At 39.7% G+C, this 144179-nt stretch overlaps 4 protein-coding genes and 2 long non-coding RNA genes across 8 annotated transcripts; 5 read left to right on the top strand and 1 right to left on the bottom strand.

Annotated features, from left to right (window-relative positions):
• Window positions 1–60472: 60472 nt before the first annotated feature.
• LOC131224687 (receptor-like protein EIX2) lies at window positions 60473–64058 on the top strand. The gene has a single exon (XM_058219984.1). The coding sequence runs from the start codon at window positions 60521–60523 to the stop codon at window positions 63803–63805; it is 3285 nt and encodes a 1094-aa protein (XP_058075967.1). The 5' UTR covers window positions 60473–60520; the 3' UTR covers window positions 63806–64058.
• Window positions 64059–69585: 5527 nt separating this feature from the next.
• Window positions 69586–74281, top strand: LOC131225048 (receptor-like protein EIX1). Its single transcript, XM_058220473.1, has 3 exons — window positions 69586–70264; window positions 70411–70882; window positions 71419–74281. Exons 1-3 carry the CDS (start codon window positions 69586–69588, stop codon window positions 74180–74182), a joined length of 3915 nt encoding a protein of 1304 aa, XP_058076456.1. The 3' UTR covers window positions 74183–74281.
• A 982-nt stretch (window positions 74282–75263) lies between these two features.
• LOC131225047 (heavy metal-associated isoprenylated plant protein 31-like) lies at window positions 75264–97319 on the bottom strand. The gene is made up of 3 exons (XM_058220472.1): window positions 97169–97319; window positions 76646–76735; window positions 75264–75788 (listed from the first exon to the last, which is right to left on the bottom strand). Exons 1-3 carry the CDS (start codon window positions 97317–97319, stop codon window positions 75463–75465), a joined length of 567 nt encoding a protein of 188 aa, XP_058076455.1. The 3' UTR covers window positions 75264–75462.
• A 2931-nt stretch (window positions 97320–100250) lies between these two features.
• LOC131224685 (uncharacterized) lies at window positions 100251–102995 on the top strand. The gene is made up of 3 exons (XR_009161123.1): window positions 100251–100428; window positions 102757–102834; window positions 102901–102995. It is a non-coding gene; the product is annotated as an uncharacterized LOC131224685 (long non-coding RNA).
• Window positions 102996–105170: 2175 nt separating this feature from the next.
• On the top strand, window positions 105171–108330 carry LOC131224682 (uncharacterized). 3 transcript variants are annotated; one of them, XM_058219974.1, is made up of 5 exons: window positions 105171–105645; window positions 105840–106076; window positions 106258–106361; window positions 106499–106586; window positions 108100–108330. In XM_058219974.1, the coding sequence occupies exons 3-5, from the start codon at window positions 106333–106335 to the stop codon at window positions 108244–108246; spliced, it is 264 nt and encodes an 87-aa protein (XP_058075957.1). In that variant the 5' UTR covers window positions 105171–105645; window positions 105840–106076; window positions 106258–106332; the 3' UTR covers window positions 108247–108330. The 3 variants fall into 3 exon arrangements, 2 of the variants coding, with proteins under 2 accessions (XP_058075957.1, XP_058075956.1); XR_009161121.1 differs by having other exon boundaries at window positions 105171–106076; window positions 106454–106586; XM_058219973.1 differs by having other exon boundaries at window positions 105171–106076.
• A 5832-nt stretch (window positions 108331–114162) lies between these two features.
• LOC131224684 (uncharacterized) lies at window positions 114163–117813 on the top strand. The gene is made up of 2 exons (XR_009161122.1): window positions 114163–114687; window positions 117459–117813. It is a non-coding gene; the product is annotated as an uncharacterized LOC131224684 (long non-coding RNA).
• Window positions 117814–144179: the final 26366 nt, after the last annotated feature.

The following is a 144179-nucleotide window of genomic DNA, read 5'->3' as shown; positions in this document are numbered from 1 at the left end:
GTTTGGGACGACAATAAGACAGATTTATTTATCAAGTGGACCATAGTGCACGGTGAGGATTGACAGCTATCTTTGAATCCTTGAGATCTTATGATTATATTGGATGGGGAAAAAATGTTATGGCGGGCCTTGAAAATTTTAGTAGTGAAAATCATTATCACCACTTATATTTGAGTGTGGCTCATTTGATATACATATGGCCATGTGGTGTGGCCCACTTACCATATTTATGGCCCATTGTTAAGGCCCACCTTGTTATATATGAGGTCCCTGTGATGCGGCCCATTAGATGTATTTGGAACCCACGGGTCGAGGCCCAATATGATGTATATAAGGCCCATTTCAATGCGTGATTCCGCCATGATAAATGTATTGTATATCCGCATCATTTAGCCCGCTGGATGGTGGGACTTTCCCCCCGCCCCACCGATGTATGTATTTTATATTTGCACTGTCTACCCGTCTTGATGGCGTAGGGTTGCTTGCTGCATGTGCCGGGCCCGCCTACATTGTACAGGCCCACCATGCTGTGTACTTCACCCACACCGTCCACTTGTGCGGCCCGCCTAGACGTACGTATTTTGTTTCCACACCGTCCATAATGTTGGGATAGTGCTGGACAATGTTTGGTTGGTGCCAATTTACATGGATATGTTTGTATAAGTGTTGATCATCATACGTGGGCCATGGGTGTAGTGATACACATGTTATACCTACAACTATTGAAATGATTTTTGGTGTGGCCTATATAATGAGGCCCACCTTGATGTATTAGTGCGGCCCATTGTGACGTATGTGGCTCATTATGATGTGTTTGGCCCATGTGCGGGCCATCTGTTTGTCTTGTTAGGTCCGTGAGACGTGGCCCACTGTGATATATCAAAGGTCAATGGGCGAGGCCCATTAGTGCAGCACATATGATACAACCCACTTGATGTGTATGAGGCCCATTAATGTGGCCCACTTATTGTATTTGAGGACCACGGGTTGTGGCCCATTGTGATGTAATGAGGCCCATGGGTCATGGCCCATTGAGATGTATACTCGGCCCATACGTTGTGGCCCATCAAGATGACCCATTTAGTGAGGCCATTGTGATATATTCCTGCTCATATAATGAGGACCATTAAGTTGTATTTTCGGCCCATGTGAGGCGGCCCATAGCGATGTGCATTAGGCCCATGTGATGCGACCCGCTTGATTTATGAGATCATTGTGTGAGGCCATGGGCCCACTATATGTTTGGCCTTATGTGGGTCACTCGTTGGGAGCATTGTTGGTTAGATGTCCACATTGTTGGGCAATGACGGTTAGATGTCCACATTGTAACCTTCCCTTAGGCCTTGTTAGGCCCATTCTCTTCGTAGGTTAACCCAAATAAGTGGGGCCCATTCGCCGTAGACGAATGGCTCCGTGCTTTCGGATTTGATATAACCACGGCCGAGTACCGAACTATATACTATGGTTGATCGGCTGATCATTTATAGACCTCGCTTTGTTTATCTGTTGGTTAACGGTGCCATTGTCGTGACCGATTTGCCTATTACCGATTTTGATTTGTCTTGGCCAATTGTTGATTATCAATCGAGACTGATCGAGGCCAATTATCGACTCTGATTTGTCTTAGCCGATTGCTGAATATCGATCGAGACTGATTATCAATCGAGGCCAATTACCGATTCCGATTGTTGAGGCCGATTTTGATTGCCAAGGCCGATTGTCGAGACCTATATGATGTATACGCGATCCATAGTTAAGGTCCATTGTGATGCACTGGAGGGTCAGGCGATGGAGTCCATTGTGATGTATGTTAGGCCCATGTGAAAGGTCCATCATGGTGTGTATTACGCTATTGAGAGGGACCCATGGTGTTGTATGTTTGGCCCTAGTGTGAGGCCATGGATCCACCATTCCTTGGTGGACAATGTTGGTTAAATGTCCACATTGTTGTGATTGATGGTCGATGCCAGTTATTGATACCGATTATGAGTATGTGATAGCATAGCATCATGATACATGCCCATACGCATCATCTGTATGTTGGTTATGAGATGTGATTGATCATTGCATATGTCATTGAGCATGTTGTTATGAGACTCTCTGATAGGCGGAGGTCATCTCACTTGAGCACGCGGTATGCGCAGGATTGATACATGACTGGATTGTATGACTCATGCATCTCACATTATGATTATTCTACGCCCTAGCGACATCAGGGCCGTAGCCTCCACAGGCATATCGTGGATGGCCAAATGGGACACCGAAAATGTTTGGTTTTAGCATACGGGCGCCATAGATGTCCCTGGGTGAAAATCCCTAAACCTCCGTGGCTAGGAGACGCCCCAACGTCGAGACCAAATGGATATATGAGCGCATGAGGGCCGTATACCAGTAGGCCGCGTCTCTCACTGAGTCGTGGTCGGTTGGGAAGGGGTGTGACCTTACCCGCCAGAGTGAGGGGGCAATGTCTAGGTTGAGTTTGACTAGCTTGAGGAATGGATCCGCTATTGACGAGCCGGGCCCGATATTGGCAGGCGGATAGTGAGGTCTCTTCCACTTACCCAGTTGTGTGCTCCGATAGGGGCGGCAAGCTGGCGTAGAGTGTAATAGACCCCGGTGATGATACCAGAGAGAAATCGTACTGATTTGTGGACTTATTGAGTAGAAATTGCATACTTATACATTTATTTCATTCACTATCCACTTGGGCTGGTGGTGCGCAACTAATTTTTGTGTACCTTCGCATGGCCAGGATTTCGGTTGGGCGCGCGACTAACCTCAGATCAGGAGTTTACCACATTGAGTCTGACTATTCAAATTTAGGTATGAGACTTGTTTGGATAGAAGTCCCTTGTGGTGGACCCCGTAGCCTGCGATACTATATACTATCATCTCGACTCCACACTTCAGCATGGTCATTCCATTCGCATCGCATATTACATTGCATCTGCAGTACTTAGCATTTTGGGTTACCTGTGTTCTGCATTTATATGGTCTAGATATTGCATCTGATATTTGACTCTTTATGACTCTTCATTGGTATAGTTGATCTGTATTGCGTATTCTGAAATTGCTTGACCCATGGGCTTATCAGTATTTTCTCTTACTCTGATACCATATGATTCATGACCTTACGCCTATTTTGATATTGAATGATTATGACATTGCGTTGAATACTTAAAACTTACCTTGTGCACACACCTACACCACCCTCTAAGCTTTCTATAAGCTTATGCACGATGAATGCGTGCAGGTGAGGTTAGATTGCAGCAGTGTTGAGCTTGGAGCGTGCAGCGGTCTTCTGGAACTTGATTTTTTTTATTTATGTATTTTCCCTTTTAGCATTGTACTCAAATGATTATATTAGTGGATATGTGATGTTGATGTTACTTTTCTGAATTGGATAATCTTGTGGTTATGCTTATTACGAGTTAAATGTAAAAAAAAAAAATTCTCCTTTTAGGATTCCAAGATCGAAATCAGGCGTATGAACGTTAGGAGTCGAGAATGGGGTACTATGGAGGTTGTCGGTACCAGATTCGGCAATTGGGATTCCTGTGAATCCGATTTTCGGGTTTGGGGCGTGACAATTGAGGCGACGAGCCTCAGGGTAGTAACTAAAGTATGATAGGCATGCATTGATTGGCAACGAGCCCTTTGCAGCGACCTAGAACCACAATATCGTATGAGATTGTCTAGGACTGACGACCCTAGAATGGATCACCGTTTGAGAATTGATATGAGGAAGGTACCTTAGCTTCCTAATCCTGCTGTATGAAAAAGAACTAATAACGACTTGGTAATCATGTTCATGCACTGCATTGCATGTGCTTTGGCATCGTGGGCACTGCAGGAGGTTATCATGCGTACCGTAAGATGAAGACGCTGAGGGAGTATAGGCGAGAGCATGCATCATTTCTACATACATCATTGCATTAACAAGAGTAATTAGGACGTGTTTGATTGTATTACCTTATCATTACTGCTTAATTGATTTGATAATATGTTAACTCTTACTGTATAGTTCCACTGAGTTGATCACTCACTCCCACATTCTGGGACGGTGTTTTAACACCAACCAGACTCTGTCTTAGATGCAAATGATGATGCGACCCCCGAGGCAGAGCAGGAGTATGAGGATGACAAGGACACGTTTTCTTTTATGCAGTTCTCAGGTGAGTTCATGTGAGCCGTGTCCTGATCTACGGGGATTCTGGGTTTTCTTTTGTAATAGATGATTTCATTTTGATACTTATATTTTGAAAACAAACACTTGTAATTATGACCTGGCAGAGCATACATATCTCAGGGACTTATATAGATATACATATATGTTTCTTTAGTCTTCCGCTTGCAGATTTCACCTATCCCTGGATTATGTTTGCAGTTTAGCTTAATCTACTCCATGTTTTATGCACTCATATAGACAACATACATCCACCATTGCATATGTTGCATAAGTGATGTTTTGAAACTCGGGAGCTGAGTTATGCTCAACCCCCCGAATTTTAGGGCGTTAAAGTAGTTGACCCCACCTAGGGGTGTACATCGAGTCGAACGTGTCAAGTTGGCCTCAGCTCGAACTCAGCTCGGGTCGGTCGTCGAGCCTGACTGGCCAGCTCGGCTCAGTTCGGTCAGCAGCTCGGGCCGAGTTCGAGCCAAGATCAAGCCGAGTTCGCCATTGAGGCATTTCCACAAACACCTGAACTTCAACTTCAAAATCCATGCAATGTAACCAGAAATTATGGGGTGTTGAGAAATGACGCCTCCGTTCACCTTAACTGTAAACGATTTCGTCTCACCCTTAAATGAGAAGGAAAGGATGGACGGTTCGACAGACACTTGGAAGGATGGTGCATAGACAGTTGTGTAATAGGTAGAGTTTGGAGACCTGACATTGGTTACTTTCCTCTTAAAGGTGCCTCGAATGGATTGGCCATCTGGTATAGATATTGCAAAGGATGGGTAGTTGAGGTCCCAAGCATTGCCAGTACTGTTGCCAGAGCATGTGCTTGAATCATTGGTCACCAGCCTCAATGTGGTCGTATTGTAGCCCGAATTGTAGAGGAATTCAACGTAGTCTTGCTTGGTTGCATTATATACTAGCCCGGGATTTATGGCTGCCATGGGATTGATGTGGCCGGATTCGTAAGCAAATTCTGTATCTTCGTTCTTCCTGGCTGTCAGGGTATTTGTTTCATGTACATACCTTCCTTGCTACCAGCCACATTTCACTGAGTCATTTTATCAAACGAGTGGTGAACAACATCAACGACAAAGTAACTGAGTCACCGAATTGGTTCGATTCGAGTTCGATTTGAGTTAGATTCGATCTGAGTCGAGTCGAGCTGGGCCTGCTCGAACTCGGCTCGAACTCAGCTTCGAACCAAGTTGAATTGAGCTTTTTCGAGTCGAGTCAAGTGAGCTAACCGAGCTAGCTTGATTCGTGTACACCCCTAACCCCACCACAAAAAACGTGAGGAGATTGATGCCTACCATTGAAACCTTCTTAAGGCTCACCCTGATTTTTATTTGAAATCCAACCTTTTCACAAGTTAACACAGACATGAAAGAAGGGAAAAAATAAATATCAGCTTGATCAAAAACATTTGTGGCCTATTTAAGTTTTTAATGGTGGGCATCACTCTCCCCATTATTTTCTATGGTGAGGCCCACTTGAGCTTTGGATTTGACTCATTCTTTAGATCTTTACCTAAAATTATATTTCCAAATGGGTGGACGACGTGGATACAAAATATATATCTTGATGGGGCCACATAGCTTGGTGACGTAACTTCAGTAGCAAGTCTCGCTGCTCAACCTGTCAGTATCCAGCCCGCGTCCGTGGAAACGGATGCGGATTCGCTGGTGTGAGGGCTGGTGTACCTCACACCAGCTATATAGCTGCTGGTATTTACGTAAACAAGTTAAGTGGGCCTCATCAAATGGTGTGTGCTATTTTCAAACTGTCCATCCATTTGGCGAGCTCTTATTAAAATTTGAGACGAAAAATAAGACATATCGAACTATCAAGTGGAGTGGACCACACGGTAAAGAGCAGTGGGGGATTGAACGTTTACCATTGAAACCTTTTTGGGGTCACGGAAGTTTTGGATCAATATGATTATTTTTACCTCTTCATACAGGTATTTGTGACCTTATGAACATATTGGATGGAAAATAAATTTAAATAGGCCACAAGTTTTGTATCAAGTTATATTTTAGGTGTTTTCACTTCATCCAATTGGGAATGACCTTATAAACGGTTTGAATAGCATATAAACATCAAGGTGGGGCTTATTTGAAGGTTTTGTTGCTATGTTCAATCCTACACAACACATAGTGACAATCTTCCATCTAAGGGGAATTGAGGGTTTTATGATGATATTTTAGTTTTCTATTAAGTATTTTAGTTTATTTAAATTAATATAATGATTTTATTTTTATTTAATAAAAAATAATTTCTTTATAAAAACATTTCCAATCGAGAGACAGGGCAAATGTGTCAAATTAAATTAATATATTTTAAACGTCTAACATGTTTGTTAACAAATAGGTTGTTTCAGATTCAATAGTTAGTTTTCAGAGCCATAATTATCAAACAAGTTTTTTTTTTTTTTTTTTTTTTTAAATTATTTTTTTTAATTTTTTGTATTTTTAGATTCAGATTCAGGCTTTAGATTTGAGATACAGTCTTTGGACTTCAGATTTAACAAACCAGGCCTAAGGTCTTCAGACTTTCGATTTAACAGACGGGATGATCCCCACTTAGGCGGATTAGTGTGGCCGGCGTGGTTATACGCGTCATGCGAAGACTCGCGTTGATGCTCCTCGAGCTCTGAGTTGTACGAGCGGTTTAAAGAAGATTTAAGTTACATAGGACCCACAATGATGTATTAATTATATCCACACCGTTCATTCTTTTGAAGAGATCATTGTTGACCATGATCCTAAAAATGAGTCATACAAAGCTCAAGTGGACCACACCACAAATATCAGTGGGGACAATGATTCTCACCATTAAAACATTTGTAGGGCCTGCAGTAATGTTTATTTTCCATCCAATATGTTTATAAGGTCACACAGACCTAGATTAAGAGGAAAAAAAAATATCATATTGATCCAAAAATTTTGTGACCCTAAAAGGATTTCAATGGTATATGTTCAATTCCCCACTGCCTTTTTCAGTGTGGTCCACTTGATCTCTTTGGATATATCTTATTTTTCGGCTCAAGCCTTAAGACGAGCTCGCCAAATGGATGAACGGTTTGGATATAATACACCTCATAATGTACCCACATAACTTGGTGACGTCAACACACCAGCCATTGGGTGGTGTGTGGTACACCAGCCAATCTACTTCCTCGAATGGACGCGGATGGTGTCCTACTTCTGCCGTCTCCAGCTGGGAATAGGCAAGAGCTTTGACTGGCCATCGTGATGTATACATGGGTCTTATCCACACCGTTCATTCATTTTTTCCTGTCATTTCATGAAAAAAAGAAAAAGAAAAAACTCAAGCGGAGTATACCCCACGAAACAGCGGTGATAATAATTCTCACCGTAGGAACTTTTCTAGAACTTTTCTAAGGCCACAGTAATGTTTATCTGCCATCCAACCTATTCATAAAGTTACATAGACCCGGATAAGGAGAAAACTCAAATATCAGCTCCATCCAAAACTTCTGTGGCCTAGGGAAGTTTTCAACGATAAGAGTTTAATCTCCATTGTGTAGTCCAAATCTGTCTTGTATCTGCTTCATTTTTTGGGCTTATATCTTAAAATGATACCCAAAAAAAATGAATGTACGGTGTGGATAATACCCATACATAACGGTGGCCACTCAAAGCTCCTGCTCGTTCCCAGCTGGAGACCAACCGGAGTACGGCCCAATCCGCGCCCTCCTCGAATAAGTTGATGGGTTAGAAAACTTCAGCTGATTCTTTCCCAGCCCTACACTTGTTAAGTTAATTGTGGCCTACTTGATACCCGGACTGACCTAATTTCTTGAGTTAGAAGAATCTATAGTCGTACCGGTTTGATGAACGGCTTGGATATTTAACCTGTCTGCCAAGAACGGCCTGGGTGTGTCTGCCAGGCTTGGTGTGGGCATTATCTGACTTGTACACTTAGCAAAGCCGTCTTATATTTTTCAATAATTCTTTTCCCTTTCTTTTTAACCTTTTCCCTGCTGCACTCATAGACTACAAATTTGTATTTCAGTTCTTAAGTTTTATTTTTTATTTCTTTAGATAAGAAAGATGACTTAGTATTCAAGGAATAAAGAAGCATTCTTTTTTCTTTGGTTTGATGTTTTATGGCAACGAGTCTTTGTTCATTCAACTAAGGAGCTATTTGGATGGGTGAAAATAATAAATTAATCAGGAAGAAAAAATCGACTTCTGCAAATGTAGTGGTTTTTGTCGTTTACAAAAGAAGAGGACTTGAGAAATCAATTTTAATTTCCTAATGTCATTATAGAACATCTAACACGAAGGGTTACCACGCATCCATAAGCTGGTATTTTTGGGCCATGTGAAATGTTAGATCCCTGCCATCCAACGATCATTAGTCACCATGCATAGATAGACGTTTTATATCCCCACAAACGATTTATAACCTTTTCCCTAAACTCAAAGGCTTCAAATTCGTATGTTAGTTCTTAGGTACTATTTATTTATTTAGAGGGGAAAGATGACTTAGGACTCGGGTAATAAAGAAGCATTATTTCTTCTTTGGTTTGATATTCTTATGGCGCCAAGTCTTTGTTCACCTGCCACAATTTCTTTCATTTTTCCTCTTCACCTTTCACACTTTTTATCTTATTAGTTTCCAAGCTCCTCCTTGACCAAGTTGAGTCACCTAAGGAGTCATTTGGATGGGTGAAAATAAAATATTAATTAGGAAAAGATAATCAACTTCTGAAAACGTAGTGGTATTTGTCATTTCCAAAAGATGAGAACTTGAGAAATTAATTTTAATTTCCTAATGTTATTTTGGAACATCTAACATGAAAGGTCTACAAAATCACTCATGTAATCCATGATGCACCACTACATAAAGATCGAAAAGTCATATGTTATGGTCCATACTTTGAAGGATAAGTTTTTCATTTTCGGAATGAATCTCTTTGAACCAAATACGTGTAGGGCCAATTACATCATTCCTACGAATGACTAGGCTCCACTCTAACGGTCTACTTCAGCTTTTCTTTGGGTTTTTTTAAAAAAAAAATTTTAATTTCGTTTTTTTATTTTTTTATTTTTTTAATTTTTTGTGTTTAAAATCCAGTTATGCAAAGACTGCATCCGCGGCCTTCTCTACATGAATTTGAAAGGGGAATTATTTGATATTTTGGCTACTGGCACTTGATGCACAAGCACATACAAATGGTGTATGTGGCACACATCAACTCAAATTAAACGGACTAAATCATGGAACAATTCCTCTAACTTCCAACTAACATTAGTTGAACAATCTTAACCTTTGATTTGTGGGCATTTATTTTTCAAAATAAGACATTGGACAAATTTTCATTTTTTAACCGTCCAATAAATATCCACAACCTAATAATTAGGTAAATAAATAAGAAATTGTTTATTCATTATACATCTAACTGGCACCTGAAATTTGAACTATTTAATTTGAATTAGTAGTATGTTGTGTATGCAATTTCTAAGTAAAATATAACTGCCGGCGCATCATTCATTACATTCTGACCAAGTATCACATTACGTACTCTGTTTGAAAACCATACCAATCTTCTCCTTTTAAATACTCCAACCCATCTCAATCACCCGTTTTTTTTTTCTTTTCTCTATCCGTCTCTCCTCACAGCTGCAATCTCTTTTGACATTTCTTGCTTGGAAGCATTGCCATTTTTCCTTTACTTAAACTATATGCTCCAACTGTATTCATATTTCATCTAGAGAGAGAGACATTAATACTTTGCCGGAGTTTGATGGATTAATAGAAATTGCATGCAAGTTATTGGAAATAAACTGTCCAAATTATACTTCCCAGCTTAGATGCATCATGAACTAAAAATTACACTCATTTGATCATCTGGCTATTGGATTGGTGAACATTTATTGCAGATTTAAAAATCAAATTTATTTAAAGGTCCTGTTTTTACAATCTAACATACAAGAATCAGAGGCTAGGATTGTTCAACCAGTATAATCTTGGGACTGCGAATTATCAACTGCATGTTTCACAGTTTAGTCAGTTTAAATTTTGGTTAACGTGCACCCTTTCTATAATATCGGATTACATGCGCGTCAAGTGTCCTATACCGCCTGAGTATCATATAACTACTCTTTGTAAAATAGTATCAACTCGTAAAGGAAACACATGGCAGGGTTTTACAGCTGCCCCTGCCGGCCAAATCTGTCCTGAATGTGTGGCGCACTAATAATTAATAGTAGCTATTTGAATTTTGCCCTTGATATACAATACATGTGAGCCCCACAGCAGGTGTTTAACAGACATGTGAGATTGTTTGTTTACCCTTCATCGCCTTATGAATGGATTGGATGGCAAAGCAACATCACAGTGGCCAAGGAAGGTTTCGATGGTGGGCTTTTCCACCCCCCACTGTTTCCTATGGTGTGGCGCACCGTAGACTTGCATTTTCCTCATTTTTGAGCTCACATCCTAACAAGAGCTAGGGAAGCTGATTGAAGGAGTGGATTTCACTTGGGCATCATGGTGGCCTGACGTAACTTTCGGTTACAAGCGGTCCCTGTAACAGGGCTAGGAAACTTGCGAGCCTTATATTAGTCTGGTCTGTCATGAGCTGGAGTGCACTCGCACATTGATTTCGGAACGTCCGTCAAATTTTCAACCGTCCATTTCTTTTGCATATGTGGGCCCTACCTGTATTGTCCTCTCCCAAACAGTGCAGAGAAAACACTAAAAGCCAGCTACCGTAGTTGCTATTGTTTACGCTCATCCTAACACAGTCCACGTCAATCAACAAAAAGCCGCCATGTGTTGGGATACTACTACAAAAGGTGAGAAGAAACATACTTTGCACTAGGGGAGACTGTCATCGCTGCATGTTATCGTACCAAAAGATTCGGATGATAGGAGTCATATACATAACAGGACAGATAAAAGAGGCAATCATTTCTCACATGTTACGGCCGTTGGACATGAGGTGTGGATTGATGCGATCTTAAATCTGTAAATTAACAAATTTGTTAAAGACAAGTTAGATGCCACCGAAGCTACTCGTTGCCATTGAAAAAAACTAAAATTTATCAAGTTGGTTTTTAGACACTTTAGGTATCTTGCCCGATGCTATCGAAGTTTATTTAATGCTATCGAAGGTTGTTCGATGACATCAAATGTCTGGTCAATGACATCTGTAAAATCTGAGAAATTTATGTTTAGTCATTGTAACGTTTTGGTCTTTAGTTCAATAACATCGAAGGGGGTTCGATGACATCGGCAGTCTGTCAATACCATCAAAATCTCATCAAATGTGCCATCGAATTATCGGGCAGAGTTACACATAGTTGCATATCTGCTGAATTTGTTTCTGATTTTGATTGTGATTCTCCTATATGATATTAAACTATCAAGCCTTTTCTAGTCTATTTTTGTCATGAAAGTGTCTGCGACCCGCTCTACATCGCATATGGAGCTCTTCTGTAAGGTGAATGCAGATGCGCCTTTACAAATAGCAATCCTTATGGTGGTGCTCACCATTAATTGATTACTCAGTGATTAAGCCAATGAAATTATCTGTCCCACTGCAAGTGGCCCATGCACAAAAAAAATCACTGAGAACATTTCCAGCCCCTTCAATACGTAAACAATTAAGGAAAGAAAATGCATACATTGCAGACATGGCATACAAGTAGTCAAATTAAACTGTCTAAATTAGGGTATCCAATTAGAGCTGGGCAACGAATTGAGTCAAATCTGGTTGGGTCCAACCCGACTCGGTTCGAAATTTGCAGGGCCTGACCGGAACTTGATCCGATCCGGTACCGAGTCCGGGTCATCGAACTCGAACTGATCCGAACCCTTGCTGGCTTGAACCGATCCGAGTCCGACTCGGTCAGGAAACCCGAGTCGGATCGGATTGGGCAAGGTTCGGATTGTTCATTTTTTTCAATGGTGTGGGAATCATTATTCTCATTGTCTCCTATGGTGTGATCTAGTTGATTATCGGGTATACTTAAAATTTAGTATCAACCTCTAAAATGATCTAGAAAAACTAATGGACGGTGTGGATAAACCAAAAAAATTCAAGACGGCCCCACATAGTTTACTCAGTAGGAGAAAAACGTAATGCTTTTTTAAAGCTCACACCAGCTCACGAGATTCTGTGACTTCATTCGCAAGGCAAAGAAAATAACGGGAAATGATATACGGTGGAACCACCTCTATCCTAATGATAGAGCCACTTTCCACCATTCACGTTGAATAGAGACGTATATAGAGCCATCAAAACCATCCAACTAGTAGGACCAACATCCTATATCGTGTGGTTCATAAACTACAGTAATAGGATTCTTTTCCCACTTTTTTTTTTTTTATAATCATGCTTTCCGAATTTCAAGCACTAAAAATCTTTATTTTTCTTTGTGCTTAGTAATTAACGGTCATAAATGAGTATTTATGATAATACATGGTTGGGTCCATTATAAGTACGGTTCAGATTCAACTTTATCCAGATAATTGGAAGATGAAAGGATGGAGTCTATCTTATTACCATAGATGCGTTTCTATCATATTATGTTGACGTGAATGATAGGCAGCTTATAGCTTCCTGAAGAAGCTTCAAGTACTACTGCAGCTACTCTCTGTAGCTTAGCAGACACCGGCTATATAGCAGCTCTAGGTACGTGTCGTGCGAAGATGAGCACTGACGCCCCTCGAGCTTCGAGTTGTACGAATGGTTCAAAGGAGATTAGATGGGACGCGGATTAGGAGATTAGAGCTGGGCATTTTAGATCCGATCCGGTGGATCCGACCCAATCAGACCCGATCAATTTATGTTTGACATCCATTTCATCCATTCTGTCCATCTATTTTTCTAAATCAATTTATAGTAATAAACAAAAAATGAGGCATATACCAGTCTCAAGTGGACCACGTTACAGGAAACAGTGTTGAATGAACTTCGACCATTAAAAAAATTTTGGGGGCCATAAAAGTATTGGATCAAGTTGATCTTTGTTTTTTCCCTTCATCTGGGTCTTTATGACCTAATCAATAGATTAGATGTCAAATAAACAATACAGTGGGCCTTAGGAGGACTTAAATGATGGATATCCAATCACTATTGTTTTCCTGTGGTGTGGTCCACCTGAGATTTATATCCCTCTCATTTTTAGGGTAAAGACCTAAAATGATATTTAAAAATGGATGAACGGAATGGATGAAATACATACATCATGGCGGGCCCATAGAGCACCGACCACCATCTTCGAGGCTGGTGTCAGGGGGAGTAGCCAATTCATTTCCGTTTGGGATACCCTACTAACTAGGGAAAGTCTTGGACAGGAATTTCCCGCCACTGGGAAGCTAGGTAGGGCCCACTATGATTTCTGTGAGAGATCCATCTTGTCCATCCATTTTTTTTCAAATCATGTTAGGATATGGCAAAAAATGAAGTAGATCTAAGACTCAAGTGGGCCACATGACAGAAAACAGTGAGGATTGAGTTTCCACCATTAAAATATTGGTGGTGCCACAGAAGTTTTAGATTAGGCTGATATTTTCTATTATTTCAGTTCATCTTAGTAAGAATGACCTTATGAACAGTATGGATGCAACATAAACATCACGGTGGACCACAGTGGGGTTTCAATGGTAGGCATTTTCCTAACCATTTCTTTCCGTGTGCAGCCCACTTAAGTTGTGAACCTCCCTTATTTTTGGGTCATGTGAGTGGGATGGATTTCTCACAAACATAATGGTGGGGTCATCTAACTTCCTTTCATGCGAAAGGCTTTGGCAGGACGCTTCAACTGGTGCGCAACTGTTAGAGAAGGTGGGTCTCGGTGCTATAGAGAATCCGTTTAGGCAGATATTCACGGATGGGTTTTGTATACGGATATGATAGGCACTCTGTGATTCTTTTTATTGCCCAAGGTCACCCGAATTATTGTAATTTCTCCCCCATTTTCAATGGAATATGTTTTTTTTTTTTTTTTTGAGAATCGGGAACCAGCTATGGGAGTGGGAACCTAACAGGGCCCACCTTGATGCATGAATTGTCTATCTATGCTATTCATCAGCTTATTTTATGCCATGGTCGAAAAATGAAGAAGATAAAAGTTTCAGGTGGACCACACTACAGGAAACAATGGTTATTGACCATTGAAAGCCTTTTGTTGGATAAAAATGTTTTACTTCAAGCTGATATTTGTTTTTGTATTTCATCTAGATACGTAGAACATTATCAATAGGTTGGATGGTCAATAAACATCACGGCCGATGAAGCTTTTAATGGTGGAAGTTCAATTACTATTATGTCATGTGGTGTAGTCCATCTGAAACTTTTATTTAGCTTCATTTTTAGGACTATATTCTAAAATAATCTGCAAAAACAGATGGACCGCGTGGATAATACAATGCAAAATTTGAGGTGGGCCCTACTATTGAGGGTCAAATATTGCATATTAGACCCCAGTTATTTCTTGGATTTACGAACATGATACCGTTTGATGGCTCGCTTTAATCATGTTTGTGATGCAGAGTGTATTTACGAGCATGGACTGAAAAGGGAGCTTAAAGCATGGATTTAATGCTCTGATGACACTAAAGGCAAGGGACGGACTCCAGGGAACCAAGATCGACGGAATTACATGCCAGGGAACCCCGAAAATCGAGAAACTGAAGCTCAAGCGGCCTGAAAGTCAGCCAGAATGCAAGATCACTGGGTTTCCATCATCTGTTCGGCTCAAAACTTTATACATGGCTCGAGGACCAAAAACTAACCGTACACATCAAATTTCAGCCATTGAATCCCTCTGGAAGTGGCCCAACGGACAGATCAGCCCATAAATCAGTGATTTGGGGCCCGCCTGGTATTTGAAAATGCTTTAATTTTGTTCTCAACGCCTTAAATGGAGTGACACAGCAAATGGACGGAGCAGATGTCTCACGAACATCACAGTGGACCCTACATGAATAGTGTGTGTACATCACCGGCCGTGCACCGGACGGTCAGCCCGGTCAAAGACGGGCTGACCCGTCTTCTTCTTCCGCAGCAACAGCAGACGGACGCTGTCCGTCTATTTTTCATCAGTGGGCCCCACTCGCTCTCCAGATGATAAATCTGGACCATCCATCAGATTCCCACGGTCCATGTTACCATGGCCTAGGTGACAGATTTCAAGAAGGAAGCGAGGAACGATTTCCAATCGTCTAAACAGAGGTTGGATGGTCGTATGATCAATCACGTGGGCCACACCGACTACAAACAGAAACTAGTCATCCCCTACTGATTTTTTGTCATGATTTCAATGGACGGTGTGGATTTCCTAACTGAATTTAATCATGGGCCCCGCCAGCACCACAACGGAAGAAGTCCGTTTTCTCTCTGTTTGCGCAAGAACAGGGCCAGCGGATAGAATTTGTGGGCCACCGTGGTCCATGATCCAGATAATCGGGATCGTCCATCAGGGGTAAAAGGGCCCTATAAACATGGCCTAGGTGTCGGAATCGCGGAATGAAGTGCAGGCGGCTGTTGATATTCTAAAACGCAGAATAGACGGTGTAACAAAATAAACTGTGGGCCACCATGGTTTTAACCCAAAATTGATCAGGTCTGAATGGTTTTTCTTAAGTAATCCGGTGGACGGTGTGGATTTCTTAAAAGATAGCCAAAGTGGGCCCCACCGAGAGCTCAGCGCAGCTCTTGTGCGTATGTTACGCATGTCCAAAAATTTCGGACGTTCCGGACAGTGGTGGCCCATCTCCGTCGATCTATTTGATGATCCAGACCATTCAAGTTGCAGATTCTGGGGTCTAAACTCCTCCTAGGTGGTCGGATCGACCGGACTGGCTTCACTTTCATCTTGCACTTGTTCCAAACGCAACAAAACTATGCGTTTTCATGCGCAAAAGCAGAGATCCGCGAGGAGTCTGCTGCAAATGGTGGAGCATAACGGAGTCGGTTCACCGACTCTAAATCTATAAAAGAGGAGAGGGACAGGTGAAGAGGGGAGGCGAATTGGAAGGGAAGCTAGGACGTGAAGCTTGGAGCAGCGAGAGAGAGTTTTGTTTTCTTCCTTTCCTATTATTTTTAGTTGTTTATTTTATTTTTAAGAGATTTAGCCATCCATGTCTGGCTGAACCTCTTAGCTAGGGCTAAGAGGTGAAGCTTGTAGTCTGATGGGAAAGACTTTGCTTGTGCCTCTTGTTTAGACTGACTGATGTTGATTTTAGTTCAATTAAAGGGATACTTTCAGTTTTTTATGGTTTGTTGTGACTGAAATTACAATAGATCTGCAATGGCTTTGAGTATTTCTTCCTCCTTTTGATGTTTATGACGTCAGGAAGCCCTGTTGTTCACCATCGTCTCCTGGGCATGGTCGGATGACGGTACCCTTCCTAACCTTCATAGCATGTTGATTGGTTGGTAATTAGTTTAATTCTGTTGTTTGCTTTATCTCCTGGGCATGGTTTGGTGATGGAATCTATTCTAATTCATATACCTTTCATCTCTTGAAAACTAGATCACGTAAGTTCAGTTTAATTTCCCTGATTCTTGATACAGGCATAAGATCTCTCTGATTTCTACAAGTGGATCCTCTGAATCCCTAGTTTCCTATCTCTGATTTCTCTTAAGTTTTAGATTAATCTCTCACATTATTCATCACTTTATATTCGATTTAGATTTCATCTTAGGCTAGTTCTATTTCTACCTAGTTTCAGGTAACGTACAAGTATCAGTCCCTTGGGATTCGACCTCGGTCTCACCGAGTTTATTACTACATCACAACCCTATACTTGGGGAGTGAACAAGTTTTTGGCGCCGTTGCCGGGGATTGACGGTTGCGATTCTCTGAAATTAATAGGGTTTAAGATTAGTTAAGATTAGGATTTTACTAACTTTAGTTTTAGATTTTATTTCTATTTGATTTTTAGAACTAACTTGTTTCATGTTTTGTAGGATCCTGACATAAACTTCTAAATTGGTAATCTTTTTCTAATTCCTCTACTTTTTCTATTTTTTAGGGTTTGAGTTTTAGAAACTTTCTAATTCTAGTATTTTTCTTATTTTTAGGAAATAGTTTAGTTTAGAAGCTTTCCTCTTTTGTTTTTAGAAACTTAGTTAGTTATTTCCCTTTTTAGAAATTCTTTCTAATTTTAGAAACTAACTCATCTTTCCTTTATTTTTAGAAACTTTCTACTTGTAGAATTTTTGTTTAGAAACTAACTTTCCTATTTTGTAGGCTTTTAAGATAGAAATTTCTAATTTGGTAAGCTCTTTCTGTACTTTCTATTTTTCAGATCCCTTTTAGTAACTTACTTTCTAGTTTAGAACTTTCCTAATTTATTTTAGAAATTTTCACTTTCTTTTAGCAATTTTTTCTTTTAGAAACTAGTTTACTTCTATCCTTCTTTTTAAAGGATTTTCTAATTCTAAACTTTCTCTTTAGAAACTAACTTGTTTTATTTTCTTTTGCAGGTTTTTAATTGAGGGACTCCAAATTGGTAACTTCTTTCCAACCCTCTCTTTCTTTTTAAATTTTCTTTTCCTTTCTTAAGATTAGGTTTCGAATTTGATTGAGGGCTGCGAGTGTTTCATGCCTAAGTGGGCCCGTGACAACACTCGACGTCTCTTGACTGAAGGAGGATTGGTTGAGGGGTTGACTATTCATCGCAGGACTAGACACCACTCCAAATTCCTTGAGTTAATTGAAGTGATGGCTGAAAACCAACCTCTTCTACCCCAACCTAGGGTAGAGGACATTCAGGATGAGAATTAGGTGTATCAAGCACCCCCGCCTCATACTTTACGTGATTATTTACAACCAGCGGGGGTGAGTATGCCCTCATGCATGATTTTTCCTGAAAATACAGGACATATGGACATCAAGCCAGGGTTATCCAACTCCTGCTTAAGTTCCGTGGGCTCGAATTTGAAGAACCATACCTACATTTGAAAAAGTTTGATGAGATCAGAGCCACTTTATATTTTCAAAATGTGTCTGAGGACACCGTCAGGCTGAGACTCTTTCCTTTTTCCTTAAAAGAGAAGGCTAAGACGTGGTTACATTCACTGCGTCCTAGATCCATCTGAAACTTTTATTTGGCTTCATTTTTAGGACTGTATTCTAAAATAATCTGCAAAAACAGATGGACCGCGTGGATAATACAATGCAAAATTTGAGGTGGGCCCTGCCGTTAGTGTCTCACCCACATAACTGGCTCTGGTGATTGCCACTTAAGTCCCCATGAGTAGGATGTATTTTCCTTACATCCATTCTACCCATCCATGTTGAAAGCTCATTTTACAAAATAGTACAAAAAATGAAGTAGATCAAGATCTCATGTGAAACACACCACATGAAATAATTGAAATTGCGGTAAAGACCGCTTTAGTAGAAGTAAGAATATGCCAATATGTCCTAGAGGGGGGGTGAATAGGACTTTTATAAAAATTTTATGGTTTATTTAAAATCCTATCAAACTTGTCCTGAGTAGATTGCGCATGAATTAGGATTTCTTCAAGATAACTCTAATGGCTTCCAAGCTAATTAGAGGATCCAATCACAAAACTGATTTAATGATAAACATGATGCAATTTACAGTTTATGATGAATGTAACTGTGTGTGAGGTATGATCAAATATGAAAGCTTTTAAAGAAATCACACAAGTAATTAAAAACAAATATCAATCACAAACACAATCATTTTTATAGTGGTTCGACTACTTGTCTACTCCACTCTCGGTAGACGCACTCAACTCTTAGGTGTGCTGGATTTCACTAAGGAGGTTTCACACGTTTCACCCTAAACCCAATGTTTTAAATCCAGTTCACCTTTAACCATTACAACCTACACCTAGGCTGACTGTTTATGCTCCCACGAGCAAGGATCAACATATAGCACCCGATTTTAGGCACACTGGCCAAGGATCCACATAAGGAACATCTCTTGTTTATACTCTCACGAGCAAGGGTCAACACAATACACCCACTTTTAGGCACACTGGCCAAGGATCTTCTACAAGACCCTGACTGTTTATACCCTCCACGGAGTAAGGGTCAACACAACGCACCCACTATGTACACTCTCGCCGGAGGCCTCCTAAAGGACTTGCAAGGGGTGAGAAACACCTTAAACCCAATCCTAAGAAGGAATGATCACAAGGGTCCTCTGAACTCTAATAACTTATAAATAAACAAATGAGTCCCTTTTAACTCGTTGTCTAAGATCTCCTCCTTTGTTGATAAAGAATCTTCTGCTTTCTTGAACCGCAACTTAGAAGATGTACCAATACATGGCGACAGGTTGGGTCAAGGCTATGATAGAATCCTACTCTCTTAAATGTTTTCCTATAAGGGAAATAGAGTGATTCCAATCATCCATGCATTCAAGGCATCACAGCTTAATGATTTGCCATTAAGATGGTAGCCGGAGGATCTTTGAATGCGAAAGTTCATTCCTCAATCCACTCTATTGAATGTCAATGATGAGGGTGGATTGGAGAATGACCTTCCATGAGAGAAAGGGCTTTGGGTATATGATCTAAGGTTAAACACTCAAAAGCACTTACTTCTTTCTCTACCAGCAACTAAAGATAAGTTCTCTATATATAGGCAAAAGGTTCCAATGGATATAAAATGGTCACATTTATGACAGAGTTCAATATCATTGAGCATATACTCTCGATTGTATCGACTAGCCGCTCGATGACACAAACTCAAATGTCATATGCTTTTGAAACTTTTTGCCAGCTGGTTGAGAAAATCGAAACAAGTGTCGATATCATCGGATTTCGAACTTCGATTGCATCAATACGAGGTTCGATTCCTCGACATTTGAAGAATGTGAGAGACTTACCTTTGAAATATTTCGATTCCTCTGAAAAATCCTCGACATTTAAAACAAGTGTCGATATCATCGGATTTCGAACTTCGATTGCATCAATACGAGATTCGATTCCTCGACATTTGAAGAATGTGAGAGACTTGCCTTTGAAATATTTCAGGTCAAGGATATGATCGAAGTACACTCGATATCATCGGAATTTGAATGTCAATGATATCGATAGTCGTGTCGATGCATCAATAAATCCAAAGGATTTTTCAGTTAACCTTGCTAGATAGTTTATGTCCTTTCTCGATGCAATCGACCAAGCCTCGATATCATCGACATTTGAATATCGATTCTATTGAGTGACCCTCGATCCTAAGATAAAAACCACCTGAAAATATGCTGATAAACTGTGTCCAAGACTGATATTATCGAAGGCCTTCCAATATCATCGATATTTGAATTCCGAGGATATCGAGGAGTACTTTGACATATCGAAGGTCTTCATGATTTTCCTTAAAAAAATAGGGACACAAAATCTCTGATATCAATTTTATCAAGTCGACTTCGATAGACTCGAGATTCAAATATCGATGATATTGATACAGCTATTGATACATCGATAATTCTGTCTAGAAGTATATGCGGTTGCAGGATAACTTATGTCCTCATTCGATACTATCGAGTGAGCTTCGAGGACATCGACAGCATTTCTCGAGGTAGAAAACTTAGAAATTTTCTGAATTTGTAAAAAAGTTTTCTAACCCAAAAACCCTATGATATTCTAATCAGTTTTAAGGGCTTTAATTACCTGGTGTTTTGGGACATGGGACGTGAGGCTTAAATTTACTTGTGGCGAGTTCGAGCACACATCTGGTTAAGGCAGACGGTTGATTGATCTTCCTATGGAGCTTCTCTGTCTAGCGGACTCAACGCTCACGCTAATTGACAAACCAGGGCACTTTCAATCTCCTCCTTTGTCAATTACGTGACAAAATACCAAAATACCCTAGAACAACCTCTAGACAAACTCATCCTAAATTGTGTGTACATGTATATTACACAATTTTACAATGTCTAGTGAAACTATACACATAATCAGTAGCTGCTCCCCCTAACAGCATTCTCCCCCTATCTTGATGTAGCTTCTCCCCCTAACACCTGTATCACCATTCACAAACAAATATACAATTTTCCCTTTGGAGTGTTTGATTTGTTCTCCCCCTTTTTATCAGTCATTGACAAAGGTAAATATAGCAGTTGATATTGACTAAAGTTTGAAGTATTTGAGAGAACCATCATCCAGAGAACATACATATATAAAAGATGGATGCATAATGATCAAAACAGTTGATTAATCAGACATCCTTTTCAGAAACTATGTATGCATAGCAGACCAAATAGAGTAGTGATATAAGCAAATAGAATAATGATCAAAACATCACATGCATTTCACACCATTTAATCTATAATTAGATAAAATCGGGGATGGAAAAATATAAGCAAGGAAGAAAATATCTGTGATTCATAACCAGTCATATCTAAAATATCCAAAAACATAGATACTGCCTAAGATTGGCAGTAGTATAACAGTTATCCAAACAAAATTACCAAGCCCATTCATGGGCACCCAAAACCAACCATCAGTATTTAGCCCATCCATGGGCATATATAATACTTAAAAAAAAAACAGTTTAGACTTTGCAGGTTAGTGAGTTATCACATACACTCATAGGAGCGCAGAACATCCAAAAAGATACTAATGTTCATATGCTGAAATAAGAGTGAAGTGTATGTGACAACGTCCAGAGACCAACACTATGGAGCAGAGGAAGATGGTGCCGTGTCGTCACGTTGGCAAGTGAGTAGATCAACCAATTGCTACACCATTTGTTACACTCCATTTACTAAGTGTTCCAGGACAGTAAGCTGTGTATTCATAGACTCTTTCAGCTGGGTGACATCTCGCTATATTGCTCCAATTCTGTCTTGATGCAGCTTAAACCTTTTCGCATGCCCAGGCTCTGATGTGGATGGAGCTTGATGGGGCGCAGAAGGTTCATTCTCAGCCACCTCAGCCCCTTTAGTGGGAGCATCACCTTCACCTCCTGCTCCTTCTTCGTGAATGCCTTCCTCTTGATCCTCGGGATACTTATGGAACTTCAAGTCCATCCTTTAAATGTTGTTTTTATTGAAGACATGGAGGGATAGTTTCAGATCACTGGCAGTTGGAAAGCCGATGGCGTGGCACACAGTGTGTATAATCCAGGGATAGGGCAGGTGAAGATCCTGGGATGTATGAACGACATAGACTAACTGATGTACAATCAGAGTCAGGAGACAGACTTTTATCCCTGAGGCTATTGAATATACTATCATGGTCATGAACCTTGTGAGATCGGAACGGTTGGTACTTTTAGGATAGATGTTTGAGGTGAAGATACCATGCAAGATCCAAAATCGCGGTTCCATGAACTTAGATTTCAATGCATTTCCTTAGTACCAAGGAATGTCACGACCATGGTAGAGAAACTTAGTGACCATGGATCGAGTTTCAGGATTCTCTAGGTCCAAGTCAGAAAGACCAACCGGTGATAGTGTAAGCCCAAAAATTCTAGCAATAGACTCAGGGGTGATCTCCACGTCATCACCATCAACAAACACAGTGATGGAAGGTGGATTTTCCAGTTAAGCTTGCTGGACAGTGTAAGTGCTATGGTTAAAAGCCCTTTTATGTTGTCAAATTTGTGGTGCCAAAAACACTGCTTGTACTTTGTGAAATTACATAAATGCAAATGTTTGAAACACAGTATGGATGAAGCATGTATGGATGAAGCGAGTCTCAGTGTATGGATGTTAACTACATTGGTGAAACACAATGCTCAACTTAAGATATGTCAAGCCACGACATTGTCTTGCAAGATCGACTTCGAAAGACAAGACATGTTTACAAGTCAAGACTCAAGAATATTCAACTGAATTTACAAGTTACAAGTCAAGATTCAAGATTGCGTAATTGAAGTTTTTAAGGAAAAGCTACATTAAGATTTCAAGCTTCACTTTCTTTAAAGGTTACATATCTTAAGGGATTAATGTCCTTACCTCACTATTAAGGTATGTTTGACCTTAAGTTGACCTTTAGAGTAGACTATTTCGGATACATAATGCAAATGTTTTATATTTGAGAATCTGGTTTGCTCTAAGACTAGTCCTGGATCTTTCTCGACTAGTCCTAGTACTGCTTCGACTTGTCTAAGATTTTTCTGGATCAGTCGTAAGTTTGTTGCAAAAATTCAAAATTTTTTGTTAAGCTTCTACCAGTCCTGGGGTCTTTCGACCAGTCGTATGAACAGTGTTGACTGTTCCTTCGACCAATCGTAAACCTACGACTCAAACTACAGCGATGTATTTTGCTTGGCTTCGACTAGTCGTGATCAACCTAAGACCAGTCGAAAGTGTCCTTCGACCAGTCGTAGACAACCTACAACCAGCCGTGAAACTGCCTTATCTTATCGCGCTCAAATTTTCAAATATCCGTTGGTTCTAAGACCAGTCATAGCAATCTCTGGACCAGTCGAAGATGTGATTTGCTTACCTATAAATAGAGCACGAATTTCTGAATATTGTGGACATCTGAAGTAATTGTAATCCGGCCTTCTGAGAGATAAGTTTGTGCTTCATTTTAAGCTAAGTGTGCATATTTAATATTCTCTTTCTTTAGCTTTTTAAATTGATTTTTTTTCTTGTATTCCAATCTGATCTGAAAAGAGGAAGTGTTATTTTCTTTTTTCTGGAATCAAAATCAATTAAAGCTAGCCCATTTTGGTTTAATTTAAAATCTACTAGAACCTAGAACCATTATAAAGTGAGTATTGGACATTGAACTTTGACGTTCGAACCTCTACTCTGACTTGGTTCTTCCGGGTTTTTACAAAGGAGAAATCTAGGTATTTTACATTATTGTAATTTACATTCTATTTTTGGTTTCTTTTGAGATTAAGCTAGAAAAATCTCATTGTGTTTGGTTATCTGAGGAGAGCCAGAAAACTCAGAAAGTGTGGGTTTTTGGATTGTGTAAGCCCAAGTTAAAAAGACACAACTGTGAAGGTTTTAGGTGAACCTGTGAAACCTATTTTGATAGTGAACGCTAATATCCCCTGTGTGAGGATATTAGGAGTGGAGTAGCATTCTGTGTGACTGTTGTTTAATAGTTGGTGAACACACAGGCGAACCACTATAACTCCTTATATATTGTAGTTTGAATGTTTGCTTAATTTTCTATCTTTTATCATTCAAATTGTGGAATGTATGTATGGATGTGAATGTTGTAATATTTACATTTCAAGCATAGTGGGAAATGTTGTAATAATTTAGATTTAAATTCTTACAAAATTTCAATACTTTGCTATTTATTTATTCCTCTTTAGTTTGAGTTTTTGATACAAAGAACGTTCTAGAAATAAGGTTGTCCTGCCATAAACCCTTGGTTTTTATGGTGTAAGGTTGTCCTTAGAACTGCATTTGTTTCAATCTTTCAATACTTGATTATTGAGATTGCTTTTCATTTAAACCATTGTGAACTGATTTATTTTATTTAGTTATCATTTTTTCGATGTTATAGTCTAAATTTGGCATAGTCCTATTCACCCCTTCCCCCCCCTCCCCCGCAAGGACGTATAGCTTGGCCTTTTCAGACAGTTTATGTCCTTTCTCGATGCAATTGACCAGGCCTCGATATCATCGACATTTGAATATCGATTCTATCGAGTGACCCTCGATCTTAAGATAAAAATCACCTGAAAATATGCTGGTAAACTGTATCCAAGACCGATATCATCGATATTTGAATTCCGAGGATATCGAGGAGTACTTCGATATATCGAAGGTCTTCATGATTTTTCTTAAAAAAACAGGGACACAAAATCTCTGCTGTCGATTTTATAGAGTCGACTTCGATAGACTCGTGATTCAAATATCGATACATCGATAATTCCATCTAGAAGTATATGCGGTTGCTGGACAACTTATGTCCTCATTTGATACTATCGAGTGAGCTTCGAGGACATCGACAACATTTGTCGATTATATCAATCAGACTATTGATAAATCGACAGAGGTAGAAAACTTAGAGATTTTCTGAATTTGTAAAAAAGTTTTCTAACCCAAAAACCTTATGATATTCTAATCAGTTTTAAGGGTTTTAATTACCTAGTGTTTTGGGACATGGGATGTGAGGCTTAGATTTACCTGTGGCGAGCTCGGGCACACATCCGGTTGAGGTAGACGGTTGATTGGTCTTCCTATGAAGCTTCTGTGTCTAGCTGACTTAACACTCACCCTAATTGACAAGTTGGGGCACTTTCAATAATCTTGATTGAATCCCCACCATTAAAAGCTTCATGGGGTCCACCAAAATGCTTATTGTCGATCCAACCTATTAATAAGGTCACAAAGACCTGGATGAAGAGGCGAAATTTTTGAAGCCCCAGAGAAGTTTTTAGGGAATTTGACCGTACTAACCTTGAAGTTTGGTCAAATTACCTTGGGAGGTACTACGTTCCAGATATCCCAAGAGTGGCCTTCTAACAACTTTTGAATATTGTTTCGAACGAAACTGCCCCTGTCCTTGGTTCAGAAGTCGTACTACCCTGAAGTGAATAAGAAATGACCTTCTTATTTCAACCCCGAGAAAGTAATGGATTGGCTACTCCCCCTGCCACCGGCCAATGGTTGGTGCTCGGTGCTTTGTGGGCCCCACCATGATGTATGTGTTTCATCCATGTCATCCATATATTTTTCCAGATCATTTTATGGTATATAACGCTTCAACTTTTCAGGACCCGAGTATATGACCCGTTTCCCAAAAACCCAAGTGTTAACTATGGAGAGCCAAAATTACACACACACACACACATATATTTTTTTCTTTCATTCAGAGTAAGCAGATTTAGCGTAGGATGGATAAAACAATATAAAGGGAAATTTCATTATCATTCAAATATACAAGAGGTTGCCCATAATGACTTATACAAACAAATGTCCTAAACTTACAATCACAAAGTGACATGATGTTGCATGTAAACAAAGCAAATTATAATAAATCTAGAACTATAAAACCACATAGTAACTCTTGACAATACAATTATGCATCTTCAATAGTGGTACTCTGCTCCTCATCAGTCTGAACCTGAAAATCAATTAAGTCACCTGTGCTACTTGTACGGTTATATATTTGATGGATGAGTGGCCAACTCAGTGTAAATTCTCCTCAAGATTACACACCGCCGCATTAGGTAAGTATAGTTATAAAACAAAGCATACAAAACAATACTTGATGCGAATGCAATCATCGCCCCAGGAATGCTCATTCGTGCGGACAGTGGGCTCGTCACCCATGCAATCATCAACCTGGAAAAATTATCTAATCGGATAAATATGTACATCACGTATGATAGCAATAAATGTTGGTCTGTACCATACATGTATGATTAGTCAAACCATTATTAGTCCAGTTATAATCAACCAATTTAAATAAGCTCAAATTCACTACGGGGGCTCGTCACCAACGTAGGCCAACAACTCGGGCATAGGGCCCATACCACCATCTCGGCTCATGAGACTATCATCTTAAGATGTTTAATGGAAACTCGTCGACTAGTGGCCAATCATATTACAGTATATGGGGCTTATCATCGTAGGGTTGTATAGAATAAAATGTTGAACCCATCTAGGGTAAGTGCCAAAACAAAACCACGTAGGGCGAATGTCAAAATTGAGTACATAGGGCGATTAGTAAAACTAAGCCATGTAGGGCCAATATCAAAACCATGTGATAAGAGACCATCCTTAAAACCATTGGACACAACAACCCTAGATGGTAGGCCCATATCATTGATCAATTTAAACCATCACTCAATAACCATTAAGCCGAAGGTCCATTTTAATCACAACCAGTCCGGTTACATCCCAAGTATGGGTGTACATTTATAGGTGAGCGTTTCCCACTGATGTACCAGTATAAGTTCCATAAGCAATCCACAAATAATCCACAAGCATGAGATAATATGCAGGATAAATATTAAGCATGAAACCTAGCAATTTGATTTCAACAATTACACATGTGATTATAAGATGGAGATATCAATTATCAATTAAAATTAAAACAAAACTATACTTAAGCTAATGAGAAAATGGAAAGGTCAAGGGGAAGAAATTATTACCTTATACTTTGAATTACCAACTGTTGTCGCTAGGAAGCGCGTACACCCTTAGAATTTAATCCTACCATGGATTATGAAGTTGTATGTGAGATCAAGTTTTCTACAAAGTACTTATGGTCAAGATTAATTACAACCTAGGGTTTGGATTACTCATTTTTTTAGGGTTTTGATGTAGAACTTAGGGTCTTATCCTAAAGGTTAGTCCTATACTTATATTCTAGGTTTTGAATCTTGAATTATTATTATTATCATTGTTGTACGATGGATCAAATACTATTCTAGATCCAAATCTCACACACTATCTAGGTTTAGAGTATTATCCTATAGTTTAGGTTGCTTAGGTCTAGGGTTTTACCCTAGAGTTTAGGTTTAGGCTAGATCTTTTAGGTTGAACCCCAGTGGTGTGTAATTGATTATAATGTTAATTTAATAATTATAAAATATTTATTAACATCAATGTTACAATTGACGCTAGCTATCGCAGCAACGATAATCATCATGATAATATCAATTTATACAATCTACTATCAATGATAATATTCAAGCATGATAAATAAAATACTAATATTTAATAACCATAAAATCTTTTGTTTACTTATAATAACTAATATAAGCATGGATAATCTTCTAATAGTTAATCATGCTATATAATTACAAATATCATAGTAATACTAATGATAATAAATAAATACTAAGACCTACTACTAATGATGAAAAAATACTAATAGTTAACAATGAAAATTTTGTTTTATATGTAACACTAATATCGATATAGATAATTTACTAACTGTTATTCACTCCTAATACTCATCATCCTAATAATGATAGAAGGGCAAAAATGGAAATTGCAATCAAAAGAATTTCAATATGGAGGAGAGACATGGACTCACCTTAGTCGACTCGGTTCGAGTCGAGTTGACTCAGCTCCGCTTAACCGCCCGCCTTTTCCTTTCTCCTTTTCTTTCTTCCCCATACTTAGAGAGGTCCAATGGCCCCTGGACTCGACCCAGCCAATGGGTCAGCAGGCTGACTCGGTGACTTAACTCGGTTTGAAATCGAGTTAACTCGGCTCCCTCTCTTTTCTTTCTTCTACATTCTTCTTCTTTCTTTCTTCTTCCATCACCTTTTCTTCTAATTGGACGTCCAGCAACAGATGTTAGGCACAACCCAGACACATCCAGCTCAAGCCGAGACTCGACCTGACTCGAGCGAGGGTGTGACGTTGCAATGTGAGCAACGGCTAGGGTGGCAACAACACCACTCCTCCACTATTTCTTTTTCTTTTCTTCTCCTCCTTTCCTTCTCTTTTCCCTCCATTTTCTTTTGTCCTTGCTGGAACTCCAGCAACCCCCAGACACAAACCAGATCCGAGCCAAACTTGGCTTAGCAGCGAGTCAAGTTGCTACCCAAACCCACTATCTCTCTCTCACTGCCCTTCTCTTCTTCCTTTTTCTTCTTTTATTTCTTTCTTCTTTTCTCTTTCTTTCTGCTGCCTTCCTCACAATAGGACAATAGGTTGGACCTGCACCATGACAGCTAGACGGCTCGCCGCACGTGACTCGGCCCAGCAACTCGATAGACTTGGATCGAGTCTTGGTGAAGCTATGTAATGCCCCGTGTTTAGAACCCGAGTATATGCCTCGCATTCCAGAAACCTAGGAGTTAACTACTAATAGTGGTAATTGATAAGTAAATCAAAGTGCAGATAGCGGGAATGAAACATAGCATAGATATGATTCAAAAATGGGAACAATATTCTGGCCCACTCAGCTGGGGGCCAATTACATAATCTCAAGTTTCTAAGGTCTCTAAATATACTGAAATAATAATAAAGGGCTAATCTATTGGTTTAGCCTAAAATAGGCGGCCGCCTCCTGCTGCGGCTCCTTATTATAGGGCTCCTCCTCTGCCGCCATCACCTCCGGATCTGCCGCATACCCATCGGCTCCTACACCTGCATCCTCTGTACGGTTGAACATTGATGAATGAGTGGCCAGCTCAGTGTGATTTTTCCTCAAGATTTCATACCGCAGCCCTAAACAAAGAATAACATAAAAACATACAGACAATTCAAAACACAGTAAATGCAGTCTTATTAAGTGCATGAATGCAATCATCGACCTGGGTAAAACATCCAAACAGGTAAGTACGTACAATAACAATAGATACTGGTCTGTACCCTGGGTAAAACATCTAGACAGGCAATTACGTATGTCACGTACAATAGCAATAGATGTTGGTCTATGCTATTCATGCATGATTAGCCAATCCGTTATTAGTCCAATTGTAACCAGCCAATTTAAATAAGCTCACGGTCACTACAGGGAGCACATGGCCCAGCGTAGGCAGACGACTCAGGCATAGTGTCCCATGACCACCATCCCAGACCCATGAGGCTACCGCCTTAGGGTGTGTTTAATACTCACCAACATGGGTCAATCAATTCAATGTAAGGGGCCACCACCAATGCTAACTGGGAATGAATGTTGAAATCACTAAATATGACGATTAAGGCATGACGGCATGAATGGTTCAAAGATAAGTAAACAACGATATTTAAAAGGTTGTGAAGTTCATCCCAAGTTAGTTAGGTGAAACCATACATGGATGGTAAACCCCATAGTCAAATGCCAACAACCAAAGCCTCCATGTGGAGGCCTACGCACATCACAGCTAGTCCAGTTACACCCCAAGCATAGACTCTCCCTTGTTAGAACTTCCCATGGAAAGATTCCAACAATGTGTGTGTCATAACAGCATAACAACAACATGGATCTTATCATGAGTAGGAATAAGGAACAACACATATATTTCTTTTACAAATACATACTAACAGAGCTAACACATGCCACCTACAATGAGTAACTGATTTAATCATTTAGCTAGTTCAATACACATGTTCAAAGATCTAAGCATGAACTAAACAGGAGAATCAAAACATATCAAGTAAGTGTAATCTATTTCCTCACAATTTATCACTAGTCTAACTAACCATTAAATCACTAAATCAACTATTTCTAGTCTAGGTGGGAATGGAAAGCTTTAGGGGAGGAAAATCATCACCAGACAAGTCGTAGTAACTCCCTTCCTGATTTCACTTTCTAAGGTTAGCTAATGGTCTAACGCCGTACGAGGGACTCCCTAAGATCATTTCCAAACAAGAGTTGTGTTAATAAGTGGGCCATTAGAGCAAGTTGATAAAGGCCTACCTGCATACAACTTTGGGCCAGGCTTGGCTCATCAATCAAGGCCTAAATGCGCCTCCCCTTGGCCCATCCTGACTACCCATTTGTAGCCCAAATTGGGCCCGATCGGGACCCACATCTGCTGGCCATGAATGACCCAAAAACTGGGCCATAGTGGGTCCTACCTTTAGCCCTAACTCCGTAGTCCACAGCTGCATGGATATAGCTCACTAGGTAGATGCGGTCCACCTGAATTTCTTTTACCCAAGGTGAGGCGCACCGTTATATATGGTGTGGCCCACCTGTTTTCAAACAGGGTGTGGCCCTTCCATTTCAATCATGGTGCAGCCCACAGTGCTGCAAACACAGGTGCGGCCCACAAGTGCCATGGTTCAGCCCACCAGGAAGTGAGGCCCATAGTAGGCGTGCATAGTGCGGCCCACAGATGCAGCCCACAGCTTGGCGTTCTGCTATGAATGACCCACTGGATTAAACAAGGTGTAGCCCACTAGCAGTGTTTTGCTGTGAACGGCCCAACCTGCTGGGCCCGTTCGATTGTGGGCCAGCAACAGTAGCAGTAGAGATCGCCCTCTCGGCCCACCAGCGTCCCGAACTTTCGCTCGTACCAGCCCTACTTGGGGTCTGATCCCAGCCTTTAATCACGACCTACTGGAGTTGGTTTCGGTCCATCTCTTAGACCCACTCCCTGCTCACGTGCTATCTCGATTTGAGACTGAATCCGGCTCATGAGTGCAGGCCAGTTCTGACTCGTTCCGGGAACCCGAAGAGGGCTGGGTCTCTACTTGGATCACGGCCCATCAAGAGGCCCTGCTCCCCTCATTTTGAAGGTCCTTCTCCGACTAACTTCTGGCCCAAGACACGGTCATTGCTTGGACTGATCTTGGCCCTAAATGGAGCTACTATTCCGCCTAGCTTGGGCCTAAAACAGAGCGTCTCTAGGTCCTTGCTTTGACCTGAAATGAAGCCATTACACAAGCTTCATTCTAGGCCCCAGAATGCCACCGTTTTAACTCTGTTTGGGGTTGGAAATACAGTCATGGATTGGCTTACTCTCAGCTTAGATTATGGCCATCGTTTGGCCTGGTTCTTGCTCAAGATGGAGCCCCTACATTTCATGTTTTTCAGCCCAACGCACGGTCATTGTTTGGCCTGCATTCGGCCTGAAATGTAGTTACTAGCTGGCCTGTTATAAGTCTAGAAGGCGACCAAATAGAGGCCTGATATCTGTCATGGTTCTAGTATAAAATGTAGGCACTCCTTGGCCTGATCTTTGGCCCGAAGCCCAGCTATCGTTTAGCATGGTCTCGGCCCCAAAACATGTTCACTGTTAAACTGCATTTGACCCTGCTTAAGAGCTGTTTTAAGCTTCAAACAGGGCCTGTTTAGAAGCCATTTTCCTCCCATGGACTACAACGGATGCTCGGCCCAAGATTCAGCCATGGTGAAGGCTGAACCAGACCTTACCTTACTAGTTATGATTTCAACAGCTAGGTGTAGCTAAAAGGTGGTTACCTGGTATCGGTCCTGGAAGAAGGCACAAACCCCTCCTTCTCTCCCTCAACAACGTTGCTGCAACAGGGTGGTTGGACCTCGCTGCTTTCTCTCTTTCTTTCCACTCTCTTTCTTCTCCCTCTTAGCACAAATCCCAAAAGCTACAGGCTCTATATATAGCCATGGAGGAAAGGACTCCAACGGCCGGATCTCCACGCGGACAAGGGATGGCTAAGATCGTGCCACCCCCTGTTTTTCCCCGAAGAGGAAAGTCTTCTCTTACTTTCTCCATCTACAGGCCTTGCCTGACTATTCTTTGCAAAGGGAGAGCACACCACATTTTGGCAAACGGATGGATGGGATTGCATGATCGAACTGATCGTGAGCCACCCAAACGATCCCTGTTAGGCCCCATCTCACGGACGTCTTCCACGTGTGTTGTGTTGGACGGTTGCACACTATCTTCCTTGTCCGTTTACCAAGACCCAAAAGCTTTTACGGTTATGATCACATGGGCCCCACGGAGAAGTTGAACGGATTGGATGGTTCGGAAAGTGGCCAGGGTGGGCCACTTTGGGGTCGAAAGACCGTCCGTTTGAATGTGATTTTGGCAGGAGAAAACCGCCATTTCTTATTTTTGTGAGCTTGGTCAAAGGCCGTTTGACCGACCCCTCATTGCTCCAGCCGCATGCCTATCAGTGCATGCACTGTGGGGTCCACCAAGATGTTTGATAGATCATCTGTACTTCCCATCTATTATCTTAGTCCTGATGTAGGTCCCACCATTTCTCAGCGGCCAAGTCCTGTGGGCCATATTACATACTCTTTGTGCCCTATTTGGCCTAATATACGCCGATCCGACGGATCGACCTAAGTGAGACTCACTATTGAAGTGACGTCATGTAGTTATGTTGGTCCCACCATGATGTATGTTTTGTATCCACACTGTCCATTCATTGGGAGAGATCATTTTAAGGCATGAACCAAAGAATGAATCAGATCCAAAACTTGAGTGGACCCCACCACAAAAAACAGTGAAGAGAGTACGCTCACCATTAAAAACTTCAAAGGGCCACAAAAGTTTAAGATCAAGCTGATATTTGTGTTTCCGCTTCTTTAATATTTATGTTAACTTATGAACAGGTTATATCTCAAATAAAAATCATGGTGGACCTTAGGAAGGCTTCAACGGTGGACGTCACTCTCCTCACTATTTTCTATGGTGGGGTTCACTCCAGCTTTGGATCTACCTCATTCTTCTGATCATGCCCTAAAATGATCTCTCCAAATGGATGTTCATTGTGGATACAACACGTACATCATGGTGGGCCCCACAGAACTTGGTGGTGTCACTTTAGTAGCGAGTCTAGCTACTCAATGTGTCGGTAGCTAATCCGCCTCTAATTTCTTTCTTCTAAAATTTAATTAGGTCATGTCATCTCACGACAATTTTATAAGATAAAAAAATATATTTAAAAAATATCCTTGATTAACAATGAATATTAGTTGCGGCTCAGGATAAGTAATGTCCATAGGATCCTCACCGTGGGCCCACCTTGATCCATGCGTTGTATATCTACTCCATTCATCCATTCTCTCATATTATTTTAAGACTTGACCTGAATCGGTACTTGTGATCGGGTCAGATTCAGTCCAAATTAGTCTAGGATAGACCCGGACTTGGATCCGGTTAGGCATGTTGGACTCCGTACCGAGGCAGGTCGAGTTCGGGTCAGGCATATTTCAAAACTGAATCGAGTCGGATCGGCCCTAACTCGGTTTGAATTGACTCGATGCCCACCTCTAACCTACATTATATAGGGCACAATTCAACGTGGACCATAAATCATGTAGGGCCACCAACAAAATGACGGGATTCATTGGACAAAGTGACGAGGTTATTAGACGAAGTGACAGAGTTATATTAAACAAAGTGACGAGGTTACCCGACAAAGTAACATGATTCCACTAGACAAAGTAATAAGGTTAAATGAGACAAAGAAAATAGGGTTCCATTAGATAAAGTTACAGATTCTCGGAAAATAGGGTTTTGCTTGATAAAATGATGAGTTTTCGAATAAAGTGACTTGATTCCACTAGACAAAGTGACGATACTACTGTGCAAAGTGAGATGATTTCACTAGATAAAGTAGCGGCTTGTCAAATAAAATGGCGGGGTTTCAATAGACAAAGTGACGGGTTCATTTGACAAAGTGATAGGTTGCAGCACAAAGTGACCGGGTTGTAGCACAAAATGATGAGGTTATAGTATAAAGTAACGGGGTTCAGTAGACAAAGTGACGAGGTTGTAGCACAAAGTGACGGGGTATAGTAGACAAAGTGACGAGGTTGCAGTACAAAGTGATGGGGTTCGTTAGACAAAGTGACAGGGTTGCAGTACAAAGTGAAGGGGTACAGTAGACAAAGTGACGAGGTTGCAGTACAAAGTAATGGGGTTCAGTAGACAAAGTGACGAGGTTGTAGTATAAAGTGACGGAATTCACTAGACAAAGTGACGAGATTGTAGCACAAAGTAACGGGGTACAGTAGACAAAGTGACGGGGTAGAACAGACAAAGTGACTATGTTGCAGTACAAAGTGACGGGGTTCAGTAGACAAAGTGTCGAGGTTGCAGTACAAAGTAACGGGGTATAGTAGACAAAGTGACGAGGTTGCAATACAAAGTGACGGGGTACAGTAGACAAAGTGATGGGATTGCAACACAAAGTGACAGGGTACAGTAGACAAAGTGATGATATTGCAGTACAAAGTAACGGGGTTCGGTAGACAAAGTGACGGAGTTGCAGAACAAAGTGACGGGGTTCAATAGACAAAGTGATGAGGTTGCAGTACAAAGTGACGGGATTACAGTACAAAGTAACGAGGTACAGTAGACAAAATGACGAGCTTGCAGCACAAAGTGACATGGTACAGTAGACAAAGTGACGGGGTTGCATCACAAAGTAACGGGGTACAGTAGATAAAGTGATGATGTTGCAGTACAAAGTGACGGGGTTCAGTAGACAAAGTGACGGGGTTGCAGTATAAAGTGACGGGTTCAGTAGATAAAGTGAAGGGGTTGCAGTACAAAGTGACGAGGTACAGTAAACAAAGTGACGAGGTTGCAGCACAAAGTGACGGGGTTCAGTAGACAAAGTGACGGGGTTGTAGTACAAAGTGACGGGTTTAGTAGACAAAGTAAAGTGACGGGGTTGCAGTACAAAGTGACGGGGTATGGTAGACAAAGTGACGAGGTTGCAGTACAAAGTGACGGGGTGTAGTAGATAAAGTGACGAGTTGCAGCACAAAGTAATGGGGTACAGTAGACAAAGTGACGTGGTTATAGCACAAAGTAATGGGGTATAGTAGACAAAGTGATGGGGTTATAGCATAAAGTGACGAGGTACAATAGACAAAGTGATGATGTTGGAGTGCAAAGTTACGGGGTTCAGTAGACAAAGTGACGGAGTTGTAGCACAAAGTGACCGGGTTCGGTAGATAAAGTGATAGGGTTGCAGTATAAAGTGATGAGGTTCAGTAGATAAAGTGACAGGGTTGTAGTACAAAGTGACGGGGTTGCAGTACAAAGTGACGGGGTTCACTAGACAAAGTGACGAGGTTGCAGTGCAAAGTGACAGGGTTCAGTAGATAGAGTGACGGGGTTCAGTGGATAAAGTGACGAGGTTTGGATTGGATTCAGTCGTAATAAATGGTCGGCGTGACTCTCTCCACCATTTTCTGTGGTGGGGTCCACCTGAGTTTGGGATCTGATTCATTCTTTAGCTCATGCCCTAAAATGATCTCTCCAAATGGATGAACGATGTGGATACAAAACATACATCATAGTGAGACTCATATAAATAGGTGACATCACTTCAGTAATGAGTCTCACTGCTCAATGTGGCACTGAATCCCAAATGGAAATGAAAGCGGATTGGCTACTCCCCCTACCACCAGCCCGATGGTGGTGGTGGTCGGTACTCTGTGGGTCCCACCATGATGTATATATTTCATCCATTTCTTTAATCTATTTTTACATATAATTTTAGTTGTTGATCCCAAAAATGAGAGGGATATAAATCTCATATGGACCACACCACAGGAAAGACCCAGATGAAGGGAAAAAAAAGATCAGCTTGATCCAAAACTTTTATGGCCCTCAAAAAGTTTTTTAATGGTTAACATTCATTCAACATTGTTTCATGTAATGTGGTCCACTTGAGATTGGGTTATACCTCATTTTTGGTCTCAGACCATAAAATGATCTAGAAAGATAAATGGACGGCATAGATGAAACACATACATCATGGTGGGCCCATATAGCACCGAGTGATAGGGGAGTAGCCAGTCTGTTTCCAATAGAAATCGTGGATGCGGATTCACCGGGGAAAGCCTTTTCCATGAAGTTCCGGCGCTGGGATGTAAGGTGGGGTCCACCGTGATGTTTATAAGAATTCCAATCCATTTATCCATTTTTAGAGCTCATTTTAAGACATGTAACCCAAAATTAGGATGATCAGAAACTCAACTGGGCCATACAAGATGAAACAGTGGAGAAAGAAATTCCTACCGTTAAAACCTTCCTAAGCGTCTTGATGTTTATATGCCATACAAACTGTTTATAAGGTCATTTTTACTAGGATGAAGTGAAAACACCAAAATATTAGACCGATGCAAAACTTTTGTGGCCATATAAATATTTCAATGGTGGACACTAAATCCCCACTGTTTCCTCTCGTGTGGCCCATTTGAGTTTTGTATACACCTTAGTTTTGGTACTATGTCCTAAAATGATATCTAAAAATGGATGTACGGGTTGGATTTATTACAAACGTCACAGTGGGCCCATCCGGAATCCTTGTGCAAGATCTTACCGCAAAAGGCTTTGGCAGGAAATCCGCATCCCCGTTATACACATGAAATCGGATTGCGTACCGAGTCTTATGGTACTAATTAAACTCTGTTGGGCCACTGTGAATTCATGTGGTTTATCCACACCATCCATCCGTTTTTTCAGATTATTTTACGGGTTGAGCCAAAAACTAAAGTATATCAAAAGCTCAAGTAGACCATACCAAAGGAAACAGTGGAAATATTGATTTTCACCATTAAAATGTTTCTAAGCCCCCAATGATCTTTATTTTTCATCTAAATTGTTCATAAGATCACAAAGACATTGATGAATGGAAAAAACAAATATCATCTTGATATAAAACTTCTGTGGTCCCCCAACAACTTTTCAATTCACACTGTTTGAGGTGGTGTGGTCCACTAGATATTTGGATATGATTATTTTTTCTTGTAAAACCCTAAAATTAGATGATAAAAGATATGAATGAAGTTGATACAATGCACGAAATGACGGTGGGCTCCATAGACTTTACTCAGTACGCTTACCATACTGATTTACTCAGCACCGCAAACCGCTTCCGTTTAACGTCTTCGTTATACTTCTTATTAAATGTACTTTTTTAAATATATTTTAAAAATCTGATGACGTGGAACTTATAGTGATGTTGACCAATGAAAACGCTGGAGGCAGGGAGTTCCTGCCTCCAGGAAAACAGAGGATCCGCACTATTTTATACACACACACACACACACATGTTATATATATATATACATATGTGTGTGTCTATATATATATATATATATATATATATATATATATATATATATATATATATATGAAGGTAATCAAACTTTATGACTAATTAAGAAGGGCTTGAGCAATATCTATGTCCCACTTAAAGGCTTTGAGAGAATCACATCAGCTCCCTTTATTTGACGGCCTCACTAGCATGAAGGCACTTCACAGAAAACAGGCCATTCCACAAGTTTCTAAGGTTTAATTTGAGTCGACGTTTGTTAAGTGTAGGACTGGAATTGTCTACACCAGCTGGGGGCCCCAGCATGTTGTAAATGTAAATCCACTTGGTTCTTTAGGTAGGAACCCTTTATATGAATTGTACATACAGAAGATCAGACCTATAAAATACTTTTACTGATTGGTCGATGGTAAATGATTGTTGTCAATGGTAAATGTATGCACTTTTTTTTTTTTTAAAGAAAGTTTTTTCATTCATCAAGAGCTGAAAACTTTACCTGCCCGACAAAATGGGGGGCCCACCTATAATGAGACAAAAAAAGAGGACAAAAAACACAAATAGGAAGTGACCAAGAAGGAAGCTAGATTTTCCTCAAGTTGACCAGCCCACTTTTTCCATGAAGAACAGACCGCAAATGGACTTGGAGAGATCACCCAGCGGAACAATATGCACATGTACAAAATGGATCATTTGGTCGATTGTAAACAATTGGAGAATCAATGTAAAATGGAATTACAAAATTGTGTAAATTGCAAATACCAAAAATAGTTGGACTTTTTAAACTAGGTTCGCTTTTATGCCTAACTAAGGCTCGAGTTTACTTATTTTTCACCAAAGTATATATTTGAATGGGCTTATGATTATTATTATTATTATTATTATTATTATTATTAGCACATGCACTTACACCTCCACACACCTACACACTTGCTTAATGCATTCCAATTAAAGGCATCTAAATACAAATTTTAGATTCTTGTATATTCTAATTACGGAACCCATCCACAACTAAATATTTCAATTCACAGCGATTCCATTTACCAAATGATTTGGATCTCAATGTATTTCAGCTACAAGAATGCTTCTAAAACATCCAAGTTCATGTGTCCAAGCGTGTTAGGGTTTGATGATAGACACATTGTGAATCGGGGTTTGATCAAATACATCCCACGCATCAGGACTGTAGGTATTCAATATGCTCCTATTTCAATGATCCGAACTGTTTATTTTGATAGGGTTCCTCTTGAGTAGGGGATCCTAGAAAAGATATTATAAATCAAATGTTTCAAGACTTTGATCATACACAGGTTGGTGATCATTCATGTTAACAGCAAAGAGCAAAATTACGAAAGGATTCGAATAATCCCACCAAGAGCTTATATTTGTCCTCTTACCACTATAGAAAGTGAGACTTATTGTATAAAGAGTTTGGATCGTTCTAATATGTACCAGATTCAAAGGTTAAAAGTCCCTTCCTATTGTACCGCATTAAGCGTGGTTTTCCAACAATCCTTCGGACACTGCTTTGTTGTAAGTTGTAATCCCCACGGAAGCTATGATCCACCCCACCTACTGATTGCGTGCACGTTTGTTACAATTCAGTTCCTGAGACTGACTTATATATTAGCCCCAACCAAACTCACAGTACTGATGTAGAAAGGGTCACTGACAGTTACATGGCCAAGATGGATCAGAAAAGGCCCGGTCGACGATAGAAGTGATCCGGACCGTTGGACCTTAAATCAGGTGTATCTCGCAATTCAGAATGAGTTATCGGACATAAAATATATAATTTTGGGGCAGAATGAGCTACTTTAGCCACCCAACCCCGCTACGCCAGGTTGCCCAAGCTGGATTTGCAAAATACTGCCAGATCGACAGTTGTTTCCCTATTTTAATTCTATTTTTACTATAAATAGTAAATTTTAGTTGATTATAACTCTTCAACCGTTGGGCTTAAAGAGTTGCGCCCAACGCGAAAAGAACTTAGAAAAATTAAGAGAACAGCTTGGTGAAGCCAAGTAAGACACTATTTTTGGCCGAAAACCTTGCGCATTAGTAGACACACTATTTTTGGCCGAAACCTTGCGTATTAGTAGACATCACGACCGTCTATAAATAGTAAGTTTACTATTTATAGTAAGTCGCGAAGTCTACGAGTTTTAGTTGTAGTTTGATTTTGATTTCTTTCACGTTGGTTGGTATCCCTATTTCAAAGGTTGTGAACTCGTTTTTTTTTTTTTTTTTTTTATCAATCAATTTCGAATTTATTAAACTTTATTTATATTTTCCTGCTTTCTTTCCTCGTGGATTTGAGAAGTCTTTCCTCATGGATTTGAGAAGTCTTTGTGAGGAGTTGTGAGGAGTCCAGAGAAGTTCTGTGGATTCGGAATAGTTATCATTCTTGAGGAAGACAGTGCTCGACCTCACGTCCTTATCATTCTCGAGGAAGACGGTGCTCAACCTCACGTCCTTCCCTGTTCAAACCAAAGTCAAGAACTCTTTCTAACAATGCAGCTACACCACCACTCCCAGCATACGACCCTCCCAACTGACCACTCTGCACCAACCTGACTCATGGTTTGGGCCAAAATCAAGAGCTGATCATGTTCGTGCCATTGTGAGCTCTGCACCCAATGTATCCTTCATACAACTCTCTTGAGTAAGCTCTCATTGGATGTTCTATATCCGTAGAAATCCAATAAAACATCTCTAATAAGAAGGGTGTTGATCCTCCAATACCTGAAATACAGCAGACGGGGCAGTGATACTTAACAATCATTGATGGATCTTAGTTGGAAAATCAATTAAAGGGAACATCCTTACCACCAATTTTTCTCGTTTTTTCATGACGTCGTCTATATATGTTGACAGGGCAATCACTGGATTAGGCTGACATAGGCCAAACAAACTCAAAAGTTTTAAATAGAGCAAGGCAAACAGGCCGTGTAACAATTCAAAATCAACGTACGCCCAGAACGTGACAGCCTATGTGGATGGTTCAGATGGTTTCAGCCTTTCCCTTGCTCAAATGAATGAGTATAAATACCATTTTGAACAAAGGGGGACAATAGTCTGGGTAGCCCGCCCGACCCAACCCGACAAGCCTAACTTCACTCTAGGGCGAGGTTGGAATTACCGTATGGGATCATGGACCAGGCTCATAGCCCAATGAGTTTTGTGGGTTGGGCTGGGCTCAAGTGATTTTAGCCTGGGTTTCCTACCTGAAAAAACTTTTCATGTATGTGTTATATCCTACAAATATATCATTCCACCTCTTGGTTAGTCAACCTATCTATTTAAAATGTAGATGGTTTCATTCCTCTAAAATGTCTATTCTGCGCATGTGTAGTCCACTTGATCTACAAATAGATTAGGAACATTTAAATGGATAATAGAGATTTTATCAAATTTTGGGTCAGTTTATGCTTGAGCCTTTTTTTTTTTTTTAAATAAATGATCAGGCTTGGGCCTAAGTTCTAAAGTGGGTGGTGCCTGGACCGCTGGCCTAACTTGGCCCGGCGCAAACCTACTAGAAGGAACTCACAATCGGGAGTCGACTCGACTAGGCATCATACGTCCTGACCTAACCTGGCCGGAACTCTATCAACTCCACTCAATATCGGAATCCCGTAGGTTCATGTGCACAATCTTGCCATGCCATTAACAAACTATACACTTACCATAGGGTCTGTAAGCCAGCAAATCCACACAAAGTCCTCCTATCATGCCCTGCCCTTGGGGGTATTTTCATAATTACAAGAAAAGATTCTTCCAATTTAATAGCTGTTAGAGAAATTTGATGAAAGGTATCATGTTGTGAAAAAACTGAAATGCCAGAAACGTCCTTATGAAGTCGATTAACCAAAGTAACAGAATGCAAGAACTTAATTAGAGAGCTACTGCTTTATAAAAATTCTTATCAAAATGTTCCCCTTACACCATAGGCGTGCATGGTTTGTTGCACTGATGGTTTTTAGAACGTACTGTTCACAACATTTACAATTTCATTTCCACCAACACATCGCGTGCTCGTGGGTCAGGCACACATCTATTGTATGGTAAGGGTTGGGGAGAAACCCATCATTAACCCTTTATATTATAAGGCATGAACTCACAGAGGTCATAATATGTTTTCCAAAGCACTAAAATCCTCTGTTGATGTAGGATGTGGACCAGTCACATTCATAACACACATGGACCGGAAGAAGCCCAAAGAGAAATCAACAAAAATTAGCGTAGTTCAACTACTCGATAGATCTAATCAACATGTTGAAATTTAGTTAGAAATTCCTAATTGGTTGCTGAATAATTTCTGCTAGTTTTGACAGGTTGAAATTCACTAAATTTTTTGTTTTAATCTTTAGACAATTTTGAGCCTGTTCAACCAATCTACTCGACTGGTTGACAACAGGTCGACATATGAAAGAATTTTATACATTTTTGGAAATTTATTTCCTTACTCGATTAGACCGTTTTTTTTATATATTACGTTTTAGAGTTTGTTTAGGTTTATTTAATTATGTTAAATCATTTTTTAAGACAATTAATCATTCAATCAATAAACTTCTTAGAAATTTTTTATTCTCTCATAAATTTGAGAAACTTCTTATGAATTCAAGAGTGCCTTGTGCGTTCAAGGTATTTATCGATTGAGGAAGAAGGTGATCGACCTCATCATGTCTTCACCTACATCATTTGCAAAGGTGATACCTAATGAGTCCCTGTTCCAATTACGCTTACATTGAGCTTACACACTTTTGTGCAGCATCCCGTTCAACTATGGGGTTAAATCCCTCATGTTAAGATTTTACTATGCATTCACAAAATTTTAATCCCTTAAAAGCTCAAGTGGGCAACGGATGAAAACAATGCCATTTTATAAATTATACATTCAACAAGTGTGCGTGGACCACCCTTAAGGTTATGACTATTCTACATATATGACTCAATTGTTCTTTCATTTCATCGGTTTGTATTGATAGTAAGTGGATCACTTTCCACCTGTCTGTCTCTAGCCAAGAATGGACACATTTGTTTGGGGCCTACTATGATGTATTTGTTTGTCCACACCTTTCATCCTTTTTCAGATCATTTCAAATTATAAGCACAAAAATAGATAGATCCAACACCCAAGTGGACCACACTGCAGATGACTATTGCATTTAATGCAACCCAAGCTTACCATTTGGTGTGGTTTACTTGAGCATTGGATCTACCTTATTTTTGGGCCCCAGCCTAAAAATATTTGAGAAAAGGGATGGACTGCGTGGATAAACAAATAAATCATGGTAGGCCCCACACAGATCTGTCTGTTCCTGGCTAGAGATGGTGGGGATAGGATGCAGCTTCCGGATTGACATACCTGGATCCCATGTGTATAAATGGAACCAATTGTAGTGTATATAATTGTCTCATGTACTCTGCATGATATTATATGGCTTCAGTGGATTTCTGGATCCACGATTGAGATAACAGATCCTAATGTTAGAGCTGGGCATGTCTGACCTGATCCGATGGATTCAACTAGATTCGACCCGATCAGAACCGAACTGACGGCCTGGATCGATGCGGATCAAGTAAGGTCATTTAGATCTGACAGTTTTTTGGATCGAGTTCGAATCGTGGTAAATCCAGACCGATTCGAACTGAAGGCCATGATCCGACCCGACCCGACCCAAAAACCCGATCCGTATGGATCCGGACCGATCCGATCCTACCAGATCCGGAGTGATTCTTATTAATACTTCTACTTTTTCCTGTGGTATGGTCCACTTGAGCTTTGGATATGCATCAATTTTGGGTTCAACCACTAAAATGATCTAGAAAAACGAATGGACAGCATGGATAAACCACATGCATTCACAATGGGCCCCAATAGAATTTACTCAGTACGATAAAAGAGCCCATTGAGTTACGGAAGCGGATTTGTTGGTGCACCACACACTAGCTATAGAGTTGTTGTAAGTACATGTTGTGCGAAGACGAGTACTAACGCTCCTCGAGCTCTGAGTTGTACGAACGGTTCAAAGGATATCAAAGTTATATGGGCCCCACAGTGATGTATTTATTATATCTACACTGTTCATATATTTGTAGAGATCATTATAGAGCATTATCCAAAAAATGAATCATATCCAAAGATCATCTGGACCACACCACAAATAGCAGCAGAGATAATGATTTTCACCGTTAAACAATTCATAGGGCCCACCATAACGTTTACTTTCCATCCAATCTGTTCATAAGGTCACAAAGACCTGAATTAAGAGGAAAAACAAATTTCAAATTGATCCAAAACTTCTGTGACCCCAAAAAGGGTTTTAATGGTAGACGTTTAATCCCCCACTACTTTTTTCAGTGTGGTCCACTTGATAGTTAGATCCATCTTATTTTTTGTCTCAAGCCTTAAGAGGAGCTCACCAAATGGATGGACGGTTTGGATATAATACATGCCCCATGATCAGACCCACAGAACTTGCTAACGTCAATACAACGATGCACAACTGCATTTTCGTGCACAGCATGTCAACATAGCTACACTTTCATGCACAGCACGTCAACACAGCTGTGTAAATACGTGTCATGCAAAGACGAACAGAGACGCGCATCAAGCTATAAGTTGTACAAACGACTCAAATGAGATCAAAATTACATGGGCCCCACAATGATCTATTTATTATATCCATAACGTTTATCCATTTTTTCATGATCATTTTCAAGCATTTGAAAAAAAAAAATTAAATCATATCTAAAGCTCAAATGGACCACACTGAAAATAGCAGCAGGGATAATGATTTTCATTGTTAAAAAATTCGATCTGAATCGTACCCAACCCAGTCTGACTCGGTTACCCTGACCGAGTCGGACTGGGTTCGGGTCAGGCCAACCGTGCACCGGATCAGTTCAAATCAGATGTCCCAGACTCGGTCCTGGGTTGGATTGAGTTCAGGTCATGCCATGTAGATTTCAGACTGAATCGAGTTGGACCCAATCCGATCCGACTCGGTCCGATGCCCAGCTCTACCTGGTGTGTGGGCCACGTTGGTGTATTTGTATTAAACCTACAATGTCCATCTATTTTTCCAGATCATTAATAAAATGAGCTAGCCAAAATTTAGCAGATTCAAATGTCAGGCAGTGCACACCACAGGAAATAGTGGTGATTAAACGCCCACCATTAAAAACTTTTTAAGGGCTACTAGAATGTTTTTTTACCATCGAACCTGTTGATAGGGTCATACATGACTGGATGAAGGGACCACACAAATATCAGCTTGATCCAAAACTTTCATGGGTCCCACGAAGTTTTTAATGGTGGTTGCTTAATCACAACGGTTTCCTATGTTGTGGTCCACCTTATATTTTTATATTCTGTGTTCGTGGGTTAATACTAAATGATCAAGAGAAACGGATGTGTGGCACTGATATAAGACACATGATCAAGATTGGCCACAAAGGGATCTTAACTCTTTGGTAGATTATCTAAATCTATTTTTCTAAAGACCAGAATACCCCCATTTTCATGTGCAAGCCTATGTGAAGCCACAGAAGTTTCGGGTAAGCCGGTATTTGTGTTTTGCCTTGAGGTCAGTGTCACTTCATGAATAAGTTGGATGAGTCGTAAACATCGCTGTGGACCCTTTGAAGGGTTTGGCGAAAGATAGACAGCGTGGATAAAACACATCCACCACGGTGGACTCGAGTATCCGGCCAACGCAGAGATCGGTGGTTGCAGGTTAACTGCGTGCCCATCTAAAGTCCATTAGCTGCAGACGTGGCTTCCGTGGTTCCTATATCATGGGTCCACCTCTTATATCCACGCCGTCCATCTGTTTCTTTAGATCATTTTATGTTAGGAGCTCAATAATACAGTAAATCCAAATACCAAGTGGGCCACACCACAAGAAATAGTGGTGATCAACCGCTCACCATTAAAAACTTCTTAGGTCAACCAGAATATTTATTTACCATCTATCCGGTTGGTAAGGTCACAAAGACGTGGAGGAGAGGACCATACAAATATCAGCTTGGTCCAAAACTTTTGTGGCTCTTACTAAGTTTTTAATGGTCAATCACCACTGTTTCCTGTGGCGCGGTCCACCTGATATTTGAATCTACTGCATTTTTAGGCTAATACCCTAAAATGATCTCTCAATATGGATGGACGGCTTGGATATAAGAAACATACATCACAGTGAATTACATTCAGGGATCCACCGACATACGTTAAAAACCTTTTGTTACGCAACCATGCACCTTTGGAAAAGGGATGGTGACTCATTGACAATTGGGTCAACCGTTTGGACGGACTGAAATTTCCTCTGAACGTGAACATGATACATACCACTCATCGTCATAGAATTTTCCACATTGGCCCTGATTCTTGGGGATTGTTTTTAATTATCTCCGTGACTTGGAATCCATGCTCACTGAATTGATGTTTGTCTCTTAAATGGGTACATTTGAAACATTGACGTGTCTGGAGCGTGGTCACAGAATTCTACGCCGTGCATCACCAGGGTCCTGTCAGTTTCAAGTCAATTCATTGGGTTGCACCTGCCTCAAAAGAATATTATAACCATGGGTCCAAGGAAAGTAGTGAGAGTAGGGTTTCACACTACTTAAAATGCCACCTCAGAAGAGGTGATTGTTGGCACATGTGTCTAAGATCCTTGCTGTACTTCATTAAACCTATAGATGGGTATAAGAAAGTGTAGATGGGTATGAGAAAATGAACTTGCTCATGTGGACACATGATGGACAAGTTGCAGAATTCTTAATGCAGGGATTGGTCAATATAGGCAGAACATAATTAATCCAATCATCTAGATCTTGCATATGTTTACAACATTTAGTTCTGTTGAAAATTAATTTTAAATAAAATAATTATGTTGACTCAGGTATTTAAAAAATTTAGGAATATGAAAAGATAACTTTATATGCATGGGGATCGATATAAAAAGAATTATAGAAAAATGTATACTTGTAATTAATATTTTACTTCTTATAATAAATAGGTTGTTTATAAGTATAGGTGAAAGTAGAGTAGAAAAGAGAATGTGTAGGATTAACATTTGTTGCGAAAGTGGCAAGAAGTATATTTCAATAAAGTATAAAAGTTTTTTTTTTTTTTTGATGAAAGGTCCCTTCTAATGAAGGAGCTTCACATAGCTAAGGCCATGCATATGCAATTTTATTTTTATTTTTTATACTTTGTTGTACATGCTTTAGTTATCATTTTTTTATTAACAAATTGATATTAGAGCTGAAGGTTATAGTCACATAAAAGATGGTGATTTCTTAAAATAGAAATTGTGATTTCTGGAACCCAAGTGGTTAGCCAAGTGGTTAGTGATTTGCATGTGATTTTGGGAATGGATGACAAAACCTCAGTGTTGTTCACTTAGTCTACCACTTGAGTTATAGATTGGTGCGTAGGAAGAGTCATCTCTATTTCTTAGAAAGCTATATTAGCTTAATCATAACTTGGAATTATAAGCTAGTTCCGCGTTCCACTTGATCTTCCACGCAATACAAGGACTTCTATGAAGATTAGGACATAATAAAAGAGATGTGAAATAAGACTTTTTACTTTGATGACCATACTTTTCTGCTCACCATGGACACTAAATGAATGGTTAGCACTTCTTGACCTATTACAATACAAGGACTTGTTGGAAGAACATGACTGGTAATAAAAGAAATGTGAAATAAGATTTTTTTTCTTCTCTAGTGACTATTCTTCCTATGGACACTAAATAAAAGTGGTTAGCATTTCTTGAATTATTATAATACAATAACTTTTCTAAAGAATAGGACAGAATGAAAGGGATGCAAAATGAGATTTTTCTTATTTAGCGAATATACGTCTTGACTTTACTTCTAATTGATACTAAATGAGTGATTAGAATTTCTTGATCAGCTATTACAATATAAGTACTTCTATTGAGAATATGATAGGCAATCAAAGAGATGTGAAACAAAAATTTTCTTGTCAAGTGACTATACTTTTCTGCTTTACTTCCAATGGACCTAAAATGAGTGGTTAGCATTTCTTAAGCTATCCTTTTATTAATAGCATGTATACGTTCAAGAATATTCCACCAGTTTTTAAATGGTGTGGAACAAACAATAATGTTAATCAAATCCCTTTTAAACATAAATTTCCACAATTGAAAGCTAGTATGAGGACAGCTAAGCCATGTTGTGCAAGGACAACAGGAGGATAAGAAAAATGATTGGTTGTCTGCCAAAATTGATCAGATACATCAAAAAACCATAATTTATGGTCCAGTGCTATCTCTCTGGCTGACAGGCGCTGCTTGTGCATGACATCGGCACCATGGAGACAGTGAGCCCTACCATGAAAATCACATAAAATAAAAATCAGACTCATCTACACATTAGTGGGATATACAATTGGAATCAATTTGGCCAGGTAGGATTGTTTAACATTCACGTAAGATTTGTGAGATATTTGGAGACATGGTCCATCCATGAGAGCTAATGCGGGTTGAATGGTTTGGAAATGCCCACTCCCAATTCTTGAAGAGAAGTCTTGTACTTCAACGGTGTACGTAATGTAACATGCATGTCTGGTGGATAGTTGCTCAAGTGCCCTTTAATGTGCAGCCGCATCGCTGGTAGAAAATAAGGCACATGAATGTGGGATCAGAGCCTCTCAACTAGCAATCCAATGACATAGATGCCAAGCCTATGAGATCATTAGATGGACCACAACTGTAAAAACTAAATAAATGATTAAGAGATTGGAAAGTACGTAAATGTTTGTCATGTGTTGGCCACCTGCTTATCATATTTGCCTGATTTTTCTGTGCACATAATTTAAACAGCAATGATTACTTGAAGAGCCTATCCAATCTTACACAAGTGTAGTAAATGTACAATGTGTTGCATTTGTGCGAACCAAAACATTAATCAACTAGGCCACACAGTGAACATTAATTACCACAAAATTCAGCCATTAATCCACTCATTCAGAGGGCTAGTAGGAACATAATAAGAATCAGTTAGAATAGAATAGCCAACAGTTCACATTGATGGTCCACCTAGGGGCCTGTGGGATGATCATTCTAGATCTTGGAAATATTTGCTGTGGTTACATACAAAGCTTTTTTGTTAGGAGAATATAGATGTGTAGTAGCAAATAGCAATCCTTATGATGGGGCTTGCCATTTAGTGGTTTAAGCCACTGAAATTATCTATCCCACTCAAGGTGGCCCATACACCAAAAAATAACTAAGAATTTTTTCAACTCCCTCAATAGGTGTGGCCACCAACTAAATAGCTAAGGAAAGAAAATATAGCCAAGTTCATACTCAACCATAAAAGGCCATAAATTCTGCAGCCCAAATCCCATGATCTGGTGGATCTGTGCGGCTCATTATATGAATGGTTTCGACCCTCTCTACACAAATTGAAGACCCCAAAATATCCATGACCATTTAAGCAAGTTTGGACAACCTATGCCTGATGAAAAGGGCATTGTCACCGGTAATTGAAATGCGAAAACTCAACAATTATTTATGGCTCTTAGTTGAAAATCAGTCAAAGGGAACATCCTTGCCATCAATTATTTGTACTGAATATTGAGACTTGAACTAATTTCAATTCATGGTATGATTCATGACCCAGTTTATACGCTGACAAGGCAATTAATGGGCTAGGCCAACATGGGCCAACTAAAACCAAAAGTTCTAAATTTATCGGGGCAAACAGGCCCGGCAACAACTCAAAATCAAGGCCTAGACTATGACAGCCCATATGCATGTTTTGATGGTGTTACCCTTTCCCGTATCCAAACAATGGATATAAATACCATTTTGAACAAAGAGTAGCAGCAGGTTGGGCAGCGGACCTAACCCGACACGACCCAACAAGCCTAGCCTAGCTATGGCTGAGCTTGAAACTACTATCTGAGCTTATGGATCAAATGTGGCCTCCCATGCATGGCTCAATCAATTTTGCAGGTGGGGCTAAGCTAAATTGATTTTAATATACTTGACCTTTTATGTAAATGCATTATATGCTACAAGTTTTAAGTGTTCTGCTACGAGTTTTAAGTGTTCGGGCAGTTCAAGGACCTAGCCTGGCCTAGCGAAAACTTATTGCCACCCTAATTTTGAACCATGTTTGAATCTCTGAAAAAAAGATCTCCCAATTGAGAGTCAGACTTGACCAGACACCATCCTAACCACAAATAACTCAATTTTGGTGAGAACTCTATCAACTACTCTTAATAATAGAATCATGTGGACCCATATGCTGAATCTTTCCATGCAATTAACAAACCATATATTTACTATAAGATTTGTGAGCCAACAAATCCACTCAAAGTCCTATTATGCCAAGCCCCAGGGTATTTTCTATTTGCATCATTTATTCTATGTGAATGGATGTATGTGAACCATCACACCGGTGTGATTCATTGATGGTGGGTTATAATGTTTAGACAACTAATTAAGTACCTGTCCTCACCCATTAATTTATTTTATTTGCAAGGTACACCATTTGCACAGGGACATAGATTGAGTACCCAGCGGGATATGACTGCAGAGCTGGCATGCTACTGTCCAAGATGGCCCAGTTGAGAATATGATCAAATAACTTTCAATCATGCTTTAATTGGTCATTCTCCAATGGCAACTCTAATTTCTAATCAAATCCTGCCATCGTCAGGCCTATATAGACTTTAGCACAAGGGTAGTACCCAATCTTCCAAAAACCTGGCCACCATATTATTTGTGGCAGGATGCGTGGTGACATCTTATATTTGTGGCACTGTGGGACTCACCATGATGTGTGTTTTATATCATTGCTGTCCATTTATTTTGCCAGTTCAGCCCAAAAATGAAACAGATCCAAAGCTGAAGTGAACTACACCGCAGGAAACATTTGCGATGATGACACCACCGTTGAAACCTTTGTAGTGCCTGCTGAGATGTTTATTTGCCATCCAACATCAATGACCACCAATAGTGTATCAGACTCATCAGGTACATACAGGGAAGGTACACCATTTTTGCTATCGTACAAATTACCGAAAGCCTTTGACATGATTTTCCTGCCACTGGGAAGCTAGGTGGGGCCACTGTGATTTCTGTGAGAAATCCATCCCATCTATCCATTGTATGGTAATTACAAGGGGTTATGGGGAACTGTCATCCTCCCTTTGTGAAGTTGACAGAGGTCATAATATCTTTTGAAAAACATACCCAATGAGTCCCACATCCACCCAGGTCGGTAGATCCTTGGCCAACGGCTCACCGTTAAGTATTTGTATTATATTCACGTGTCATTGAGTCCAAAATTCAGTAGATTCAAATGTCAGGTGGACAACACCACAAGAAATAATGTTGATTAAATGCCCACCATTAAAAACTTTTTGAGGGCCACTAAAATGTTTACTTCTCATCTAATTTGTTGATAAGGTCATACAGACGGACCACAAAAATATCAGCTTAATTTTTGTGGGCCAGAAAATTTTTAGATCAGTCTGATATTTATATTTTTCTTTCATCCAAGTCAGTTGGACCTTATCAACAGGTTGGATGGTCAAATTAATTTTTTAATAATAAACATTCAATGAGCACTATTTCATGTGGTGTGGTCCATCTGAAAGTTTTACCTTCATAATGTTTTGGGACCACACCCTAAAATAAGATGCTATACGTCGCTGAGTGATGTTTTTGTTGTATCCATGCCCTTCATCTATTTTGCCAGAACATATTAAACCATGAACCATATCCAAAGTTCATGTCAAGTACACCACACAATTGAAAACTTCCCGAGGCCTCAGTAGTTTTAGATAAGGTGATGTTTTGTGTTTTCCCTCCATCCTGTTAGTGTCAACTTATGATTGTATGACTAATAAACATTGCTGTGTATCTTAAAATAATCATGTGAAATGAAAAAACAGGCCCACATAATAGACGGTCCACATTAAAGGTTGGCCCCTTAATGATGAATGACCCACATTCAAAGTGAGGCAGCATGCTAGACTGCCCACTTGGAAGGTAGGGCCCACACGGTCTACATTAAAATAGGGTATTTTTACACTGTTGGCGTGAGAAATTTCACTTACGTGCCTGGCCGGGCCAGAGATAAATTACTTAGCTCATGGGCTGGGCTAGAGTGTAGTAGGTGGTTATGGGCCGGATGCTTCACCCAAGCCCACTCTATTTGCCACACCTTCTAGAACTAATGAATATATCATTTCAGATTGAACGGCTTGGCCACTCATCAAGCAGGCTCAAAGGTGAGTATTCTTCAGCCTACAATCCAGACTGTTCATTCATCAGTTGAGCCAAATATGAATAGAATGTCAAACGGATAGAAAAATGTAGCCAGCAGTTCAGAGTCATGGCACATGTGTGGCCCACCTGATGGGTGGGCCTGAGCCAACTTGAGGTTTTGGCCGAAACACATCTTGGAGGGAACCTGACTGTTGACCATCCTAGATCTTTCATATGCACTTCTAAATATAAAAATAATAATCTCTAAATGAAAATACAAACAAAAACATTCATAGTTTTGAAATGGGATTGAGTACTGAGTAACTTAGTAGGCTTTATTGTACTAGCCAACACTGTTGGGCCCACCATGAATGTTTGTGGTTTATCCATGCTGTCCATCCATTTTTCCAGTTCATGTTAGGATTGAGCTCAAAATTGAAGCATATCCAAAGCTCAAGTGGACCACAACTGCATAGGGAAATAGTGGAAATAATGATTTCCATGCTGAAACCTTCCTAGGGCCCACGGTGATGTTTATTTGTCATCCAACATATTCATAAGATCACACAAACATGAATAAAGGAAAGACACAAATATCAGCTTGATCCAAAACTTCTGTGGCCCCCATGAATTTTTCAATGGTAGATGTTCAAATCACACTGTTTCTTGTGGTGCAGTCCACATGAGCTTTGGATATGCTTTATTTTTGGGCTTAAGCCCAAAAATTCTCTGGTAAAATAGATAGACATAGTAGATAAAATATATGAATCATGGTAGGCCCCACAGAGTTTACTCAGTACGCAAAGAGTTACTGGGAAGGCAATCTGCTTCCCTCAGTTTTTATGTTACAATGCTAATCAAATGAAACAATCCAGACCATCCATCCAATCCCACCCACTGTTCAAGTGACACTAAGAAAGCCATACAATCTGATCCTTGGACTACAGTTCGTCCCACCAAGAATACCCATATCCATAGCTCAAGTGGTAGACTGAGTGAAACATACCTCGTTTCAACACTGAGGTCTTGGCATCCATCCCTAGTGGGGGTGGCTAATAGTGAAGTGTGAACTGACAGTGGGTGTACTAACAAGCTTTAAAATAAAATTAAAAATTTTAAATAAAGAAAAAAGGCCTATGGATCCTATGCACCGATGGTAATTTGAGTTTCCAATACAAGTAGACTTGTAAGATTGTGCAAGTGGAGCCCATGGTTTAGTACCAGTGTCGCCTATGGCAGATGAACCCAATGAGCCAAAAGAACAACACACTAACACCTAGTTTAAAAAACATATGAGTATTGAGCCAGCTGACCCTACTACGAAAAAGCCACCGAATCACGCGTTGATTGGCCCAAGTGCCTAATTCAAGTCCATTTCCAACTTTTAAATGTCCTAAATTATCTTCGCACATGTGAACTTAAAATGTTCCACCTAAAGGAAATTAATTAAATTAATTGAAAACACAAAATTTAGACCTTTCACCATTTTATTTAACTATAGAGAAAGTTATAGAAAAAAAATAAAAAAAGAGTCATCTTCATGTCTTAAGTCTATATTATCATAGACTTGACTTGGAATTATAAGTCATTTCGTGTTCTACTTGGGCTTCAATGCAATATAATGACTTGTCCGAAGAATGGGACATGCAATAAAAGAGATGCGAATTGAGACTTTTCTTTTTTAATGACCATACTTTTCTACTTCTCATGGATGCTAAATAAGTGGTTAGCATTTCGCTATTAATATACAAAGACTTCTCCAAAGAATGGGACATGCAATAAAAGAGATGTTAAATAAGAATTTTCTTATCCAGTGACTATACTTCTCATGGATGCTAAAGAAGTGGTTATCATTTTGTAAGTTATTATAATACAAGGACTTCTCTAAAGGATGGGACGGGCAATAAAATAGATGCCAAATGAGATTCTTTTTATTCGTTGACTATACGTTTTTACTTGCAATGGATGCAAAATAAGTTATTCACATTTCTTGAGCTAGTACAATATAAAGACTTTTTTTCAAAATAAGATAGGCAATGAAAGAAATACGAAGTTTAAATTTTCTTATCCGGTAATTATACTTTTCTACTTTACTTTCAGTGGACCTTAAATGAGTGATTATCATTTCTTAAGCTATGATTTTATTAGTGGCATATATATGATCGAGAATGCACAAACAATTTTTAAATGGTGTAGAACAAACAATAGAGTTCTAATTAATCAAGTCACTTTTAAACATAAATTTCCAAAATTGAAAGCTAGTCTGATGACAGCTTAGCCGTGTTGTGCAAGCAATTGGAAGATAAGAAAAATGACCGTGCCAGAACGGATACGTCAAGGTACCACAATTTATGGTATGGTGTCATCTCTCTGGTTGACAGCCACTTAGGCAAGACATCAACACCATCTACCAAGAAAATCACATAAGATAAAAATCAGGTCCATCCACTCATTAGTGGGACATACACTTAGAATCAATTGGACTTGGTAGGATTGTTCAACATTCACATTAAATTTATGGCTAGGATCTTCTAATGGGGGATATTTGGGGACATGGTCCATCCACAAGAACTAATGCTGGTTGAATGACTTGGAAATGCCCACTCCTAATTCTTGAATTGGAGGAAAATTTTATGCTTATGGTGCACATATATAATGTAACATGTCCAATAGATAGCATAAGAGGATAGTAATAATGATAATAGTAGTTGCTCAAGTGTACTTTGAATGTGCAGCTGCCTCACTTGTGGAAAATGAGGCACATGAGTGTGGGATTAGAGACACTCAACTAGCAATCCAGCGGCATAGATGCGAAACCCATGAGATCATTAGATAGGCCATGGCAGTAAAAATTAACTAAATGATTAAAAGATTGGAAAGTTTGTATAATTCTGTCATGTGCATCCGACCTACTGATCATATTTGCCAGATTTTATAAATGAGCTGGCAAAATGGATGTACGGTGTGCAGAGAAAATACAAACATCATGGTGGGCCCACAAAGCTTTGACGCCAGCTAGTCCGCAAGCACTGTGGAGACTGTGGGCCGTGCCATGAAGATCACCTAAAAAAAAAAAAACTCAATCCGGTCCACTAATTAAGCAGACGTACGATTTAGATCAACGGTTTGGATGAAGAAGGGATGGCCCCAGTTGTACAGACAAAGGCGTAAGGAGACTCTATATGTCCTCGTTTTGAGGAACAGGCTGGCACTTCCCTCCACTGTTTCTCAGAAATCGTACATACAGCTGTCCACCTTTCCCTAGGGACATACAACGGTCTGATTTTTTTTTATTTTATTTATTTATTATTTTTATTTGTTTTTTGGTGACCTTCTCTTATACAAGTAAATTTGGTTTACTTCCAAAGAACACTAAAAAGAGGATGGACGACTCACTCGACTCATTGAATTAGACTTAAGACTCAGCCAGACCTTACCCAACTCATCACCTACACAGTTCACTCCAAACTCCATCGAATCTAGACCATCACTCCTGACCCGGTGACTTGGGTGAGTCAAGCCCATTCACTCCTGACTAGGTGAGTTGGGTGAGTCAAGACTACTCGAGACCAGACGAGTTGGTCCGAGTGGCCGAGTCACAGGACATTCAAGAGATAGACCTAGAATGGGCTATGACCTAAAATTTCTCACTCAGAGTCAAAGCATTCCATAAAATGAAGTTAGAAACAACAATTATCAACGGTTCATATTCAAGGGACTAAGACCATTGACTGAAGCTTTATGAATGATCACTGGAATATTGTGATTCTATCTAAGTGGGCTTCCTTTGGTCAATGGTTAGTTTCTTGTCAATTCCAAAACCATTAAAGTGTCGGCACATGAATAAAATCTGAACCGTTAATCTGATTCGCCCATTGTTAAAACCAATGGTTCGATCATCCTCACCACATGATTGGATAACTTAAGCAGAGAAATGTGGCCCGTTGCTTTCTTTCTTTCTTTTTTCAAACATTCCTTTGTTGGCCGTCCATTGAGATGGCTGGATTGTGTCAATCCTTTCAGTTTCTATGGTGTGGCCCGATACGGTGGGGTCCACTGAATTGAAGAGGTCAAATCTCCTAAATGTGTGCCAGTTGCACAATGTTTGTTTGACTTCAAAGGAGGAAAATTTTGATTCTTCTGGAGAAAGGCTACTGTGATCCTTCACCACCATTTTAAAAATGGTGGTGATTCATCATCCGCACATGTGGCACTCACGTTCGGCTGCCCACAGATGATATCCCAAAAGTCAAATGGATCAAGCAATCCTAAACTTCCAATTGATGGCTATTGAATGAATGGCTAAAAGTAAAATGGTGACTGGTCCAAGTTCAAAATCAGATGTTTACTTGTAATTTATTGCTTATATTTGCTAACCAAAAGGTGATATAATCCTAGAAAGACCTTAGGTTATATGCTTTCAAAAAATCATATATTTTGAGTTATTTTTAGTGTATGTGTTCTAGAGTTTGGCCAACTTACTTTCTCAGCGAACCTAACTTCAGGTTTGTGTTAAATTTCAAAATATGTTGAAAATTCGGCTAGCATAGCTTTTGGTTCGGCTGGCCTAACTTGAAGTTTGGCCAGCCCGAGTGAAGTTCGAATCAATTTCTAACAATGTAAATTTTTGAATTTCGCGAGAATTCCGTCAGCTGAATTTTGGATAAATTTTGTCCCGTGCAATCTGGGAGAGCTAACACAATGAATTGGTTTGATGGCATAGAAAAAATGCGTGTGGACCTAGAAAGGCTCGGTGGTGATCCCCATTCCAACTTTTCCCCCTTTTATTTTTTTGGAAATCTTCTACTTGTATAATTTAAGGAAAAATAAAAAATAAAATTTACAGCATTTCGAGTGGGGCCAACAAAAAACCCGGACCACACCTATCATGTAGACAAGCCTTAAACATGGAGGCTATTGAGGACTACTAAGAAGACAACCTGATTTTATTTTTTCTTTCGGATTGCAACAGATGAATGAAGTATATTTCACACACATAAAACGTTAAGCTCATAGAGCTTCGGGGGTTGAAAGAACATCCTAAGAGGGGTTGGAGAGAATTTTGTTCCTTACAGAATATGGATGCACCGTTCCCCCAAAAAACAACCCAGACCGAATGATCTTGATGAAAATTTCGTGAAATTTTAAGTTGGATGTGGACAATAAATGTATTTCCTTATTTTAAGTTGTGCGAAACCCTCTCACTACTTTCCTTGGACCATGGTTTTAATATTCTTCTGAGGCAAATTTCACATTACAATGCACGTGGGTAGGCTCGAACTTAGGCTCAAATGTGCTAAATTTTGTCCTGGATTGGTGAGCTGGCGATAATCTAGGTGGGGATTGTCTTCGCTATCTTAGTCGTTAGAACTGGGAGATCCCAATCCTCCATTATGTTCCACGAGGATTGTTGAGGTGTTCGGGAATGTTTTTCATTTGGAGTCTATTAGAGGAGAGAGATTTGGATGCAATCTGAGTTCTCTAATTCATTTAAAAAGCTTTCCAAAACGTCCTAGCTGTTGATTATTGGGGTAACCTAGTAGCCCTTTTGCTTCATTTTGAGATTATCAAGAGATAACTCGTTATGGTGCAAGTTATTGTGTGCGGCCAAAAAACTCAGAACCCACTGAGTTTTTTAGAATACCTTGATGATTGGTGTCCCACAAGCTTTGAGAGACCAATCTGGTCCGTCCAGAAGTATCAAACCGTTAGATAAGCTGTCTGATGGGGTTTTGTCATGATCACTCAATCATCTTTCTCGACAATCCAAGAAACCCATCTTTTTGTGGTGGGCCCCATTTTCTAATTAGAAGCATCCAGCGGGTGGCCCATATCACCGAGAAATCATCAATACTAGTTGACTCATTTGTCGGAATCAATGGTTTAATGTGATGAACGGTTTAGATTAGTCATCTAATCTCAGATGGTGGGCCACAATTCGAAACAACACCATTCGTCACTGGCGGAAAATGAAGGAGAAGGAGAAGATTTCCTTCTTTAAAAATATCGGTTCAAACCCAGTTTGATCGAGATTGCCGGTTCAGTGCATCGTAGCCGTGCACAGGCCATGCACATGGACCAAGCTGATATTTATATTTTCCTTTTATCCAAGTTTGTTGGACCTGATCAACAGGTTGGATGGTCAACAAACAATACAGTAGACCTTAAGAAAAATTTTAATAATAAACATCCAATGAGCACTACTTCCTGTGGTGTGGTCCATCTGAAATTTTTACCTTCTTAATTTTTTGGGACCACACCCTAAAACAAGATGCCAAAACATGAATCATTTTAAACCATGAACCATATCCAGCAGTTCAGAGTCATGGTACATGTGGCCCACCTAATGGATGGGCCTGAGCCAACTTGAGTTTTTGGCTGAACCACATCTTGGAGGGAACCTGACTGTTGACCATCCTAGATATTTCGCATGCATAATTTCTCATTATAATAATAATAATCTCTAAATGAAAATACAAACAAAAACATTCGATAGTTTTGAAATGGGATTGAGTAACGAGTAACTTGGTAGGCTTTATTGTACTAGCCAACACTGTTGGGCCCACCATGAATGTTTGTGGTTTATCCATGCTGTCCATCAATTTTTCCAGTTCATTTTAGGATTGAGCCCAAAATTGAAGTATATACAAAGCTCAAGTGGACCACAACTGCATATGGAAATAGTGGGAATAATGATTTCCACGTTGAAACCTTCCTAGGGCTCAAAGTGATGTTTATTTGTCATTCAACCTATTCATAAGATCACACAAACATGAATAAAGGAAAAACACAAATATCAGCTTGATCCAAAAATTCTGTGGCACCCATGAATTTTTCAATGGTAGATGTTCAAATCACACCGTTTCTTGTGGTGCGGTCCACGTGAGCTTTAGATATACTTTATTTTTAGGCTTAAGCCCAAAATTGTATGGTAAAATGGATAGATATAGTAGATAAAATATATGAATCGTGGTGGGCCCCACAGAGTTTAATCAGTACGCTAAGAGTTACTGGGAAGGCAATCTGCTTCCCTCAGTTTTTAAGTTACAATGCTAATCAAATGAATCAATCCAGACCATCCATCCAATCCCACCCACTGTTCAAGTGACACTAAGAAAGCCATACAATCTGATCCTTGGATTACAGTCGTCCCACCAAGAATAGCCTATGGATCCTTTGCACCGATGGTAATTTGAGTTTCCAATACTACTAGACTGGTTAGATTGTGCAAGTGGAGCCCATGCTTTACTAAACCAACCCACTGGTACTATGGTCGCCTATGGCAGATGAACCCAATGAGCCAAAAAAACAACACACTAACACCTAGTTTAAAAAACAGATAAGAGTATTGAGCCAGCTGACCTAACTAGGAAAAAGCCACCGAATCACGCGATGAATCCCCACCATTAAAAGCTTCATGGGGCCCATGCACAAAAAAAAATCACTAAGAACTTTTCCAGCCCCTTCAATACGTAGACAATTAAGGAAAGAAAATGTATACATTACACACGTGCCATACAAGTAGTCAAATTAAACTATCCAAATTAGGGTATCCAATGTAGTTGTACTCTTAACAAAAATTATTCTTATTTGATTAAAAAAAAAGAAAAAAAAATTTAATTATCAATCTTATTAATTTTCACAAACAAGCCTCCAGGAATCAGAGGTTAGGATGGTTCAACTAATCTAATCTTGGGATTGTAACTTTGCTACAGTAGGCTGCATAATCCTGTTATTTTATTTGATTTAATGTATGCCACGATGTACAATTTTTGAGTGCTCATGTATCAAGCTCAACCGCAGCCTGAGTTTCATGTAATTTCTCTTCTTCTAGACCGTTGAGATGGTGGGCCGTACTATGAAGATCACCTAAATTTAAAAAAATAAAAAAAAAAAATCAATCCCGTCCACTCTGCCCATTTGAGGTGGGCCCCGGTGAATCCCACTGTAGGGCCCCATGAGTATGATGTATTTTCATTACATCCACTCTGCCCATCCATGTTGAAAGCTCATTTATAAAATGGTACAAAAAATGAAGTAGATCCAAATCTCATGCGGAACACACCACATGAAATAATCTTGATTGAATCCCCACCATTAAAAGCTTCGTAGGGTCCACCAAAATGCTTATTGTGGATCCAACCTGTTGATAAGGTCACAAAGACCTGGATGAAGAGGCTACACAAATATCACCTTGATCCAAAACGTTGACGCCAGCTAGTCCACAAGATCACCTGAAAAAAATAAAAATAATAAAAATCAATCCGGTCCACTAATTAGGCAGACGTACTATTTAGATCAACGGTTTGGATGAAGAAGGCAGGGCCCCAGTTGGACAGACAAAGGCGTAAGGAGACTCTGCATTTCCTCGTTTTGAGGACCAGACTGGCACTTCCCTCCACTGTTTCTCAGAAATCGTACATACAGCTGTCCACCTTTCCGTACTATGGACCCCAAAATGGATGGACGATGATCCTTGTCCCCAAGATGTGCTAAGGAACTTGATAAACGGTTTTGATGTCTTAGACGATCAAGATGCCAGAGACTCGCCTTGTCAAGAGCGGAATCGGATTGGTTAGGATTGCTTGATCAGTGTAAAGAGAAAATGGTGGTGAACTAGCATGATTGATGTGTGCGGTCTTCAGATCTTATAAATTAAGGAGAGCGGAAGGAGAAATCAGCAAAGATTCAATTTCCCTTTTCTAGAGCAGAGAGAAAAGGAATGGAGAGTTGTTATTCTCAGCAGAGAAGATTTCTTATTTCTGTCTTTGTTTTAAATGTATTAATATATTGGGGAGGATATTGGAAGGTGAGTGGTTGCTTCGATTCCGAGAGAAAAGCTCTCACCACCTTTCGGAAGGCTCTCAACGATTCCTTCAATATTCTCTCTTCATGGGATGATGATGCCTCTGACTGCTGCAAATGGAGAGGAATTACCTGCCACAACATAACTGGGTTTGTTCTTAAACTCGACCTCCATGTCAAGGACTCCCGCCTCGGACTAGGTGGCAGAATTGATCCAGCTCTGGTTCAACTGAAGCATCTTCAGTTCTTGGACTTGAGCTCGAATGCTTTTAATGGCGCACCAATTCCAGATTTCCTGGGTTCAATGAAGGAGTTGAGGCATTTGAACTTGTCAGATGCAGGGTTCAGCGGGAGAATCCCTCGTCAGCTTGGAAACCTCACTAAACTCATTTCCCTGAAGCTTTCTTCACCTTCTTTGAGTGCCAAAAACCTTTGGTGGTTGACAAGCCTACCTTCTCTCACTTACCTCGACATGTCTTTTGTGAACCTTTCCATGGCAAGCCATGATTGGGTGCACGTAATGAACATGTCTCCTTCCCTCGTTGAGTTGTACCTATGGAACTGTGGTCTTTCATATATTTCTCCAACTCTTCCTTCTGTTAATTTCACATCTGTCCGTGTCCTCGATCTCAGTGAGAACAACTTCAATTCTAGCATTCCAAACTGGATAGCTAACATTAGTAGCCTCGTGTCCTTGTATCTCTCAAATGACAACTTTCATGGTGAGGTTCCTTATGATCAATTTTCAAAACTTCCTAACTTGGAAGAGTTGTGGTTGGGATCAACTGATGATAGCCTGAGGGTTGATTGGTCAGAGTTCCTTGAAGGCAGCTGGAGGAAGCTGAAGATACTTGATCTATCTTTCAGTCAGCTGCATGGAGGAATCCCCAACTCTATTGGGAATATTACCTCACTGGTGGATCTTTATTTATCATTTGGCGAGAATATAACAGGTAGCATTCCAAGAGCCATAACTAAGCTTATCAATTTAGAGAGCCTGTCTTTGTATGGATACAAAATGCATGCGGCCATTCCTGATTGGTTATCTGAGCTCGAAAATCTTAAACACCTTGCTTTCAGGGAATGCATGCTGACAGGTCCAATCCCTGCAGCTCTTCTTGGAGGATTGTCTTCCTTGGAAGAATTAGATCTCTCATGGAATCAGTTGAATGGAAATATCCCTGCAGCTCTTGGAGGATTGTCTTCCTTACTGTATTTATCTCTCCGTGGGAATGAGTTGAATGGGAATATCCCTGCAGCTCTTGGAGGATTGTCTTCCTTGGAAGAATTAGATCTCTCAGGGAATCAGTTGAATGGGAATATCCCTGCAGCTCTTGGAGGATTGTCTTCCTTGGAAGAATTAGATCTCTCAGGGAATCAGTTGAATGGGAATATCCCTGCAGCTCTTGGAGGATTGTCTTCCTTGGAAGAATTAGATCTCTCAGGGAATCAGTTGAATGGGACAATCCCGACAACTTTAGGACAACTTTCTAACTTGTCTTGGCTTTTACTCTCTTACAACTCCTTGACAGGAAACGTGTCTGAAAGCCTTTTTGAAAACCTCAAAAAGTTGACGGGCTTAACTTTGTCTTCCAATTCTTTGGTTTTTTATCCACACTCTGATTGGGCCCCTCCATTTCAGCTTTCTTACATTAACCTAGGATCATGTCATTTGGGTCCTCGATTTCCTCTCTGGCTACGAACACAAAAATACGTACAGAATTTGGATCTCTCTAACACAACCATCTCTGGCATCATCCCCACCTGGTTTTGGGATTTAACACCCCAACTTTTTGAATTGAACCTTTCAAATAATCAGATTTTTGGCCAATTGCCCAACCCTTTCAAAATGCAACCTGGGGCCTTCTCCATTGATTTGAGTTTGAATAATTTCAGTGGTCCCATACCCTGCATATTGAATGGAGCCTCTTTTCTCGATCTCTCCAACAATCAATTTTCTGGGCCAATCCCACCAAATTTTACATCCACAATGCAGCATTTAAATTATTTTTCTGCTAGAGGTAACCAAATCAGTGGCATGATTCCCTCATTCATAGAAGGAATAAACTCCTTGACTGTCCTTGACCTTTCCCGAAACAATATAGGTGGAATCATTCCATTGAGATTGGGTAATTGCATAGCACTTGAGGCACTTGATTTGAGCAAGAACAGGTTATCGGGAGGAAAATCCACATCTTTGGGTCTGTTACGTCAACTCCAAACAATGCACTTGAGCAACAATAACCTATCGGGAGAAATCCCTTCATCTTTGAAGAAATGTACTAGTCTGGAGACTCTCGACCTTGGACACAACAATTTCTCGGGTCATATTCCCACTTGGATTGGAAAAAGCTTTCCAGCTTTAAGAATTCTGAGTTTACGATCAAATATGCTTACTGGCAACATCCCGGCACAAATATCGAACCTGACTTCTCTTCAGATCCTTGATGTGGGACAAAATTATTTATCTGGTTCAATTCCCCAAAGTTTTGAAGATCTCATGGCCATGAAGAAGACAAACCTCAATCTTTCCTATGGAGGGATAGGAACATCATATTACAAGGAAAACTTGTTTTTATCAATGAAGGGGCAAATGCTTGAATACACTAGAACAGTTTCACTTGTTACGTGCATGGACCTTTCAAGAAATAACTTATCTGGAGAGATCCCAAAAGGACTTACAAATCTTTTGGGATTGCGTGTCTTAAACTTTTCGGAAAACCATTTAACCGGAGAGATCCCAGACAAGATTGGTAAATTGGCATTGCTAGAATCTCTTGATTTCTCAAAAAATCAGCTTTCAGGTACAATTCCTTTGAGCATGTCAAATTTAACTTTTCTTAGTTACCTGAACTTATCATTTAACAACTTGTGGGGGAGAATTCCAACTGGAAATCAGCTCCAGACACTTCCATATCCTTCAATTTATATGGGCAACAACGGACTTTGTGGATCTCCTCTTCCAAATAAGTGTGTTGATGATGAGACACCTCAGGCTCCAATGCCTGTTGGTGGTGACTTAGAAAAAGACGAAGAAGAGTATGAAATGCGTTGGTTTTACTCTGCAGTTGGACCAGGATTTGCCATTGGATTTTGGGCCTTCTGTGGTGTTCTAATACTCAAGAAGCCATGGAGGATTGCTTACTACCGCTTCTTCGATGATCTGGAAAATAGACTGTGCTTCAATTGTCATTGTACATGATGCTAGGTTGAAAAAGTTTGATTGAAATTACCAGGTCATGAATGATGAATAATTGTTTGTAACTTAGGTTGCCTCACAGTGGATCTTTTTTTTTTTCCTTCCGCCGGTACTTCTTATGAGAGTTGTAATAAAAAGCTTTGTAATGAAAATTTGGGGAGGAAGCTAGTCAGTGTTGCCCCTCTAATGTATATAATTTTCGAGTATCAATAAAATTACAGGTGGTGTGCTCCCACCTTTCTGTAATATATATATGTATGTATATTCCTAGTTTATACCCTTCATCTGCTCTACTCCTCAATTGGGCCACACTTGAAGAGAAAAGTGTGCTTAGTAAAATGGTGAAAGAGATGGACAGCATGGATATATATAAGACGCATAAATCAAGGTGGGCTGCACAGGGATCCACCAAAAATCCGTGTCCTAAAACAACTGGCTGACTACCTAATTGGACCTTTTATTTTTCATGGGACCAAAATGGCCCAACTTCCATGTGCGCCTCTGTTGGATCCACAAGTGTGGTGGTGGTGGTGAGTGTGACTTGGCTGCCACCCAAAATGGGCAATGTGGGTGACTGTAGGGCCCACCTTGATTTATGTATTATATATCCATTGCGTCTATCTTCTTTTACAGCTTATTTTATAGTGTGGTGCCAAATATGAAGAACATACAAATTTCATATGGACCACACCACAAGGAAGGTGGCTATTGCCCATTAAAAACCTATTCGTGGCCAACAAAAGTTTTGGACCAAGCTGATATTTATATTTTCCTTTCATCCAAGTCTGTTGGATCTTATCAACAGGTTGGATGGTCAACAAACATTACAGTGGACCTTAGGAAATTTTTTTAAAATGGATGTCCAATGAGCACTATTTCCTGTGGTGTGGTCCATCTGAAATTTTTACCTTCTTAATTTTTTGGTAGCACACCCTACAATAAGATGCCAAAACATCACCGATCTCTACTGTGGCAGGACCTGTGCAGCCTGATGTTTGTGCTGTATCCCTGCCCTTCATCTGTTTTGCCGGATCATTTTAAACCATGAAGTATATCCAAAGTTCCATGGAGTACACCACATGCCTACAATAGAAAACTTCCCAAGGCCACAGTAGTTTTAGATAAGCCGATATTTTGTGTTTTCCCTCTATCTGATTAGTGTTACCTTATGAACAGTTTGTATGACTAATAAACATTGTTCTGTACCCTAAAATAATATTATGAAATGAATAAACATGCCCATATAATGGACGGTCCACATTAAAGGTCAGCCCGTAATGATGAATGACCCATATTCAAAGTAAGCCAGCATGTTAGACTGCCGCTTTGAAGGTAAGGCCCACACGATGGATGGTTCACATTAAAGTGGAGTATTTTTACATGGTTGGGCTGAGTGTTTCAGTTATGTGCCTGTCCGGGCTAGAGAGAAATTACTTAGCTCATGGGCTGGGCTGGAGTGTAGTATGTGGATATGGGCTGGATGCTTCACCCAAGCCCACTCTATTTGTCATGCCTTCGTGTTTCACTTATGTGCCTGTCCGGGCTAGAGAGAAATTACTTAGCTCATGGGCTGGGCTGGAGTGTAGTATGTGGATATGGGCTGGATGCTTCACCCAAGCCCACTCTATTTGTCATGCCTTCGAGAACTAATGAATCATTTCAGGTTGAATGGCTTGGCCACTCATCAAGCAGGCTAGAAGGTGAGTGTTATTCGGCCTACAATCCAGACTGTTCACTCATCTGTTGAGCCAAATATGAATAGAATGTCGAACGGATAGGAAAATGTAGCCAGCAGTTTACAGCCACCTGATGGGTGGGTCTGAGGCAACTTGATTTTTTGGCTGCAACACATCTTCGAGTGAACCTGACTGTTGACCGTCCTAGATCTTTCATGTGCATTTCTCATTATGGTGATGATAATCTCTAAATGAAAATACAAACAAAAACACTCCTAGTTTTGAAATGGGATTGAGTAATGAGGCTTTGCCATACTTAGTAAACTATGTTAGGCCCACCATGAATGTTTGTGTTTTATCCCTGCTGTCCATCCATTTTTCCAGCTCATTTTAAGGTTGGGCCTAAAATTGAAGCATATCCAAAGCTCAAGTGGGCCACAACCGTAAGTAAATAGTGGGAATAATGATTTCCAAGTTGAAACCTTCCTACGGCCCACAGTGATGTTTATTTGTCATCCAACCTATTCATGAGATCACACAGACATAAATAAAGGAAAAACACAAATATCAGCTTGATCCAATACTTTTGTGGCCCTCAAGAAATTTTCAATGGTAGATGTTCAAATCAAATTGTTTCTTGTGGTGTGATCCACATGAGCTTAAGATATGCTTTATTCTTGGACTCAAGCCCTAAAATTATCTAGTAAAATGGATACATGTAGTGGATAAAATACATAAATTAGGGTAGGCCCCACGGAGTTTACTTGGTATGCAATCTGCTTCCCCCAGTTTTGACGTTACAATGCTACCAGCTTCAGCTGGCCACTTCTAATCAAATGAATCAATCCAGACCATCCATCCAATCCCACCCACTGTTCAAGTGACACTAAGAAAGCCATACAATCTGATCATTGGATTACAATCATCCCACCATGGATAACCTATGGATCCTATGAATCAATGGTAATTTGAGTTTCCAATATAACTAGACTGGTCAGATTGTGCAAGTGGAGCCCATGCTTTACTAAAGCAAACCACTGGTACTATGGTCCCCAATGAGGGTTGAACCCAATGAGCCAAAAGAAGAACACACTAACACCTAGTTTAAAAAACAGATGAGTTTTGGGCCAGCTGACCCAACTAGGAAAAGCCCCGGAATCACGCGATGATTGGCCCAAGTGCCTAATTCAAGCCCATTTCCAACTTTTACATGTCCTAAATTACCCTCACACATGTGAACTTATTAATGTTCCACCTAAAGAAAATTAATTAAATTAATTGAAAACAAAAAATTTGGACCTTTCACCATTTTCTTTAACGGTGGAAAATGTTATTGGAAAAAAGAAGAGTCATCTCTGTCTTTAAGTCTATATTATCATAAACTTGACTTGGAATTATTAGCCGTTTCATGTTCCACTTGAGCTTCCATGCAATACAAGGACTTACCTAGAGAATAGGACATGCAATAAAAGAGATGCAAATTAAGACTTTTCTTCTTGAGTGACTATACTTTTCTACTTCTCGTGGATACTGAATGAGTTGTTAGCATTTAGCTATTACCATACAAGGACTTCTCCAAAGGATGGGACATGCAATATATAAAAGAGATGTTAAATAAGAATTTTCTTATCTAGTGACTATACTACTCATGGATGCTAAAGAAGTGGTTATCATTTCATAAGCTATTACAATACAAGGACTTCTCTAAAGAATGGGACGTGCAATAAAAGAGATGCATGCCAAATGATATTCTTTTTATTTGTTGACTATACTTTCTGACTTTACTTCCCATGAATACTAAATAAGTGATTCACATTTCTTGAGTTATTACAGTACAAGGATTTCTTTTAAAAATAGAATAGACAATGAAAGAGATGTAGAATGAGATTTTTTTTGATGGGGTGACTATACTTTTCTACTTTACCTCCAGTGGACCTTAAATGAGTGGCTAGCATTTCTTAAGCCATGCTTTTATTAGTAGCATAGATAGACAATTGAGCCATGTTGTGCAAGGGCAATTGGAAGAAAAGAAATTTGACTGTGTCAGAACTGATTAGATAAGTCAAGGTACCACAATTTATGGTATGGTGCCATCTCTTCTGCTGACGGCCACTTGGGCAAGACATCAACACCATCTACCATGAAAATCACATAAAATAAAAATCAGGCCCATCCACTCATTAGTGGGACGTTCAGTTGGAATCAATTGGACTAGGTAGGATTGTTCAACATTCACATTAGATTTGTGGCTATGATCTTCTAATGTGTGATATTTGGGGACATGATCCATCCACAAGAACTTAATGCGGATTGAATTGGAGGAAAATTTTATGCTTATGGTGTACAAATATAATGTAACGTGTCCGGTGGATAGCATAAGAGGATAGTAATAATTATAATAGCAATTGCACAGGTGCACTCTGAATGTGCAGCCACCTCACGGGTGGAAAATGAGGCACATGAGTGTGGGATTAGAGCCGCTCAACTAGCAATCCAGCCACATAGAGCCTATGAGATCATCGGATAGGATATAGCAGTAAAAACTAATTACTGAATGATTAAAAGATTGGGATGTATAATTTTGTCATGTGCGTCCCAACTGTTGATCATATATTCCTGATTTTATGTGAACATAATCTAAACAGCAATGATTGCCTGATGAGCCAGTCGTATCTTACACAAGTGTACTAAATATACAACGTGTCGCTTGTGTGGGAATCAGAACATTAATCAAGCAGGCCGCACTGTGAGTGTTGATTACCACAAAATTCAGCCATTCCCCTGATTCGGTGGGCCAGTAAGAACATAATAAGAATCAATTAGAATAGGATATCCAACAGTTCACATTGATGGTCCACCTAAGGGCCTGTGTGATGATCATCCTAGATCCTGCAAACATTTGTTATGTGGTTACATATTGATATAGAGAAGGACATGATGAGGTTGATCACCGTCTTCCTCAAGGAATAACTACTCCAAATCCATGGAGTTCTTGACTCCACATAGAGTTTTCTTGAATTCACAAGGGATAAAAATAGAAATTATTTCTAATAAATTTGAAATAAATTAATTGATTATAAATAAAATAAAATTATAATCCTTTAAATAATGAGCTCCAACCTATGATGAACTTTTAGACTCAAACTCCCTAAAAATGTGGCAACTTACCATTTATAGACGGTCATGATTCCTACTAGACTTCATGGTTTTCAGCTAAAAATAGTAAGTGTCCAATTTGGCCTAACCATCTTGTTCTCTTAATTTTTCTAAGCCATTTGCATGTTGGGCAAACTCTTAAAACTAAAAGGATCAAAAGTTATAATAAAACTAAAACTTACTATTTATAGTGAAAACGAAAATAAAATGGACTTTTTGACCGTCGATGTGATGAAATCTTACAAATCCGGCATGGAAACTAGGTGTAGCAGGTTGGTTGGCTAACGTAGCTTCTCCTGCCTCAAAATCATATATGTTACATCAAAAAACCCATTTAGGTTTGCGAGATACGACTGTTTTAAGGTTCTGATGGTCCTAATGATCACTTTCACCTCTGATCAGGCCTTCTCTAGTCCATCTTTATCATGAAAGTGTTTGCGACCTGCTCTACATGGTATATGGAGCTCTTCTGTAAGGTGAATGCAGATGCGCCCCTGCAAACCATTAAGTGATTACTCAGTGATTAAGCCACTGAAATTATTTGTCCCACTACAAGTGGGCCATGCACAAAAAAAAATAAAAAATAAATAAAATAAAATAAAAAATCACTAAGAACTTTTCCAGCCCTTCAATACGTAGACAATTAAGGAAAGAAAATGCATACATTGCACACGTGGCATACAAGTAGTCAAATTAAACTATCCAAATTAGGGTATCCAATGTAGATGTACTCTTAACAAAAATTATTCTTATTTGATTAAAAAATTTTAAAAAATAAAATAAAATTTATCAATCTTATTAATTTTCACAAACAAGCCTCCAGGAATCAGAGGTTAGGATGGTTCAACTAGCATGATGGATGTGTGCGATCTTCAGATCTTATAAATTAAGGAGAGTAGAAGGAGAAATCAGCAAAGAATCAATTTCCCTTTTCTAGAGCAGAGAGAAGGAATGGAGAGTTGTTATTCTCGGCAGAGAAGATTTCTTATTTCTGTCTTTCTTTTAAATGTATTAATATATTGGGGAGGATATTGGAAGGTGAGTGGTTGCTTCGATTCCGAGAGAAAAGCTCTCACCACCATCCAGAAGGCTCTGAACGATCCCTCCAATATTCTTTCTTCTTGGGATGATGCCTCTGACTCCTGCAAATGGAGAGGAATTACCTGCCACAACACTCATTATGACGGGTTCCTTATTAATGGCGGAATTGATCCGGCTTTGGTGGAACTGCAGCATCTTCAGCTCCTGGACTTGAGCTTTAATGCTCTTGATGGTGCACCAATTCCAGATTTCCTGGGTTCAATGAAGGAGTTGAGGCATTTGGACTTATCATGGGCAGGATTCGGCAGGAGAATCCCTCATCAGCTTGGAAACGTCCCTAAACTCATTTCCCTAGACCTTTCTTATTCTTCTTTGAGTGCCAAAAACCTTTGGTGTTTGACAAGCCTGCCTTCTCTCAATTACCTCGACATGTCTTATGTGAACCTTTCCATGGCAAGCCATGATTGGGTGCACGTAATGAACATGTCTCCTTCCCTCATTGAGCTAGCCTTATACCATTGTGGACTTTCATATATTTCTCCAATTCTTCCTTCTGTTAATTTCACATCTCTCCGTCTCCTTGATCCATGTGCTACACATTGAGTTACAACAACTTCAACTCTACCATTCCAAACTGGATAGCTAACATTAGAAGCCTCGTGTCCTTGGATCTCACATATAACAACTTTCATGGTGAGGTTCCTTATCATTTTTCACAACTTCCTAACTTGGAAGACTTGTTGCTGGGATCAACTGATGATAACCTGAGGGTTGATTTGTCAGAGTTCCTTGAAGGCAGCTGGAGGAAGCTGAAGATACTTCATCTATCTTTCAGTCAGCTGCATGGAGGAATCCCCATCTCTATTTGGAATATGACATCACTTGAGTCTCTGTTTTTGAATGCATGCAAAATGCATGCGGCCATTCCTGATTGGTTATATGAGCTCAAAAATCTTAAACGCCTTTCTCTATCCGATTGCATGCTGACAGGCCCAATCCCTGCAGCTCGGCTTGGAGGATTGTCTTCCTTAGAAGAACTAGATCTCTCAGGGAGTCAGTTGAATGGAAATATCCCTGCAGCTCTTGGAGGATTGTCTTCCTTAGTAGAATTAGATCTCTCATGGAATCAGTTGAATGGGACAATTCCAACAACTTTAGGACAACTTTCTAACTTGTTTTTGCTTGACCTCTCAAACGTGTTTGAAGTGTTTTTGAAAACCTCAAAAAGTTGACGTACTTCTATTTGTCTTCCAATTCTTTGGTTTTTGATCCACGCTCTAATTGGAAAGTAATTGGAAATTACGCTGTCTCCCAAACTGATAAGAACCTCGCTAAGGCCTAAGGCTAGTCGGTGCCACACGTGTACACGTTTGCAAAATGTAGGTCGTTCATCAGGTGGGTGCCTAGCCCAACAATCAGGACATGCAGTCACTTGGTGGCCACAATCTACACCCAATGTAGACGTTGGCCCACCCGATAATCTGACCATATATCCTATATCTTATCCATCGCATACTCATGGGTTGGCCAAGATTATGAATAGTGAATGTGAATTTGCTGACATGGCACGTGGAAGGTCCAACCTGTTCATCATGTGGGACCCGTGTAGATGGTCTCACCTAAAATTCACATAGGTCCAATCCTCCAGTGGACCAGCATGTGATTTGAATGTGGACCATTGGCCGCTCATATGATCTAGGCTCCTCAGCTGATGGCCGCAGCATGAGTAGGATTGTGACGCAGGGATGAACGTGATGATCCAGCTCTGGTTGAACTGAAGCATCTTCAGTTCTTGGACTTGAGCTTTAATGCTTTTCATGGCGCACCAATTCCAGATTTCCTGGGTTCAATGAAGGATTTGAGGCATTTGAACTTGTCAGATGCAGGATTCAGTGGGAGTATCCCTCATCAGCTTGGAAACCTCTCTAAACTCATTTCCCTGAAGCTTTCTTCAGATTATTCTTTGAGTGCCAAAAACCTTTGGTGGTTGACAAGCCTACCTTCTCTCAATTACCTCGACATGTCTTTTGTGAACCTTTCCATGGCAAGCCATGATTGGGTGCACGTAATGAACATGTCTCCTTCCCTCGTTGAGCTAAGGTTGCTCGATTGTGGTCTTTCATATATTTCTCCTACTCTTCCTTCTGTTAATTTCACATCTCTCCGTGTCCTCGATCTCCGTTTTAACGACTTCAACTCTACCATTCCAAACTGGATAGCTAACATTAGTAGCCTCGTGTCCTTGTATCTCTCACGTAACAACTTTCATGGTGAGGTTCCTTATCAATTTTCACTACTTCCTAACTTGGAGGAGTTGTGGTTTGGATCAACTGATGATAACCTCAGGGTTGATTGGTCAGAGTTCCTTGAAGGCAGCTGGAGGAAGCTGAAGAAACTTCATCTATCTTTCAGTCAGCTGCCTGGAGGAATCCCCAACTCTATTTCGAATATGATATCACTTGAGTTTCTCGGTTTGTCATTCGGTGAGAATATAACGGGTAGCATTCCAAGAGCCATAACTAAGCTTATCAATTTAGAGAGCCTGTCTTTGTATGGATACAAAATGCATGCGGCCATTCCTGATTGGTTACATGAGCTCAAAAATCTTAAACACCTTTCTCTCCAAGATTGCATGCTGACAGGCCCAATCCCTGCAGCTCGTCTTGGAGGATTGTCTTCCTTAGAAGAATTAGATCTCTCACGGAATCAGTTGAATGGAAATATCCCTGCAGCTCTTGGAGGATTGTCTTCCTTACAAGAATTATCTCTCCAAGAGAATCAGTTGAATGGGACAATCCCAACAACTTTAGGACAACTTTCTAACTTGGGTTGGCTTGACCTCTCTGACAACTCCTTGACAGGAAACGTGTCTGAAAGTGTTTTTGAAAACCTCAAAAAGTTGACGTCCTTATATTTGTCTTCCAATTCTTTGGTTTTTGTTCCACACTCTGATTGGGCCCCTCCATTTCAGCTTTTTGACATTTACCTAAGTTCATGTCATTTAGGTCCTCGATTTCCTCTCTGGCTACGAACACAAAAATACGTACAAGTGTTGGATCTCTCTGACACAACCATCTCTGGCATCATCCCCACCTGGTTTTGGGATTTAACACCCCAACTTCGTTCCTTGAACCTTTCAAATAACCACATTTTTGGCCAATTGCCCAACCCTTTAAAAATGCAGCCTCAATCCTTCATTGATTTGAGTTCGAATCATTTCAATGGTCCCATACCCTGCATATTGAATGGAGCCAGAGTACTTGATCTCTCCAACAATCAATTTTCAGCCCCAATCCCACCCAATTTTACATCCACAATGCAGTATTTAGAATACTTTTGTGCCAAAGGTAACCAAATCAATGGCACGATTCCCTCATTCATAGAAGGAATGAAATCCTTGACTGTCCTTGACCTTTCTCGAAACAATATTGGTGGTATCATTCCATTGAGTTTGGGTAATTGTGTAGCCCTTGAGGCAGTTGATTTGAGCAACAACAGGTTATCAGGAGAAATACCCAGGTCCCTGGGTCAGTTGCGTCGACTCCGAACAATGCACTTGAGCAACAATAGCCTATCAGGAAAAATCCCTTTGTCCCTGAAGAAATCTTCTAGTTTGGAGACTATGGACCTTGGATACAACAATTTCTCAGGTCATATTCCCACTTGGATTAGCAAAAGCTTTCCAACTTTAAGAATTCTGCGCTTACGATCCAATATGTTTACTGGCAACATCCCATCACAACTATTAAACCTAACTTCTCTTCAGCTCCTTGATGTGGCACAAAATTGTTTATCTGGTTCAATTCCTCAAAGTTTTGAAAATCTCATGGCCATGAAGAATGAGCAGAAGATAAACCACGTTCGTTCCTATGGAGGGATGGGATCATCATATTATGAGGAAAACTTGCTTGTGTCAATGAAGGGGCTAGTGCTTGAATACACAAGAACAGTTTCACTGGTTACATGCATGGACCTTTCAAGAAATAATTTGTCAGGAGAGATCCCTGAAGGATTCACAGGACTTTTGGGATTGCGTGCTTTAAACTTATCTGGAAATCATTTGACCGGAAAAATTCCAGACAAGATTGGTAAATTGGCATTGCTAGAGTCTCTTGATTTCTCTGAAAATCAGCTTTCAGGTACAATTCCTCTGAGCATGTCAAATTTAACTTTTCTAAGTTGTTTAAACTTGTCGTTTAATAACTTGTGGGGGAAAATCCCATCTGGAAATCAGCTCCAGACATTCCAAGATCCTTCTATTTATATGGGCAACATCGGACTTTGTGGACCTCCTCTTCTAGATAAATGTGTTAGTGATGAGACTCCTCCAGGTCCTGGTTACGTTGAAAAAGATGAAGAAGAGGATGAGATGCGTTGGTTTTACTCTGGGTTGGGACCAGGATTTGCAGTTGGATTTTGGGCCTTATGTGGCATTTTAGTGCTCAAGAGGTCTTGGAGGATTGTCTATTACCGCTTCTTTGATAAGATGAAAGATAGACTCTTTTAGTAATTGTTATAGGATGTTATACTGAAGAAGTTTGATAGAAATCAAAGTAATGTGTAATGAATAATTGTTGTAATGTTGGATGCTTCACAAAGGTTGGTTTTTTTTATTTTTTATTTTAAGTACTTTAATGAGAATTGTAATAGAAAGTGTTAGCGATGAATTTGAGGAGAGAATCCGTCAGTATAGCCCCCTCTAATGTATGTAATAATTATCAATACAATTACAATTGATGTGCTCCTACATTTCTTTTAAAAATTAAAAATTAAAAATAATAAATATTCCTATTTTGTATAAGCCAGTTGCTCTTCTCATCAATTGGGGCACGCCAATAAGAGAAACTGATGCGGATTGCCTGCAAAAGCGTTTCTTACCAAGATTAACACGAGTAATGGTCCAGTGCTCAGTCCAATCAATTAGATTAACACGAGTAATGGTCCAGTGCTCAGTCCAATCAATTAATTGGACCGCCCACAAGGCTAATGACATATTTCAATGGCTACTATGCAAATCTTAACCAGATCAAATGATTCTGGTCATACGATCAATCAACTACAAAATGGACATTAGGATGCCTCGTGCAAAAATAGGTCCATTCTACAATTTGGGCCATCTATTTTTTGGGATCGGTTAGTGGAACAAAAGAAGTATTTCTATCAAATAATCCAAACCATCCAATCAAATGGCCCAGGAAATGGAAGGCTACGGAAAAAGAAGGGAAACTTTTGGATGGATCTGATCATCTGATCTGTGTAATTTTTACAAGGTGGCTCACGAAAGCGTTTGAGTTAATGGTCGGTCAGGAGCATGGATAACTATAAGTGCTCTTAATTAGTTGTGTTGGGACCCTTGGATAATTTGATTGCTCGATCTGTACCATTCATCAGGCCCATCATAAATTTTACAGGCTACCATAGAAAATTCACTGTTCAGACAGTTCTAAGCATCCATCAACAGCTTACAAAATGGACAGCTACGATTGTTTACATAAGAATAGGTCTGATTGGATGGCTTATGTTTCTAAACGATCACTATTATCAGTCAATCCTAACCATTATACCAATGGCCTACAAAAATTGTGATTTTTTGCATTGTAGACCCTGAAATGAATAATGGACTAATGGACAGCATAGATTGATCGATCAGTCAGACTATCAAAGTCTCCCAATAGAACAAGGAGCACTGTAACTTATAATGATCTGAACCACTGGATCATTTCTCAATAACAAAACAATACAACCTTATCCATTGAATATTTAATTAAAAAATAAAAAACCACGTGATCACATGATGGTGCATGCATGTGGATTTTCATCGCTGAAAAGGGATGCCACAGCTTCATCAGATGACACAGCCATTGAGTAGGTTGCGGGAGTATGGAAGAAAGTGTGTACACTCGCCACATCGTTGCTGGACCGTTGGTAATAGTGGTTCGCTATGTGGGCCGGGTATTTATAAAATGATGAATAATGGGAGTAAGCTGGGAATGGCCATGGCTCGGCAGCCTTCCCAGTCCGACGGACGGTCTTGATTACCTTCTTCTCCTCCACTGCATACCCTCTTACGGTAACCTTCTGTGTTTCCATTTCTATGTCTATTTCATCTACTCCTGCGGAGCATGGAAACAACTGAATAAATCAACATACTAGTTATTCGTATATGAATATCATGGGGTGGCACATGTGCCAATGTTGGGTCGACCAGGGCCTAGCCTGGCCTGACACAAGCGTCTTCCGTTGCCACTTGTACTTGGGTAACATAAATTTTTGTAGGCCTATGCCATTTTCAAATAAGGCCCATACCCAACTTCGAGGTCTTTAGTAGGCCCAATCTGGACCCATATCTGGGTTGGATCACTAACCCAATGTGAGAAGCTAGAGAAGTAATTTGCATTTTGGAAGCTGGCAACTGAATCTGCCAAAAGATGACAAGGCTTTGAATATTGAGTTTGTTTATGGTGCGTTTGGTTGCACCAAATATCATGAAATTTCATTATATGTTACACCAAATTAGACTGATTATTCATGAAATATCATGGTATTTGGTGCAAACAAACACGCCATTAGTTAACACAAGAAGCATGCTTAGGATTAGAAAATGTGCGTTACTGGATGGGGCATATATAGCTGCATGGCTCAACAATCCGAACCATCCATTTGGTGGGCCCGATTCCAAATGACTATGGTCTAAGAACCACGTCCATTTATGTTAGATGATCAAGAAGAGGAAAACAAAAGGCCTGTTGTGTCATATGATATCCAACTCGTGTATTTTTCATGCTCGACAAGATGGACAGCTTCGAATTGCAAATCATATCATGTTGCAGATAATCCAAACAAGCTGTGACCAGTACAAGCAATACTAATACAAACTCTTAGGCCGTGTTTGGCTGTGCAATATCATGAAATTTTTTTATATTTGGTGCAACCAAACAAAACCTGAATAAGAGATTGATCATGTATATACCTTCGAGCTTGAAGAGAGCTTTCCGAATCTTTGTTGCGCATCCCTCGCAGTCGAGGTTTGGGACCCTCACCTGCATCACCTGCAACCGGGCTGCGGCATTGATCAGACATTATATAGCATGTGATTAGTCACTAATTACAATATAATCACTACCAAAAACCAAAATGGATACATACAGACATGCTTTTGTAGTTTAATATAATAGAACAAAATGTATGTGTGTAGGAGGATTCTTGTGCAGAAATAGAAGTGTGTTTGGGATCCTATTTATAGAGAGAGGCATTTGAAGGTTTGATCTCGGAATGGAATGAACGGCTAGAAGTATCCTATAAGGAAATTGTGGGGAGTCTTTTTGGAGCGTTGGATTTTGAAATTTGAGAGAGAAAGTGGGCCAAGGCGTGCAATGGTAAAAAGAAAGGAGACTTTTCAGCCCTACAAAAGCACTTTTTTCTTTTATGTCCCTTGCAATAATGAGAAAGCTGGTTTGGAAGGCTAGCCCTAGGTGGGGCCAGTTTTACCCAAGCTGGTCACTAGGTGGGGCCAACCATGTAGGTTCTCCCCCTCAAAAATCAGGCTAGCCCACCTGCTTGGTGGTCAGTACTTGTATATTAAAATGGACATCTTTTCTAATTAACTCTCTATTTTCTCGTGCATGGGGTGGCCCACCAGAATGAGTGGACATTTTTTTCTTTTTCTTTTTTGGAGGGTTTGGGGGACACCTAGTGAGTGGTTTGGATCCCACAGATAGTAAGTGCGTGAGTGGAGAGCTATACAGTGATGATGGTTCACCACCATTTTAGAATGTGATTTAATTAACGGATAACGACATGGTTACATTATTGTAATCTAGACCGTCCAAACTATGATTCCCATTGTGGGTTGTGCATATGTAAAAATAAATAAAAATAAAATTTTAATTCACACTGATCGAGTAATGCTAGCCATCTGATTTCACCTGTTGAATTTGGAAATCTGCCCATTTTAATTCTAACCATTCATCCCCCACTCGGGTGGTTAGGACTGGACGGTCAGTGCGTCCCATTCACCAGGTGGATCATGGATTGGACGATCCTGATTACCGTGCTTTTAGTTTATAGTTGATGATTTACATCCATTTTAAAAGTGGTGGTGAACTATCAGCATGAGAGGAAGGTCTGGGTGATGAAGCTTGGTGGGTCCCTTTGATCATGACCATTCACGTCATGCTTTTCATGAGCATGGCCCATGACATTATTAACTTGCTAAGGCCTAAGGCTAGTCGGTGCCACACGTGTACACGTGTACAAAATGTAGGCCGTTCATCAGGTGGGTACCTAGCCCAAAAATCAGGACATGCAGTCACTGGCTGGCCACAATCTACATACAATGTGTGGCCCACCTGATAGTCAGACCATCCTATATCTTATCCATCGCATACTCATGGGTTGGCCCAGATTATGAATAGTAGTGAATGTCAATTTGCTGACATGGCACGTGGAAGCTCCAACCTGTTCATCATGTGGGACCCGTGTAGATGGTCTCACCTAAAATTCACATAGGTCCAATCCTCCAGTGGACCAGCATGTGATTTGAATGTGGACCATTGGCCGCTCATATGATCTAGGCTCCTCAGCTGATGGACGCAGCTAGCATGAGTAGGATTGCAAGTGGCTGGGCATCCTATAGGCCTTGTGAGTGGGCCATGCATGAATTTTTAGGCCGAATAATCAATCTGGGTGGATCATATAATGTCCTGAGCTAGACCAATCTAAGGCTATTTTCTGTGTGGTTGGCTAGTAGGTTGCACCTGGGGCTGGCAGTTGCTTGGATTAGGGTTGCAGTCGGGTTTGAGGCTAGGCAATGTATACAATGTATTGGAGCCGAATTCGAGTGGTTCAGGACCCATCGAGTCCTACGATCCTGGCATCTGATCGGGTTAAGAAGCAAATGGATGTGAGAAATGAAGTAATTTTGATGTGGTGTAGGTTGCGAAAGAATTCACGGATGGTGAAGAAGTAGAGATTTTGGGTCCATTTTACTTCCAAACTTATTATTATTAATAAGTTTTTTTATTAGTTATTTTTCTTTTGTGTTAATGATTTTGATGTGAAATGACGCAATTAAAATCATCACCGACCACTTAATGCAACTAAGTCTAAAGTCAAACTCAAAGTCTAAAGCCTCTTTCGCTCATATAAGGCTATTAATAACAGCATAAATAATACTTTTCTTCAATAATATTAATTTTATTTTTTTATTTTTTTAAATTTTTTTATTTCTCTGTGGATTCAATAATCATCCTAGGAAGCAATGATCTGATCTCTTCTTTTTCATCCACGCACTCGCTACATCAGATTTAAGAGCCCATTTTTGTCCTGGAGTACTTGTTTAGGTAAGTTATGTGTAGGTTACAAATTTGAGTCGTTTTTGGCATCTTTAGTAAGTTTTACTAATTTAGGAAAATTGTATAATCTTTATATATGCAAGTGTATCCATTTGATGAATGATGAATGGGTGGATAAGGAAATAGGGATTTTATAAATTTGCTGTGGACCGGTCTGGTCCAAGTTGGGCTGGACCTTGGCCTACTATAATAGGCCCATGATGAGCCTGTGCTAGTTTTAGACCTTGGGTCCTAAGTCTCAGCCAGGCCCCGGGCCTAGCCTGGCCTGGTCCAAATTAAACTTGGTCCATTGGCACCCCCAAAACAAGTATCAGCCTGGGCCAGGCCATTTACATAGGCCTGAGTCAAATATTCAGGTCGGATAAACAAATAGGCTAGGGCAGTTAACATGTTTAACGGCTTTGCTACTGCGAGTTGTGGCCAAGTAGAAGCCAAGAACAATGCCCGATGGGCCTGGCTTGTCTTGATTTTGAAAATAATGGCCGGGCTTAGGATTTAATCTAGGCGCCCCTTAACTACCTATGCGTACATTCCTGACTTGGGATGCTTGTGACAACGCTTTATTGGTTTCTTATTTCCATTATATATATATATATATATATATATATATATATATATAGAGAGAGAGAGAGAGAGAGAGAGAGAGAGAGAGAGAGAGAGAGAGGAAATTTACGGCCGGATACAAAACTCTAGTAGGCCATTGCGAAGAGAAATGCAAATTAAGGGAGGAAATTGTTTCCATTTGCCACGGCCCACTAGAGTTTTGTATCGGGCTGAAAATTAGGCTTGCAAGGTTTCAAGGGGTGCCGCATTACGTGGACCGTTCAGATTATATGCCCATGAGACACGCGCAAAGGTGCGCCCTGGTGCTCACCTATTCAAAATTCAATTAAAGACAGTGCCTACGAATAGGGAGGGAAGTGGAGATGTCGGGAAGGAAGGATACATAGCCATTGGATTATCCTACTTTCTTTTGTTTTTACCCTCTTCCATTATATCAGCACCCTATCACCCACATACATATCCATCTGCCCAAATGATAGGGAACAATAATGCGCCATCAAGAGAGAGGAATTATTGGGCCCGGATTTTAAGTGTCCTGATCAGATGGGGTCATAGTTCAATGGTCCAGATCATTGACTTGATGAGCCCAAGATGGATAGGCTGGCCTGCATATCTTTAGTACTGGAAGATCCTACCCATTAATTATTTCACCTCTTTCCTAACATTGTAGATTGCTCATGACCTTCCAATCTATGGATGGATACTGCCCAAAAAAAAATCTCAGATCCAAAAATTCCAACCATCGGATTTATAGAAAACACCACAATGGTCTAATGGGATGGATGACATCATACAATCCAGACAACTTTCAAAGGCATTATGCATTCCCTGTGGGTCCCACCATATCAACGGTCTGAATCATCAACACATGGTCCCCACGTGTAAAAAATGATCATGACCTGGTCTACTTTGACGGACAAGGGACACAGCATATGGTCCTAATCATGCATGCATATAAAATTTCAATTAATGTAAATACGTATGCATGGTTGGTTATGTATTTTTCGGAATAAATTCCCATGTTAGTTCTGCACAATTTAAAAAGTGATGGTCACTGGCCTCCTTGCTCGTGGCACTAATTGTACAGCTATCCAGACCATCCAAACTGTGGGTCCCATCGTGGATGAATCATATCACTAAAATATCATGGATTGTTCAATCCTAATCATCGAATTGTGATGACTATCAAAGAATGTTTAAAAGTAAAATAGTGAGTGCTCCAAATTAGAATAGATAAATCAGATGGTTAATATTATCATCTCAGTTTTAGTTATGGTCCATCCTCTGGATTGCCTTACAACCATGCCACGTGTACGCTTGAAGTTTGGTTTAAAGAGTGGTGACCATTTTTTAGACGGTGGAAAACTAATACAGAAGTCTTAACTCATTTATTTTTAATTCCACTGTGCTGTTTGTTGCTACAACTGATTGGGTATGGAGACTTTTTGTTATTCATTAAAGGGAATGCATGTAATGGCATAGTAGTGTGATCTGGACCGTCCAAATTGTTGATCCGGTTGTGGATGGATTATAACCCAAAAATGACACGGAGCAGACTTACGGCCATTTGATTTTTCTAGTCGAGTTTAACTACTTTAATAATTCATTTGGTTGTCACAATTCGATGGCTAGGATTGCCAAATCCATGATGTGAGATTCTTCATATGTGTCTCATCGGTAATGTGGGCCATATTTGCATGGTCTGGATAGCCTTAAATGTGGACCCCTTATGAGGATGAGTTAAATCTGGTGGTGGATCACCACTATTCTTTTCCATGGTTCATGGCATACTCGGGTTTTGAGTCTCTGCAAGTGGGACTCGTGGTTAAGTGATCTAGACTGTTGATATGATGGGGTCCAGCCTTTGTAGACAATCCACCGAAAGAGGAAAACGTGGCTGCTTTAGCACATGTGGCATACAAGTTACATTTATTAAAACAAAACCTTTGGTACGTGTCATTCATCATGTGAGCCCACCTTTGATGTCAACCTTCCATCATGTGATCTTACCTTCAATGTTTATCATCCATCAAGTGGCTTCCACCTTTAATGTGGGTCATCCATCATGAGGGGCCATAATTTGATGTCGGGCATCTATTATGTCAGACCCACCTTTAATGTGATCATGCATTATTTGGGCCCACCTTGATGTGGACCATTCATCATGTTGAGCCTCACTTTCAATATGAATTATTCATCATGCAAGTCCTCCTTAAAGAGACTGTAAAGAGAAAAAGATGGTAAGATAAGAATTGCTTGAATAATTTAATGATAAACTTTTCAAAAAATCAATTAAAAATTATTTACCTGCTTAAGTTAAATAAATTTTCAAAGAAAAAAAATTAAAAATATAAAACTTATCTCTCTTACACTCTTCTGTTGTACAATAACTCTTTAGCTTAAAAACATTCAGAAAAGATTAACCTCATGAAATGCCATAGAAACATTAGGAACAAGTCAAATGTCATAGAAATATCACGGTGGCGCTCATTAAGAAGGTATTAATGTTGGGCTATTGTATCCCCATTATTTCTGTTGGTGTGTCTCATTTAAGTTTTAGATTTGCTGAAATAAAGTAGGATTACATGGGATTCCGTGTAATACAGGAAAGTCTTAAACAACTGATGGTGCTACGGGTGTAACTTGAATCAGATTCAATTGAAGGCTATCGTCTTAACCCGGACTTCAGGTCAAGCCCAGTTGAGATCTGGTTAGAAATCCTCAACCCTAACCTAAGTTGAGTTGGGCTAGGGTCAAGGCCTTGGGCAGCTTGTTGGTAGAGTCATCATTCTACCATGCACCTACAAGTGTCACGTGTCAATCATGACCGTCTATTTGCAGGAAATTGATGACGTGTTTTAATAACTAAAGTTATTAGACAATCCCACTCATCACCTTTCTTCAACTTACCCCATTTAATACGTGGCCACTAACCATTTCTACTTTCTTTGTCTGTCCATTTCAGGCCCAGTATATGGATGGACTGAACGCCTTGCAACATGGTCTGTGGAGACATGGTTCTACTATAGTGATGGGTTTTTGACCTGGTAAACGGTCCAGGCTCGTTCAATCTTGTACTGGTCTCAACTGAGTCTGAGTCTCCTCGAAAGAGTCAGGAATACAAGTCCATGTTCAGGTTAGATCTGCTTGGATTTATCTGTGTATCATCTTTTATACACACATGTTGTCCTTAAAGTTTGATGGAGTTAATTGATGCCAGGTGCAAAGTGCATCATCCCAACCAGCTGGAGTGTCAACACAACCCGAGCATCTTAACCTCCAATTCTACGATTAAAAATACTACGTACACATTTACATATAAAGTACAAAATTCTTTTTCACAGTTTTCTATTTGAAAATTTCAATATCATTTTAACTGGAAAATTAAATTTACAAAATATTTAAATTTTTTTAAAACTAAAATTTCAACATTGGACCATCTGATTTGTATGATTTTTATCAGGCATCAAATGAAGAGTGAACTGGGTTTAGTGGACGGTCTAGATAGGTGATTTAGATGCCAAGACGTCCAAGTGCAACTACATGCATGGGAAGGTTAGCTACACTTAGCTTACTATACATGCATCAAAACCATTTGCTCATTGGATGGGATCACACGTGTGCCAAAATGCACTGCCAATAAGAACTTAGCCAATGACCCACACCCACATACCATGGCCCACTCGATTATCATACCAATATGTGGGACCCACTTCTAGGGATGTGGCAACCGGCTAAGGTGGCCTGTTGGGTTTTTGGACCTAGCCTCATACAAGTAGAGATGGACCTTAAATAGATGGCAATGCTTGGATATGAGACTGGATTCAAAGCTCAAATTGGGCCCTGCAGCATGGACTGCCGGACTCGTCCCCCCATGCCATCGACTCAGATTAGTCAAGTCGACTCAAGACCAAAGGAGCCATTGAGTCAAAACGATGTGGTAGAGTCTCATCTAACAGAGAATCAAAGACATCCAATGAAGGTAGAGAATTCGTAATTATCTACAACTTCATATTTTAATCATCCAAACCGTGGAAACAAAGGACCCCACATTGCATGGCCTATGCACCGAAAATTCCGCCGGATGGGAAGCTCTTAGCTGTCTAGCATTTTCATTTTCAGTTGAGTGTTAACAATTGCTGTATTTTCTCTTTTAGTTGACTAATTCCTGACCAACTACTAATGAAGCGGATTGGGTCGGACTTTTAAGTGTTTGACCAGATTTGTGTGCAGCCCACCGTGATGTATCTGTTTATCCACTACGTCCATCCCTATTTTTCAGATCACTTTAAGGTATGGCCCAAAATTGAGGCCAATCCAACGCTCTAGAGACCACACTATATATGACTTTGCATTTAATGCAACTTCGATCCGTTTAATAATTTGTGCATTTAATGTGCTTTTAATACAACCCAAGCATACCATTGGGTGTGGTCTACTTAGAGTGTTAGATCTGCATCATTTTGGGCCTATAATTCAACATGATCTTAGAAAATGGATGGACGACGTGGATAATTAGACACATCATGGTAGACCCCCACACTGATCTGGTCGGAGCTTAATGGTCCCACCCCAATCCCCTTCCAACTATTTAAGAGTTAGAATTCTTCTGATCTTGGGGATTTTTGTGCATGATCTATTCATAGGTGAAACCCAGGAAATCAACAGTTTGGATCGGTGAGCCATGGGCTCTACTTATCCGCACTTGTTGTGTTTCATGTCATAGGTAAGAAATAAAATAATAAATAAGTAATATTAAAAAAAAAAAAAAACCACGAGACTTGGAATAAAATTATATTTTGAAACCATCCTTTATTTTCCAAAGAAGTCATGAAAACGGAAAAGAAAATTTGAGAAACAACAAAAGAAAACTTAGAAAGGTAACAATCCAATGGTTAGCTTGGGATTTCCTTGCAACTAATCATGCATTTTATAGACCGTTTTACTGAATTTGGCATTTTCGGGCCATTTTATTTGGGGCCATTCCATGAAATTGGACGGGTCTGATTTGTTCTGAAATTTGGAAAATGGCAGAGTCCTTGAAGGAGCCACCCTACTCGTAGTTCCAGGGACGTTTACTCTGCATGCAATGCACCTTAAGTAATCTTAAAGATTTAAATTAGTGGACCCCACTCTAGATGGCATGTGGTGCGAAAATCACCTTGATTGGACAGCCCATTGGACCCACTGCAGTTTTGGTTCAGATAAACGGCCAGAAATTCACTTTCTACCAAGTATTTCAATTGGATGGACAGGATTGACTGACCATTGAGCTTTGTAGCGAGCCCACGGGCTGCATTTACGGATAGTTTCCAAGACTACCTAACCAATTGAAAATAATATTGGGTTGAAACCAAGCACGCGTGTGGATCACGCCCTATCCACACGCAGACACATGAGCAGATATGAAACACATGTGCAAGATCTGAGCTTTTCATATGGTTGGAAAGAATTCCTAGATCATGTCATAAAAATCAGGCCGTTTTACTCCTCAAGTGGGCAACATTTACATAACAAACTGGCCATTAACAAAAAAAAAAAAAACTGACCATTCATTTGTTTGGTATGTTGTGGCCCACCTAAGGGGTGAAATGGCCTGATTTTGCCTAAATACTTCTGCCTGCTAATGGAAAGATCTGATCAATCGTACCTACAGGCAGGCTATCACACGCGTGTAGAATGAGCAAACCCGTATGAGGCCGGATCCACTGTACAGCTTTGTAAGTTAAATTACATATAACACGCACATGTAGGGCCCATAGTAATGTTGGGTCCTGCAGCATCGACCGCGGACTCGTCCCTCCCATGCTACCGTCTCAGATGGGTCAAGTTGACTCAAGACCAAATGAGCTTTGGGGTCAAAACCATGCGGTAGAGTCTCATCTAACAGATAATCAAAGACATTCAATGAAGGTCGAGAATTCGTAATGGTCCACGACTTCATGTTTTAATCATCCAAACCATGAAAACAAAGGACCCCACGTTGCATGGCCCATGCACCGAAAATTCCGCCGGATGGTAAGCTCTTAGCTGTCCAGTATTTTCATTTTCCGTTGAATGTTAACAATTGCTGGATTTCCTCTTTTAGTTGACTATTTGCTGACCAGCTACTTGGGAAGCCGATTGTGTATCTGACCCCAATCGGAGCCTTTAAGGGCCTGTTTGGCGGGCAGATTGGATGGGATTGGAAGATAGATCCCGGGATTAGCCAGGCATGCCAAATAGACACGGGATCTTGATCCCAAGATATAGCAATCTCATAGATCTTAAGATAATCCACTGACATCACCATCATTACCTTTAAATCCCATCCAATCCACCCTAATCCCTTCAAAATTGGCTGGGTTGTGTTTAGTTTGAGGGATTCAAAGGGATTGGAAGGTTTAATCCCAGGATTGGTCGGGCGTGCCAACCAGATCGTATAAAGCAATCCTTGAATATAGCAATTCCATGGATCTTGCACACTGACGCAGCTATCATTACCTTGAAATCTGTGCAGTCCACTCTAAGACCATCCAATCCCATCCAATCTACCGGCCAAACCCCTAAGGGTCTGACTAGATTTATGTGGGTCCCACCGTGATGTATCAATTTATCCATGTCGTCCATCCCTTTTTTGAGATCACGTTAAGGTGTGGGCTCAAAAATGATGCCCGTCCAACACTCTAGTGGACCACACCAGATATGGCTCTTGCATTTAATGCAGCTTGCGTTTAATGCTTTGTGCGTTAAACATACATTTAATAAAACCCAAGCTTACCATTTGGTGTGGTCTACTAGAGCGTTAGATCTACGTCATTTTTGGTGGTCCCCACACTAATCTGGTCGGATGCTTAAAGGTCTCACCCCAATTGGCTTCCAACTATTTTAGGGGTAGAGTTCTTTCAACCTTAGGGATTTTTCTGCATGGTCTGTTTATGGTGAAAACCATAAAATCAACTGTGTGGACCGGTGGGCCATGGGCTTCACTCATCCACCCTTGTTGTATTTCATTTCATAAGTAAAAACTAAAACATAAATAAAATCTTTAAAAAAAAAAAAGAAAGGAAATTTGGAATAAAATTCTATTTTGAAACCATCCTTTCTTTTACAAAGAAGTCATGAAATCGGAAAAGAATATTTGAGAAACAGCAAAAGAAAACTTAGAAAGGTAGCAATCCAACGGTTAGCTTGGGATTTCCTTGCAACTAATCATGCATTTTATAGACCGTTTTACTGAATTTGGCATTTTCTAGCCATTTTATTTGGAGCCATTCCATGAAATTGAACGGGTCTGATTTGTCCTTAAATTTGGAAAATGGCAGATTCCTTGAAGGAGCCACCCTAATCGTAGTTCTCGGGGCGTTTATCCTGCATTGGATGCACCTTAGGTAATCTTAAAGATTTAATTCAGTGGACCCCACTCTAGATGGCATGTAGCGCAAAAATCACCATTGATTGACAGCCCAGTGGGACCCACTGCAGTTTTGGTTCAGATAAAAGGCTAGAAATTCACTTTCTACCAAGTATATCAATTAGATGGACAGGATTGACTGACCATTGAGCTTTGTACCGAACCCACTGGCTGCATTTTCAGATAGTTTCGAAGACCATCTAACCAATGGTAAATAATATTGGGTTGAAACCATACACGCCTGTGGATCTCGCACGCAGACACACGTGCAGATATGAAACACATGTGCAAGATCTGAGCTTTTCATATGGTTGGAAAGAATTCCAAGATCATGTCATAAAAAACAGGCTGTTTTACTTCTCAGGTGGGCAACATTTACATAACAAACTGACCGTTAACAAAAAAAAAAAACTGTCCATTCATTTGTTTGGTATGCTGTGGCCCACCGAAGGCGTGAAATGTCTTGATTTTGCCTAAATACTTCTGCCTGCTAATGGAAAGATCTGATCAATCGTACCTACAGGCAGGCTATCACACACGTGTAGAATGAGCAAACCCATCAGAGGCCGGATCCACTGTACAGCTTTGTAAGTTAAATTACATAAAACACACACATGTAGGGCCCATAGTAATGTTGGGTCCTGTAGCATGGACCGCGGACTCGTCCCTTCCATGCCACCGTCTCAGATGGGTCAAGTCAACTCAAGACCAAATGAGCTTTGGGGTCAAAACCATGCGTAGAGTCTCATCTAACAGATAATCAAAGACATTCAATGAAGGTCGAGAATTCGTAATGGTCCACGACTTCATGTTTTAATCATCCAAACCATGAAAACAAAGGACCCCACGTTTCATGGCCCATGCACCAAAAATTCCGCTGGATAGTAAGCTCTTAGCTGTCCAGCATTTCCATTTTCGGTTGAATGTTAACAATTGCTGTATTTCCTCTTTTAATTGACTATTTGCTGACCAACTACTTAGGAAGCGGATTGGATTGCGTATCCGACCCTTGTCGGAGCGTGTTTGGCTGGGCAGATTGGATGGGATTGGAAGATAGATGATCCTGGATATAGCAATCCCATGAATCTTAAGACAATCCACTGACATCACCATCATTATCTTTAAATCCCATCCAATCCACCCTAATCCCTTCAAAATTGCCTGAGGTGTGTTTGGTTTTAGGGATTGGAAGGTTTAATCCTGGTATTGGCTGGGCGTGCCAAACAGACCTGATATAGCAATCCCATGGATCTTACACCTATCCACTGACGCAGTTATCATTATCTTGAAATCTGTGCAATCCACTCTAATGCCATCCAATCTGCCCCGCCAAACAGGCCCTAAGGGCCTGACCAGATTTATGTGGGTCCCACCATAATGTATCAATTTATCCATGCCGTCTATCCCTTTTTTGAGATCACGTTAAGGTGTGGGCTTAAAAATGAGCCCATCCAACACTCTAGTGGACCACACCAGATATGGCTCTTGCATTTAATGCAGCTTGCTTAATAAAACCCCTAGCTTGCCATTTGGTGTGGTCTGCTAGAGCGTTAGATCTACATCATTTTTGGGCCATAACTTAACATGATCTTGGAAAATGGATGGACGGCATGGATAAACAAACACATTATGGTGGTCCCCACACTAATCTGGTCAGACACTTAAAGGTCCCACCCCAATTCGCTTTCAACTATTTAAGGGGTAGAATTCTTCTGATCTTGGGGATTTTTCTGCATGGTCTATTCATGGTGAAAACCATGAAATCAACAGTTTAGATCGGTGGACCATGGGCTTCACTCATCCACACTTGTTGTATTTCATTTCATAAGTAAAAACTAAAACATAAATAAAATCTTTTAAAAAAAGAAAGGAAATTTGAAATAAAATTCTATTTTGAAACCATCCTTTCTTTTCCAAAGAAGTCATGAAATGGGAAAAGAATATTTGAGAAACAGCAAAAGAAAACTTAGAAAGGTAGCAATCCAACGGTTAGCTTGGGATTTCCTTGCAACTAATCATGCATTTTATAGACCGTTTTACTGAATTTGGCATTTTCTGGCCATTTTATTTGGAGCCATTCCATGAAATTGGACGGGTCTGATTTGTCCTTAAATTTGGAAAATGGCAGATTCCTTGAAGGAGCCACCCCAGTCGTAGTTCTCGGGTGGTTTATCCTGCATTGGATGCACCTTAAGTAATCTTAAGGATTTAATTCAGTGGACCCCACTCTAGATGGCACGTGGGCCCCACCTGAATCGTCCGGTCTCGGACAGTGCGGACAAAACTCCAGGAGCCAGCCCCCGGAGTAGCTATCCCTTTTCTTCACGGAGAAGAAGGGGAAATAGGGACACCAACCTGAATAGTGTCCTGATGCATCAGATTTTACATTTAGGGCCATGGTTAGAAGATCCTGACTGTTGATCTGAAAGAAACTATAATGGACAGGTACTGACTAAAACATATAGAAATATCCAAGGCTTCTAGTGGCCAATAATATATAGTTAGGAAGAAAACACATCAACGATCCTAAATAGCATATACAGACGGATGGACTGGATCATCCAGTCTGCATAAGAGTTTGAACCACTATCATTGATGGTGGGTCCCATCGTACCAACGGTTTCGATCAATGAAAAATGGTCAACTGCTTGTATAAAAGAGATGCATCAGTACATAACTTTTTGATAAAAATGAGAGAATTACGAGGAAATCTTCGCTAAGCAACCTTCTCAGTACTAAAAACGTTAAGACTATGGTGTTAGTTCACCACCACTTTTTATTTGATGTGTTTCAACGGCTGAACACGTGGAACACATACGTGTCAATCCAAACCGTCTGAATCATAAGGCCCAATTTGTATGTGGGATAAGATGAAATAATATGTATAAATGATAATCCAATTAACGTCAACAACGAAATATTCAAAGGTCAACATCCAGCAAGCGAAGCCAGATTATCAAGGTTGGTTGATGATCACCGTCGATTTTGTGCTGTGAGTCTTTCACTGCGGGTTCCACTATTTCGACCCTGCAGATTGCCTTGTATGTCTGTCCGGTGTGCGGTGGAAGAGACCTCGGGTTACTACCAAGAAAAGTGATGGTGAACCATCACTCAGAGGCTTTAGCCACAGTGAAAGGGAGGGAATCGTCTACAATGCCTGTTTTACACTGCGTAAAACACCAGGGCCTGTTTGGCCGGCTGGATTAGATGGGCTTAGGTGGGATGGAATTGTACCTGTCTTGTGCCAATTCCACTCCACGTTTGGGAAGAGTGGAAATGCTTGGAAGTAGGCTAGATGGAATCGTATCGGTCCCGTGTTAATATCACTCAATGTTAGCAAGTTGTGTAGGTCTCACCATGATGTGTGGCCTATATCCACACCGTCCACCCATTTTTCAAGATCATTTTAGAGCATGGACCAAAAATCCAGGTAGATCTAAAGCTCAAGTGGACCCATCATAGAAAGCAATGGGGATTGAATACTTACCATTGAAAACTTCTTTGGGGCCACATAAGTTTCGGATCTGCCTCATTTTTAGGCCCATTCCAAAAAATGATATTACAAAACCAATGAACGGTTTAGATAATAACACCTGTGTGTTATTGTCAATAGTTTCAAATGATGATGGGTATATCCTTTCAACGTACCACCGTATTGCAAACAAAGAAGGGAAATTAAGCTTATCCCATGGTTACAGGGCACGGTCCCTGCCATGCGTAATAATGATGTTTTCTTAATCCCATCCCACCTAATACCGTGGGATCGGTCCGGCCAAACAGGCCCCTAAGTTATGTGGAGCCTCTATAATGTATATGTAAAATCCACACCGTCCATCATCTGAGAAAGCTTATTTTAGCTCTATATATAAAATATCATCCTGATTAAGAAAAATGCATATGGGTCGTGCAAATGGAAACAATATAAACATTTATGTTCACCCGGTGTGGTTCACCTTAGTTTTAGATTCAAGTGATTTTTTATTCTTACATTCATCCTTGTGATCAACGCCTGATGAACGGGTTTGATGAAGGGTACTCGCCTTGGCTCCAAAAAGAAATAAATGGAAGGCATACAATCCTTATTATTTCTTGTGGTGTGGCCCACCTGGATTATCCATCTTGCTAATTTTTATCATCTGGGACCAGCATGGAAGATTCCCATCTGATGGACGGAGTGGATGTTAATGGATAGCATGGTAGGCCCACAAAGCTTGAGTGTTTTACAATACGCAAAACAGATGTTGTAAAGGATTCCAGCCTGATTGAAAGTTGAAACCTTCCGGGTTACGAAAAGAGCCCATTAAGTGGGGCCCACTGGTGTACACATCAAAAAATACCTAGATTGGAATATTTACAGCGCTCCAATGTTTGGCCTTTTCTCCGTCGTTGAAGGTGGACCACTGCCGTTGTCCTTTTCTTAACCGTCTATTTCTGATCCACACCACTGAGAAGGATTAGCCGATTAGGACCTTCCACCAAGTCACGAGATCTGGATATCACTCAAGTGGGGTCCACCCGATCAATGATCCATGACAAAACGTGACCCCCACACGTGGCGATACGTGTGCGTGCATTGATTGAGGATTCCGGCCGTATTCCTCGGAAAGCAAAGCAAACATTGATTTCTGTAGGTTGTGGTGTCATGTTCCTCCGTTAGTTGAGATGCACAGTCATGAAACCGATACGTAAAGTATCAGCAAGTCGTCGATGAATTATTATATGGTATTAGATTATTATATATGTATCATTTGGTGGGCCCCACATTCGCCATCCTTAAAGATAAGATATTGAATACGTAGTACGAAGTTGTACTATTATATTAAAACGAGTACTGTTCACCTGCAACCAGTTGTACGCTGCAAACGGTACAACCCATTCTTTCAAGCTTCCATAATTTTGGTTTCCCATTTTGCCCTTGAAAACGTATGAAGAATCGAAGGGAAGCGGATGGCGTGACGAGGAGCCGTGGATACTCTGTGGGGCACACCTTGATGTACGTATTCTATCCACTGTGTTCATCTGTTTTTCAGCTCACTCTAGGATATGATTCCAAAGTTAAAGTATATCCAAAGCTCAAGTGGAACACACCACAAGAAATAATGCGAATTCAACACTTACCACCGTTAAAAAATTATTAAGGCGCACAAAAGTTTTGGATAAGATGCTATTTGTGGTTTTCCTGTCATGATAACCTTATGAACGTATTAATGGCAAATAAACATCAGTGTAAACCGGGAAAATTTCAAAGGGGAACATCGTTATCCGTACAAATGAGCGGGACGGATTGCATAGATAAAAACATACATAATAGGGGCGCTTTGGCGTATGATTTTTATCCGCACTGTCCATCCATTTTTTCATGCCATTTTAAAATAAAGGTCCAAAAATGAGTTAGATCAAAGCCTCGAGTGGACCACACCACAGTAAGCAGTAGTGACAATAATACTCACCGTTGAAACCTTCCAGTGATGAGTAATTTCCATCTAACCTGTTCACAACGTTACAGACCTAGATAAATGGAAAACACAAATATCAGCTTGATCGCACTCAAACAACTTTCAACGGTAGTATTTAGTTCCCACTGTGTGGTCCACTTGAATTTGGAACTGCCCATTTTTTAAATTGAACCCTAAAATGAAATGAAAAAAAAATGAATGGACGGTGTAGATAGAACCCATACATCACAGTGACACCTCAAAGACCCTGTCCGTACATAGCCGCGGCAGTATCCAATCCGCATCCCACTGAGCGAATGGATGGTCTATATCAGACTTTCCGGTAATGTGATTCAATGCCTGACAAGTAGACCGTCCTGAATTTTGCACCAAGTGATCTTTATGGTGGGGCCCACAATTTGTACGGACGGGATGTCCGAATATCACATGTTGGGAGTAGTAGATTGGGTTGCATGTGATAAGGTGACCGCAACCTTTTGCACGTGGTCATACCTCAGCAGGCAGCGTACTAACGAAAGAAAGAAATGCACCATCTCTCCACGCTACGCATTGCAGGTCGGCGAATCATACATGACCTTCTTTCAAAATTTAAACCTACAGAGACATCATTTCCCTGGAAAGTCTTTATTTTTTCAGAACTTGACGCTGATCATTAGCTATTTTTATTTTGAACCGTTTATTTGAAGGTCATGATCATATTGATAATATTATCAGATTTATATCAATATAGATAAAATATCCAGTCATAGTAAGAGGTATCAACGGTCCTGATTGATACATTGTCCTACCACGGTTACTATGTAGACATAGCGCTACCGTATTCAGGTTCTTCTCGTTGTATTGTATAAACTCGTAGAGGGAATCCTTTCAAATTCACAGCTATTTACATTTGTTTTCTTCTATCCGTAGTTATAATAAGTCCACACGCGTATACAGTCAGCAGCACGCACGCCACCGCATATGCCAGCGTGGAAAACAGATGAAAAATCCAAGCCATTCATATAGTGGAACTCACCTTTTATATTTCTTTTAAAATATAAATGTGATCCAATAGGTTTATAAGTTGACATATTAGAAAACTAAAGCTAATTCTTCAAAATCGTTCATTTTTTCAGTTCTCTATGGCCCCTATAACTGATGGACTGACATAATTATTGGAATATGGAATACATATGATATTTCCCTTCTGTTGGATGGCTTGGATATTTCACTTGTGTGCCATGCGGGCATACTTGGTGGCGTGTGCATTTGTAGATTTCTGTACGCGTGTGGGATTAAGAAATCCGTCGAAGGCGATATTCTGAGGAGAAATAGATAAAATCCATCCATCTCCCGTACCACCTCATGGGCAGCATCTAACATGCGCCTGCAGGAAGGATTAAGCTGAAACTAATTATTATAGATTTTATTAACGCGGTGGACACTGTGATGGGCCCACCACCTTTTTCCTAAGTTCCGGTATCTCATGAACTATCCCCTTCCTCATGCTTGCACTTCAATCCAGACCGTCCAAACTGTAGTTCACATTATGGATGGAGCATAGTCTAGAGTAGGTCCCCATTGTGGATGAACCATCTTAACCATTCAATTGGTTGCTATCGAATAGATGGCTCAAATTGAAATTGCAGTGGGTCAAATTGAGCAAGCAAAAAATCAGATGGTTGATCTTCCTCGATCAGATTGATGAGATGTTTGAGCCATTCTGCATAGGCATGGGACAACATGGTTTGGCCATTTCATGTATTTATCAGATAGGACACCACAACTTAACAATGGTGGAGAATTATCATTTCCTATATGAAATTAGAAACCATATTCTATCTTGGCATGGTAAGTTGGATTATGCATACTCATCAGTCCACTATAAGCATGGCTAACATTTTTATATCTATACAAACTAGCCAGAACCATGGGCCCACCACGGATTGGGCATTAGAAGTCAAATTGATAATTACCATTCGATCTTATCTCTTGAACTCAGATTTTTAAATCTTTTAATCATGATAGAGTAATGATCCAGTAATGGATACAGATGGTGCAGCTTATCCATCCAAAGATGTCGCAGGGCTGTAAGTGGTTCTTTCTTAGTATTGCAAACGCACGTTTTTATTTTGACAGGCTGCAGAAGTCTTTGCAGGGGGAGATCCTGCGCTGAGAGCTAGGTGGGGCTAACCATGATGTTTTTCAGAAATCCATCCCGTCCATCCGTTTTTTGAGATAATTGTATGTACGCTACAATTAAACGACCTGGATCCAAATATCAAGTGAGCCACATTAGAGGGATAATTGAGGAAAGAAATTCCTACCGTTGAAAGCTTTCTGGGCTCTACCTTGATGTTTACATGGAATTCAAACCGTTTATAATGTCATTCCCATTGGGATGAACTGGAAACACAAAACAATTATCCTGATACAAAAATTTTGTGACCATAAGAATGTTTCAACGGTGGTTGCTCAATCCCCACTGTTTCCTCTCGTGTGGCCTACTTGAGTCTTGGCTCTAGATCATTTTTAGTCTAGTGTTCTAAAATGATCTCTTAAAGCGGATGTACAGGGAAGATTTCTCACAAACATCACGGTGGGCCCCACCTAGTTTCCTAGGGCAGGGCTTCAGCGGGAAATCGGCGTCCTGCGAGTTCCTACTCGGCTAATGTTACCCGTAACAGCAACTCTCTTAAAAGCAATTACTTTGTTCAGACAAAAAACATTGGTCCTGTCTATGAGTACGAAGATCCATGCGCGTGCATGCTTCTAATGACACGTGGCATTGATGTCCTCAATTCGAATTATCCGATCTTGGAACTGATGGCATAACCACATACTCCAATTGATCGTATGTTCTAATTTCTCTGGAATGGACATGTTTAGCTGGATTTTAATAAATTATTCGTTTTCATTCTAACCATCCATTTGATGGTCGGCAACAGAGTAGCCGGGGTTTCTCCTTATTTGTATCATTTTAATTATGACTGGACCACAATGCATTCCTACTATTTGGATGGTTTGGATTAACTTTTGAGTTACATGTATATGCCACATTGGCTATGCCTGCATATGGATCACCTTACTCCACTCAAGTATCCAACAATCTAGTCCGTCCATCTCCTCTATGCATGGTAAGCTAACACGATCTCCAGAAGTTCTTGGGTGGGCCACACCTTAAAAATAATACAGGTTGGTCGATCCTCATATTACCATAGGTTTACCTCTTGGCTGTAGTCCGCTGGCTGTTTTCCAATCGTTCATTTGCATTATTTTCACGTGATTCATGGGTTGCAAGTTGTAACCCATCTATGGTTGGACTACTGGATAGTAAACGAGGATTGGATATTGTGTAGGTCCACCGGACTACCGTGTCGGTAATACGTGTTCATGTAATGCCAATCCATGCCGTCCAAATCAGTGGCCATGTTTTGGATGGAATATGGACCGAAATTCATAATAAACTGTTAGAAACAAAACTGTTAGCCATCCAAATTCAACCGGGCAGAAACTAATGGTTAAGATCATCCAATCAATGTGATCTTATGATTTGGACAGTCTAGGATCGCTCGGATACTAGCCACTTGTAGTAGGCACAACATAGAAAATAAGTACAAACGCACGATATTGGTATGCCGCAGGCCCTTTTTCTCGGAATGCTCATTCCATAAATAGGTTCTTGGTCCCACATTTCGTAAAAGTGGGTCCATGATTCGGACATCAAGACCGCCAATCACATGGGCCTGGTGACCCCGACAGGTTTACATTAGGCTGCCTTTTTTATGGATAGGGTTAAAATTTTCCATCGACTACTACAGTAGTTCAAATCCGAAATTTTAGAATCAAACTCTAACTCAAACTCTTTAAATCAGAAGTTACAGAATTAAACTCCAACTCTCCACAAATCAGATTCCAAGATCATTCAACCAATCTGATTTTGATATTGTAACTCAAAAACAATAAGTTCCAACTTTTAGTCAGTTTAACTTGACTTAATACATGCCAACTATACAATTTCCGAGCGCCCGCGTATCAAACATCATAAACAGCCCGAGTATGATATATCTCGTCATTTCTGATCTTCCAACCCAACCAATCAATCGTCCTCACTTAAGACACGTCATTACACTCCACTCCCCCTAATGCAGGGAAAAGATATGGTCGAGTAGTAAGAACTAGAATATGCTATACGCATCTATCTACAGTAAACGTAGGACAATGATCTTTTAATCTGGACTGTTCATCTAGTGGGTCTTATTCAGGATGATTTTTTTTTATATATAAAGTTATCAAATAATCGTAGCCGTTCAAAAAACGCTTTCAAAACTAAGGCACAGGTGAAATTGAATAATGGTGAAAATAAATTCAGTAATTGAGGAAAACATTTTATTTTTAAATAATAGCTCTTCCATGACTTTTCCCAGTAGATGGACGGTCTAGATTAGTATCTTAACCTTACATGATTATGGTAGAGAGGTGGTGTACTTTATTCTGTTTCCTGCGACTCTCCCGAATCATCTCCCAGAATGCAAAAAGAGAAAGGCAAGAGTAATACCCACTCACAAATATCAGAAATTTCCAAATCACTCCCTCGACACCAAACGCCACGACATTCCTCTCCTTCTCTCTCCCTCTCTAAATCTCTATCTCTGTTTTTCTCTCTCCTCTTTCAAAATCTCTCTCTTTCATGGTTAGTTTCAAAACCATGTTTTTGAACTCTTTTCCCTTTCCTCAGTGAAACACACCTTCCCATTTTCCATCTTCTTCAATTCCTTCTTGGGTTTTTAAAGCATGAGATCTCTTGCACTCTTGCAGCTTCTTGCTGCCATTTCTGCTTTTTCTGTTTCTATCTTGCCACTCATTTACACCCAGTGAACGTATATATTTTCTCTTCATTCTTAGTTTTTGTTTTTGTTTTTGTTTTTTTGTTACTAGTAGAAAGATCCTGGTTTTTATGAATATTGTAATTTCTGTTTCAATTTTTACATTGGATGGGATCTTGTACTTTCCGTTTCAGTTTTGTTTTTATAATTTAGTGTGAAGGAATTCATTTGGGGTGATTTTTTGCGTACTGGGTTGTTGGGATTTTTGCTGTTTTGGCAGCCATTACGTTTGACAAGTCTTGTGATTTTTGAGGGCTTTTAGTTATTATTATTATTATTTTTTGTTGATGTTTTGGGAAACTTGCGTTGGATTTCTGTGTGAGTTCTTAGCAAAGAGGTTCATTTAGGATCGATTTACGAAGCTGGTGGTTGGGAATTTTACACTTTCAGTACTCATTGGGTGTTCTGTTTAGATGGGTTATATGGAAATTGGATTTTGTTTCTTTAAATCTCTTGGAGATTTGCATCAGATTTCTGCGTGAGTTCTTAGAAAAGAGGGAGAGGAAAAAGAAAAGAAAAGAGAAGAAATTTAGTGTGATCGATGCCATTTTTTAGCAGTCCGGGTAGTTTTGCTTTTGATCATCACTTTCAGTATTCCCTCGACACCAAACGCCAAGACATTCCTCTCCTTCTCTCTCTCTAAATCTCTCTCTGTTTTTCTCTCTCCTCTTTGAAAATCTCTCTCTCATGTCTAGTTTCAAAGCCATGTTTTTGAACTCTTTTCCCTTTCCTCAGTGCTGTCGAATTGGAATGCCTTCGATGAGGATCCTTGTGACTGGTCGGGCATTTACTGCTCCCAAACTCGAGATCATGTCCTCATGTCCAACTTTGTAAGAATGCTTGATCCTTTTCTCCTCTCTCTCTCTCTCTCTCTCTCTCTCTCTCTCTTTCTCTCTCTCTCTCTCTCTTCTTTTAATACAGATCTGACTAGATATAGAAATGGGGAGATACTCTTATACAACACAAATACACATGTAATTGTCATTTGAAAAAAAAAAAAAAACATGCATGGGAAGTATACAATCTCAACCTGGAATACTGGCATTTTCATAAAGGTTGGCATTTGACACAGGTGGAGTGCACTTTTCAGTGACCCAGCCCGTACAACCTGTGGGTCTAGCATCAATAGATGATATTGCAATTTCCACCCATTTCCCACTCCCTATGTACCCACAAAGGCACCTGCATTTCAGGCGCCTAGCCATATGATAATTAGCGAGTAGCAGATGGACAACTAAAGTGAGAAACATAACTGACCATTCATATGAAATGGGAAGTACTTTGATCATATGGTCGGAATTGTATGCTGGAGAAGATTTTTGGTCCATTACCCATACATGGTGCTCACTTCATGAAATAGTCTGGGTTACTGGAAGGTGGGCCCAACCTCTACAAAATGCTGGTCCATATGGAGATGCTGGTAATGCAGGTCCCGCCTTGTATAATACCTTGGATGTATTTGTGTGTATGTGTGCACATACACCTGTGTGTGTTTGTATTTTTTTGCGTGTGTGAGTAATTATAGAGCCATGATCCAAGTGCGAAGCCTTTGTACCTTACAAGGTGTGAATTTATATGTAAGGCCCAAGTGGGTCCACCTCTTTCACCATGGACCATTGGATAGGACCGGAGGGATCCACCGTGGATCGCACATTGCACCGATATCATCCTCTTCAGATGATCACATCCATTCAAATTAGAGCAGGCAAAGTAGATGGTGTGACCATTTTTACTGTTACCTCCATTTTTCATGTCCTTATTTGTGCCGATGTGATTATTCGATCATGTTTATTTTGGTTGTCACATGCTATCTGTGGTGGACCCACCTATCTATTGGTCTTTAAAATAAAAATAAAAATTATTATTATTATTTTAAATCGCATATGGAGTCACTTGGGCTCCACAGAAATTCACATCATAATAGCATCATGGTGGCTTTGCACAGCTCAAGCATATCGTAAGTTATCACACAATTGACTGTGTGATCATTCACCTATGCTGGTAGATAGGTAGGAAGCCATGTGGAAGCTGTTATTGTGTCGAGTAGAGGAAATAACTATGAATATTGGGACTTGGGTTTTGCAGAAATCTTTCCAGTTCATTTTTGAAGGCATTCATTGCACGCGAACATGGTTCCCTGACTAACTTGCAACAATTGTAAGCTTTCTATCAAGGAGATGGGAATGGCCACGGCTCGGCAGCCTTCCCAGTCCGACGGACGGTCTTGATTACCTTCTTCTCCTCCACCGCATGTCCACTGATGGTAACATTATGTGTTTCCATGTCTATATCTATTATGGGTTCAAGTCCTTACCTCAGTAGTAAACTCTGAGGAACTTCAAAACGAGGTCTTGTGTTCGACACCCATAGGTGGTGAAATCCCACTAGCCGTGTGTGGGTATGTGTGTTGGGTGCGTGTGTTTAAAAAAAAATAATAATAATAAAAATTTTTTTTTTTTCTATTTCGCACATTCAATCAGTTCATCAAGCAGGCCCCACTTAAGACTTGCACCATAATGAATGTGATCGACTTGGTCGATGAGACTTGCCCGAGTCCGGGGTGACCCGGACATTGGGGTCTGTTCTCTGTTTCGGGCGTTAGGGTGGCAATGGCCGGGTAACTTGCCTGACCCAGTCTAGCGCCTGGCTTGGGCTTCACATGAATGGCCCGATTAACTTTTAGGTTAGGCTCGAGCTCAAGCCTTTTTAGCTTGACCCAATTCGGCCGAGCCCAGCTCAAACCAAGAAAGAAAATGCGGAAGCTGAAATCTATGGTTCCCAACCATATGAAGCAGACAATCTCCAGTGCAACTCCGGACGATCGCCCTCACGTGCTCCTCACTTCTCGACTTCTTCCTCTCTTCACGTCATATCCGCAAGGTACTTTAAAATCCATCCTCCCATTCATTCTCCAACTTCCAAAATTGCCCTTTACCCCCTCCATTTATTACTTGTTTGCCCTTTTCAATTTTTCTCATCTTCTTCGATTGTCGGAGAAGTAACGTACACAAGAGATGGGGCTGTGTCGTAAGAACGCAGCGTCTGTTTTGGTTTGGAAGCAGAAGGGGTGCGAATGCTTTTTGAGCGGAGATTTCATCAATGCTTTGAAATTCTACACTCAGGTATATGATTTCTTTCCTTTTTATATAGGATTATTTTATTTTATTTTCTCAAAATTGTTAGTTTCATTTGGAATGTATTGCTTCTGAGACAGTGATATCTTTGCAAATCCTAATTGACTTGTGCACAAACATTTACATTTTTCGTATTCAAAATTTTCATTTTGTGGAGTAATGATCAAATACAGTTCCTTCCTACCAAATTGGTGGATATATTGAATTTCTAATCTGTAGAAAAGGTGGACCACACTATGATGATCACCTGACCTGGTATGAAAATTGGGCCTATCGAGCAGACTGATTCATATATCAGCTGTCCATTGATTTTGACAGTGGGTCCTGCATTGGTAAATCTGCTTGATTTTCATACCAGTTTATGATCATAGTGTGGACAGATTGGGTATTCTATACATGTGACAAGTTGCGGATACTGGTAAATAAAAAGAAAAAGGAAAAAGAAAATTTGGTGGGAAAGAAATGTGGCTGTTGCAGAAATGGTTCAGTAATGGCCTGTTACGTGATGGTAATGGTGGGAACCGTTATGCATCACGGGCTGTAACGGCTGTTGCAGAAGAAAGGCCCTTAACGGCGTTACGGGGAAGATACATGGTTTATTTTTTTAAATGGCTGAAATGGACTTTATGGCCAGTATGGTAACATATATTTACAGTGGCTGTTATTGTTATTGAATTCCATCTATGTATGATCATTTCTCTTTACCAAGGTGGGTGTGAATAGTATCTCCACATGTACCATTTCTCTTACTCTTTTGTATTTAGTTTGTTAATTTTGTGTCATATTTGTCATGAGTTCTTGTTTGGGAACATACAGTCATTGTGTTTTTCTCTGATAAATGCTGATGACATGGACAAGGACTTTGTGGCGACAATCTTTGCAAACCAAGCTACTAATATGCACGTGAGTTTGATTCTTAGATAATCTTTGAAGTTGTCGTCTGCACTGGTTCAGAGTTCAATCTGGAGCACTTAGATTGCCGGGGTGTTCTGATGCTTGTTGTCTTGAGTTTTAATTAGCTTAATTGTGAGATATGATGTTGTTAACAATATAGGGACTGATAATTTGGATGCATGGACTAGAACTTCCTGGGAAGGTCTACTTCCATGGAACTTCACCTTCTACTAGAAGTCCAGTTTTGCTGTTGTTTGACAGCTCTCGTGTTTGTTGGTACTTGAGATATTTGGATGCCTTGAACCTTGAACTCTTCCAACAACTTTGAACTCTTTGAAAAAGTGAAGAGATTCGTGGAAACACACACTGACGCAGGGGAAGGACGTGAGGTCGAGCACCGTCTTCCTCAAAAGGATAACTATTCCGAATCCACGGAACGTCTCTGGACTCCTCACAGAGACTTCTCGAATCCACGAGGAAAGAAAGCAGAAAATAAAAATTAATTTTAATAAATTCGAAATTGATTAATGAATGAGTAAAAATGAGTTCACAACCCTTTAAATAGGGGTACCAAGCAATAGGAAAGAAATCAGAATCAAACTACAACTCAAACTCCTAGAATCCACGACTTACTATAAATAGTAAACTTACTATTTATAGACGGTCGTGATGTCTACTAGTGCGAAAGGTTTTCGGCCAAAAATAGTAAGTGTCCTATTTGTCTTCACCAAACCGTTCTCCTAATTATTCTAAGCTCTTTTCACGTTGGGCGCAACTCCTAAAGCCCGACGGATGAAGAGTTATAATCAAACTAAAACTTACTATTTATAGTAAAAATGAAATTAAAACAGGGAAACGACCGTCGATCGAGGGGTTTTTCGCAATTCCGGGCTGCGCAACCCGGCGTAGCGGGGTTGGTTGGCTAAAGTAGCTCGTTCTTCCCCAAAATTATATATTTTACGTCAGATAACTCATTCTAGATTGCGAGATACGCCCGATCTAAGGTCCGATGGTCCAGATCACTTCTGTCATCGACCGGGCCTTTTCTGATCCATCTTGGCCATGAAATTGTCCGCGACCCGCTCTACATCACACACGTCCCGAAATCTAGGATACTCCATTCATCAAATTATTGTTGACCGTCCATCATGTGAGACACACCTTTGGTTGTGCTTCCCCTCGTAAAAGTCACTTCCATAAGACTATCCTAACCATCCAATCAATAACTAGATAAATGGACAGTCCAAACTGAGTATACTAGAATGATGTCCATTTATCAATCTAAATTGTCTATCATGTGGTGCCCACCTTTGATTTGCCATCCCCTTTCAAAAATTGCTCTCATTGAATGATCCTCATCATCTGATTATCACTAGCAAAAATGAAAGTTCTGTAATACTTTCTTCCAAAAATTAAGGACAGGCACCATTTGCCCTTGTCGAGGATGGCTAACCTTCAAACAAGATATCGTAGCTGCTGGCATGATGCATTCTATTCAAGGTTGGCTTCTTCTCCTCAGTCTGAGTTTGTTGAGGAAGAATTGCAATATTGGCTTCTTCAAACGAGATATCGTAGCTGTCCCTGCAGGCTTGCTTGATGTTTGAGGACTGGAAATCTCTTGCCTCTTCATCCTGCTTCAGAATGGTTGGTGGGTGTTTGCTCACTACAAGAAACAGGGCCATACCCAACCAATGAGCCAACCCTTTGCTGGCTGCCAGTTTTAACAGCTGCCGGCAAGGTCCGTATATATAAAAGAAAGAAAGAAAAAAAAACTAAACCTAGTGCGGCTTTTTCTCTCTCCCTCTCTCTGCCACTCGCTCTCCCTCTCTAACCCTCTCTATCCCTCTCTCTGCCGCTCTCTCTCCCGACCGCCGATTCTCTCTCTCTCTCTCTCTCTCTCTCTCTCTGCGCCTCTCCCTCTCTGCTCGATCTATCTCTCTACGCCTCCCTCTCTGCACCTCTCCCTCTCTGCTCGATCTACCTCTTAGCCTCTCCCTCTTCACTCTCGAACCCTCCCCTCTCCCTCTCCTCTTGATCTACCTCTCCCTCTCCCTCTCTCTCCCTCTTTTATTTCATCTTTTCTTTTGTCCAGCAGATTAAGGATCATTATGCAATATCAGGTCTCTCTCTCCCCCTTATCTATTCATATCAATTTGGGCATTTTTTTGGCATTTTTTAATCCTTAAAGTAACATTGTGTAATGATTTGTGTTTTGGGAATTTTTGAGTTTCGAATCCCTAATTAGGGATTTTGTAGTGTTGATTCTCTAATTGTCGATTATAGATTAAAAAAACTGAAAAATCCCTAGTTAGTGGAATTTTCTTTAGAACTATGAAATGCTTTGTTTCTCTTGAGAGTAGCTAGATTGGGAAAATGTTGAAACCATTAGCTTCTATGTTATTTTTGTATGCTTGTTTAAACATCTTAATATTGTGCCATGTGCATCTGTTGTATGTGGCTGCAGCACCAAGCCAATGGTCTGCATTTCCTTCTACTTGCTTGTACAGGCCAGGTTTCACAGCCATGTTTATGGAACACAAATGGAGGTGCATTTGTGAGTAATTTCATTTACTTCATTTCGTGGGATGAAGCCCTTAAATCTCAGTCAGAATGATTGAATCTTTACAATTCATGCTATCTTGATTTGTAGATGTTGGAAACACTGAGAACCCAACAGAATTCTAGCATAAATTAGAGCCTTTCAACTAGGGGGAAAAAAAAAAAAAGAAGAAGAAAAAAAAAAGAAAAGAAAAAAAAAACTGCTTTTTGTGATTTATAGCTTAGCTACGAATGGGACCATGCCATGTGCTTATATAGACCATGAAACTTAAGCAACTTCTTTCATGTCAACTGCTTGATAGTTCAAGTAAAGTTTTTTTTCTTCAAAATATAATCAAAAGGGTTTTCTGACTCATTAAACAGTACTGCAGAAATGGTGATTCAAAGAAGTTGGTGAGGCAGTTATTTTGGAGCACTTTGAGGTGGTTTTTCTTTAGAGGCTGTTTGTTTCTCAGTCTTGACTATATCCTTACAGGACACAACAGAGTATCAAAAGTCACTGGCACGCGAGATGGAGGCTCGCTTGAAAGCGAAATGTGATAAGTTAGGTGATGCCTTTGTAATGGATGAAATGTGATAAGCGAAATTTCCATTTTGTGGATGTTTTATATACCATGTTTGTTGGCTCTAGAACTTCATGAGCTAAAGTTTGCTGATATTTGTTTTGATGAAAGTCCATAGTAAATAGACCATCTTGATGTGATAATAACTTATCCTGAGTTCAAACTGTCTCGATCACACATAATAATAATCAACTTTCATAACTTGCAGAAGCTTCAAGACGATCTGCAAAAGTTGGGATTAAAGATCAAGCATCATGAGGACAACCTGAAATTAATGAAGACTCAAACAAACAACTTAGGATGAATCCATTTTTGATATGCAACGTTAGCTTATTGCTTTTCTTTAGTGTGGTGTCCTTGTATCATCTTGTCTATGATCCATCTTGAATTAGGTAAGGCCTTGAAACTAGTTAAAAGCAGAATCAGAAATAGAGTGCATAGTCTATCTGTTATTCTGTTCTGTTTTCGAAGCTTTTGTGGCTTTCGATTCAATGCACTAGGAAAGTTGGGTCATTTAGATGCTACCCTAGGATTGCATCTCTGCAAGTGCAACACGATATAACTAGTGCAACATCCACTCCGTCCTTCATTTGAGAAAAATCATGTTAGGATTTAAGCCTAATGGTATATTTGTTATGGATTTTTCAGATGAGGAACCTGTTATATTACATTTATATACCATTAGACTTAACCCAAAATCCCCAAAAAACATCCTGATGCTTTTCCCATATACACGCCTAATGGAACATGCTATGCATAGCTAATATTTCTTCTTTAGAAGTTCACATTTGCTAGAACATTTCCCAAATTAGTTTATCAATAGATCTAATTAAAAGCTTGTGAAACTAATTAGAATGCCAGTCAATCTCATCTCTTTACAGGGTTCTCATCATTGATGGATACTTTGCTACTCCACATGTTATCTTTGTAGATATTGATTGATCTCTAACTGGTTTTGGGCCTTCTTTCCAACATGCAGATATTGAACCTTGTTGATGTTCAGTGTCATATATGAGATGATTTCAACAAGAACAATCCTCAATGACTTGAAGAAAGATTCTAATAGACCTTCAATGAATGCTTCTACAGAAGCAATTTGTGAGAATTTTAGTATACCAGTAGAATGGGATCTTTTTATTAAAATTTTCACCAACTGGAGAAAAAATGTCTCAAATTATTTGGCTAAATGGTAAGTGATCATCCTTATGTTAATCACAGTGAATTTATCTGTGTTTTATTCTTTCAGATGCTATTGCTAAATTAAGTTCTGTTTGACAAAATGTTGTAGCCATTAGTTAGTTGAGTCTCAGAATCATGGACTATGCGACTTTGCGAGTGCCTACTTACTTTCTCCGTCAAAACTTTCTTCTTGTGAATTGGCAGGATGGACCTCCACCATTTTCTTTGAAAGCATTCCTCAACAGTAAAATGATGATGGTGTTTGAACTTACTGCTAACAGGCAGTTCCAGGTTGTTCCATTCTCCCGGTCTCCTTGGGCTATATACATGGTTTGTGGTGTAAGCTTCTGTCATGGGAGAATAGTTCTCGAAGGCCTGCAATGTGTAAAGGCTAGATGGCTAGGCCATGTCTGTGTTCATTTCTTCTTGTCATTTGGTTAGGTGTGCCTTGTCCCTCTTAACTGGCCAAATGATGTATTTGGTATTGTTGTTTAAGTTAGCTCGTTGTTGATGATGATGATGATGATGCTTGTGTTTCATGCTATCCTATATTAGACATATTTCATGCCTGCATGCTGTTTCATGCTATCCTATATACTGATAGTTTTCTTTTACTCCACAGACTTCTACATATGTCTGTTTGATAACAGATTTTTGCCCAGGTGGGGAGCTATTTGCTTTGCTTGACAAACAGCCTATGAAGATTTTCAAAGAGGAAGCTGCAAGGTATCTTCAATGAGTAATTCAATAATTCCCTCAATTTTGAGACTCCGACCAAGAATGGTTCTTCACGGTTGCCATGCCATTTTTTTTTCCAGTTGATAATTGGATACTTCAAGGTTGTTCTTGCATATCTTTTGTAGCCATGGTCACAAAAATACCGTGCTCTATGTCAAGTGGAATCAAAATGGTGACTGGGTGCTAACTGCCTCCAAGGATCAAATCATTAAGGTTTGTGTTACTGCCACTACTAAAGCCATTATTTGTTGCTACCTTGATTAAGATTTTTTTTCCCATCTTTTCATCCTTTCCAAATCATGTTTTCTCTCATTCTTTTCTTTTAAGGGAACTATATTTTATAGTTCTTGTAACCAACTGTTCTGTGGAATTTTTTTTTTTTTTATATAGGATATATGTTGGCATTATCCATAAATTTTGTTAGCTAGAACTTTATTTTACCAAATTGTTTTATTTTTATGGATATTTCTGCATCTAAGATTCTTATTACTAGGAAATTTGCACTAATCTAAAATCATACTTTTAGTACTATTTATAGATCATTGTTGCTTCAAGACCTCCCATTTGAAATGCATTATTGTTTTATGATGAGCCTCTTAGTTAGGAGACTTGATGTGATCTTCAAATGCAAATGTCCAATATGACCCAAACTTGGGTTGGGTAAGTCGGGTTCAGTTTTATGAGATCTACTTTGGTTCATGAAGTATGGATTCTTTGCAAAATGTTTCATTGTTTTTGTAGAACACTTTCTGACAAATGATTCTTTTTGTATGCAATGCGTGGGCCAAATAAAATCCTCTTTTAAATTGAATGTGAATTTAAGAAGGTTGCAAAAGATCTGCTCATACTATAAAATTATGAGTTTGACCCTTGACTCATGACTTTTTTTTCCTTTTTAAACAGTTTCCCACGTAGTTGAGCTGGGTTCCTACTGAGTCGGCCTATTTTAGTGGATGGTTCCAGTCGATAACTGGCTTGACTGTCTGGTTCTTACAGGTTTTAAAAGAATGATCACTGAATATCTCAAAGTCATTTCATATTGGAATGTGGTATAGTTTTCTCTGGTTAGGGAATCAATTTGAACTATCTGACTTGGATTTGGCTTTGTTTTAGCACAATGGATGTGTTGTTCACCAAACTAATTCTTGTGTTTGATTGGACCAGATTTTTTTCAAAGTTCAACTACCTTTTGGTTCGTATGTACTGTAGCTTCAAAGTTCACAGCTGAAAGTTATGATTGGTTCTTCTTCAATTCGTTAATGAAAACATGAGGGGACCCCAAATCGAACAAGCCAATCCGGAAACCACACCTCTGGCTCAAACTTCCCTCCCACAACAACCAATTCAACCAGCAGTTAACAAAGAAAGACGACATTTGTTTCTTAGCCTGGAAACTATGACTTCTTATATGCAGAAGTCATTAGTCTAATTTAGTTTACTTTTTCTCTGCTATTCACATCAAATATAAAGAGATGCTTCATTTTCGTTTACTTCACCGAATTTCATATTCAGACATAATGTATGCTCTCAATTAGACACTTACAGCTAACACTGTTTAACCACTGTCAACTGAACTTCATAATGAATCTCCTGTAGGGTGCTTCAAATCGACAGAATGCCAAGATTAGTGTCCTCCATGCAGCCCTGTCTTTTGTAAGCCCCCAAATTATTTAAATCTTGTGATTTCCAGAACAATGTAAACCCATTGTAATCTCCCTTTGTGCAGGTTCTGGACCGTGGTGAGAAGATTGAGCTTTTGGTAGACAAAACAGAGAACCTTCGCTCACAGGTGGTGAACCTCAATATCATTGAGGGCCTGAACCTACTGAAGGACTCTGAAATACTGGTGCTGATGCCTTCTACTGCTACATAGCTCACCAAAGATCGACAAAAGAAACCAGTCCCTTGGAAACAATGGCAATCATCGGCAACAAGGAGATCATTGACATTAACCAAGGTATGTTAGGTGCTTAGACTGGTGTAATTTTTTTTTTTTTTTAAACTAGGATACATGTGGGTCACCTTTTCTTTTCTTATTCTTTTTTTTTTTTTTTTTTTTTTTAACTTTTTGATAAGAAAGATTTTCTTTGTCACTATGGATTTTCGGAGGCCATGATCTCTCCGGCTACGGATATAATCCGTAGCAAAGTTTAAAAATGTCCCAATGATACAATCGTACAGGGGGCTAATCATATTTGGCTACAAATTTTATCCGTAGCTTTTGACCAATTTTTTGGTAGTGTAGCAAAAACTGACAACTTAGAGGCATCCAGTACAACTGTCAGTAAAGGTCCTGACCGCCGGTAAAAGCCTTTACCGACCAAGGCTTTACCGTTGTTAGCTGACTGCGGGCAAAGGATTTGCCGGCGGTCTAAATGCCAGTTTTTCTTGTAGTGGCTATTCTTTGGGAAGTGGCAAGTCTTGATATCCTTTTGTTTGATGTTTGGAGGCTAGCTGGTCGTTTCACCAGGATGCAGCTTGTGGGTTGCACAACTGCTGAAATGCATGTCCTGTGTTAAATTTATATTTTTCCCTTTCTTTGATTTTTTTTTAAAAAGGAGATGGGTAGGAGGCTTTTTAGGGAGACGATGGATTTGCAAGAAGAGGTCAGGGGGCTGATAGCTTTGGAAAATGCAGGGCTGGGATCTCTTTGAATTTTGAGCAGCCATAGATAGTTGCCCATTGGCATTGGGTGAAGCTGGATCGTTGGCTATTTAGGTTAGCGGATTTTCAGGATTTTGCAAGCTGTTTTTATGTAGTACTTGTAAACCGAGACGAGCTGAAAGCCTTTGTGTATTTGAGACAACCCAAAGGGGTTGAATATATAGAGATTATAGCATCTATACAAGGAAATAAATAAAATCAGAATCATCTACCTATGAAAAACCAACTATATAAGGTATGCTAGCTATACAAGGTATGTTTCAGCCTGTCTAACATCTCCCCTCAAACTAATGCGGGTCATCGACAAGTAGTAGTTTGCCAACGAGAAATGAGTGACGTGCAGAAGTTAGGAACTTGGTGAAAATGTCTACAATCTGATCATGGGATGCAACATGTGGTAGAGAAATGAGCCCAGACTGAAATTTCTCACGGATAAAGTGACAGTCAACTTCAATATGCTTCGTCCGTTCATGAAAAACCGGGTTAGAGGCACTCTGAATGGCACTGAGATTATCAACATGGAGTGGAGTAGGATTCTGCACAGGAATGCCCTAGTCGGAAAGAAGTCCACGTAACCAAACAAGCTCACTACACGCAGCAGACATCGCTCGATACTCGGCTTCTGTGCTTGATTTGGAAACAGTGGCCTGCTTCTTACACTTCCAAGAGATGAAAGAAGTGCCGAAAAAAACACAGTAGCCAGTGGTAGATCTTCGTGTGAGAGCGCAACCAGCCCAATCAGCATCTGAATAAGCACGAAGGTCCAGAGTCGCCGTGGAGGAGAAGAACATTGATCGATCTAGAGTTCCACGTAGGTACTGTATGATGCGTAACACCGCAGTCATATGAAGAGTCCGAGGAGCAGAAACAAACTGACTGACGACTTGGACAGCATAGGCAATATCAGGGGGAGTCATAGTTAAGTAAACCAGACTCCCAACCAAACGACGGTATAAGTCGGGCTGTGCAAGTAGATCACCATCGTCGTGGCCATAATGAATGTTAAGTTCTAAGGGAGTCTGAACTGTTTTCTGATCTGTCAATGATGCCAAAGCGAGAAGATCCTTGGCATATTTACGCTGGCTGACCAGGATCCCACGTTTAGAACGTGAGATTTCAAGGCCAAGAAAGTATATGAGATGGCCGAGGTCTTTCATCTTGAAGGAGGATTGCAGAACTTCCTTTAAAGCCGAGATGCCAGCAGTATCGCTACCAGTCAGTAGGAGGTCGTCAACATAGACCAGAACAATGACAATTCCGTGAGCAGTGATGCGTAAAAATAAGGATGGGTCATGACCACTTTGAGTAAAGCCAGCACCCGTAACAACATCGTGAAAGCGTTAGAACCATGCCCGAGGTGCCTGTTTGAGGCCGTACAGGGCTTTCTTTAGGCGACATACCTTATTGTTAGGGATTAAGGAGCCAGGAGGAGGTTTCAAATACACGGTTTCTTGAAGATCTCCATGAAGAAATGCATTTTTCACATCCATCTGAGCGAGTGGCCATGAGCGAACAGAAGATATAGCCAGAAGAGTACGAACAGTTTTCATCTTGGCCACGGGAGCGAAAGTCTCATCATAATCAATTTCGTATTCTTGTTTGTATCCCTGAGCAACAAGTCGAGCCTTGTATCGATCCAATGATCCATCAGACTTGAATTTGACCGAATAAATCCATTTGCTACCAATTAGCTGTTGGTCAGCAGGTCGAGTGACAATGTCTCACGTATGATTATCTGCCAATGCTGCAAGTTCTTCTGCCATAGCCTTCTTCCAACAATCATGAGTGGCTGCCTAAGAGTATGAAGTAGGAATAGAAACGGTATCCAGAGTAGCATTCATGGCAGACATAGAGCATATCAACCGATCAGGCGCTCGATGTTCACGAGCGGAACGACGGATCGAGGTAAGTTTGGGATCAGCAACGGGTACAGTAGGTTCGGGTTGAGTAATAGGTGGTTGATCTGTACGTGGTCGACATGAGTAAACCTGCAACGGACGAGGGAGAGTACTTGAGGCAAACGGAATTTCTGGAAAGGCAGTTAGACCAGGAGAGTTGGGAGTGTGCGGAGGAGGAAGAGATGAATGAAAAACAATGTGCTCAAGAGAAACAACATGTCATGAAACCCGAACACGACGAGAAACCGGATCATAACATCGAAAATCCTTCTGAGTTTTCCCAAATCCCAAGTACATACATTTGACTGATTTTGGAGATAGTTTGTTACGTTCACGTGAAGCCAGGTGAACATAATAGATACAACCAAAAACACGAAATGTGGAATATGCAGGAGGTAAGCTAGTGAGAACAGAGTAAGGAGATTTACTATTCAGAACTTTGGTTGGCATCTGGTTAATCAAGTAGACGGAATGTAACAATGCTTCAGCCCAGAAAGAACGAGGAACAGTCATAGCTGTCATCAGGGTGTTGGCATTTTCAACAATATGACGATTTTTTCTTTCAGCCACCTCGTTCTGTTGTGGAGTATCAGAACAGGTGGTTTGATGAATAATTCCATGCCCTTAAAGAAATGTACGAAAATCAGTTGAGAGATATTCCCTCCCTGAGTCAGAGTGGAGAGTTTGAACTGGAACCCGAAATTGAGTCTCCACCATAGAGTGAAATAACTTGAATTTTTCAAAAACCTGTGACTTCGATTGCAGAAAGTAAATCCAAGTGTAACGTGTGAAATCATCAATGAATATTATATAGTATCGTAACCCAGAGAGAGACATAATTGGTGAAGGACCCCAGACATCCGTATGCACAAGTTCAAACATAGAAGATGATTTTGTAGTACTTAGGAAAAATGGAACACACTTACTTTTTGAAAGACAACAGGAAGACCAAGAATAATCCAAATTATTTTTATTAAGAGAAATATTCCCTAACATGCCAGACGAAATTAACTGAAGTAACCGATCGGAATGTGGATGACCCAGGCGAAAGTGCCATAGTTTCCACAATTTATTTGCTGAAGAAATATCTGATGAAGAAAGAGAAAAGAAACAACGGGCTGGAGTGACAGATGGATCAAAATCCAGTACGTACAGACGACCATGTCGCCTACCCCTCCCAAGTACCTTCCCCGTCGCCAGATCCTGCACAAAACAACAGTTGGGAAGAAATATGACTAAGCAGTTATTTGATGTAAGTTGACCAACTGAAATTAAATTGGAGGAGAGGTTAGGAACATGAAACACATCACGAAGGGTGAACTGGCGATGAGCAGAAGGAGAGAGTCAATGATCCAACAGACTGAATAGGTAGTCTAGTGCCATCAGCAGTAGAAATAGCCTGATTGCCGGTGTAGGGACGAATGTCACGAAGATGGGATACAGCACCAGTCATATGATTGGACACACCCGAATCGAAGAACCATGTAGAAGATGGGGATATACCTGACATACCGGCTGCAGAAAGGGCCTGAACGATTTGCTGGAGCATCGCAGGAGTCAACGGAGATGAAAGACCTTCAGCAGAAACAGTAGATGTAGAATCAATAACAGTCGGCTCGGAAGAAATAGTGGCAGCAGTAGCAGAAAGAGCACGACCAAGGCCACGACTACGACCACCACGTCCACGAACAGAAGAAGATGCATATGCACGTGTACGGCAGTCTTGAATACCATGACCAGTTCGTCGACAATAAGCGCACCATTCTTTGTATTGAGCAACAACATGACCCACCTTGTTGCAGCCGCGACATGTTAAAAGAGAGGAGCCACGCATTGATGTAGTGGTGGACACAGCAAGCACCATATCAGAGGATCCCGGAGTCGAGGAAGGAAGTGATAGAACTTTCAGTCGTTGTTCCTCAGCCAATAGATCATTAATAACCGAATTCAATGAAGGAGTAGGGCTACGGTTCAAGAGAGCAGCTCGACAATGCTCGAATTTCGGACGCAGTTTCATAAGAAATTGGCGAACTTGCGCACTCTCGCGCATAGTTTGGAAAATCCTAAAGTCATTAGGAAATATTGGATCCATCAAGGCCATCTCAGTCCAAATTGTGACAATTTTAGAATAAAATGATTGAATACTGTCGTCACCTTGAGTAAGGTTAACGAGATCCTGTTCCAGACGATATGACCGGGCCGCATTACTTTGTTGATAAATTGTCTGAAGATGCTCCCACATTGCCTTAGCCGTGTGATGAGGTGTGAGGCCAACAGCAATGGACCGATCGACTGAATCGAGAATTCAGGTAATAATCCGTCCATTGTTCATTTCCCAATCAGCCAATTTATCGGCATCCGTAGAAGTGGGAATAGTAACAGATCCATCAATTAGTCCCCACAAACCACGACCCTTCAGGAAGTTCTGAAAATGGATGGCCCATAGTGAATAGTTGGTACCATCAAAACTACACCTTGGGGCCCCTGTACGTGATGAGTTCTTGTCCATTGATCGAAGTTAATATAAAGCACGCAAAGAGTTGCAGCAAAAGAAGAATAGGAACATCAACAGGATAGCAACAGTTGCAGCAGAAGAAGAATGGGAACAGCAACAGTTGCAGCAGAAGAAGAATAGGAACAACAACAGGACCTGTGGATCTGGAAAATGTAGATCCGGCGATGCAGCAGCAACAGTAACAGATCGGGCGACGCTGGGGGTGGTCGGATCTTCAACAGGAGTGGTCGGACGCGCAGGGGCTGGTCGGACGCGCAACAGGGGGTGGTCGGACAGGCAGCAGGGGGCGGTCGGACGCGCAGGGGGTGGTCGGACGAGCAGGAGGTGGGCGGATCTTCAACAAGGGACGTTCGGACAAGCAAGGAGTGGCCTGATCTGCAACAGGGGACGTTCGGAAGAGCAGGGGATAGTTGGATCTGCAACAGGGGCGCGGGACGAGCAGCAGATGGTGCTGGACGAGCAGAGGGATGATCGGACGACGTAACAGGGGTGGCCGGACGACGCAGGGGTGGTCAGATCTGACAGGTGGTGCCGGATTTGGATCAGTGATGCTCTGATAGACGAGCTGAAAGCTTTTTTTGTATTTGAGACAACCCAAAGGAGTTGAATATATAGAGATTATAGCATCTATACAAGGAAAGAAATAAAATCAGAATCATCTACCTATGAAAAACCAACTATATAAGGTATGCTAGCTATACAAGGTATGTTTCAGCCTGTCTAACAGTACTTCGGTTCAAATCTGTTTATTTTTCATCTTCCTTCTGGTTGCATGTTCTTTGCTCATATGGGGGGAGATATTTGTCGAACAAAATGATGTTAAGGATTTCTTTGTTGGAATGGGAGCATCTCTCATTTTCAATGGCTGGAAACCATCTGAGTTATGTTTCCCTGCTATTGCTGGTGCTGGGTATCGATTTGTTGTTTTCGTTTCAAGCTTGAGATTTATGTTGAAGTTATTCCTTTCCTATTTTTGGATGGGAAATTTTTATACGACGTTGTTTGAAAAGTGAAAATGATATGAAATTGGGTTCTTAATAAATTCCTGCATTCATTGTGTTTGTTGAAATTAGTATGAGCCAGCCCATCATCTTCCCACTGCTTTTTTGTTGTTGATGATTCTCTATGTGTGAGATTTGTGGTTGCTTTGTCAATTTCAGTTTTGAAACTTCTGCTGAAAGGTGTGTTTTAGAATCTAGAGGTTATATAGTGAGTGAACACATCTACAACTATGACGGTATGTTTTTGAATCTAAAGGTTATATATAGTGTTAAAAACTAGTGGATGGCTGAGAAAATTCACAGAAGTTATATTAAATTCAGATTTTCTTCTTCAAATGTGAACTCATACGAGTGGATTTTTTTTTTATAGCCAAATTGCTTATATGTTGGTACCGGTCTGACAAACTGCTTGCCTTTTTATTGTCCGGCCGACCTTACGATGGATTATGTAAATTTTTCCTTATCCAATAATCAATGTAGGTTGCATTTTCCCTTTTGGGAGAAAATTCTTTGGGAATTAAGGTGTCCAGTATCCGTTATGATATGGCCATATTGGCCGATACGTAACGATAACGGCTGACACCTTTACGCGATACGGGGTCGAAACGGGCATCCCACCTCCTCCTGATTTTGTGACCGTAATGGCTATTATGGGCCTTGAAAAATAGGAAAAAAAATTACCTTTTTTCTTTCTTTTCTTCTTCTTCTTCTTCTTCTCGGGCAGCTGCGGTTGCGGCCGCGGCTGTGGTGTCCTTCTTCTTCCTTCTTCTTCTTCTTCTTCTTCTTCTCTCTCTCTCTCTCTCTCTCTCTCTCTCTCTCTCTCTCTCTCTCTCTCTCTTCTTTCCCTCTTTTTTCTTTTCTCTCTTCTTTTCCTCTTTTTTCCTTTTGGTTTCCCCCTCTCCCTTCTTTTTTTATTCGCAGGTGTACCACACACCAGCTAGCTGTTGTAAGCACATGTCATGCTAAGACGAGTGTTGACACTCCTCGAGCTCCAAGTTGTACGAACAGTTCAAAGGAGATCAAAGTTACATGGGCTCCACAGTGATGTATTTATTATATCTACACCGTTCATCTTTTTTCAGATATCATTTTAGAGCACTACCAAAAAAATGAATTATATCCAAAGATCGTCTGGACCACACCAAAAATAGCAGCGAAGATAATGATTTTTACTGTTAAACAATTCATAGGGCCCACCGTAATGTTTATTTTCCATCCAATCTGTTCAAGCCTTAAGACGAGCTCATCAAATGAATGGACGGTTTAGATATAACACATAGCTTGTGATCAGACCTGAGTGGGCCCCACCATGATGTATATATTTTATCCATGTCGTCCCTCCATTTTGCCACGTCATTTTAGGTCAGGATACAAAAAATTAGTAATATCCAAATCTCAGGTGGACCACACCATAGGAAATAGTGGTTATAGAATGCTCACCATTAAAAATTTCTTAGGGTCCACTGTAATGTTTATTTTCAATCTAACATATTAATTGGGTCACACTGATGTGGATGAAGGGAAAACACACATGTCAGCTTGATCTAAAACTATTATAACCCCTAATAAATTTTTAATGGTGAACTTTTAATTATTGTTGTTTCTTATGGTGCAGTCCACCTGAGCTTTGGATGTGCCTCATTTTTGGGCTCATGCCCTAAAATTATTTGGAAAAATGGATGGACGGTGTGGATATAACACATTCATCATGGGTGGGGCCCAAAAAACTTTAACATGTGTGCTACATTTCACAATCCAAGTCCTGGCGCCTAATACGGGCCCTTAAAAAATTGTACACGAGACATATATTAACTTAAAATTTACCAATTAAATTATGGACTGCAATTGCTAACTCACAATGCCAAAATCAAATTGTTTGAATAGTTTTAATTGTTAATTTGTAAACTTTTATTTTTTAAAATAGGGCCTTTTGATTTTTTTTCATGATTCACTGTCCAATAAATGTCCACCAATTCATAAGTGGGATAATGATAATAAATTGCATGAATTTAAGGCTGATTTGGGGCATAGATTGGTCCTCCAAGTCAGCCCCAAATTGGCAACGCCATCTACCTGAATTTAATTTCATTTTTTAAGAAATTAAATTGTTTAGTATCAAATTTTTTTAAAAACTATTGGGAGAAATAATATCAAATTGTTAAGTATATAAATTAGATATTTAGAAAATTAAATATATGAATTTTGTAGTCAAATTCAGGTTTCTTGGTTCAAAAATTAATCAGACAGTCCGATACAACTTCTCAACAAAGAGTGGATCGTTACACCACCATAAACATGTTCCAATTTATAAATGAATGCATATTTGGAATGCTTAGAATATTCCGGATTTAATCCATATTTTTTCATATTTTTTTGGCCAAAAAAAAATGCACCGTTACGGGCCATTACGCCCTCGTATCACCGTTACACCCTCGTATCCATATCGGTATCGGAGGGCACCGTTATGCCAACCGATACCGATACGGGATACCTTGTTGGGAATAGTCCATCTACGATGGTGCACAACATACCGATGGTCTACATTATAGCTGAAAAAATGGTTGAGCTGACTCTAAATTTGGTTGAGCTAAAATGGTTGTCTACATCCTCGTCACAACATACTCTTTGAATCAATCAACTTGATGGATTTTTGACTTGAGTCTTGTTTTTGGATTTTCGAACCATGGTCAGATTAGATAACATGGGCCCACTTGTATATAAAATGAAACTCAAGTTGGACTCAAGAAGAACTTAATTGCAATTTGGAAGCTGCTTTCTTGTTATGAATAAACTGAAACATCATTCATTCTTCTCATTTCGTCTTTATTGAAATGACCAAAATAGGTTAGTCTAACTATTTATATTCAGGAAGTAACCCTCCAACTTGCAATCACTATTTGAACCTGAAACTATTTTGATTTGTGTTTGGTCAGTGTATGACACATCTAAATGCATTTGTGTTTCAGAGAAACTCATTCAAACTTTACTCTTCTTTTTCTTTGTATAGGGAATTCTAGCTAGTGTCTAGATTTTTTCCTGTGACAAGGATGCACAGGCTCAGCCTTTTGCTTGGCGAAGTTTTTTCCGGTGCTTCACGGTGCAACTGCACTAGAACTATGGTGCAACAGGACTTATGACAGTGGCACAATCTGATGTTAATAAAACCAACCAGAGTTGCTATGGTGAATCAAAGCTGAATTACTGGACAATTGATGGGAGCCATGAAGTACTCGTGCCTCTATGTATGATTTTCAAGTTAATTGGTTGACCTTATTAATCTATCATTCTTTGTTTGCATTTGCAAGTGAAAATTGCAGATTTTATAGATGGGTTGCAGGTAAAGAAGGGCCTGTTTGTGATAAGTGGGTCTTTGGCCAGTTTACTTTTATGTCCAATCTTGCATTTAAGCATGTAGCTGGCTGGTTGTGTGCATGTGTATGCAAAATCATCATGCCATTAGTTTTAGTATGAATGCATAGATTAAGTTGAATGTGATCAATCTTCAAGGTAGTATGTTACACTTCAGCTTTGTTGAATGTAGGATGGCCATTTAAGAGTTTTCAAGTGGTAGTATGGAAGTCCTTCTTGATCAGCCTGATGCCCATCCCTCTGTGAAATATTTGGATTTCATGTACATGAAAATATTTGTATATGTCTGGAAAATGTTTATATATGCTTGTGTTAGGGGATCATGGAAGCACACAGAGATGAATCCAAGATAACAATCCAATAACACCAAGCGAACACACAGAACACAGAGATTTTAATGTGGAAAAACCCTTTCGGGAAAAAAAAAACCACGACACAAAACGATAGATGATCACTTTGAAAGCAGAAATTACAAAGAGAGAATACTTATCCCATTTGAACAACCTTAAATCTCACCCTTACAACACCCCTTTAAAACCTGAGGATGATTTTAAAACCGTTAGAATACCTCCCGATCCTGTTTACACCCATATATATAGCTTTGGAAAGAATCCCAAATGAAATCGGAAACAAATCTCGCAAATTCGCAGTTTTGTGTAAAATTTGCGTAGAATCTGTTGATGGCATCGAAGTCTTATTGATGGCATCAAAGCCCTATCGATGGCATCGAACTAACACCTCAACCATCCAGAGAAAAAACATGATTTTCCATTAATTCTTGATGGCATTGAGCACTCATCGATTGCACCGAAAAAGTGCCCAGTTAGTCTAGCAACTAACCGAAGAAAATCCAGAAAGCATCGATGGGATCAAGGATTGATCGATGCCGTCAAAGGTGACATTGAACAGACTATCGATTGCATGGACAGACCAAGTGACAGGCTCGATTTAAGATATTTATTACAACAATCTCCATCATGTCTTTAATTTTCAAATGTGTAGCTTCTTGTCATCTTATCTTATCTCTGCTTTGCATCATAGCTCCACCAACGCTTCTCGTGCACACTCCGTCTTCCTTTTACGCCATCGCCAAGCCTAGAGAAGTTGTACAAAAATTGAACTTTTTTGTAGGAACAACCTTGGTGAGCATGTACGCCGGATTCACGTTGGTGTGAATCTTCTCCAGAGTTATGCCTCCTTCCTCAAGCACCTGTTGGATAAAATGGTGACAAACATCAATCTGTTTAGTACGTGAGTGATAAATATAATTTTTAGCCAAGTAGATAGCTTTCTTACTATCATAGTCAACCGGCACGGCCTCTTGCTAACGCCCTAATTGATTTATCATGCCTCTCAACCAAACACCTTCCTTAAACGCTTCCGTCATAGCCATATACTTTTCTTCTATTGTAGAAAGGGCCACCACAAATTAAAGCTTTGACATCTAGCTAATTGTTCAACCCGCTAAGACAAACGAGTAACCTAAAGTCGACTTTCTGGAATCCACACTGCCTGTGTAATCTGAATCCACATACCTTATTAACTTTGCTCTGGTTTTCTCAAAAGTTAAGACATGGTCTTTTGTACCTCAAATGTATCGAAGTAGCCATTTCACTACCTTCCAATATTGGTTGCCGGGGTATTTGCTCACAACACCGATTGCCTAAAAGTAGAAATTACAAAGAGAGAATGCTTCCCCGATTCAAACAACCTCGAATCTCACCCTTGCGAAAGCTTTAGAATCCCTTAGAATAATACCTCTCAATCTCGTTTACACCCATATATATATATATATATATATATATATATATATATATATATATATATATATATATATATATATATATATATATGGAAAGAATCCCAAACGAAATCGGACACAAATCCCGCAAATTCGCAGTTTTGTGTAAAATCTATATAGAATCTGTCAATGTCATCGAAGTCCTATCGATGACATCGAACTAATCCTGTTGATGGCATCGAAGCCCTATCGATGGCATCAAACTAACACCTCAACTGTCCATAGACAAAACATGAATTTTCAAAAATTCTCGATGGCATTGAACACTCATCGATGACATCGAAAAAATGCCCAGTTAGTCCAGCACCTAACCGAAGAAAATCCAGAGAAGTCCTTCTTGATCAGCCTGATGCACATGCTTATGTGAAAGATTTGGATTTCAGGTACATGGAAATATTTGTATATGTCTGGAAAATGTTTGGACTTTGTACTATAGTTAAATAGCATAGTAGTTAGCATTTACAAACCATGTCAGTTTGCTTGAGAGTGCTAGAAACCCAAGTTTATATATATATATATATATATATATATATATATATATATATATATATATATATATATATATATAGCATCCTTGGGAAGTAGTGGTCCTTGTCAGGTTTGGGACCTAACGTCATTGATGATTGTAGCCAATTTACCAGGAGAAAATGTGAGCAGCTTGTTTTACTTTCCTTTTTTTTTTTTTGATAGGTAACCTACGCTTGAACCCGTTACCTCTGTTGAAACACACCGTCTACCATTGAGCTATCGGTTCGAGCCCATTTTACTGATTCCTTAAATACAGTTTTGGAATTTCCTTTTTTTTTTTTCCTCGTATCTTTGAATCTAAGCTGGATATGTCTGTCAAATTCAAGGTGAGGTTTTCGGGTTTTGCCGTTCTTCTCATAATAGTGATGATAATCAAACGCTATATGTGACTGCAATGTAAGGTGAAATTCCTTATTGGAATAACAGGTTCTCCTTGATTGCTATTGTTTCATATGTTGCTGATTTTGAAGCTGTTTCACAGGCCATCATGGAAGCATTGTCTCTTGGAACACCATAACAGATTCTCCTTGATTGCTATTGTTTCAAATTATCTCAACTGTTTTAACCTTCCTTTGTGATTAATATTGTGCATAAGAATTGGTTGGACGGGGATTGTGTATGTTTCTCATTAGCATGTTTCATTATTTCAGATTTACTGGGGTAGGCGATTGGGACCAAGGCTTCTTGGTAGGGCTGATGATTTTATGGTAAATATTTGCTTTTATTTGCATTTGAAATTTTGACATAAATGATATAAGCTATTATAAGTAGATAGTTTCTTGTTTTTTGGTGGAATATGTGCATATATGGATAAAATAAGGAAATGACTCAAACAATGAATGATGCCTGGTGATTTTTATTTATTTTTGCATAAACTAGCTAGGTTGAATGCCGTATTTTATAAATGCAATTGGAAGTATGATGGCCCTTTCAGAAAAGAACTGTTTCAAGTGGATTTTGGTTAGAAGATTTAAAACAGAAAAATCCAAGTGCATGATCACTCTGAAGATTTTGTAACAGGATTCACTTTGGGTGATTTTGTGCATGTTATAGGCTGTTGATGCCAGAAGATGCTTATTATGAAGACCAGGTGGAAATGGTGATCGAGAAGATGCTTCATTAGGTCCGCATGGTCGGAGAGGGGTATGTTTTTAATTTTCATTTTGCTTTTTTGTTTTCCCCCCTTTTCTTCCATTTTCTTTTTGTCTACTTTATTTCTATGAATTTTGTCGTGTGCCTAGGTCAATATTTTGGTTTGAGTTGGGTGGTGTTGCTTGCTAGCGTGACTGCATAATTAAAATGAGGCCGTTTTAGAAAATCTCAAAACTATTGAGCTTGATCCACTTGTTGCTTTAGTGGCATAGGGTACTTGTTATAGCCTGTGTTTAATGCATATTTTTATAAAAGGAAACTAATTGGAATGCAGCACACCCATTTCATTTTTTTGTTGCACTATATCAAATTGCATGTGGCAAGGTCTAGGCAATTCTCTGTTTTTAAATCAGCAAAATAAACTAAATTGCCATCTTTATGCTTTCACTTAAATGAACATATGTATTATAGTATCATTTTCCTTTTCCCCAAGTCTATTGCTTGGCAGGTTGTTTGGGCTTTTGCCCTTAGTCCAAAACCTGAGCTCTTTTTCTTTTTTTTTTTTTTCTTTTTTTTTTTTTTTTTTTTTTTTTTTTTTGTCATTGATGTAAAATTCGAGCAGCTGTTTATTTTTGGTAATTGGCACCATTTTAAAGTAATTGTTTTATTTTGATCAATGTTCGATCTTATTTGACTTCTTGACATGTGTGTTCTCTTAAATTTGTAGATGGAGACTTTTGCAATGACAATTGCAAATGGGTACCAATGCTGCTAGGTTGAAATGATATGTAGACAGAGGTTGATATAACTAGCTGTATTGGCCAATCTAGGAGTAGACCACATGAAGGATTTTTCTTTTAATGTAATCAGACAATTTTCAACTTTTTAATTATAAAGTTGTACAATATTTGTTTAATATTCATTTTTAATTGTACCACAATATTCTTTGGTTTTCAAATATATTTTTTAAAAAATACAGGTTTCAATAGAAAAAAAAATTACTCCCTTTTTGAGTGATGGGTTTGATAACTTGAAAATTTGTGACGGTTTTCAACCGTCCCTAAATTGAAGTTGAGCAACTTCGAAACCGTTCCTAAATCAAATATTGCGACGGTTTTCAACTGTCCCTAAATTTTGCAACGCCCTCCCTCGTTGAAAACCGTTTCTAAATGGTTTAGGAAGGGCTAAAAACCGTTCCTATATAGTGATTTTCTTATTCTGAGCAGGACTTCATGCTCAACCAATGTGATGGTATTAACACTATCATGCACAAATTGTCAAGTTTCATTTGTCGACTCTAATCCACCCAAATTTTATATTATCTATAGATAAGTTATCAGCCAAAATTTGATTGAATTAGTGAAATTGAGGTTTGATTAATGGAAATATGTTTGTTGAATTTAGAGGTTGAATGATTTTTGTTTCAATCATCCAATAAATATCTATTAATTATCTATTAGTGTTTATGCCTAATCTAATGTGACAGATTTCACAGTTAGTAAGCCAATACGTGGTAGCACCACTGTACGAAAGACCAAGATGAAATCCCCATAGTGGATGTGATCTGCAAGAAGATTTTGTGAAACGCAAAAAAAAGTTATTGTGATAAGACCATTCATTTTTCTTTATTAAAAAAAAAAGTTGTAGCATAACATGTGGCAATATAAGAGAGGCCATGCACTCAGTATTGGCCTAGAAAAAAAAGTCATGGCCATTGTTTTAGCTAGCGGCGACGCTTTTCATGACATATGGCGAAAGACAAGTGGTTGCACATATATATATATAGGAAGCCATAAACAAATGGCTCTAATACACACGATTAGTTATGACAGTGATCAATAGAAACATATGGCACAACTTGATTGTCCGATGCTTCCGGAAGTGAGCTAGTTACAGTAAATTATGATTATGAGTAGTCTTCAACGTGAGTGTTATTCCACCTACAATCTAGACGGTTCACTCATCTGTTGAGCTAGAAGTGAATATATAGAACATCAAATGAATATGAAAATGTAGCCATCAGTTCATTCAGAGTCATGATACATGCGTATTTTCTGGCTGAAACGCATCTTCGAGGGAACTTGGCTACTGGCCATTCTATATCTCTCATATGCATTTCTCATCATGGTAATGATAATATGTGATATAGGACGAGGTTCAAGCATGTTCATGATGTACATTGACTGAAAGAAGCCCAAGGAGAAATCGATAAAATTCAGCATAGTTCGACTGATTGACAGATCTGATCAACAGATCGAAATTCTATAAAAAACTCAGCATAGTTTGTTGGCTGATTTCTACCAATTGGCAGAAGCAAAGGTGCCTGCGTGCTTACAGGATTTGCAAGTGCGTCAAGTGATCGGGCTGAGTGGCCCTCTCCCCCCTTCTGCAGCCTTCCTCCTTCTTCCACAATGTGTTATTGATCATGTGTTCCAGGCAAGATATTGCACTTCAGATGACGCTGACGCCCCCTTTTGGCCATTCACGAGTTCAGGTGATTTTTCTGTTAAATCAGCATGTTCCTTGTTCAGGAATCCGAACCCAGGGCGAAGTTGGTCAAGATGGGTGTGGCATGCAAAGCTGCCAACCAAAATCTCGCTTCATGTCTGGAAGGTGCTTCACAAAGCAGTCCCGGTCGACAGTGCAGTTCAGTCCAGAGGCGTTCACATTGCGTCCAGCTGTGTTTGTTGTTCCATGCATGCAGCTCAGCCCCACAGTATTGAGACACTGATTCACCTATTCCTTAACAACAGCGTGGCTCAATCTGTTTGGCACACGGTGGGGAGTTGGCTGGGAATTTGCGTAATGGAAGCTCTATTAGTGGAATCTCAGCTAATGCAGTGGTGGGCGGCGGTTGCTGCCACGCGAAACAACTCAGTGAGTCGAATGATCCTCCCTTGTATCGTTTTATGGGAGATTTGGAAAGCGCGAAATGGTACAGTTTTTTTTTACGGTTGGCCGGTCTCTTCAGATTGTGTTCTAGCCAAGATCAGATGGTGGGTCGACTTGTTCATTTCTCCTACCAATGGCAGCTACGGGCTGGCCTCTGGGTGCACCAACAATCTGAGGGGACGGGCTGACTCGTCGCTTGGCTCTTCTCCAGGCATCAGGCTTGTTCTGATTAGATGGGAGCGACCATCGCATGGATGGGTTAAAATTAATGTAGATGGGTCCTCCAAAGGAAATCCAGGCAGCTCGGGAGGTGGTGGTGTTGGCAGAGGGGAGTTGGGCAATTTTTTTTTTTCGCCTTTTCTACAGGTTATGGGGTCGGTTCAAACTCCGCTGCAGAATTGAGGGCAGTGTATGACGGTCTAGCTCTTGGAATTCAAAGGGGTTATAGCCAGATCATTATGGAATTAGACTCTAAATAGGTAGTTGATATTCTCAATGGAGTGGCAAATCCTAGTTGGAAATGGAAGTTGTGGGTTCATAGGATGCAAAGCAAAGGTCGAATCAGCTTTGTACATGTTAGGAGGGAAGGGAAATCGCCGATGGATTTTTTGGCCCGGTTAGGGAGTGCTTCTCAAACTAATGCTGAGTTCAATCATTTTTCGGACCTTTCTCTTCAGGTTAGAGGCTCTGTTTTCCTTGATTAGGTTGGGTTAGGTTCTCTTATGTCGATTGGTTGAGCTTTCTGGTATAGTTTTTTTTTTCTTTTGTCCTTTCTTGGTTGGTCCCCTGTTTTATGTAAAGGGGTGCCATCAGTCGTAAAGGTGGGTTTTTTCCTTCTTGAAATTATCGAAGTAAAGGTTTTTTGAAAAAAAAGAAGATTTCTACTAGTTTAGACAAGTCGACAAATTTGTCAACATGTCGAAATACTATTCGACAGGTCGACAAGTCAAAATTTGTAGAATTTATAGGTTTAAATCTTCGGACACTTTTGGCTATTTCAGCTCGTCAACTCGACCAGTTGACGGCAAGCCGACAGATGCGGGAAATTTGTGCAATTTTCTAAATTTATTTCTTAGTTTGATTAGTAACTCTTTGATTGTGTTTTTAGAGTTTCTTTAGAGTTATTTAAAGGTGTTAAACTTGGTGATGGGTTATGCAAAAAAGTCCATTGTTTGTCAGCAAGAGGCGAGGATAGCCGATCAGTGACTTGGTGGCTTTGTTAGCTGCTTCCACGATAGGCGCCCCCGTCATCTATTTTATCTCTGGGGTGCCCGAATGTCCATATCTTGTAAATTTTCTTCCTTATGATATAAAATGCTGATTCTATTAGGAAAACAAAATTACATCCTGCCCTATATAGAATTGGGCCCAGATCTGATAGACTACTTTCACTTCCCTCAAGGCTTCTTTTAATTCAACCGTTCTAAGAATGTACCTTTTAGTCCAACGGTTCAAAGAAGTTATGGTTTAATTTGATATTTTTTTCCCTTCATCCAGGTATGTGTGACATTTTAAATAGGTTGGATGTGCAAATAAACATCATGGTGGGACCTTTGAAGGTTTCAAAAGTTTCAGAAATCATTTTTTCTCCACTACATTGTGGTGTGGTCAATTTAAGCTTTGGATCTACCACATTTTTGGGCTGATGATGGACTGACGGTGTGGATCACTACGTCAAAACAGCGAAAAAAGGACGGTCCAAAACCGTCTCAAATGACCAAAAAGGACGGTCATGGATCGTCGCATGGGCCGTCAAATTTTGACGTGTCATATTACTTAAAGGACGGTCGAAAACCGTCATTCTTATTGACGAAAAAAGGACGGTCATGAACTATCCTTAAAAAGGACGGTCATGTACCGTCTCTTATGAGCCTTCAAAAGACAGCCATCGACCGTCCTTTAAAAGGACGGTCATGGACCGTCTTCAAAAAGGATTGTCATAGACCGTCTCTGATGAGCCTTCAAAGGACGACCATGGACCGTCCTTAAAAAGAACTATCATGGACCCTCTCTTATGGGCCTTCGAAGGATGGTCATGGACTGTCCTTTAAAAGGACGGTCATGGACCGTCCTTAAAAAGGACTGTCATGGACCGTCTCTTATGAGCCTTTAAAGGACGGCCATAGACTGTCCTTAAAAAGGACTGTCATAGACCATCCCTTATGAGCCTTCAATACACCTGTTGTAGTATATTTCATCGTATTCTTCCTGATATACACTTGTTATATAACATATTTCATCATATTCACATTCACATCCATCTAAACTCAAACTACGTAAATCCAACATAAACTACATTCATCCAAACATAAACTACATCCATCCAAACACAAACAATCTTATCCACATTACATTCATCCACGCATAAATACATATAAGTTTAACGTACATCATTAAAAAAATCAGCAACAATTTTCTTTATCTTTTATCTAAAAAAAATATTAAACCAACAAAACATCATAATTCAGAATCATGAAGAATTAACTTCTTCTAAAAAAGTAGGCACTTTTTAAAAATAAAACTGATCATTAAAATAAAACTAATGCAAGCAAATAATGCAAAAAAGTGTTTCAATTCAAGTTAATAGAAACAACAACAAAAATTAAAGCTTTGTAAAAAGGGGCATATGTTAAAAGGGATATAATCTTATTTCTTGCCATGTGATTGGGCTACATTATTACAGCAATTGGGTTCGGGTTCGGGTTTAGGTTTGGGTTTTCAAGTTTAGGTTTAGGTTTAGGTTTAGGTTAGGGAGTTGAGATTAGGAATAGGTGTAGGTTTAGGTTTAGGGATTTGAGAATACATTTAGATTTTAGGTTTAGGTTTAGGTTATAGGTTATAGGTTTAGGTTAAGGTTTAGGTTTAGGTTATAAGCTATAGGTTTAGGAAATTGAGAATAGGTTAATGTTTAGGTTTAGGAAATCGGGTTCGGGTTCAGGATCAGGTTTAGGTTTGGGTTTTCAAGTTTAGGTTTAGGTTTAGGTTAGGGAGTTGACATTAGGATTAGGTGTAGATTTAGGTTTAGGGATTTGAGAATACATTTAGGTTTTAGGTTTAGGTTTAGGTTAAGGTTTAGGTTTAGTTTAGGTTTAGGTTATAAGCTATAGGTTTAAGGAATTAAGAATAGGTTGAGGTTTAGGTTTAGGAAATCGGGTTCGGGTTCGAGATCGGGTTTAGGTTTGGGTTTTCAAGTTTAGGTTTAGTTTTGGGTTAGGGAGTTGAGATTAGGATTAGGTTTAGGTTTAGGTTATAAGCTATAGGTTTAGGGAATAGGTTAAGGTTTAGGTTTAGGAAATCGGGTTCGGGTTCGAGATCTGGTTTAGATTTGGGTTTTCAAGTTTAGGTTTAGGTTAAGGAGTTGAGATTAGGATTAGGTGTAGGTTTAGGTTTAGAGATTTGAGAATACATTTAGGTTTTAGGTTTAGGTTTAGGTTATAGGTTATAGGTTTAGGTTTAGGTTATAGGTTATAGGTTTAGGTTTAGGTTTAGGTTAAGGTATAGGTTTAGGTTTCAGTTTAGGTTATAAGTTATAGGTTTAGGGAATTGAGAATAGCTTAAAGTTTAGGTTTAGGAAATCGGGTTCGGGTTCGGGATTGGGTTTAGGTTTGGGTTTTCAAGTTTAGGTTTATGTTTAGGTTAGGGAGTTGAGATTAGGATTAGGTGTAGGTTTAGGTTTAGGGATTTAAGAATACATTAGGTTTTAGGTTTAGGTTTAAGTTATAGGTTATAGGTTTAGGTTTAAGTTTAGGTTTCGGTTTAGGTTATAAGCTATAGGTTTAGGGAATTGAGAATAGGTTAAGGTTTAGGTTTTGGAAATCGGGTTCGGGTTCGGGATCGGGTTTAGGTTTGGGTTTTCAAGTTTAGGTTTAGGTTTAGGTTAGGGAGTTGGCATTAGGAATAGGTGTAGGTTTAGGTTTAGGGATTTGAGAATACATTAGGTTTTAGGTTTAGGTTTAGCTTATAAGTTATAGGTTTAGGTTATAAGCTATAGGTTTATGGAATTGAGAATAAGTTAATGTTTAGGTTTAGGAAATTGGGTTCGAGTTCGGGATCGGGTTTAGGTTTAGGATTTCAAGTTTAGGATTAGGTTTAGGTTATGGAGTTAAGATTAGGATTAGGTGTAGGTTTAGGTTTAGGGATTTGAGAATACATTTAGGTTTTAGGTTTAGGTTTAGGTTTTAGGTTTTAGGTTTAGGAAATCGGGTTCGGGTTTGGGATCGGGTTTAGGTTTGGGTTTTCAAGTTTAGGTTTAGGTTTGGGTTAGGGAGTTGAGATTAGGATTAGGTGTAGGTTTAGGTTTAGAGATTTGAGAATACATTAGGTTTTAGGTTTAGGTTTAGGTTATAGGTTATACGTTTAGGTTTAGGTTTAGGTTATAAGCTATAGGTTTAGGGAATTGAGAATACATTAAGGTTTAGCTTTAGGAATTCGGGTTCGGGTTCGGGGTCAGTTTAGGTTTGGGTTTTCAAGTTTAGGTTTAGGTTTAGGTTAAGGAGTTGAGATTAGGATTAGGTGTAGGTTTAGGTTTAGGGATTTGAGAATACATTAGGTTTTAGGTTTAGGTTTAGGTTATATGTTATAGGTTTAGGTTATAAGCTATAGGTTTAGGGAATTGAGAATAGGTTAAGGTTTAGGTTTAGGAAATCGGGTTCGGGTTCAAGATCGGGTTTAGGTTTGGGTTTTCAAGTTTAGGTTTAGGTTAGAGAGTTGAGATTAGGATTAGGTGTAGGTTTAGGTTTAGGGATTTGAGAATACATTTAGGTTTTAGGTTTAGGTTTAGGTTTAGGTTATAGGTTATAGGTTTAGGTTTAAGTTTAGGTTTAGGTCAAGGTATAGGTTTAGGTTATAAGCTATAGGTTTAGGGAATTAAGAATAGGTTATGGTTTAGGTTTAGGAAATCGGGTTCGGGTTCGGGATCGGGTTTAGGTTTGGGTTTTCAAGTTTAGGTTTAGGTTAGTGGACCCCACCACAGAAAATAATGGGAGGCTGTTTTCCACCGTTGAAACTATCCTAAGGCCTATCATAATGTTTATTTGAAATCCAACTGGTTCAAAAGTAATAAAAAAGAAAAAATGGTCATGGGGCCATACATCATGGTGGGGCCCACACAACACCAACCACCAGCCAATGGATGGTGTAGGGGGAGTAGCCAATCTGTTCCCCTTATTTGTGGTGTGGTCCATTTTAATCTTTGAATATGATTCATTTTTTAGATAATTCTGTAAAATGATCTCGAAAAATGGATGAATGGTGTGTGTTGATCCCAAATTTTCGGTAAATCCAAAACTCAAGTGGATCATGCCACACAAAACAGTGTGGAATAATGATTTCCACCGTTGATACCTTCATTGGGCCCACAGTAATGTTTATTTGCCATCCAACATGTTCATAATATCAAAAAGATATGAATGAAGGGAAAACACAAACATCAGCTTGATCCAAAACTTCTATCAAATGCACGGTGTTGATGTTTGACACACATCATGATGGGCTCCACAAAACTTACTAACATTAATTCTTAAAGTCTCAGGGTGTCAATAAGTGGGGTCACAATTTTGACTAGAATATTTAACCTATTTTACATGTCTGGTCCGTTCACTCTATTTTACTAATCATTATTCTCAATTTGACTAGTTACTCGCCCCGATCATGCTACATATGAGAAAGATATTGGGCAAACAAGATTGATCAACAATTTGAGTGAATTTTGATTTAAACATCTGAAGTTATTACTCTTCAATCTGGACTGATCATATTGTCCAAAAATGGTTAAAGGTTGTTCAAAATATCAAAAATATATGAATAAATAAAAAACACAAATATCAGCTTGATCCAAACTTCTATGACCTCCAAGAAATTTTAAATGGTAGAGGTTCAATCACACTATTTCCTGTGGTGTGGTCCACTTGAGCTTTAGATATGCTTCCTTTTTGTTCTTTAGATCTCAAATTATTTGTTAACATGGATGAATGGAGTGGATAAAATAAATAAATAACAGTGGACCCCATAGAGTTTACTCTCGTAAGGGTAATGAGTAACTCACCTAAAGGTAGTAGAGAACGGTTTCCTTAAAACATTCATAATCGTATATTGGGCTGCCTAGATGTGATTCACATATATATCCAACCCACTCATTATATGTGTCCCACTTGGATGTGGAATCAGACCAAGTTTCAACTGCATCCATGTCTGTATTAACTTATAAACAGATTGGATCTTAAATAAACATCAAGACGAGCCCTAAGAAGGTTTAAATAGTGGGTGTCACTATCCCACTCTTTTCTATGGTGGGTCCACTTGAACTTTGGATCTGCCCCGTCAATCAGATGCACCATTCCATGGTGGGCTACGAGCTTAAAAATAAAGTCAATCCATGACTTGGGTGGGCCACACCACATACTATAGTTGAGAGGGTTACCCTCCCATTAAAACATTCATAATCATTTATTGGTCCCACCTAGATGTGGTTCATAGATCCAGCCCATTCATTATTTGTGTCCCACTTGGATGAGGAGTCAGACCAAGTTTCATACACATCCAAAACTCATGTGGGCCCCACTAAATGCTTTTATATGTTTTAGGGATGTCTTCGCATAGTTTTAGATGCTATGGCCCACCTGAGTTTCGTATACGACTGATTTTTGGACTTAAAGGGGACACGTCAAATGCATGGTGTTGATGTTCTACACACATCATGGTGGGGCGCACATAGATTAACCTCATGGGAAGTTCCCATGAGGTGACCTTATAATACCATTTCACTATTTAGGTAACTCCTTCATGGGTGTTACTCTAACCGTGTAGGGCCCACCTTGATATATTTTATGTATATTGACACCGTCCATATATTTTTTCCATCATATTTTAGGATGTGATTTCAAATCACAAGAACTCAATAATCTCAGGTGGGCCATTCCAATCAAAACAATGATGAATAACTATTAAAAACCTTTTGAAGGCCACAAAAGTTTTGGATCAATTTGATCTTTGTAGTTTACCTTCATCTAGATCTTCTTTATATTATCAACAAGTTGGATTGCAAATAAACATTAATAAAACCTTACGATGGGCTCTTTATAATTTTTAATGGCGAGGTAATATATTATCATTCTTTCTAGTGGTGTGGTCCACTTAAGATTTAAATCTGCACAAATTTTTATACCCGGCCCAAAAATGGGTTGGAGAAACATAGGGGCGGCAAGGATATACAACACATCATCAAAATCTCACTTTTGTTATCTCACTTTTCAAAATAAAAAATCTAGCTTTCTTTTTGAAAAAATATATATATTTTTTACAATTTGTCAATTTTTTCACAATTTTGTTTAATTTCTTAAATTTTCTTTTTCAAAATATCATTTTTTTAATCTCACTTTTGTTATATAACTTTTCAATTTTTCTTGTTAAAATGCAAAATCTAGTTTTCTTTTTTAAAAAATATATATTTTTTTCAATTTGTTAATTTTTTCACAATTTTGTTTAATTTTTAAATTTTTTTTTTCAAAATATCATTTTTTTATCAATTTTTTTTTTCAAAATTATCAATATTATTCAAAGTTCTTAATTTTTTTTTTTCAAAATCTAGATTTTTATAAAATTACAGTTTCTTTTGTTCAAAATTTAAATTTTTCTTAAACATTGTTAATTATTTTTCTAAGCTTCTCAACTATTTTTTTTTCGAAATTCATAATTTTTTTGAGCTTAGTTTTTGACCTGAGTATTAGAGACGGTTTAGGACCATCTCTAATAGAGACGGTCTTTGACTGTCTCTAATAGAGACGGTCTAGTACCGTCTCTAATAGAGAGTCTTTAACCAGGCTATAAGACGGTTAAGGACCGTCTCTAATAGAGACGGTCTTTGACAGTCTCAGATTACAAGTAAAAGATGGCCAATGACCGTCTCTAATGCAGACGGCCAATGACCGTCTCTGATGACTACATATAAGACGGTCAAGGATCGTCTCTAATGCAGATGGCCAATGACCGCCTCAAATGACCGCATATAAGACGGTCTTAAATGATTTTTAGACGTTCAAATTTTTAAGACAATAGTAAGGATGGTCAGGGGCCATCTAAAATTTTAGAGACGGTTTACGGCCATCTCTAAAGTTTCTTTAAACCAAGTAATTTTAGAGACGGTCTAAAACCGTCTCGAAATCCATCCTTTTTTTCTTTTTTTTTTTCCATTTTTCACGTAGTGGATATAAGACATGCATCATGATGGGACCCAAAGAACCTGGTGACCTCAACACACTGTGGTGTGTGGCACATTACGCAATCTGCTACCAGTGCAGGCAGCATATACCAACCTTCTACAGTGCGCCCCAAAAGAGGGACGCGAATTAGCAGATCCAGCCTAGTGGGTGCAACCCTCATCAACCTGAGGCCCACTTCAATGTATGTATTATATATCTAGGCCGTCCAAATGTTTTTCCAGCTTACTTTAGGGCCTGGTCCAAAAATAAAACAGATACAAATCTCAAGTGGACCACATAGTACAAATTAAATTCCTACAATTAAAAGATTCCTAGGGCCACAAAAGTTTTGGATCAAGCTGTTATTTGTATTTCCCTTCATCCAATTCTGTATGATCTTATTAACAGATTGTTCGGAAAATAAACAATAAAGTGGACCCTAGGAAGCTTTAATGGTGGACGTTGAATAACCACTATTTTCAATTTCCAGCGGCATGGTCTACCTAAGATTTGTATGATTGTATCTGCTTCAGTTTCAAAAGCATGCCCTAAAATAAAATGGCAAAAGGATGGATTGAGTGGGCATACAAAGCATACATCAAGGTGGTCCCCACAGTCAGGGTGGCACCCACCTGGCTGGATCCAGGGTTGCGGCTCCCCGAGAGCACGACAAATGAACTTTTGAAATTTCATCACTGCAATCCGGCAGAGGTCGGTTCTTCGAGAAGTATCCTCGTAGAATGAGCCCATTCTACATGTTATTCACTTGGCTGTAAAAATCCACTCACCTGTTGTGGGAGTAGGACCTAATCCATGTCTTTACTTAAAAGAGGCACCATGTGATCCTCAACCCAAGTAAACGGAGGGTCTCTATTAGGTGGGGGCCAATCCATACCACTGATATGTCTTGTCTAAGTGTGACAGCCCAAAATAGATCTCTGAAACATGACCCACCTTGTTATATTTCTTATCTTTACAGTCTATCTGTGGGCCATGGATCAAACAGTTAAATTTAGCTTAGGGAGGACTTTTTCTTCTTTTTTTCCCTGCGAGTAGTCATTGGCATGGGCACATAATACACCTACAATTTACATCACCATGCTATGGACTCACTTCTCAGAAGTGAGAACCCACGAGTAAAGGCGCAGGCCATGTCAACCCAAGGACATGCATAGTAATGTGCTAAGTGATGGGGATTTTCTCCTCAGGCTCGACCAGTCGAGTGCCTCGTTCGACTAGTCGAGGGTGGTGCTCGACCAATCGAGTGGCGCTCGACTCAAAGTCCAGTGAGCAATTGGTTTTGGAACTCCGTGGTGCTCGACCAATCAAGTGGGGTGCTCGACCGATCAAGTGGGCCGCTCGACCAGTTGAGGTTACGCAGATTCATGTTCGGATTTTGTGCAGACTGCGTAAATTTAGGCGGTTTCGCAAGAGGTGTGAAAGGGAGTTGCCTAAACTATAAATTGGGGTCCCTAAGGCTTTTCTAAGGAATGTAAAAGAGTTTCCTAAAGATTTGTAAGGGTTTGCTAAAAGGTTTAGGGCCATCAAAGGTATGTGTGTGTATGTGAGAGAGAGTGAGAGAGAGAGGAAGCTTGTGGAAGGGAGGTTCTACTCGTCGAGGTGATCTACTGTGCACTCGATATCTCAGTGCTTCTACTTCCTCGTAATTGGTGAAATCTCTTCATTTTTCTTTATTCTCTTATTGTTTATCCACTATTGCGTGAGTGAAAAAGGTTTAATCTAAGTGGTATGTGCTTGTGATCGGTTGTAATATTTTACTTTATAGTGGATTGTTGATATGGACTAGGTCTTATAATTTTTTACCTCTTTGAGGGTTTTTTATGTAAAAATCTCTTGTGTGGTGTGGTTTTTGCTTTGATTTATTTCATTGCTTTATTATCCCATAATTCTGATGTTTTGGGAGGCTAGATCCTAAGGTTTTATGCAATGGCCTCCATTAGAGTGGTATCAAAGCGTTTGGGTTGGTTGAACGGAGTGAGATCAGTTTTGAATTATGGAAGGTGACTCATCAAGGATGATTAGTCTCAATGGTTCTAACTGGACCATATAGAAGGCTAAGATGGAGGACTTATTTTATTGCAAGGATTTATATTCTCCAATTGAAGGCATATCAGCAAAGTCAAAGGATATATCAGATGATGATTGGAAGAAGTTGGACCGGAAGGTGGTGGGGTTTATTAGACAATGGCTGGGCGATTCTGTATTCCACCATGTGTCTACGGAGACCGCAACCGCTAGCATATGGCTGAAATTGAAAGGGTTGTATGAGATGAAGACAGCCGACAATAAGATTTTTCTGATAAAACGACTTGTGAATCTCAAGTTCAAAGATGGTGGTTTTGTGACTGAGTACATGAATAAAGTCAGTAATATATTAAACCATCTCTCCACTATGAAGATGGTCCTGGACGATGAATTACAGGCTTTGCTATTCCTTAGCTCATTGTCTGACAGTTGGGCGACATTAGTGATGTCTTTGAGTAACTCCGCGCCAGACGGAAAGGTATCCATGGAACAGGTAACTAGTTGTCTCTTCAATGAGGAGACAAGGAGGAAGTCTGAGGGGTCTACTTAACAAGAGGCCATTATGATGAAAGATCGAGGGAGAGAAAAGATAAAAAGGGCGGGAAGGCCTAAACAAGGATGTTGAATGATGGAATTGTGGCAAGAAGGGCCATTATAAGCATGAATGTCATAAGAAGAAGAATGACAAGAAAAGAAAAGGAAAGGAGAAGGAAGATGAATCAGATTACACTGTAGTCACTTCAGATGGCGACGTTGTAGTTATTCTTTTAGCACATCATGAGTTTGTCTTACGGTTACAAGTCAGGACACTGACTAGGTGATAGACTCGGGAGCCTCGTTTTATGCGACTCCACGCAGGGATTTCTTCACAAGCTACAAGTTAGGTGACTTTGGGACCGTGAAGATGGAAAATTTTAGTATATCAAAGATCATAAGGGTCGGTGATATTTGTGTGAAGACCGATGTGGGCTGCACATTGGTTCTCAGGGATGTGAGGCATATTCCAGACCTTCGCCTTAACTTGATGTCGACGGAAAGGATGGCTATGAAAGCCGATTTGTTGGTGGGCACTGAAAGCTCATCAAGGGTTCATTGATCGCAGCTAGAGGAAAGAAGTGTTGCACCCTTTACAAGGCAAGTGTTAGTGTGTGCAAGGGTGGGTTGAATGCATCAGAGGATTCAGCTATTGGCATGTGGCACAGGTACGTCTAGGCTACATGAGTGAAAAAGGGCTTCAACTACTAGCAAAGAAGTGGCTCCTTCTAGACGTGACAGGTATATCTCTCAAAACCTATATTGATTGTTTATTAGGGAAACAATATAGAATTTCATTTTTTAAATTTGTTTCTCATGTTAATAAAGTACATGCATTAGATTTGGTTTATTCTGATGTTTGTGGTCCTATGAGGATAAAAACCTTAGGTGCGGCATTGTATTTTGTCACTTTTACAGATGATGCATCTAGGAGAGTTTGGGCTTATGCTGTGAAATCCAAGGATGAGGTCTTTGGCGTGTTTAAATTATTTCATGTTATGGTCAAGAGAGAGACAGGTAGATCATTGAAGTGCATCCGCACTGACAATAGTGGTGAATACATCAATGACTTTCATGCGTATCGTAAGTCCCTGAGTATATGGCATGAACAGACAGTTCCCAAGACCCCTCAGCATAATGGTGTGGCTGAGCGAATGAATCATACCATTGTAGAGAGAATCAGATGCATGTTATCCCATGTGAAGTTGCCCAAGACGTTATGGGGAGAAGCAATGCACACGGCAGTGTATTTGATAAACAGGTCTCCATCAGTCCCATTAAATAGAGAAGTACCTGAGAAGGTGTGGACTGGACAACATCCATCGTACAGTCATCTCAGGGTGTTTGGATACAGGGCATCTATTCACGTACCAAAGGACGAGAGGTCTAAGCTCGATATGAAGATTAGGCAATGTGTGTTCTTGGGGTACGGTGATGAAAAGTTTGGCTATAGATTATGGGATCCGACCGAGAAACAGCTCGTCAGAAGTAGAGATGTGGTTTTCTTTAAAGACTAATGTATTAAAGACATTTGTAAGCCAGAGAAGACTCAACCTGGTTCAAGTGAGCTAGAGGACATGGATCCGATTATTCCTCCTGTGGTGCTTGATGACGGAGGAGTACAACAAGGTGCAGAGGATGAGGGAGTTCCTACAGAAGATGGACTGGGGGAGCAACCCCCACTTGATCCACCTGTTGAGCCACAAGTGAGCAGGTCATCTAGGACAGACGGCCGTCTAAGAGGTACTCACCGCATGAGTATATTATGCTCACTAATGGAAGAGAGACAGAAGACTATTCTGATGCCCTAGCAGATGAGCACAAGGGGGAGCGGTTGAAAGCTATGCAAGAGGAGATGGAATCCTTGCATAAGAACCACACCTATGATATGGTGAAATTACCTAAGGGCAAGAAAACTCTCAGCAACAAGTGGGTGTTCAGAGAGAAGGTTAAGTAGAAGAATTTACAAACGAGGTTCAAGGCCAGACTTGTAGTGAAAGGGTTTAGTCAAAGGAAAGGTATAGATTTCGAAGAGATATTCTCACCAGTGGTGAAGATGACATCCATACAGATGGTACTTGGGTTGGCGGCTAGCATAGATATGGAGATAGAGTAGTTAGATATTAAAACTGTCTTTTTCCATAGTGACATGGACGAAGGGATCTACATGCATCAACTAGAGGGGTTCGAAGTCAAGGGCAAAGAGCATATAGTGTGTAGGCTAAGGAAGAGCTTGTATGGGTTGAAACAAGCTCTATGACAATGGTACAGGAACTTCGACTCGTTCGTGTTAAAGCATGGATATGACAGAACGGAGTCGGAGCACTGTGTGTTCATGTGCAAGTTCTCAGATGGTGATTTCTTAGTTGGAAAAGATATCAAGAAGACTGACAGGTTGAAAGAGGAGTTGGGCAAGTCGTTTGCGATGAAAGACTTGGGCCCAGCTAAACAGATCATAGGAATGGAGATAACTCGTAACAGAAGCAGCAGGAAGCTTTGGCTATCACAAGAGCGGTATATTGAGAAAGTCCTAGAGCGGTTCAATATGAATGCAGTAAAGCCGGTTAGTACTCTACTGGATGGTCACTTCAGATTGAGCGACAGGCAGTGTCCCAAGACAAAGGCAAAGGTGGATGAGATGCAGAAGATACCCAACGTGTCAGCAGTAGAAAGTTTGATGTATACTATGGTGTGTACGCGTCCAGTCATAGCATATGCGCTTGGTGTTGTTAGCCGGTATCTTGTCAATCCTGGCAAAGAATATTGGGCAGCAGTGAAGTGGATATTGAGGTATCTAAAAGACTCATCCAAGTTAAGCCTATGATATGGTGACGAAAAACCTATTTTAGAGGGCTACACGGATGCAGATATGGCAAGTAACATTGACTTCAGAAAGTCTACATCGGGGTTCATGTTCACGTTTACAGGGGAGTGGTCTCTTGGTAGAGTAAGCTACAGAAAGTCATAGCATTGTTGACGACAGAGGCCGAGTACATTGCGGTCACAGAGGCATGCAAAGAGATACTTTAGATGAAGAGGTTCCTACAAGAACTTAGCTTGAAGTAGGAGCAGTACGTGGTCTATTGCGATAGTCAAAGTGCTATACACTTAAGCAAGAATCCAAGTCAGCACTCTAAGTCGACGTGCATAGAGATTCGGTATCACTAGATCAGGGATACTTTGGAACAGAAGGTGTTATAGCTTAAGAAGGTCCACATGAATAATAATGGGTTAGACATGATGACCAAGACTTTGCTCTCTGGCAAGTTTGAGGTTTGTAGAAACCGGGCTGGCTTGAAGATGACAAATTTCTCCTAAATCAAAAAGGGAGAGATTTGATGGGGATTTTCTCCTCAGGCTTGACCAATCGAGTGACTCGCTTGACCGGTCGAGGGTGGTGCTCGACCAGTCGAGTGGCGCTCGACTCAAAGTCCAATGAGCAATTGGTTTTGGAACTCCATAGTGCTCGACCAGTCGAGTGGGGTGCTCGACCGATCGAGTGGGGCTCGACCGGTCGAGGACTTTGCTCGACAAGTCAAGGTTACTCAGATTCATGTTTAGATTTTGTGCGGACTGCATAAATTTGAGGCGGTTTCGCAAGAGGTGTGAAAGAGAGTTGACTAAACTATAAATAGGGGTCCCTAAGGCTTTTATAAGGAATGAAAGAGAGTTTCCTGAAGCTTTGCAAGGGTTTAAGGCTATTAAAGGTGTGTGAGAGAGAGAGACAGCTTATGGAAGGGAGGTTCTGCTCGTAGAGGTGATCTACTATGCACCCGACATCTCAGCGCTTCTACTTCCTCGTAATCGGTGAGATCTCTCCATTTTTCTTTATTCTCTTATTGTTTATCCACTCTTGCATGAGTGAAGAAGGTTTAATCCAAGCGGTGTGTGCTTGTGATCGGTTGTAATGTTCTACTTCATAGTGGATTATTGATTTGGATTAGGTCATGTGGTTTTTTACCTCTTTAAGGATTTTCCACGAAAAAATCCCTTGTGTCGTGTGGTTTGTGCTTTGATTTATTTCATTGCTTTATTATCCCATAATTCTGACATTTTGGGAGGCTAGATCCTACGGTTTTGTGCAATGGCCCCCAGCACTAAGGCTACAGTCTACTTATCTTCATGATGTAGAGTGGGGCCATGGACACTTTCATGTCCAAGATGGACCAGAGAAGGCCCGATTGGGGTGGAAGTTATCAAAACCTTTGGAACATTAAAATAGGCATATCTCGCAAATTAGAATGAATTACTCGACGTACTATATAGGATTTTGGGGTAGGATGAGCTACTTTATCCAACCAACCTAGCTATGCCCCGTTACCCATACCGAATTTGCGAGATTCCATCAGATCAATGGTCAAATTCCGTGTTTATTTTCCATTTTACTATTTTTAGTAAGTTTTGGTTTGAGTGTAACTCTTCATCCGTTGGGCTTTAGGAGTTATGTCCAACATGAAAAGTGTTTAGAAAAATTAGGAGAACAATGTAGTTAAGCCACATATAACACTTAATATAAATAGTAAATTTACTATTTATAGTAAGTTACGCATTTTAGGGACTTTTAGTTATAGTTTAATTCATAAACTACACATTTTAGGGACTTTTAGTTATAGTTTAATTCATAAACTTCTTCCAAGGCTTGGTATTCCTATTTAAAGGGTTACTCATTTATTTGAATCATCAATAATTTTATTATGAATATTTTAGAATTATTTCTATTTTGTTTTTCTTTTTTTTCTCGTGGATTCAAGAAATCTTTGGTGAAGAGTCCAGAGAAGCTTTGTGGATTTGAAGTAGTCATCCTTGAGGAAGACGGTGATCAACCCTATCATGTCATCCCCGCATCACTTCACCATCACTAAAATCCTTTTAACCATTCAATTTTGAAAGCAATAGATCAAAAGTTTGGTATTGATCTAACACTGAGATTCTTAAGTCCAAGATCCATCTGCAATGAGACCCAACATAGAAATATTGGACAAGATCTTTGAGCAGACGACCCTAATAGTTAACCTTTATTCGTGATGTAGGAAAGGACATGAAATAAAAAAATAAAAAAAAAGATCAACATCTTCCTCAAGTGATTAAGATCTTGAATTGATAAGGTGAGATAAGGTGAGTTCTTCAATCTACAGGAAGTAAAAAAGAAAATTTAGATATAATAAAATTGCTCAATTGCATTACTTACATGGACGACCCAAACCTCTAACTTAACTAGAAATTACCTGAAATAACAAAATCTCTTCTGAAAGCTCAATTTTTCAAAAATAAAAACGACAATCAAACCTTACAAGAGCATTCTCAGTATTTTTATACGTAACTTCTAAAATGAAAGATAATTCTAAAACTATAAGAATAAGGATATACAATGGAAATAAACCTTACCAAAAGAAGTAAAAAATTTAGAACCTCAATTTTGACATAAAAGACGTTCACTTTCTCACAAAACATACATTTTTGATTGGCATAGTGGGCCGATTGATCCAGGATGCACCATTACATAAAGATCGAAAGGTCATGTGTTATGGTCCATACTTTGAACGATAATTTTTTTATATTCGGAATGAATCTCTTCGAACTAGACATGTGTAGGGCCAATTATATCATTCCTACATATGACTGGGCTCAACTCTAACGAACCACTTCAGCTTTTCTTTGGGCCTTATTTATTTATTTATTTATTTTTAAATCCAATTATGCAAAGAATGCATCCGCGACCTTCTCTACATCAAATTGAAAAGGGAATTATTTGATATTTTGGCTACTGGCACTTGATACACAAGCACACACAAATGGTGTATGTGGCACACATCAACTCAAATTAAACGGACTAAATCATGGAACAATTCCTCTAACTTCCAACCAAAACTCAAATTAGTTGAACAATCTTACCCTTTGATTTGCAGGCATTGATTTTTCAAAATAAGACATTGGACAAAATTTCATTTTTTAACCGTCCAATAAATGTCGACAACCAAATAATTAGGTAAATAAATTGGAAATTGTTTATTCATTATACATCTAACTGGCACCTGAAATCTGAACTATTTAATTTGAATTACTAGTATGTTTGTGTATGCAATTTCTAAGTAAAATATAACTGCCGTCATTCATTACATTTTGACCGAGTATCACATTACTTATTCTATTTGAAAACCATACCAATCTTCTCCTTTTAAATACTCCAACCCATCTCAATCAACTTTTTTCTCTTTTCTCTGTCCGTCTCTCCTCACAACTGCAATCTCTTTTGACATTTCTTGCTTGGAAGCATTGCCAATATTGTTCCTTTACTTAAACTATATGCTCCAACTAAACTAATATTTCATCTAGAGAGAGACGTTATTACTTTGCCAGAGTTTGATGGATTAATAAAAATTGCATGCAAGTGATTGGAAATAAACTGTCCAAATTATACTTCCCAGCTTAGATGCATCATGAACTAAAAATTACACTCATTTGATCATCTGGCTATTGGATTGGTGAACATTTAGTGCAGATTTAAAAATGAAATTTATTTGAAGGTCCCGTTTTTTACAATCTAACATACAAGAATCAGAGGCTAGGATTGTTAAACCAGTATAATATTGGGACTGCAAATTATCAACTGCATGTTTCACAATTTAGTCAGTTTAATTTTGGTTAACGTGCACCCTTTCTATAATATGGAAGTACATGCGCATCAAGTGTCATATACCGCCTGAGTATCATATAACTACTCTTTAGAAAATAGTATCAACTCGTAGAGGAAACACATGGCAGGGTTTTAAGGCTGCCCCTGCTGGCCAAATCTCTGTCCTGAATGTGGTGCACTGATAATTAATAGTAGCCATTTGAATTTTTCCATTGGATACACAGTACATGTGAGCCCCACGGTAGGTGTTTAACAGACCTGTGAGATTGGATGGCAAAGAAACATCACGGTGGCCAAGGAAGGTTTCAATGGTGGGCTTTTCCACCCCACTGTTTCCTATGGTGTGGCGCACCTTAGATTAAATCTTCCTCATTTTTGAGCTCACATCCTAACAAGAACTAGGGAAGCTGATTGAAGGAGTGGATTTCACTTGGGCATCATGGTGGCCTGACGGAGCTTTTGGTTACAAACGGTCCCTGTAACAGGGCTAAGAAACTTGCGAGCCTTATATTAGTCTGGTATGTCATGAGCTGGAGCTCACTCGCACATTGATTTCAGAACGTCGGTCAAATTTTCAACCGTCCATTTCTTTTGCATATGTGGGCCCTACCTGAATTGTCCTCTCCCAAACAGTGTAGACAAAACACTAAAAGCCAGCTCCTTGCTATTGTTTACACTTGTCCTAGCACAGCGCACATCAATCAACAAAAAGCCGCCATGTGCTGGAATACTACTACAAAAGATGAGAAGAAACATACTTTGCACTAGGGGAGACAGTCATCGCCTACCTGTTATCCTACCAAAAGATTTGGATAATGGGAGTCTTATACATAAGGGGACAGATAGAAAAGGTAATCTTTCCTCACATGTCACGTGACTGATGGACATAAGGTGTTGATTGATGCAGTCTTAAATCTGTAAATTAACAGGTTTGTTAATGACAAGTTGGATGCCATCGAAGGCTGCTCGATTTCATTGTAAAAATCTGAAATTTATTATGTTGGTTGTTGGACACTTTAGGTTTCCTACTCGATGCTATCGAAGTTTGTTCGATGCTATCTAATGCTTGCTCAATGACATCGGTAAAATCTGAAAAATTCATGTTTAGTCGATGTAACGTTTTGCTCTTTAGTTTAATATGACATCGAAGGAGGTTCGATGACATCGATAGTCTGTCGATACAATCAATGTTCCTTCAAATGTGCCATTGAACTATCGGGCAGAGTTACACATAGTTGCATATCTGCGGGATTTGTTTCCGATTCCTGATTGTGATTCTCCTATATGCTTTAAATATGGGTATAATCGAAATTAGGGCATATCTAAGAGCTTTCTAATTTGTTCCTAGGGTTTTCAAGGGCTTGTAAGCGAAGATTCAAGGTTTGTTCCAATCGGATATTCTCTCTACATCTTGTAATTTCTGCTTTCATAGTAATATCTGTCATTTTGTTTCATGATTTGTTCCTGAAAGGATGTTTCCATGTTAAATTCGGAGTTTTTGTGATTGGGCTTGATTGTGCGATTGGAATACTTTGCTTGATTTGTCTCTGTGTGCTGCTGTGGTCATCCAACAAGTGATATCAGAGCTACACATTGGAACGCAAATTGAATCTGAAAGCATAATATTAATGGCTTCTAATCTTAAGTTCAATGTTTAGAAATATTCTGCGAAAAATACTTTTGAACTTTGGAAGGTTAAGATGACTGGTCTCCTATTTAAGAAAGGATTGGATGATGAATTCCTTGAGAGTTATGATAAAAATAGAAATTATTTCTAATAAATTTGAAATAAATTAATTGATGAATAATAAAAAGGAATTACAATCCCTTTAAATAATGAGTTCCAACCCATGATGAACTTTTAGACTAAAACTCTCTGAAAACGTGGCTTACTATAAATAGTAAACTTACCATTTATAGATGGTCATGATTCCTACTAAACTTCATGGTTTTAAGTTAAAAATAGTAATTAAGTGTCCAATTTGGCCTAACCATCTTGTTCTCCTAATTTTTTCTAAGCCCTTTTCATGCTGGGCAAACTCTTAAAACTAAAAGGATCAAAAGTTATGATAAAACTAAAACTTACTATTTATAGTAAAAATGAAAATAAAATGGACTTTTGACCTTTGATATGATGGAATCTTGCAAATCTGGGCAACCAGGTGTAGTGGGTTGATTGGCTAAAGTAGCTTCCCGGCCCCAAAATCATATATCATACGTTATAAAAACTCATTTAGGTTTGCAAGATAAGACTGTTGTACGGATCTGACTGTCCTCATCACTTTCGCCTCCAATTAAGCCTTCTCTCGTCCATCTTTGTCATGAAAGTGTCCGCGACCCACTCTACATCGCATATGGAGCTCTTCTGTAAAGTGAATGCAGATGCGCCTCTGCAAATAGCAATCCTTATGGTGGTGCTCACCATTAAGTGATTACTCAGTGATTAAGCCACTGAAATTATCTGTCCCACTGCAAGTGGCCCATGCACAAGAATTCACTAAGAACTTTTCCGGCCCCTTCAATAGGCAGACAATTAAGAGAAAAAAATGCATATATTGCACTCGTGGTCCTTCAGTAGTCAAATTAAACTGTCCAAATTAGGGTATCCAATGTAGATGTATTCTTAACAAAAATTAA

This window comes from Magnolia sinica, chromosome 14 (genome assembly GCF_029962835.1).
Source record: "Magnolia sinica isolate HGM2019 chromosome 14, MsV1, whole genome shotgun sequence".
Classification (NCBI taxonomy): Eukaryota; Viridiplantae; Streptophyta; class Magnoliopsida; order Magnoliales; family Magnoliaceae; genus Magnolia; species Magnolia sinica.
The sequence above is the reverse complement of the archived record's forward strand: the minus strand, read 5'-3'. Positions and strand labels throughout refer to the sequence as shown.

What these genes read in the sequence shown, in the direction of transcription:
- LOC131224687 (XM_058219984.1), top strand. Translation starts at nt 60,521, where the DNA reads ATGGAGAGTTGTTATTCTCAGCAGAGAAGATTTCTTATTTCTGTCTTT.
- LOC131225047 (XM_058220472.1), bottom strand. Translation starts at nt 97,319, where the DNA reads ATGAAGAGAAAATATATACGTTCACTGGGTGTAAATGAGTGGCAAGAT. An exon ending in AGAAGATGGAAAATGGGAAG is followed by an intron (nt 76,736 to 97,168) that starts GTGTGTTTCACT and finishes TCAATGCCGCAG; the next exon opens with CCCGGTTGCAGGTGATGCAG. An exon ending in AGCTCTCTTCAAGCTCGAAG is followed by an intron (nt 75,789 to 76,645) that starts GTATATACATGA and finishes CATGCTCCGCAG; the next exon opens with GAGTAGATGAAATAGACATA.
- LOC131225048 (XM_058220473.1), top strand. Translation starts at nt 69,586, where the DNA reads ATGGAGAGTTGTTATTCTCGGCAGAGAAGATTTCTTATTTCTGTCTTT. An exon ending in TCTCCGTCTCCTTGATCCAT is followed by an intron (nt 70,265 to 70,410) that starts GTGCTACACATT and finishes CTAACTTGGAAG; the next exon opens with ACTTGTTGCTGGGATCAACT. An exon ending in CTCTCAAACGTGTTTGAAGT is followed by an intron (nt 70,883 to 71,418) that starts GTTTTTGAAAAC and finishes ATTGTGACGCAG; the next exon opens with GGATGAACGTGATGATCCAG.
- LOC131224682 (XM_058219974.1), top strand. Translation starts at nt 106,333, where the DNA reads ATGAAGATTTTCAAAGAGGAAGCTGCAAG. An exon ending in TTCAAAGAGGAAGCTGCAAG is followed by an intron (nt 106,362 to 106,498) that starts GTATCTTCAATG and finishes TATCTTTTGTAG; the next exon opens with CCATGGTCACAAAAATACCG. An exon ending in CCAAGGATCAAATCATTAAG is followed by an intron (nt 106,587 to 108,099) that starts GTTTGTGTTACT and finishes CCCTTTGTGCAG; the next exon opens with GTTCTGGACCGTGGTGAGAA.